Source organism: Micropterus salmoides, unplaced genomic scaffold (assembly GCF_014851395.1).
Source record: "Micropterus salmoides isolate LMB-PRFRI ecotype aquatic unplaced genomic scaffold, ASM1485139v1 Ms_hic_scaffold_10, whole genome shotgun sequence".
Taxonomy (NCBI): domain Eukaryota; kingdom Metazoa; phylum Chordata; class Actinopteri; order Centrarchiformes; family Centrarchidae; genus Micropterus; species Micropterus salmoides.
In genome coordinates, this window is record NW_024040041.1 from 10,812,654 (window position 1) to 10,924,177 (window position 111,524).

Consider the following 111,524-nt stretch of genomic DNA (forward strand, 5'->3'; position numbering starts at 1 on the left):
CACAAAGGGAAAAAAGACATGCATTGAGTTTTCATAGTCTGAAACCAAAAAGAAAACAAAAACATGGAGCAAAACTGGGAAAGGAGAGTGTAAGTGACAAATAATGAGAGAGAGAGGAGGAGAGTGAAAGAGAGAATCAGCAAGAGCCGCGCTCATTTGCCCACAAACGATATAAATGGGTATGTGTGTGTGTGTGTGAGAGAGAGAGAGAGAGAGACCGAGAGGGAGGGGAGGAGTGAGCGAGAGAGGGAGGAGTGAGCTGGAGAGGGAGGAGTAAGAGAGCGTGTGTGTGTGTGTTTGTGAGACATTGTTATCCAGTCCTGCCAGAGATCAACAGCAGCAGCGCGAGCATCACCAGCGGACGGGATACAGACGCACTGAGGCAGCGAGGAAATAAAGGAATACACACTGATGAAGGAGCAACAACAAAGAGGGAGGATGGAATAAAAAAAGCCTTTTATTGCTTCTCCTTTCTCTTCCCACTTCTGTTTGGAGCATCCCACAAGCAGAGCACCAGTGAAAACACATACATATGATATATATATAAAATTCCTATACATATATATCAAATTATGCCTGTTTTCAAAGAAGCTGCAGCCGGACAAGGACTGATTTGACAGCAAAATCCATTGCATGAAAAATTGGGAGATAATGTGCAGCATTTGCCTAAAAAACTGTCGCATGTAAATGCTTTGAGATTTTTTTTGTCAATTTTTGCTTGGGAAAAAAGACAAAAAAAATATATTGATGCAAATGCACAATTTTGAAAACTGGCAACTGAGTTGTTGAACAACAACAGCAAAGAGCTTCTGCTGCCGACAGTCCTATATTTCCAAAGGAGCTTCTTTTAAAAACAGGATATTTTTGATCTGCCCTTGTTGCCACACGGCTGTGTGGCTGTCGCATCTCCACTTGTCTCTGTCGTCCGAATGGGCTGGGGGAATATAATTCCAGCGAGGCTCATACAAGTGCGCCGCTGAAAGTGCAGAGGGCTCTCTGACCCCATGCTGATATTTCCTCAGCAACAACAAAATAGCCTTACAGCCCAGCTCGGGCTGAGAGGAAAGGCTGAGGTAAGTTGTGGGAGAGAGGAAGAGGCATAAATATCAAAGAGAGGATAGAGGGAGATTGCAATCAGAGTGTAAACAAAGAGACTTAATCAAAAACTGAGCCACAAGCAAACCAAGGAAGGAGAAACAAAACCTCAAAGAACAAACCATGATCCGTCATGTGGGACACTCCACTCTGGTTGAGTAATTCCAGCATCTCTTGAGTCTTGGATGCAGCACCGCTAAGACATTAAGATCAGGGATTCAGTATCACATCATCAGCCCTTCCGCTTTCTCCTCCACTCCCCTCTCCCCTTAGTCTTTGCACTTGTAGAGCAGGACGGAGCAGACTGATAGACAGAGTACCCAGCTGGTGTCCCTGGGATCCACAGAGAGTAGGGGTTTCACGGAGCAACAGCAACAGGAGCCCCCGCACGCACACAGAGAACAAAAAGCCATCGGACTCCTTAGTGTGCCACTTAAAAGCTACAGACACTGACACTGACAGAGCACTGTCACCAGGGGGATTTGAGCTGTTGGTGGATGTGTGTGTGAGAGTGTGCGTGAAAGAAACCACGCTTTAGTTGCGCAGGACGCTTTTAAAGTATTTGTTTTAAAGAATATTAGAACAGCTGTTGTTACCTGTTGGGTCTTTGACTGGAAAAAGAAAGGGGCTATACTCCTACACAATCTTTACAAAATAAAAGCTTAATATTCAATATCACTCATAAAGACATCAGGGACTGGAAGACTGGATCTCTACATCGGAAGGAGCGAGTAACATTCCCCAAGGTGGACCAAGGTGGCAGCGAAAAGATGCCCACCACAAAAATAAAAAAGCTTCTTTTGAACAGTGATACTGAGTGTAGGAGGATGATAGATGCAAGTTAAGTTCTGAGAGGGAGAAGTACACAGACAGCTCCAGTGGAAAACACTGCACTTTTCCTGGACATCAGATCTGATTTGACTCCAGTGTTGAGCATTAGAGTTGTTTTCCTCTCAGGAATATGAGTTTGTCTGAAAAGCCTTTCATGTTGGAGCCCGTGACTATCTGCGAGTTTTAGAGGAATCTGCCTTCTTTTTCTGCAAGCCGCGTCGGAAACCCAGAGTTCTCACTTTTCAAGGATTATTCATCCACTCAGTGGGGCAGCGTATTGCTGGAAATGCCAGAGGCAAGTTCATTCGTACGTAACATACCCTCCTAAACTGGATTCCCTCCAGGCCACTGGATTCAGATTCGTCTACAACCACCTCTGTTGATGACATATGGCTTTGTGAAAGGTGACATTTCCTGAATTTTGGAATATATGGTTTGCTTGGATAAACACACACACACATGCAGTTAATTTCAAGAGTCCGTGCATGTGAGTGCCAGCTCACAAGGGACTCATTCACTGCTATTAAGAGTGTGTTGAGATGGGAGATTGATTTTTGTCACTCACTTGTTCCTCTGCCCTTTGATAAAAGCTTTCTGTGACTTTGTGCAGTAATAACTTCCTCTTCGCTAATTAAATGCTTTATATTGAATGCAGGGTTGAAAAAAAAATGTGAACGCTAAATATTTTCTCAGTGATTTCTTATACTAAAGCTCAGAGATTCATTCAGTTACTATCATTTACCCTGGGAAAGAAGGATATTTAACTTTCTTTTTCTTTGTTGTTTTTTTAAACCTAGGAGCTTTCATTTGGCCCATTAATAATTACACATCAGCAGTGAGCCATCACAAAACATTGGAGTCCAAGATGGCCACCTCGATGCATCCACTCTTGGTGAGCTTCTCGCTGGCCATTCTCCTGGGGTTGACCTCTCTGGGTGGACTGAACTCTTGGTCATCAGGTCAGGCTTTCGCCCAGGTCTCTACCAACAACCAGACAACAGAGCCCTCTATGTTGCCAGAGGCTGCGCTGGCAACTCCCACACCAGACGCAGAGGAAAAAACAGTTCCAAGTGCTGGTAACCGTTGCTGGGGTTACTATGATGTCATGGGCCAGTGGGACCCGCCTTTCAACTGTAATGCAGGCATCTACCTGTTCTGCTGTGGTTCCTGCTTCTACCGCTTCTGCTGCCAGTTCAAAATCCACAGTTTGGACCAGACTTCCTGTTCCAACTATGACACACCAGTTTGGGCAAACACTGGGCGACCAGCGGCGCCCGTCACAGAGGTCCAAGAGGAACCAGATCGGGATCGGACCCACATGATCGTGTATATTATCTGTGGAGTGGTGGCCATCATGGTGTTGGTCGGGATTTTTACCAAGCTCGGGCTGGAGAAGAGTCAAGGAGGACAGACTGACATGACTAACTCCAGGTATGAACTGAGAAAGGTGGATGGATGGATGGATGGATATATAGATGGATGGATGGGTGGGTGGGTGGATGGATGGATAGATGGATATATAGATGGATGGATAGATGGATGGATGGGTAGGTGGATGGATATATAGATGGATGGATGGATGGGTAGGTGGATGGATATATAGATGGATGGATAGATGGATGGATGGATGAATGGATGGATTGATATATAGATGGATGGATAGATGGATGGATGGGTGGGTGGATGGATATATAGATGGATGGATAGATAGATGGACGGATGGATGGATGGATGGACAGATGGGCGTATGGATGGTTAGATGAACTGATGGCTGTGTGGATAGACGGATGAGTGGATGGATGGATGGATGACATTGGGCACAGAAGGGAGTTAAAGAGTAGATACTTGATGTGATAGGCTAATGCTTGGCAGTTGAATACATGATGATGAAGACGATAATGATGTCACCAACAATTCTCATGACATTGATGCATTCAGTTTCATAAGATTTGCTTGAATTGATGGCTTGGTGGATGGATGTATTAAATATTTTATTTTTATGTTTTTCAAGAAAAAAAAGCTATAGAGTCATTCACCTACAAATGTTTCGAATCCACTACCCCTCTGATTTGCATCTTAACCATGGTGGCCAAGGCTCTGGGTATCGTAATATTGAGGCAAGGCAAGTTTATTCTTAAAGCACATTTCAGCAACAAGGCAATTCAACGTGCTTTACATTAAACATAAAAGCAACTTAGGGCAAATTAAAAAGACACTTAAATACAGTCAAAAAGTGTTAAATAGAAAATAAAAACAAGATAAAATAAGACAGTAAAAGTTAGAGTGAAGTGTAAGATATTAATCAAAAGCCTCCAATTTGATTTATTAAAAGGCAGCAGCAAAAAGAAAAGTCTTCAGCCTTGATTTAAAAGAGATGAGAGATGCAGAAGCCCAGCAGTTTTCTGGGAGTTTGTTCCAGACATAATGGAGCAAAAAAACTAAACGCTGTTTCTCCAGGTTTAGTTCTGACTCTGGGGACAGAAAGCAGACCTGTCCCAGATGACCTGAGAGGTCTGGATGGTTCATAACGTAGCAGAAGATCAGAAATTTATTTTGGACCTAAACCATTCAGTGCTTCATAAACTAACAGCAGTATTTCAAAATCCATCCAACTATAAACATAATTTCTACATAATCTGGAAGAATACTGTGTTTGGTGAGTGCCACTGAAGATTTAGAAATGAGTACTCCAGAACCAGCTCCATTATTTCTGCATCACCAGCTCCATTATTTCTGCATCAGTCAGTGACGGGCTAGTAAAAGGCTAGCCCGTTAGGCTACTTAAAAACTGTAATCAAATATTCATTGCATATTACTTATGGAAAAAGTAATTACATTATTTCCTAGTTTCTCATCAGCAAAAGAAATCAGATACATCACTCTTGTTGCTTAGCCCAAGAGATATTATGGTTTAGCAAACCATCAGCCCATGTTTTTCCAAGTAATGGAACGTTACTGAGATTGGTAACTCTAATGTAATTACACATTTCAAATTGTAATCCCTTACACTAGTCATTACTGAAACACATTACAGTAATGTGTTACTGCTCAACACTTTCAGTCAGAATGGATAGAGACAAATCTGAAATTACCTATCACGGTGAGATGATAAATGGTGTGACGTCTGGTTGAAATCATGAGGGTGCAACGGCCGTGGTGATGGAGAAGGAGAAAGAGAAAAAGAAAGAGAGACAGAGGACCGGATGAAGGTTCCAAGGGACAGATGTCAGGTGATGGTCAGGGAGGAATTTGGGAGAAATTGCCGTGCAGTTGTGTTGTGTTGTCTCTGTATTGGTATAGCCGTTTCACATTGATGGGTGATTGATTGCTGTGACACAACTATGACTGTGGCCTCCAGTGAACAATCAGAAGAGAGAGGGTGGTTTTTGGAAGGGTGGAATATTGAGCGGATGTGACTGGAGTGTGGCCAACGACTAATTCTATTGCAGAGAACAGGGGTGTGTGTTTGTGTGTGTGAAAGGGAGAGGAAGAGAAAGTAAGAGAGACAGTGTGTGTGCTGGGTGTGACCGGCCATGGGGGCTCCTTTAAAATCCTGTCATTGGCAGATCTCCCCTTTACCCTCTTGGGGATGATTGGAGAAGAAGGGGAGGAGGAGGAGGAGGAGGAGGAAGATGGGGATAGCAGCGGACGTCAGCACTCATTATTATACTAATCAAGGGATTGTTTTGGAGATGTTTCTGGTTGGCTGTCTTCACCACATGCAGGTCACACTATCAAAAGAAATGTTCAGCATCTGTCTTGAAGTGTCTCAGAGTTGACGTGTGTATGCCTCTGATCAGCAGGACAGATGCTGACAAGCTCAAGTGTCTTGGACCAAGACATTGAAACTCTACTTCCCTTTGACCTTACTAAATGAAAATAGTTTTTCCCCCTAATTGAAATAAATAGGCTATTGAAATGGTTACTACGAGTCAGAAAATGAAGTAAACAGCTTATTGCAAATTCATGTTAATCCTAAGAATATGAACTGGCTATTGTAATGGGAATCAAGAAAACAATGTTTTATACAACATAACAAAGAGACATATGCTGCAAATGCATATACGTAACAAAGTATGATTCACAAAAATGAAATGTTTAGATTTTGCTTTATGCTCCTATAAGCAGTCCAGCAATGCTTTACTGTTGTAGAACTTAGGGAAGAGTTTTTATGGATATGCATTATAGTTGTCTCATTATAGTTGTTATAAAGCAGTCAAAAATCAGGTGGAGATGGCACAATGGATAAGACTATGCCTTTGATATGAGAGACCCAGGTTCAATCCCCCACTGTGACCCATCCACCATTGTGTCCCTGAGCAAGACACTTAACTCCTAGTTGCTCCAGAGGCGTGCGTTGTAATTGTAAGTCGCTTTGGATAAAAGGGTCAGCTAAAAGAATAAATGTAATGTGCAAACAAAGCAATGAATTTTGTTAATACTTTTTTCCCCGTGTTTGATAATCAGAGTTGATGTATCCCAGTTCTCCGATTGGCTGAAAGTGTGATATACTTTGTCAGGCAAATGTGTACAGAGCAGAGATGTTCAGACAAGGCACATGAATACAACTGACAGTGGTTAGTATTGTGCAATTACTTGGATAAACACACATTTATTAAATTTTTATTTTTTCTTCCTTTAAGCAATAAAAACGTCTCTAAAAACAAATTCTGAATAGCTCCACAGCAGCTGGGGTGGATGGTCAACAAAGTGGGTGACTTTGTCTTGTCTTGTATTAATATTCTGCACTGGTTTCTTTCTAGCATGATGGTGATGTTTTGTCTAGACCGAACCAGAAACCGAAACCGACCTGTGCAAGTGGCAGGCCGGTTTTGTCATGTCGACAGCGGTGAGAAGAAACAGAATACACTTACTCAAGTACTGTACTTGAATACAGCTTTCAGGTACTTTCAGGTATTTTCCTTGTGTATCTCCGTTTGATGCTACTTGATACTTCCCTGGCCGATTAGTTACTTTGAAGATCAAGATTTTAAATACATTTTTTATGACGTGCCAACAGTATGTAGACTAGTTCAAATTAGCTCCACCATGACCAGCTAAAGCATTAACATGCTGTTTGCACAGTAATGCATGAGCCGTTAATAAAATATACCACTCCTACTGGGGTCATTCTGCTGTATAATGAGTGATTGTAATATGTTTAGAACTTTTTGCTGATGAAAGTTTTATACTTATGAATGCATGACATTTACTTGTAAAGGAGTAGTTTTACTTTTACTACCTTTACTTAATTAAAGGATCTCAGTATTTATTGAACCACTGGGTTTTGGCATGACGACTTATTGCCTATAGACCAAATATTTTTGAACTCTTGTCAAGGACAGAAAACGGGATCAGTGACAACCATAAAGCAGAACAAAAAGGAATGGTGATGCTGTTGACATTTTACAACACCTCTTGTATCACAGTTATTTACCTTGTTATCTGCTAAAGCTGGTGCGTGTGAAGGCAGACTGAATGACACCAAAGCTAACCACTGCAGTGATGAGACGAGAGCCCATGAAGGAGCCTGTGAAAGGACAATCCTCTGGAGCTAGATAATGATTGTCTTTCAAAACTGGCATAAAAAGACATTTTCTCTTTTCAGGGTTTGTTTTAACACCTTTGCACTGCAATTTGAAAATGTCATTATGCTGTTACTTCAGTTTCTTTATTTTAGGATGGAACTGGGCTGGTGTTGTTCAAACTACTGCGATGTCCAGGTTGATACAGCCTTTTGATTTCATCATTTCTTTATGACAAGGGGGATTTCGTAATCTTTATAAAAGACATTATTGTTGTATTGAAACTGCTACATCCCTATTAGACAAGCCTATTTCAAGGTGGTTGGAAAAGTTTTCTTGCTAGCTGAAAATGTCATCCTGGTCAGCACATATAGATAATAAATTGTCATAGTAGTTTGGTAATCCACATAATGTGGGTCTGGAAAGAACAGGTCTATCTGAGAAATGGTATGAAATATTTTGTGGGATTATGCTGGTGGTGATGTTCTGATCCCGAAAACTGAGAAATGTGTTTTCATGCCTGGTGGTTCAAGCTTCTAGTCTGATAAATGGACAGATACTGTCTAAAGAGGAGGCATATAAAGTAGTTGTTGATTTTATCCATTTAACAGTAATTCAGTATGTGCTCCTCAGGTCATGTTTCCCTAATTTATTAAATAATAATTGTCTATCAAGGAAAGTTAAATTGGTGGACATTTCAGAGGCCGCACTTGGCACACAAGGTCAGTGAGAAGTAATGATTTTGGATAGTGTCTGGGTTTGGCTGTGACAGACAAAAATACTGCGAGACCACTTTGTGTTTCTGTGCAGAATAGATGAGCCCTGGTGAGATTGTTTATAACATCTATTCATGGGCATCACATTTCAAATTCATTCTCAACATGCATACATTTGACAGGGAGACACTATCGCCTAGCTGTGAGCCAGAAAGTGCAGTGGGTCTGTGTGTGTGTGTGTGTGTGTGTGTGTGCACTCAACGAATAAATCCAACCACAAAGCAGTTAAGGTGGTAATGCGCTAAAACCTTGGGTCAGGCAATCACAGGCAGCGGTGCAATGATGTATAGCACAAAACACACAAAGCACACATGTGCATACACAAACACACACAAACATACACACACACACACACACACACACACACAGACACACCTCTCATTATAAGTGCACAGCGCCTCCTTTGTTGCACTGCTTCTCACCTCCCAAGCGGCTGTTTGTGTTTTTGTTTTGCTCTCAGTCTGTCTGCCTCTGCGTCAGTTGTGTAGAAACTGCTGCAAAGCAGAATTAAAAATTAAATGATATCCTTTGGTACGTGATTCAGGTGTGGGAATTAATATGCCAAATCAAGTTTTTTCAATTAACGACCGCTCAACTTGGGATGTTACGGACTGCAGATTCACTGAAAGAGGGAGGACAAACACAAGGGCCTTTCAAGTGCTTGTGCAGTGCAGTGAACAGGTTAATATTACCACAAAAGTTTAAAGCTGACATTTTGCATCATTGAGACGACCAAATCTGTAGACATCAGCAGAGCTAACATGTTGACAAGGTGCCGACAGAGCAGCGACACCCTGTCATAAAACCACCACGCTCACTGTGGCTGTAATCACCAGTGCTAATGCAATGAAGGTGTTAGCCAGTAAATATTTGGCATCAACCTTTATACAATACAACTATAAAAAAATATGTTTGGACAGCATTACAAAAACCACCAGTACTGATGCATCAAGCAATTTAAAGAAAATAAAACAATACTTGCTAGCCAACAGCATAAATAATCTAAATAGCAGGCATGAATAAATGCCAGTGTCAGCAGGGTAAGCATCAAACAAGCACAGGTAAAGACAATGAAAATCTGTACTCTTCAACACACAATTAAACAATAAATACTATTTAATTTATTACACACCCTATTGGTTATATCCAGCTACCACTTAACAAAGAGGGCATTCTGCAATCATGCCTGTCATTCATGCAGACAAAATAATTCCTTACTTAAAGTGTAACGTTGCATGTTGATGGAGAAAAGTATTACTAATCCTGTAAGAAGTCACTGCAGAACTGCTCATGTGTTATGAAATGACAAGTGCTCACAAAGAAGGATTACTAATAACAGTTTTGCTTTTCTACATCAGTGACCTCGTTAAGGATCATGTTTAGAATATCACAGTAATTATGGCTGGACACCAGGTGTCCTCCCCCCACACACACACATTCCTCTCACTTCCTGTAACAGCATTGTAGCACTTATCATAAGTTATTCCACTGAAGAGCGATGTGTTCAAGGGCACAGGCGATTGAATGACCCACTGGGGATCTAAACAACCGTTTCCATCTGCCGTTCTGTTCCTTTACTGTATTGTGTTTCATCAACAGTGCCTTCTATATCCTTCATTGTTCAGCAGCAGTGGTGCTTTTCATCATTGCCCGTGACAGGCGTTTAGAGGCCTGAGATAAACATGTGCACACGGCTCTGTGTTCCTGAAACGCTCACACTGGCAGCGGCCAGATGAATCTAATATTTTATAGCGAGGTGTGTAGTCCAAATTAAGTTTTGTGCTTGTGTGTCGAGGACTGCGGGGTGGGGAAAAAAATTATGTTGAGAAGTTTAATTGCTTTTTCAATTAGAACATTTTCATGTAAGTACCGTGAGCGGGAAAAAAACATTAAAATATCAAATAAGAAATAAAGCAAATGACATAATACCAAAAATTTTTCAATTTGTGCGTCACAAAGAAAAGAAATGATGTGAGGAGTGTCTTCAAGCTTCAGTGCTGATATTGTTAGAGCTGTTATCACCTTGCATTAACAAGAGCTGGTGTGTTTTTCTTGATGTTTTTTAAGAAAAGCAGTGAGGCTTGTTAAGCTAACATCCTCTTCCTCCTCTTCCTCCTCCATGCTTAATCTGGAACCAAAACAAACTCTTTGATGCCGCAGCAGTACAGAAAAATAGACTAACCCTCCCAAAGTGCACAGTTAACTCACATCAGCAAGGAGGTTATGCCTTTCATTAGCTCCTGCGTACACTTTTAGGGAAGGGGTGTTTTTTGTGAATATTTTCAACCTGGGCCTTTTTTCCCTGCGAAGTGATAAACATTTCATTCCTGCCTTCACTTCATGCTTTTCGTTCCTTCACTTTGCCAGTGTCTCTCTCTTAAAAAACATACTCTGAGGATGCTCTTTGGCAGTTGGAGTCTAAAAGTGATTAAAACACATATTTTCAGCACTAAAACACACACACTTTGCTTTTAGCTGACTGCTGGATTTCATGCACAAGCCTGCAGTTTTCTTTTACGCATTTTTACGTGCTGGGACTCTAAAATAATGAGTGTAAAAGGTTTTAACTAGCACAGTTGATATAAACAACTCGGAGAAGCTTCACTTTGGGATGTCAGGTCAGTGTGTTTTATCCTCTCTGAAGCTCGGAGCTTGTTTGTTTAATCCAAGCAATGCATTTTTGGTCCTACCACTACTTTGCTATTCATGGTGTTCAGACATGTGCACTGCTGTGAAAGAAATACGATGATTTGCAGTTGTTATCTTGACCTACAGATCTTGTTCAAATATAACTAATCAATATCTGAGTGAAGTCTGCAGTTGAGGCCAGAGAAAAAATATAATAATAATATATATAATATTATATAATAATAACTATATACACACACACACACACACACACATATATATATATATATATATAGAGAGAGAGAGAGAGAGAGAGAGAGAGAGAGAGAGAGAAAGAGAAAGAGAGATTAAATTACCCAACTGTATAGTTCAAATTAGATTTGTTGACCAGTTACAACATCACCAGTAATAATAATCCACTTGCATAGTATAATCCTCTAACAGGAGTCATTCTGTGTCATAAGGATTTAAAAAAAATACTTTAAATACATTTTGCTGCTAATATTTCTGTACTTCTACTAAAGACTTGTAATTAAGTATTTTAACAAAGAGGTATTGGTGCTACTACACTCATTTAAAGTAGCCCAATACTTTGAATTCCTGTGTATATAGACAGATGTGTGTCTTTTTACATGCGTGTCCCGTAGAGGCAGCTGTATCACTTGTGTTTTGATTGTAACTCCACACCACACCTCAGTGCAGCAGAGCTCAGAGAGACAGATTGCTGCAGAGCCTAGTAGTTCCTCAGCTCAACTGTTGCTGCAGTGGCTCCACAACACATACTTTCTCCAGTCTGTCTTTGCCTCACCCTATTCCATTTCCTCCTCCTTCTCCTTCCCTTACTCTCCCCACTTCTAAAACTGTATCTTATTATTTCTCCTCCTGTTTTCACTCCATTTTCTTCTTTCCCTTATTCTCATCTGGGGTCTTGTGTATAAAACATTGCATTTGCTGGATATTGGGCCAGAAAGTGCACATGACAGATGGTCAGATCCCTAAGTGTACATTATGTACATTATTAAAGGATAAAAGTGCTTTACATAAGACATAAAGGCACTGATATAAAAGATATAAAAGTACAACACAAGATGCACCCTCAATGTCTTACAAACTATTACTACTTGTACAGAATGTATGCACTTTAAGTGAATTGCTCTCAATTAAGCACATTGCATATTCAAAAGCCTAAGTAAGTCCTACTTAGCTGCCCCAATTATAGTAATGATATAAACTTGTTAGAGAAGATGAAGTAGAAGATGAACTATAATCTCCAGTTTATTGTGATATTTTAAATGCCAAAAGTGTGTTGAATTGAGGAAATAGAAGGTTTTATCGCTTTGAATATAAATGTCTGCATTAAATTCAAACTACAGGTTGCTGTATTTAAAGAGAAATAGAGAAATTCATGCATCAACTTCCAGCTGAGTGAAAGTGCCATTTTCACTGCGCAAAGTAAAAGTGCTCTCCACCAAAAACACAACCTTTCTAACATCTTTCTACTGACATTGAGAGTGAAACTTGCAACAGCCCATCTTGCAGTTGTCTCTTCTTCTCCCTGTTTTGACTTTAATTTAGTCGCATGCCAAAGCATCCAAAAAACATCAAAAAAGTCATGCCTCCTCTTCATCGTCCTAGTTCTTCTGTGACTTATAGCAGATTTTCACACAACCAAATGACTACATTTAACATACCGTAAGTCAGATAAAACACCATATTTCTCTTTATACTTGAATGGAAGACAAATTATAGATAAAATAAGGGTGATTAATTCATAATCAGGGGGTTATTTTGGAGCAGGGCTGTGGGTTGTTAACATGAATGCGTCACTCGTGACCTTGTAATTTGGATGCACTGTGGAAGGTATGTGGGAGACTTCATTGTTAAAGTGTGTAAATATTCCCCTCTATATTCAGTCTAACAACGTTTTGCTAACTCCATTAGCAAACTGGAGACTGCGTGTGTTACACTGTGTGTCTGTGAGCCTCTATAACTGTGTGTTTGTGTGTATATTGTGTACATGGAGTTTGGAAACAGGTCCTGGTAATGGTCTTGTCCCACTGTAGATTGACGCTGGCTCCAAGTCGCCCTGACAGAAAATCAACTGCTTACATGTAGCTGTTTGCTGGAGCGCGCACAGTAGCAAGGATTATGACTATCTGTGTGTACTGTAGCTGGTCATCTCTCTTTGTCCTGCTCCTCTATCTCACTGACTCTATCTATCTATCTATCTATGTCTGTTTATCTCATTTTTATTTCTCGCCATCTCACCATTCTCAGCTATTATGCATATCCTCATTTCTTTGCAATCTGCCCTTCCACCTTCTATTTCCTTCTCATCTTTTAATATTTTTCTGTCAGAGGAGAGAAGAATGCTAAAACGTTTTATTCAGGTAGAATTGCTTTTACTTGAAGCAAGTAAAATATAAAATAAAGTACTGAATGTTAGATTAGCTCTAACTATACGTTTGTAATCATTTACAAATGATTTGTAAATAATTTCTGGAGTGTAAATACATACAATATCACTAATATACTGTATAACATATGGGTAATGACTGAGGCCTACTCAGATAAAAATGTAAATAATGAAATATAAATATAAAAAGGTTAGCAATTAATTTATTGACTAAAAGTTTATTTTAGATGTATAATAAATTTTAAATGAATGCCGTATAGCACATCAGGGAACCACGATGGAAATAGGCTAAGTCCTGGTCTTTGTTTTCCCTACAATGTCTCATATGCTGGTATCTTTCTACTGTATTGGAAGAAATAACTAAACTAAAAAGTTGGTGAACTACTATAGCTGGTGAGCTAACCACCAACATGCTAGCCAGCTGTGAAGATGCTAGCGCTAGTCAGTCACAATAGCTCTCCAAGTATCTTTCTATTGTCTCCATGCTGCAGTTTACTCAAGTTTTTAACCGAGTGAAGAAATATTTTATTGCTACTGTGTAAAGGGAATACTGCTGATAAAAAAGCACCTTATTTGTTTAAAGTGTTTAAATTAAAATTAACGATGTGATAAAAAAAATTTTAATCGTTGCCCAGCACTAATTAAAAAATTAATTTGTTTTAAAATTTTAAATTAATTGATTTTTACGCAAAATTTCACCACTTAAAATGGTGGTGTGACCAGGCCTTCATAACTGATCATTACTGAATGGCATGTGTTACTCTCTCACTGTTTATATCATCCCTTAGTAATCTTTTTATCACTGTTATCATCAGCGTATCTGCAGTGCACAGTTGCTAATGAGGAATCTCTGAGGACAAATAAATTTAACTTGTACATGATTTTGCGGTGGGTCTGTCGCCTCACAGCAAGAAGGTCATGGTTTCAAACCCCGGTTTCCCCGGCCTTTCTGTGTGGAGTTTGCATGTTCTCACCGTGTAGGCGTGGGTTCTTTCCAGGCTTCCTCCCACCGTCCAAAGACATGCGGACTAGGTTGATTGGTGACCCTAAATTGTCCTTAGGTGTGAGCGTGAGTGGTTGTTTGTCTATGTGTGGCCCTGCGATGGACTGGCAACCTGTCCAGGGTGTAGGCTACCCTGCCTTTTGCCCGATGTCAGCTGGGATTGGCTCCAGCCCCCCGCGACCTTGTACGCAGGATAAGCGGTTGACGATGGATGGATGTTTTTTTAGCCTGTAAGACTGTGTTTTTCTCCTGCTCCCTCTTTGCCCCCCTCATCCTCTGCCCATCGTGGCTCTTTGCCGTCACAGTAATCACCTCTCTCAGCTCTTATCTCTAAACACCATCGCATCTGTACAGGAAAGCTTAAATTTAACACGCAGATTAAATAAGAGAAATAGATCCATCCCCTTTGCCATTCATCTTTCCCCCCTTCTCCTCCCCCCAGCCTTCACCATCCCTCCTATTCTTCCATCTCTCCCCACTCCTTTTCTTTATAATCCAAAAAATAATTACCTGCTAGCTCGTATCACCGACCCGTCGTACATCTTCTGCATTGTGCAGGAACAGAGATGAAACAAGAGTGTGGATGAGGGGAAACTCAGAAAGGGGGAACAGGATGGCACAGCAAGGAAGAATTCACTTCTCTACTTTGCTCTCTACTTTCATCCCCTACCACCATCCTTGCTCATGTTCTGTTTGCTTTTCATATTCGTATGTGCTTGTCTCGATCCCCGTTGGTCTCTCTTTGTCTCTAGCTTGTTCCTTTTCTCTCTTGATCCTCTCTTCTGTGTCGCTGCTTTCTCTCCCACTCAACCCCATTTCTTTTCCAAAAGTAGGTTTTTGAACACTTTAATAATGGAAACATTTTTTCTCCATAAAGAAATTTGCCTGCATGGGCTGGTCCTCAAATACCCATCCTCTCTTTTCCTCACCAACACTACCAAGCACTTGTGCACCCCCCCCTCACACACACACACACTCACCTATACACACAATAACGTGTGAATGCAGTGTCAATATACGTTGAGACCAATCTTGCCAGCAGTTTTCTCCTCTCTCTGTTAATCATGTTATGTATTTAACCTGATATTTACTTAAACACAAAGAACTTATGTTTACTTACTTTGCCATGTGTTCCAGAGGGATTATCCTGATTGTATGTTTAAAGTTTCAAAGGTAACTTAGTCATCATAGAAACAGACAGACAGAAGACAGTTTAACAATAACATCTGACTATGTTAAAGTAATTCATTTTAAATATTCTTACTTTGTCTCAAAGGCTCTTATTTGTTCAGTTTGTAATTGCAAATGGATCATCAGTGACCAGAAGAAACAAAAGACAGCCAGAAGTGTGCATTAGCTTAATACCAAATTCAGTCAGAACCAAAACACAGCACCATACTGCTGAAATCAGACATTATTGGTCCAGAATACAAAACTAAATGTATACAAATTGCAGAATGTGTTACAGTAACAGTGCCCCACACTGTGTAATGGTTATCTTCAGCCTGCATGTTAATTTTGTTTACATGACAGATTCAAAATATTTGTTTTCTTCCTTTTTGCAACATTTGTGCTGAGCTAGATTCATCTTATCTGTGACTAATGAAATTACTAAAAGACATCTTAATTCAATTCAAGTGAATTTTATTTATATAGCGCCAAATCAAGCAGTTATCAAACAGTTATCTCAGAGCGCTCCTCCCCCAGTAACAAATCAAACAACATACTCCAAATACCCGATCTGTGAGAGTATTCTGAACAGAGCTTAATGTTCCGTTGAATGATGATTCAGTGACACAGTAGACTGGCAAAAGTAGCTTCTTGAAATGTGGAAAAATTATACCGTACAATATGTTACTGGTGTTCCAGGCAGCTAATTGGTGCTTTCATCATATGATTGATGAGACTGTGGGGGTCCAGGGTCTACAGTCTATTTCACCACTATATCATTTTGTCTTCTCCTCTGCTCCCTTTAACCCCCCCACCACCCCGTCCACACACACACTCATACAAATGCACATTCTGTATTCAATACAGTAACATCCACAATAACAAAAACACAGGGCTGTGCTTAACGTTTGCACATCTCAAAATACAAGTTTTTCCGTTTTACAAAAGGCAGGAGTTAGTTCAAATAAAGCTGGAGGAGTGCAAGATGTTTTCAGGGAAAAGATGCTTTTGCAAAACAACATAACAAATATCAGGTTAACAGATTCTCTCATACTCTTTTTGTTTTCCCTCTCACAAACATGGAAATGTGCTCTTTCTTCATGCCTTAGGAAAATCTATTTGTACTTACGTATAGATTTGAGGTGCTTGAATTTTTCTTCAGTGTTTTCTGTTCATGATACTTTTTACTTCTACTCCCCCACATTTCCAAAGGAAATATTGCATTTTCATGTAAAAACATGTCATGGTTCCAGGTTGTCAAGTCTGAGTACAGCTTTTCCTTTTAATCATTTGAGGTTTGGGCTGTTTGTTGGACAAAACAAGCATTGTGAAACTGTTTTCTTATTATTTACAAACCAAACAATCAATTAAATCTATAACTCCTTATTAATCAGTTATGAAATTGTTAGTTAAATAGCATTTTCATTGCAGGACTTTAATTTGCAATCGAGAACTTTTATAGTGTGGTCAATCAATCAATCAGGATTCAGGCCTGCAGTTACAACACACAATGACACCATCACCAGTATGCAAGAGTTACTGTGATGTAGGAGCTATGGTACTGTCTGCAGAGCCAACAGCAAGTATTAAATTCAATATGTTACCTGGATCTTTTCTAAGTAACTTGGATGCCTCCCATCATCACTGGAGACATGCCCATTTTCTAATACGCTGATTGCCAAGTCTTTCCAAAAAGTTTTTTATTCAGCTCACAATGACACCAATGCTGCATCAAGGGCAGTCTTCAGTTATTGTTTTTGTACACAAGTGATTCATGCACTTCTGTATTGCGATAATTGCAGAAATTGCTCCAAAAATAAGTGTGACAAAATAACACTTGTGGGTCTCAAAATATTTTTTCAATGCTAAAAGAATTGTGATGGCCTTTGTGAATGCAAACATTGCAACAGATTTAATGTTTAACCAACATTTTGAAAAAGTCAGAGATCCTCAAAACCTTTGAATAAAGATTGCTCTCAGGGTCAAAAAGTACCATGCACAAACAATCGTGCATACGCACGCTCACATTTGGCAGCAGTGAAACATTCGATATGTGTGTTCTAATTATACTGATGCTGTATCAACGTTATAAATGTCAGTGTGACGCAACACTGACGCTGGCTGAGGGAACCCTGTCACTGCGAGGAGGGTGGAGGGGAGGAAAGTACGAAATGAAAGATAGAAAGAAAGATAAGAGAAAGAAAGAAAGATAGACAGGAAGAAAGAAATAAGAAAGAAAGAAAGACAGACAGACAGACAGAAAGAAATAAAGAAACAAACAAACAAACAAACAAACAAACAAACAAACAAAGACAGGCAGGAAGAAATAAGAAGAAAGAAAATGAAAGAAAGAAAGAAAGATAAGATAAGAGAAAGAAATAAGAAAGAAAGAAAGACAGACAGACAGAAAAAAAATAAAGAAACAAACAAAGAAAGAAATAAAGAAACAAACAAAGAAAGAAACAAAGACAGGCAGGAAGAAATAAGAAGAAAGAAAATGAAAGAAAGAAAGAAGAAGAAAGAAATTAATAAGAAAGAAAGAAAGAAAGAAAGTAAGACAGGAAGAAATAAGAGGAAAGAAAGAAAAAAGAAAGAAATAAAGAAGGATGAGGGAGCAAGAAAAGAATGATAGAGGAAAAGAGATTTTGATGTCTTACCCTTGAGCTTGAGTAAAAACAATATAATACTCCCCATGCGCTGCAGTGAAATAACACAGAGTCGATGGAAAATGACAGGGGAGCTGAGATTCCTCATTTATACATGACAGCCATGATGGTCAAAATACAACTCACCTTATCTGTCCACTCCTCCCTCTCTCCCCTCATCTCTTTTTCAATCCATCACCTTCATCCCTATTTTACACTTCTACCCCTTGCTTTCCTTTCTCTCCTTTCCACTCCTCTGTTGTCTTTCGTATAAACTCTCTCCAGCATGCCTGCCTGCCCTGTTGGATTTCTAACCCGACATTACTTGTTAACATGCCAAAGCTGAAAAGCTGGAAATTTTGTTCAGTAATATTTGCATACAGCTGAAAACTGTGGACACGTCCTGTCAGTGACCATACTGTGTCCTTACACATACAGCATGTGCTTGTCTAAACGCCAAAATGAAATACTTAAACCTGTTGTATATGGCTAACTAAAATGATTAAAGAGACCACCATTTAACAGACCAGCAACAGATTCTGTTGCCCTCAGCCTCTCTGGCAGAGATAGTAAACAGAGATAGTAAATGCTGTTTGTATCGTGGCCTGCTAAAATCCCAAAGGCCATCACTAGAGGACAGAAGGGGTGTACAAGGAACATAATCTTTAAAAAGCATGTCTGGGACATACTCAGGCTGCAGTGTGTTAAGCCATTTGAAAACCATTGGCAAGTAGAGTGTTTTCAGACTGGGGACGCTATTTCTAACATATTTACAGCAAAAAAAAGGTGTGTTAATGGTTGAAAAGTCATTTAATTTTACTGTTTTAAAAATGCTTTTTTTTTAAAATGAAAACTAAAACGGCCACATTTGTGGTCTTGACGGCCACCACGGACCGCAGCCGAAGTGCCAAGCACAAACCTTACAGCCTGCCCTCAACTCAAACCTGATGTCTCCGACTTTCAAACAATCGAAACAGCTTTAGCCAGCCTACAGTAACAAATCAACACATGCTGTCCCTTGTGGATCCTTGTAATCAGCTCTGCCCCGGGGCATTGTACCAGTTGCACCATCGGTACTTACACCTGCAGTACTAACTTAGCAATCTCTGCCGTCCTTTTAAATTTTCCATTCATTGCAACTAAAATACAAAGCACCAAGCAACCATTTAACCATTAGACCCCTGTGGGCATTTTCTTTTGTGACTATGGGGATGTTGGCAGTGCTAACCACACTAAAGAATATCCACTCAAGGATACTGTAATGGCTACAAAAGACATTCGAGTTTTGGAGTTGCTGATGATAGCTGTGAAACAAGTACTCCGGGGTTCAGCTATTGTCCCGGAAACAAAGCCACTTCATATACACTCACATTCCTGCCTTGTCCTCAGTGAAGAAATAAAAACATTGGCTACAGCTGGTCCCCATAACCAATAAACCTAGCCCTGTCTCCCAGTGCTCAGCTGCACTGTTCAGAGTCCTTACACTCCTCACGAAAGTGGAGCATGAAGAAACACAGAAACACCATTACATAACACAGGACAAGAGAAGAGTGAGAGAGAGTGCAAGAGTTTGGGGAAAACAGAAAGAGGAAGCTTCACAGGGAAAATGTAGAGCATGAAGATAAAGCAACACGATACATAGATTGGAAGGGATTTTCATTTCTTGTTGATTTTGTCTATTATCGGGAATAAAGATCAACATATTTCCTCTAATTTTATAGCAGCCTCTGGTTGTCAGACAGGTCTTTTCTGGCTGTGCCTTTATCTCATTCTTCCTATAGTGACGGTGTCTGCCCCCCGACCATCAAAATGATTTAAATCAAAGGTAAACAGAAGAGGAGCTGTACATAAAAACCTCATAAAAATTAAAACCACAAGAGCAATAGTGCAAACTAATAGGAAAATAATAAAAATAAATAAAATAAATGTGGACTCTTAAACATCAGATCTCTCTCCTCTAAAGGTGTACTAGTAAATGAACTAATATCAGATTATGATATTAATTTATTTTGTCTTACTGAAACCTGGCTGGGTGATGGAGAATATGTTAGCCTAAATGAATCCACCCCTCCCAGTCATATTAATACTCACACTCCTCGAGGCAAAGGCTGAGGAGGTGGAGTTGCAGCTATCTTCGACTCTAACCTACTAATCAGCTCTAAACCTAAACTAAACTATAGCTCATTTGAAAGCCTTGTTCTTGGTCTTTCGCACCCAAGTTGGAAATCACTGCAACCAATTCTTTTCGTTATAGTGTACCGAGCACCTGGCCTGTACTCTGAATTCTTATCTTGCAGAGTTTTTGTCAAATTTAGTCCTTAAAACGGACAAAGTTATTATTGTAGGGGATTTTAATATTCATGTGGATGTTGAGAATGACAGCTTTAGTACCGCGTTTATCTCTCTGTTAGATTCCATTGGCTTCTCTCAGAGTGTTCATGAACCGACCTCGACCCTTGACCTTGTTGTGGTGTATGGTATTGAAATTGAACATTTAATAGTGTTCCCACAGAATCCCTCTTTGTCCGACCACTGTTTGATAACTTTTGAGTTTGTATTGCTGAACTACATGCCATTGGGCAAAAATTTCTATACAAGATGTCTGTATGATAGTGCTGTAGCTAAATTTAAGGATGTGATTCCATCAGCTCTAAATTCATTATCAAGGTCACAAAGTAACGGAGGACTCCTATGCTAATTTCAGTCCCTCCCAAATCGATCATCTTGTTGATAGTGCTGCAGGCTCGCTGCGAATGACACTCGACTCTGTAGCCCCTCTAAAAAAGAAAATAATAAAACAAAGACGGTTAGCTCCATGGTATAATACTGAAACTCGCAAATTAAAGCAAATATCTTGAGAGGAATTGGCATTCCACCAAAGTGGAAAATTCTCGTTTAATTTGGCAAGATAGTCTTACAACTTATAGGAAGGTCCTCCGTAATGCCAGAGCAGCGTACTACTCATCATTAATAGAGGAAAATAGGAACAACCCCAGGTTTCTTTTCAGCACTGTAGCCAGGCTGACAGAGAGTCACAGCTCTATAGAGCCAAGTATTCCCATAGCTCTCAGTAGTTACGACTTCATGAGCTTCTTTAATGATAAAATTCTAACTATTAGAAACAAAATTCACCAAGACCTGCCCTCAACTGGCACCAACTTATCTCTAAACTCAGGAACCTTAGAAACAGCTGTAGAACCAGATATATGTTTAGACTGCTTTCCTCAATCTTTACCAACTAACTTCAATAATTTCTTCATCTAAACCACCAACCTGCCTCTTAGACCCCATCCCGACTAGGCTGCTTAAAGATGTTTTACCCTTAGTCAGCACTTCTATACTAGATATGATCAATCTATCTCTATCAACAGGCTATGTACCACAGTACTATAAAGTAGCTGTAATTAAACCTCTTCTGAAAAAGCCCTAACTTGATCCAGATGTTTTAGCCAACTATAGACCTATATCTGGCCTTTCATTTCTCTCTAAGATCCTGGAGAAAGCAGTTGCTAAACAGCTGTGTGACGTTCTACAGAGCAATAGTTTATTTGAGGATTTTCAGTCAGGATTTAGAGCTCATCATAGCACAGAGACAGCACTAGTGAAAATTACTAACGACCTCCTCATTGCATCAGACAAAGGACTTGTCTCTGTACTGGTTTTATTAGATCTTAGTGCTACATTTGATACCATTGACCATCACATCCTATTGCAGAGACTGGAATATTTCATTGGCATTAAAGGAACCATTCTAAGCTGGTTTAAGTCCTATCTATCAGATCGATTTCAGTTTGTATATGTTAATGATGAGTCCTCCATGCACGCCAAAGTTAGTCATGGAGTTCCACAAGGATCTGTGCTCAGACCAATCCTCTTCACTTTATATATGCTTCCTTTAGGCAATATTATCAGGAAATATTCCATAAGCTTTCATTGTTATGCAGATAATACTCACTTATATCTATCGATCAAGCCAGATGAAACTCATCAGTTAGCTAAACTTCAAATGTGCCTTCACGATGTTAAAACCTGGATCACCTGTAATTTTCTAATGTTAAACTCAGATAAAACTGAAGTTATTGTTCTGGGGCCTAAGCACCTCCGTGACGCATTATCTAAAGATATAGTTTCCCTTGATGGCATTGCCCTGGCCTACGGCACCACTGTGAGGAATCTTGGAGTTATCTTTGATCAGGACATGTCGTTTCAGTCTCACATTAAGCAAATTTCAAGGACCGCCTTTTTTCACCTACGTGATATTGTGTGAAAATCAGGAATATCCTGTCTAAAAATGATGGAGAAAAACTAGTCCATGCATTTGTTACTTCTAGGATGGATTACTGCAATTCCTTATTATCAGGCTGCTCGAAAAAGTCCGTTAAGACTCTTCAGCTGATCCAGAATGCTGCAGCACGTGTTCTGACAGGAACCAGGAAAAGAGATCATATTTCTCCTGTTTTAGCTTCTTTGCATTGGCTTCCAGTAAAATCCAGAATAGAATTTAAAATCATTCTTCTTACCTACAAAGCTCTTAATGGTCAGGCACCATCTTATCTTAAAGAGCTCACAGTACCTTACTACCCCACCAGAGCACTGCGCTCCCAGAATGCAGGGTTACTTGTGGTTCCTAGAGTCTCCAAAAGTAGACTAGGAGCCAGAGCGTTCAGCTATCAAGCTCCTCTCCTGTGGAACCAGGTTCCAGTTTGGGTTCAGGAGGCAGACACCATCTCCACATTTAAGAGTAGGCTTAAGACATTCCTCTTTGATAAAGCTTATAGTTAGGGCTGGCTCAGGTGAGTCCTGAACCATCCCTTAGTTATGCTGCTGACTGAGCTCCTCTCTCCTCTACTTTCTCTCCCTCTTCACCTGTGTTCCTGCTCGACACCCACTGCTACAACAACCATTGTTACTAGTCCTATTATTATTATTATTGTTGTTATTATAATCATGAACATTACGATTGTTATCATTAACACTACTTTAAATATCTGCACCATTTTTCATTTAGTCTATAGCAACATCACCTTTACTGTCTGTACCTCTGTGTGTATATTGTGTAGGCTGCCTCCCTCCCCTCTCTCTCCTTCCATCCCTCTCTTTTTCTCTCTGTTCCTCTCTTGCCTTCTCGGTCCCCCCCCCCCCACTCCCCCTCTCTCTCCTTCACCCCAACCAGTCGAGGCAGATGGCCGCCCACCCTGAGCCATGGTTCTGCTCGAGGTTTCTGCCTCTTAAAAGGAAGTTTTTCCTTGCCTCTGTTGCCTAGTGCTTGCTCTTGGTGGGAATTGTTGGGCTTCTGTAAATAGCATCATAGAGTACGGTCTAGACCTGTGCTTTTATGAAAAGCGCTGTGAGATAACTGTTGTTGTGATTTGGCGCTACATAAATAAAATTTAATTGAATTGAATCAATCTAGAGATCCACAGAGCATCCAAGACAACAATCCTGTCCATTTTGATGTTATTCTTCTTTATTCTTAGCAAAATAATTTTCTTCAGGTATTTACTGTACCTGAAATAGCCACTATGCATGTACAAAGTGTTTTTGGGTAAATATCCACTGGCTTATTAGAGTTCACTTTAGAGTACTCCTTTCCAACTCATGGCTAATGAGTTTCTCTTCCATGTTCAGGCCACTTGGGCCTCCTTAAAGTTGAGTGCCAATTTAAATCCACTCTTTATTGCATATGTCTACCCTTAGAGATTTCATGTAAATTATCAAATAATGGATAACGATGTAAGGGTGAGATTTCCTTGAGTCTGCCCTTAAGTGGCATATTTTCGTGTTTTGCAGCCAGCTGGGTCAGTGTTGTCTTTGAGAAATCTAACTATCATGTGCAGATGTAAACACAGTAAAATGTGAAAAATGATTTTTTTAGTTGTAGATACATAATATGTGGTCTTGACAGAATTTAATTATCACTACAGCTGCAGCAACATTTCATTGGAAACACTGGGGAAGACTGAGGACAGTAAGATGTACATTATATGAAAGTTTTATTTTTAAAATAAATACCATAGAAAGGGATTTTATTGATAAAAACAGCTTGATCTGTGGTTTTACTGTACCACTTTCCATAGACTTCTGCATGCTTATTTTTATTTGTATAAGTTCTAGATAACATCTTCATCTTAACTTCTTTCCTCTCGTTTCCTCTTTTATAACCTTCTTTTCTCCTTTGCTCACTTCTTTTTTACCTCTTCCATCCATTCCAGTTCATTCATTCATTCATCAATCTGTCCTTTTCTCCTCCATTTGGTGTGTTTATCAGTGTGAACCACTGTGAAATGTAAAGGGACATTTACATTCCAACCACATGCTTCCTCTCCTCCCGACTTTTGTACAAATGAGTGTGATAAATCTTAAGAAAGAAGGGAGCGTCGCTCTATATGCTGCATACATATTGAGGCAGAAGGGCAGAAGACAGCAAACCAGATGTTCACTGTTTTCAATCAGAAACCAATGGTAAACAATAGCAGCTCAGGATGAAATAGCTGCCTTGTCCTGTGAGTTTAATATTCTGTCTTGCCATGATAAGAACTGAAAGTGGATGTTTGCTTCAACTGTATCACAGCTAGAAAGTATCCATTTGGTTTAAAGAGGTGGTATTATGCTCATTTTCAGGTTCAAAATCTTAATTAGGGGTTGTACCAGAACAGGTTTACATGGTTTAATTTTCAAAAAACACCATATTTTTCTCATACTGCACATTGCTGCAGCTCCTCTTTTCACCCTATGTGATGTATGCTCCAATCTTGAGCTACAGAGTGATGCATCTTACTTGTACGAAATCTTTGTTGGGAGTTGCACATGCGCAGTTCCCAGGTAAGGACTACTAGCCAATCAGAAGCAGAGAAGGGCGGGTTGTAAGTATCAAGATAGTGTGATCCAAATCAAAGCCGCTTCAGACTGCGACCGTAACAGATGGTCTAAGTTATTACCAGTCCACAACATCATTGTTCCACATCTTACCATTAGGACTAAACGTTGAAGCAAATTGATAGACGCGACTCTACTCGGCCCTGCTCCGTTTTCCATTGCAGATAGTACCCAGAGATAGTACGTAGCTTGTCGTCATAGCGACGCCACACATAACTGCCGTGACGTAATGTTCAATGCGACACACCAGCGATCCACACAGCTTTCTCTTTTTTAAAGTTAAAACGTTTCAGCATTCCTCAGAATTTAAAGACAGATAAGCGGTATGAAAACCTTCTAGCTGTGTTTTTCTCTGCCGTTGTTGCTGCAGCGGTCAGTGTGACGGCGGGAGCAGAGGGCTCTGTGAGCGGGCGGCTGGCCGGACTCACACACTCCTCCCACGGGTTGGCACAGGCTTCCCCCGCAGCTCCTCAACTCCGAAAATATTCAAGCACATTTTTGTCCCGCCATCACTTCTTGTAAAACTGTCAATATTCGAAATCTACAAAACTTCCTCAAAACTTCTCAGAAGTGGATTTAGTGATGGAATTCCATACGAAAATTGCAAAATATAAAACTTTCTGTTGCTGGCCTCTGTCTGGCGCACGCGATAATGATGCAGTGAATAGTGACGATTCTCTCTTACCAATCAGCAGTCTGTCGTGCTTTCATGTTACATTTTAGTATCCCTCAGCTCGCTTGGAACCTCGATGGAGGTGAGGTGATACGAAAAAAAGTCCCTGGAAGCAGGTACAGGTACATTTCTAGAATGGAAAACCAGACAAAGGCGAGTCGACCCAAAGGGCCTCCGCTCAGACTAGCTTGGTTTGAGGGCGTGCTGGACCCCGCTAGCCAGCCCTGGCAAGCTTTATGACGTGTTTTCATTGTGACGTCACAAGTAAAGGAAGTGAAGGCTGGACTACAAATGAGCTGTTTTCAAGCGGTTCAGAGCAGAGCTTTCTGTGAGAGATGGGAACTCCTTTTGGGCTGGACTTTGGGCTTTTTCACTTTGCAAACCTGTTACATGCAGAAAAAAGATACATAACTCAATAAAGGAGAGGGGAAAAGCCAAAAAGCATAATACCACCTCTTTAAGGGACACAACTTTTCTTTAAAAGCTTTCACATGGTCACTGCCTTGCTCCCTCCATGTAAAAAACCGAAGCTAATATTTGATGAATTGATATAAAATTTGAATGCCGCTTAGAAGCATCAGGGGAAATTGCAGAAATGACTAACTGAAGCAGAAGTTGATAAGGCAGAGCGCTGGAAAATCAGACAGTCCGAATGAAAAGGATGAGCTGCAATTTTTTTGGTTTAGCTTGGTTATGCTAATTCCCGCATTAACTCCTATTCCGTTTCTGTGGAAATCATTAGACTAGAATTGAAATATTGAAAAAAGAAAGCTGTTTAAGCAAACATTCATATTGTATCAGTTTGTATTAAATGGCCATTCTCACTTGAACATTATCACCATGGCAAAGTGAAGGCAATTTATCACTGTCAGCGCACACTGAAAAGGCTTTTTAGGCTACAGTACCATGAACGCAACTGTCACCTCCCTTCCTGCCTTTTGCTCGCTGACTTGTCTTTTTCCTTTCCCTCTCATTTCTTCCATCTCCGGCAGTGGAAGATGCTTCAAAAAAAGATAGTTTTAAAAGACACTTCAGCCCTGTTGACAGCCCTCCAACACTTATGAGGGCTCTCTAGGAAGCAGAGCAGAGCAGCCAGCGGCCTGCATCACACTCCAAAACACTCCAAATTCTGATATGTGTGTGAATTGAAAAATAGAGTGATGAATTGTCAATTGATTTGATAAACTTGATTGTCATTTTTCTGTGTACCATTCGTTATTCACAATATCCAATATCTCAAATAATCATTATTGAAAACAACATTTTTACCTCATTGTTTCACTGGTGTGCACAACAGCACCAGCAAACATTACAAATTCACAGTAGATTTAGTTAAAGGAGACAAGCAGCAAACCTGAATTTGGAAGTTTGGTGGTGGGGCAGGTGTAAGTCAGGCCAGCCTCTGCTTGTATATATGCGGAGAACACTGCCTCTGAGTGTCTGTGTGTTTACTATACCTTCATCAGTAATTTACACATGCACATAAACACTCAACATATAATAAATCACTTTTCGCTGTTCTCATCCCCTCTTTGTCTGTCTGTCTTCCTCCATGCATTTCCACCTTCCTCTTCCTGTAAGTGATGACTATCCCACCAGTAGCTCATGCTAATATCTCCAGCCATTACGTGGATTTATGGCCCTCCATCTCTGTGCGAGCTATAGGAACCTCCCAATCACTGCTCTTTCTCCCTACAAATGTCTGCCTAACCTGTTTTCATTAGAGAGAATTTAGTGTGTTTATGCCAGCAATGTCACCCCTACACAGTCATTGGAAAACTGAGAAAATTAATCTTTTTAACAATTGAATGAGGATTTTAAACACTTATTTTGAGGCACAGGACAGAAGAAGATGAGTAATTAAAATAAGCAAGATTCTTTCATTAATAAACTGTTAAAAGCCATCTGTGTGATGGTGTGTTGGACGGTAAAACACACCAACGAGATCCAATACAGAGTCCGTGGACAGGAAACAAACACTCTTGTATTTTAATATTACTTGTTTTTAAATTTCACATATCAAGCAGAAGCCTTTTCTGCCTTTTGGTGGCATTTTGCATGTTTTGCATTGGTTGAATTAAATAGAGGCAGCTTAGGCACAATGTACACACTATGTAATCTAAGCCTCGCAGATCAGCCCACAGCTGCGAATGACCTCTGTGCCTCTGAGGCCTTGGGGCAACATGCATGTGTTGGCGTATTTACATAAAAACACTCATACGCATTGCCACACATTATCTCGTCAACAACGTATGGCAAAACTTGTTCTCCATTATGGTCTATATATCGGCTGATTTAAAAAGCTGAACTGGTTTGAAACTGGTTTCTGGTGAGCCAACATATATATTCATTCACTGTGTTTAGGGATTTAAATGGGATAATCCAGCCATTTAGAATTGCACTTCCATTATGTAGGGGACTTGCAAGAGACAATCAACCAAAAAAAGCACATTAATTGATACTACGTTTCCCATAAGGCATCTGGATAGCATCTTTCAACACACTACCTGCCCAGTAAATTCCCCTGCCTTTTGAACTGTACACACCCAACTTTTTTAATGCACATTTACTACTTCTTTACTTGTGATTGTTCTTGCACTTTGCATTGTTGAACGCAGTATGCAAGTTAGACTGGTCCGATGCATACTGGAGATATATATATTTGGTACATTTGGTATATTTGGTACACTGCATTCTTCATGCTACATCCAGGCCAAAATCAGTACGTTCTGCTAGTATGGTAGGTGGTTCCGAATACAGCACTAGTTTCTTTTACTTTAAGAATCAGCTTTATTGGCCAAGTGTATATAAGGAATTTGATTATAACACTTTTCAAGAATTTATTTTACATCCGTGACGTGGGTGATTATGTACAGTATGTATACATGTCTGTATACATTATGCACAGCATTCTTGGATTTAGATTTGACAATTTTCAAGCAGATTTATATCATTACTACAATGTTTGTATCATAAAAGCGTAGCATTTCCTCCCACAAACATGCACAATTAGCCACATTATCATCTTAGATATTTCACTGTTTAGATATTAACTTCTAGTGACCTACTGTCATCAACAATGTGTGCACACAATCCAGAAACACATTTTGGTATCTGTTTTCACATCGCATCATAGATAAGTTGACCAATTTTTGTATAAAGGCAGGTCTGTGTGTAACTGAAAGCTAATGCCATGTCTATGCATCAACACAAAGCAATATGCCAGAGAAAGACTGAGACAGAGAGAGAGAGAGAGAGAGAGAAAGAGGGGTTGTGCGAGGGGGTTTCTGAGAAGATGCTACAAGTGTGTGCTCTTGTGTGTGCATGTGTAAGTGAATCAGAGGGCAGTTTGTCATGTTGCTGCTCCACAGCCCTGATCCAAGCTGACAGGTGAAGCTAAGCGCAGCTAAACAGCACACGTAACAGAGAGGACGAGAGAGAGAGAGAGAGAGAGAGAGAGGCAGTCAGGAGGCAGCAGAGATAAGGGGAGGCCAATAGACAAAAAATAGAGTGAATGGTAGAGTGTGGGAGATGAGGAAAGAGGGATGGACATAAAATAAGTGTGAGACACAGAGGGATGGTGAGATAGTTGTCAGAGTTAGAGAGCCATTAAAAAGAGAAACAGGCAGACCAGAGAGGAAAACAAGCAGAGGCACGAAGGAAAGTGAGAGAGAGTGAATTTGAGCAAAATAGAAAGCTTGGGAAAAAAAGGAACTGAGATTAACTGGTGAAAGAGGTTGGTTAATTGGCCTTTTATCAAAAGAGTGAACTGGGCATGTTAATTTTTCATACCATCACTCCATTAATCTATCTCTCCTTCCCCCTGTGCCTTTCCTCTCCGCTGCTGCTGGAATGGCTGTTTGTCAGTATGTGGACATGGGAATTGATTAAATGTTTAAGATGATTTTTTTATCAGCAATTTTTTATGAGAAAATTTTAATTTAAGACCATTATAATCAGAGTGAATCATGGTTATGGCTGAAGGCATATATTAGGGGGAAAGGCAGTAAAAGCAGGAGGCGGAAAAGAGGCTGATGTGCTTAAACAATAAAAATGTATGTTTGTAATAGAGATAGGAATAAATGTGTTGAAAATAAGTACACCATCTAATAGAGGATGCAAAATGTCCAACAAGCCTTCAAAGTACGTTTTTGTATCCTTTGTGTCCTTTGAAATAACATTTTTGCATTTTCATCCTGGACGAGAGAGGTAAATTGATAACAAAAGCCAGGCAATAGCAAACAAAACTCTTTCCCGGATGAGTGAAAGTTTGTTAAATTGTTAAAAATGGGTTCTCACATAAATTGAAACCTGTAGTATAAAGAGGGAAAGAATAATGTGAGAGAATGAATGCAAACAGAGATCAAAAGTGAAAGTGGGCAGCTTCAATACTTCTGATGAGAAACGGATGTATAAAAGATGATGTGGAAGAAGACAGAGGCTGAGAGAACAAACATATAGGAGGTACAGAGAGAAATAAAGACAGAGAGATGTGTGTGGATGGAATTGGAAGTAGTCAAGTCAGACAGGTTGACAGATTACAGTCATTGATGTGACCCACCCTGTAGATATGCACTCGCTCATGTTAAGGGAAAGATCAGACTTCTTGTTCAATAAGTGTGTGTGTGTGTGTGTGTGTGTGTGTGTGTGTGTTTGATTTCATGACAAATGAGGATCAAGAATTGGCTGTGAGACTTTCCTATCCATTAGTATATTACATCACATTGTCAGAGTGTACTTGCACTCTCTATAAGTGTGTGTGTGTGTGTGTGTGTGTGTGTGCCTGTACACCCTGTGACAAACTACATATTGCGCATAGCTTTGATGTCAGTGTACGAGGCTGAACTTTGAGTTGAATGCAGTGTGAAGGGAATATCTGTGCATGAGTGCGTATGTGTTATGAGCTAAACACAGGTTGACTCCTGGCTCCGACTTCTGTTGCGCTGCATTGCGAAGCTTTTTTGTAGTGTTGCTTTCTGTTGCATTACATTACATTGCATTGCATCAAATTTATTGTACTGAGTCAAACAGATTAGCAATGAGTGTTTCGTTTTGTGACCAGTGCAGCCACAGTGATCAGACTGGTGAATTTAGTCTTGGAGATTAAAGGCAACAAGATAGAAAAATAATACATATACAGTAGATTATATGGCCAATATCAGAAATTATTGTAACACTGGGGTATATAGTAGTATACCTGGTCCAACTGCTATAAGCATAAATACTACTTCTAATCATTATGTGTAAAGTAAAATGTTGCTCGTAGTGATCACTCTGCAGTTCCCTTAAGTTCGATGGGGCGTTTTAGCTTCTTTCAGCTCGTTTTCATTTATTGTTTTGATTCCATCTCATTGCTCTAGTTGTGCTCAGGCAGCTGTTTTTGATTAAGAAAAAAAATCTAAAATAAACAATTTCACGTTGCCTGCTCAGCATCAAACGGCAGAGCGAAAAAGTTAGCAAATAGCTGATGAACATAGTGGAGCATTTAACAGCTGAAAAGTCACGTTTCCCTTTGGAGTGAGCGGAGACCAAAACAGTCCTACTTTCTTGTGCACTGCACTGCTCACAAGCTGCCGGGACTCTTTACTACCTTTTCAATATCAGGTTCTCTAGGCGATTCATAATGGCCCTAAATAAACTGCATTACCGGAGGGTATATGGGGTATCTGGGGCTCATTTTTCCTTCTGGATCTCTGGTGGCGGCTAGCAGAGCCGGGTGGCCCTATAGAGCTCTGCAGTGAGGTTCCGGAAGTTAAAATCCCATTTATATGTGAGATTGTGAAACAATGGTAGGCTATATACTCCCACAAGTCTGTATGATATCAACCTTGTTTTCAGAAAACATGTTTTATTCATGATCTCATGGCGAAGTACTACACTACCAACAATCCTAAAGTGTAACAGCGATGGTGGAGCTAGCCGTTATCAAGGACATTTTTGGCTAGTTGGGTAGCTAAGATTAGCCGTGAGTCGTACTAATCATGTTGTTAACACTGTTTATGACCATGCACAACACAAACTGCAACACTTTTATTAACAATAGAAAATATAATAATGACAAATGTCAAATTCAAGGAGAAGCATGCTACTACCGTTACGTCGGAAGTCGTTGGAAAGGTATTTGCAATGGGTCATGGGAGGAGTAGTACTTTTAATCTCGATTAAATGTTTTATGGTCAAGGTTCACCTCGCAGTAGGTTGGCTTAGTTCAAGGATTAAAACTCTTCACATTCTTTATCTTATATATCTCTATCTTTATAAGGGTTTTATGTAATGTCAATGGAGTGAATGAATGTTCACTTCGGGAACTGGAGCTGTTCAAAAAGTTGCTGACGGTCACTTTTGAGAGTCATACACTTACTAGCAAGTGACATAGGGCCCTGGAAATTGCGCCACACCCCTCCCAGTGTAAAAGTGGGCGTCAATGTTTACTTTGATGAGAGGATGAAGCCTATCAAGCCAACTATCCTGTTTCTTGTTTAAACAACACCTTGTGGTTTTATTTAGGGTTATGTGCCAGACTTGTCCTTGACCGGACGCAGTAACTTTCTGGTAACATCAGGGCGCCTGGTAGACTGGAGTTTGTACCTCTGGATGAAGTCAGGCGAGGTGTTTCCCCCTGTTTCCAGTCTTTATGCTAAGCTAAGCTAGCATATTGACGTAGCTTTATATTTAGCACACAGATATGAGAATGGCATCAATCTAACCATGTAATTTTCAGCAAGAAAGCTAATATGTTTATTTCCCAAAATGTGGAATTATATCATCATCATTTTCCTGTTCTGTGATTAATATTATATTTAATTTAGTCCTACGTTCACATATTGATGACCAACAATAATTTTAAATTCTTAAAGTGGTTCAGTTCAACACATAACCCCATAAATGATTACTGAATCATAAATCTGGCCACATATGACACTAACATGATGTGAAAATCCTGAAACGAGGATCTGTAGATGTGTTCTCATGCATTAGGCATTGCCTGAGTGTCTAATCAAACTGTTTGCATGTCAATTAATAGTTCACATTGCTGGCTGACCAGCTGCATCCCCTTAGCCACAAATAGCAACCATCTGGGAGATGCAGAGCTGCCACATCCCAGTGCTCATGTAAACTGTAAGAATGGGCTAAGATTTCCCAATGATCCATTCATCCTGTTGTGTTTTTTTAAATTGTGTGAGTCTGCATGTGTCTCACCTTCCTCAACTGAGCAAACATCTCCCTGGCCGAATGACCATCATACTGGCCATGCTAGCGCCATGAATCCATGCCTGCGGTTGTGATCCAAGGTCACATAATTCCGCAGTTCTCACACAGCTTACAAAATTTACTAGAGCCTGTCACAGTGCACCCCTGATAGAGTGCTGTGGTATTGCTAATTCATCAGTGCTGCCCTGACCGGGACACATTTACATCCACAAAGGCAAAAGGGGTGAATTGGTCTCATTGTCCATGTCAAATGGATGGATGGTTGGGATGTTGACCCCCACCGGCTGAATCAAATGTCAGTTGTATTCATCCTTGCAATAAAGTTAATTTAAGTACAAGTTACTGTCACAACACTCCCACCATGAATTATGGCAAACTATTATTTTAACAAACAAAATAGAGGACCCTTTAGCACACACATGTAAGCCTAAATATTAATTTTGAAACAATAATTAAAAACAGCCACACACTGGTTCAGGTAAAGATAGACTAGGGCACACTTGCATAAAATCAACTGTTTTCTTTTCTATTTGATGGGAAACCTATAATGACTTCTCCACATGTGTTCCCAATGAGTGCTTTAAGCTATTTAGACAGTGATAGATAACTGATAAAAAAGATCAATATGAGCCTGTCTATCTTAGTGTAATGGTGGATGATGGTTTGTTCACAGCATACGGAGTACCTGTATATTCTCAATAATGTCAGAGGCTTCACAGGATGATAAATATTCTACAATGTGTGTGTATGTGTGTCTGCGTGTGTATTGATGCGTGGGTTATGTGTGCGTCACACTGATGAATGTTTGAGAACAAATCCCTTGAGGAGAATGAATCTTTGTGTGTGCGTGTATGTGTGGTTTTTGTTGTTTCTAAAATAAAGACGGCCCAAAAATAATGAGTGCAGGCGGTGACTCAGAGGTTGACATATGGTATTTTCTGTGACATCATCTTTAGCAACACCACGGCCTCGGCACTGAGATCCTGCCAGCAAATGGTTCACGAGGCTTACAGCATGCCGGCTTTGAATTTGTTCATTTTATTATTATTTCACTGCTCTATTCAGGCAGACTGATGCATTACATCAATGCAGCAAAAACTACACGCACGCAAAATCTATATTGTGATTACTCTAACATTCACAGATACATTGAAATAAAGATGAGAAGAGCACCACTGACTGACAACAGAAAGCGATGTTAACTTGAGCTTCTCTTCAACAGACATGATGTAAGTTATAGTAAAAAACAGCTTTTATATAGAAAAGTCTGAGTCCCAGACGACATAATATTGATCTTGACCTTTGTTGTGTACAGTCACAATGGTTACAGGTGTTGTCCTCACTTCTTGCTAAGTTTGTGGTAAATGTGCTGTTTATGTGTTCAAAGCAAACTGTAATGGTTCACAAACAAAGCTATAATTACAAAATTTGCTGTTTGAACACTCACTTCTGTTTTTTGCTCACCTAGTGAGAACCGCATGACAAGTTGATTATTCAGAAGCTGGTTATTCACTAAAATACTGTTTACTGTCTGGGTTTAGCTTTAGAGGAGAAGCTAAAATGTTGGATAACATGTAACATAACAGTAATATTTTTTTAAGCAAAAATCCAGAGGAACATTTGGATGATTGGTTAAACGCTGGCATAGCATAGGCTACACTAACTTCTGATACATTAACTTTACATTCACAGCACTTGACAATGTTACGTTATCGTTAGCTTAGCTTTTTATAAATGTCCCTGTGCTTGCATGCTTCTTTCACAGCTTGTTTGTTCTTAATTTGCAGTGGAGTTGTAAATGTATTTTGCCATAAATCTGTTACTTTTCATTCCAAGAACATTACTGGCAGAGACATAACGCTACTGATTTCAAGATACTGCTCATTCACGCAACAGGTCAAGCACCTAAACCAACTCAAGAAGAGATGGTTTTGGGAAACAGAGAATGCTATTTTGCTAATCATGAGGCTAAATTATGTCATCCCGGAGATGCACGCAAGCCACTGAATAAGTTTCACATCGTTGCTTAGCTTTAATTTGTTAACAAATCATTATAGTTGTCATTGTAAAAGGCTACATGTTATTTAGTGTTAGTCTTAAAAAGTTTGCCAACAACATTTTTCATCATAGTTTTCACTGACTGGTCTACTAGGACTGTAGGTTTTTCTAGTATGTGGTATGCTGCTTCTTCTTCTGAACTGGGACTGAAATGAACCATTTGCAGCTGTTAAAACAGATTCAATATTGAAATAATTTTCCGTCCAAAAATGCTATCTATGACCTTCACTCATATTTTATGTGGTTCTCTGTGTTTGTGAATATTAAGGCACATTTTTTACCCACAAGGGATTCAACTCTTCCTATGTGAGGTTGCACACATGTAAACACACCCTCACGGGAGTGTATGAGAGACTATGCATGAACACAAACAGGCCCTGGCATGGCAGGCACTCAGCCATGCCAAGGGACATTATTTGGCAGCTGTCAGCTCTAATAGGAGTATAGCAGGGCGGGAGACAGATTCAGGCTCTGTACCAAGCCTACAAGGGTGCACTATCTGGCAGCTACAGCATAACTGTGTGTCTGCTCTGTGCACACAAGTATGCAGATCTTTGTGTGTCAGAGGGACTGGTGTATCAGACCCCTTCTGAGATAATGCATGCTACCGCTTGTGCCACTACGGAGTCCATTTAGCCTGCATGTGGGAACCTGGCCTAGTGTGTGTTGCCTCCCTCTGATAGCAGTGGTGGGATAAAGTGCAGTGTATTACTGATGAAGAGAGAAATCAAGTGTTGGCACCCCAAGACAAAGTCAAGGAGGGAGTGATGAAGAGACAGATAAACTACACACACACAAACCAGGCTACATCTGAATATCTCTTTCTGCCTTCTCCTCCTTACTTACAAAGGCTTCATTTTACATTCTAGTTCAAGCTTCCCATTTAGAGGCTACAGTTTCAGAACAATAACTATGAACTTAATTTACATAACAATCAGACTTTTAAAAAAACCCCAGCAGAACTGCTCATTGCAACCAACATGAAGGAATATGGAAATCCTACTTAATCGTATTACTGGTGAAGTATTTTCCTAAACATAACAAACAAAACACTCAAGCACAGTATGTAACATCCAGTAAGTAGGTGGAAAAGCAGATAATTTGGTCAAAAGGCCATACTGAAGAAGGCTTATTTCGTTGATTTGTTTTGTGTTTTGTTTTGGGCTCTCACATTTCAAATTAATAGGGAAATACAGTGAGACAGGACAGAGAAATAAGCCCCCGCATGGTCATGGTTATAAACTCACATACATCCTCTTGCCTTGCTCATTCGCTTATTTAAAAATTCCCTTTCCCTGCCCCTGAGGATTGTTTTATGAAACCACCACACGCACATATCCCACCCACTGTAACCTCTCTAAATTACCACCCCTGAGAATTAAAGGGTGAGTCATTCCTGTGTGGCATCAATTAACTCCCTCTAGGCACAACTGTAGGTAGTACACTGGCAACTGTGTGTGTGTGTGTGTGTGTGTGTGTGTGTGTGTGTGTGTGTGTGTGTCTAAGCAAACAGCCTCTTTTTGGTGTGCATGTGCGAGTGTGTGATCATGATCTGCATCTTTGTGTTTGTGTAGGTTGGTCGGGTGGCACAACTGTAGGTGGCAAGCAGCATCACACACAATTATACACTACCACTGTATTTAAACAGCAGGGTTGCATCTCCGCGCTCAGTCCCATGGTAGGTTACAGGCCCCTGGAATCATCTATGGGGGGCCGTGTAATATAAACTAACCTGCTGTGACAGTGAGGAGTGATTCAGCCACAAAATGCTGTGTTATAGACCCAGGGGAGAAAAATGTGTTTGTGTGTATCAGTGTGTGTGTGTGTGTGTGTGTGTGTGTGTGTGTGTGTGTGCGCGCATGCAGAACAATACTGAATGTCTTATTACATGACCGTGGGGTGATTTTCTCACTTTATTTTTAGCATGAAACACTCTTTGACAATTGAAAACAATAGTGCACATTTTGTTATACAACCAGGACCGGGGCCGCTGCAAGGTTGTGATACACTAACAAACACAAACTGTATGGATGCAGTGATTTGGTTTCACAGTGTTTGACCGCACTGATTTGCTATTTGACCATGGAAATAATATTTGCCCTCTTCTCTCTTTGGGAGCACAGCAAAATGTGTTTGGGCCAAACAACATAAACGTGTGTTTCTTTGATACTTGCAAATTAATTTCCATCACAATCCACTTGCTCAGTTGAAACTGCAAAAGCAGATAGCTGAGTGAGGGAGCAAACAAGTGAGCAAAGGAGTGAATGACTTAATCATGCTGGACTTTTGAGTTTTCAGTCATGTCACAACAACAAAATGATACATGCTTACATGAGCTCGTGAAGCTCTACTGGAATACTTACAGTGGCAGACCAGTATTCAATGGCACATTCATAGTGAGGGCGTAGGAGGGCATGATTTTCATGTGCTTTTAGGCAGTTAATTATAAAGGTGTCAGATTGTTTATTACAGGAAAACTTGCTTTTTCTAGGTAAGCAGTTTAACACACTCTAAACACATTATACCACTTTATTAATCCTCTAATGTTGAATGAGACTGTATTAGTTTTACTGATCAGCAACTAATAAACTGGCAATTGTAAATAATAGTACCTTACTGTATATTCTGAAGATTTCTGCTCCAATTATTATGGCTATATGGCAACGTCGGTCTGTCCGTTGATTAGTAAATCTCAGCCAATAAATGAATTGCAAATAAGTTTTTTACAAACAGTTATGGCTCCCAGGGGATTAAATGACTTAATGTTGAAACAGTTATGGAATTTATTGTCATGAAATCTGGTACAGGCATTCATGTCTCGGTGAACTTGATTTTCTGTAAGTTTGGTGATCCCCAGACATTTAATCTAGCGCCATCATTTGTCCAATACTTTATGACAAAATGCCAGCAAAGTAGTGACATTCCCATCAGCCTCAGTCTTTGTGTGCTGTAGCTAATTTTAGCATGCTAACACGTTACAGCAAACTAAGATGGTGCACATGGTAAAAAAATACACTTGCTTAACATCAACATTGCCCTCATCACTGTTTGAATTGTCAATGTGGGTGTGTTAGCATGCTAACGTTAGCTACAGCACACAAAGACTGAGGCTGATGGGAATGTCACTACTTTGCTGGCATTTTCACATCTCACAGAGCTGCTAGCACGGCTGTAGACTCTTTTAGCCTGGTTATTGCCAAAACCTTGTCAATTCCCTAAAAATACACTTTCACTTTCAACTTAACCAAATGTTATCTTTATCATATATGATTTACACTAAGACCTAAAATATGTTTACACACAGACATGAACAACCACTACTACCTGATATCCCCAGATACCTTTTATTCCCTAGAACAATGAATCTTACTGCAATACTTTTTTCATATAAAATGTCCCTTTCTCCAATCAAATATACATAAAATGTAACACATAAATGGATTTAAGATGACAGTTTTAGCAGATTTAACGTTCTCCTCTGCTTTAAGTTATGGGGAGATCTCAGTAAAGACGGTGATGCTTTGTCACAGTCTAATCAGGTGCCACATATTTCACCCCTGAGAAGGTTCATGCTGCTTGAATATTAGCGCAGTTTTCAGAGGCTAATTGTTTTCCCATAAACGTCTGAATGATCACTAATTGCGCCTGACTGAAAAGATGATACCACGATGGTAGATGGCTGACTCAATTTGAAGCAATTACCACACATATCAAACTGCTTCACTGGAAAACTTGCTCAGTGGGCTCATAGGGACTTTCAATTTGTCACTGTTATCAGTTTGAACAGAACCATGGCTGCCAGATTTTTTAATTTTATATGTTTTCTCAAATAACATTTTGGGGGATACCAAGAGAAGCTTGTAGTGTTTAGTGTTTTCTTACTCTGTAATATTTAGCATGTCTCAATCAGGACAATGCTGAGCATGTGGTGGGTTAAGCGTGCCAGACTGCCTGGAGATGTTTCTTTGGGTTTTCCAGAAGTTCCACCAAACCTCACGGGATTAAATCCCTCTGTAACAGATATTTACTGCCTTCTGCTGAATCATTTGTGTTTATAATTTTTTTGGGAAAAATACCGTCTGTGGCTCAGCTTTTATTCATAATTCAGTTCATGTCCTGTCTTGCATTACAGGGAAAATCTATTTTTTAGTAATTTAATTGGAAATGAGGCTCATCGGACCTTCAGTGGATGCAAACCTCATGAAATTGATTAACAACATACAATCTAGAAAACAACACTCACAAAATGTAACAGCGGAGAGTCTTGCATGGAAGAAAGTTGACACAACCCTAACAAAATAGCCTGAAAGCAAGTAATATGGACAGAAAGATAGAGCAGTGGCTACTGCTTTAAAAGTCACAATGAAATGAAACATGACTGACTCATACAACAATCACAATAGTTTGACTTTGCCTTGTCAAACTACATGGTGGGTTGCTGGGATAGCCCACCATGTAGTTTGACAAGGCTGGGCACACCCTGGACAGGTGCTACTTAAAATAGTTGATTTAGGCAGATTTAGGCATTTAGATTTAGGCATGAGTTTGACACAATAATGTACAAAAATGCAAACAGAATTCAGTAGTTAGAAGTTAAATACAAATGGATATAACATAGAATCCATAACTGTCACACTCAAGCGATTACCTATGCTTCCATAAAGTTGAAGGACAAGAGAATTTTTTTTTTAAATGGTTGAAATTGAGGCAACACTGTAACACATGCTTTCTGCATCTTCAATTCCAGTGGACATGCAAATACTTGGCTCGTCACACATTTCAAAAAGAGGGCTGGTTTAACCTAACAACATGTTTTTACATCTCCAGTTTCTGTTGGGGAAAAGCCAGCATTTGAAAATAAGTCCCTCCAGAATTAAGAAGGATTATAGTATGTACTGTATGCATTGTAATGTGGGGCCCACAGCATACTGCATCCGCTGTCCTCCTTAATATCTGCTAGATGTATGTCTTTGAATTTCTGCATGTTGACACTTATCATGAAAGAGCCAGATATCCCTCGGCATATAGACTGGGTGGATGCTATTCTGGACTGGGGTATCCACAGGATTTGAACTGAACAAACTCTGCAGACAAAAAATAGTTGTCAAGTTGTCAGAATGATCTGGTGAGAGCTGTAGGTAAATGCATGCTTTTGTTTGTGTGTGCTCTGATGTCTTCACATCGCTCTGTATAGTTTCAAAAGTGCTAATATTGCAAGTTGGAATAGTTTATGTGACAGTTTCTTCAGGGAGTGGAAGCGAAGCGAGTGAAGGGCTGAGAATACTAAAGAAACAAAGAAAGAGGGAGACAATAGAAATTGAGCCAAAGGGTACGAGGCTTAAAGAAGACCAGACACGATGACGAGAAAGTGCAGCAGAGGCAGAATCAGAGGGCAGAGAGGAGAAGAAAGACAGTGATGGTTCAGGAAGCAATACAAGGAGAGATAAAAGGCTCGTAGCGTTGCAACAGACGAGGAAGGCGGAGAGATAACAGGAGGGGGGGATAGAGTCAGACGCAAAAAGTTGAGAAGATAAGACAGGCGGGAAGAGGAGAAAGCAAAAGAGAAGATGTTTCCAGGGAGATAGAGGGTGTAGAGAACAACAAGTACTCGGCAATAACGCTCTAAAGCATTCTGGAGGGAAGCAAGAGAAACAGTGCGAGTGGGAGGGGAGACGAGAGAGTGACGGAGATACAGCTTCAGCTCACTTTATTACCACTGAGAATGAGAGAGGGGGGCAAAGTGTGGAAGACAAATGAAGTAATGGAATGGAAGTGGACAGAGATTAATGAGATGCAAGATATAAAATGGATTGGCGTGCAGGCAGAAAATGTAAAGGGAGGGGGAGGAGCTAGACTCTCAGCACAGTGGGGGCGGAGCTTCATCACTGGACCCACCTGCTACCAAGTAATTTATACCAAGTACTTACATGCCCCCGGACTCACTCCGAAAGTCCACTGAGTCCATCTGCGTCGCAGCTGTTGGACCTGATTGCAGCCATTCTAGTCTATGCTTGTGCTCACACCAGAAGTGTCTCACTCTCAGCCAGTATATTTTTGACGGAAGACACGTCAAGCAGTACAGAGCAGATGAACCGGGCCGGAAGTCAGACACAGAAACGGCACAGAGAATCCTATTTCAAAATAAAATACCCTGTGCAGACTCTAAATTGTATATCAACAATAAACACAGACAGTGAATAATAAGACAGACAAAAAATAAATAATTTAACTCCGTCGCCTAATTAATCATAGTAGAAGCACAAAAAACAAGCACTGGCCAACAGAATCGAAACATGTCAGCAAATTCAGGCGGGTAAAACGCTTTCATTCTGAAATGCTCCCTGTGGAATATGCACCCGTGCCAATGATGGAATGAAGTCGGGCATTAATGATTAATCATTAATTTGGGGCAGGCTACACACTGTGCTGCTGAAACTCTTCGGCTTCCAGTGAAAATTGTCACCGGGCTGAGGATGGAACTAAACCGCGGAGCGCAAGCAGCCTGTGTGGCTCCAGGGTGATACATAGTAGCCTACATCCGTCCCTCAGAACTCCCATGATGCATCACGGTGAAGGGAGTTTTGTTAAAATTTGCTAAGAAGTTTCCCATTTGTTTAAAATCCAAAGTTTACTTTATGATTTATGTTTTTTTAGACGTGTCTTCTTAGAATATAGTGTTTTTGTTGTTAATTATCATTCTTGTGGTGGTTTAATATTGAAACCAGGATTGAAGGGACTGTTTAATTTGAAATGAATAGCTGATTGTTCCTTTGTTGTTGTTGGAAGCGAACTGCATAACATACAGCTTACTCATCCAGCTGTGGTTACAGTCAACTAATACAAACTTTGTGGCCCACGTAGGGGGGCCCCCCAACCGGGGTTCTGGGTCTGCCCCCTCCATGTACCCGTACGATCTCCCCTTATGGTAAAGGGCAATTGAGATACACATTACAGGTGTGGGTGTTCCTGTGGCACATATACTGCCTATACTATCCAATTTTATGGGTATTTATTGCCCTCGGATGCCTGTCAATGCACTAATTTCCCAATGGAACTTATTTTGACCATATCTGTCAAAGCTCAGATTTTGTGGTTTTAAGAATAAATTCTATTACTGAGCATGTACCTGTTTACACATTATTTGCCAGATGAGAGGGGTCAAATATTGCTGAGCCAGGTGTTTTTCCACTACACCCCTTTTTCCATTCACACCAGGGAGCTGCCCAGTGCAACCACAGACAATTGCTTGACGCTGTGCTGCTCCGCTGGAGCAGCTGAAGATTGCTGAATGGCACCACATGTGAGAGAAGTGTTAAAGGAGAGGAAAGAAATACCAATTTCATTTCAGATTTTGTGCTGTACGTGCAGTCTACATGCTCTTTAGAGACAAACACATCAACGCCACTCTTCCCTCTCACCAGCATCAATGAGCATTTCTTTGGTGTCTTGTAGAAATGTAATTGTACCTAATATAGATGTTTCTACACAGTTAATTTGCTTGTTTCTGTCTCCGATGGATATCTCAAAAGCTCATGACCTTTTGTACAAGTGGCCCAGAAAGATAAAAAATTGCTGATAATATATTTGGCCTGATTACGACAGAACATCTGCCATTATCCCTTTCCACATTTCTCACAACCCAACAACGCAACCAGCTTGCATTTTTAAGTTACAACACAATGGAATCATAACTTGAAGCTGTAACTATTCCCTGTTCAAATTGGTATTGGTATCAATACAACAAAACATGAATATTTTACATATTCTTATACTTTACATTCTTATACATATATAATGTTTTTTTAAACAGGCATTTTGCAGACCAGAGTGCTTGGTAACATACATATAACATTAAATGTGTCAAAACAACAGCTGGAAACTGACTAAAATATTTTTACACCACACTATTACTGTATTTACAACTTTAGACCTTTTTATAGGCTAGATGAAGTGGTCACTTGTGTTAAAATACAACACTGTCGTTTACTGTATAATGTTACACACCAGCCTAGCCAGCATGTATTAAGTTAATTTGGTAATGTTACATTAATAACTTCCCCAGTGAAACAGGCAGCATGAGCTTCGCTAACACCAGTTGAATTATTCTAAATGTTAACCTGACTGACCTGAAATTGTAATAAAATCAGGTTAGTCAGCATGTAACCTTAACAGCAATACCGTAAGCTGCATTTTCAGGACTGTCTCCTAGGACTCAAACCACATTTCTAGGACCCTCATGTTCTGTGACACTGTCACCACCATAGCTAGCTAGCTAACTTTTTTATTAGTAACATTACCGCAGAGCACAGCTTACGTAAAACACATCTCCCCTTCTGCTATTCTTTCCACTTACCCACTCTTTGGCAACTCTATACCTTATATTATAATATTATATATAATATATTTCTATATTATAGAAATTAAATAAACAAATGAGCTTTTGAGCATAGTTACACATGGACATTGTTTTTTTCTAGTCCTGGTAACGTTATAACATTAATGTGGCAGGGGTTTTCTAAGCCAGGCAGCTCTTGAGATAGTGGCAATGATATCACAAAGGTAAAACAGAAAGACGATTACTTACCCCCGAGAAAACACCGTCATGCAGCACCTCTGTCTTAAACAGAAACAGATATCGTTGCCCTGCCATGGTCCATTACCACTAAAATGGGGGTATCTTGTCTTGTCCAAAAGCGCATGCGTAGAATCAAATGTAAACACACACTTGGATTACAATTTACTTAGTATTTTTAGGTATTTATTCAGCGACTATTAAGCTTTTAAATAGTATGTGTAAATCTATAGTAAAACCTACTCCTTTCACATAGTTAGTGTATTACATGAATAAAATGTGTAAATATTTAAATGTTTACTTAAGAAATTGTAGATCTCACTGAAACTTAATTTTATAATGTAGAAAAATTATGACAGGTAATTTAATATATTTTACCATACCACAAAGTCGTTTTTTCAGTGTAGACAAAATTGGCAGCCCCGTTAAAATGACAGTTAACTTGAATTACAGATGCACCTAGCTTAGCAAGCTTGCTAGCTCCGCACACGGCCGTTTGCTCCACCATCTCGTCCAAATGTGGTCATGTCCGGTGCCGCTGGTTGCAAAAACTCAACATCACGGCACCCTATCGGCCAAACTCAAGACTTCAAAACGGCAGTCCACAAACCAAACATGCTATTTTGTTACTTGATTTGGGAAAAAATAATACAAAATTTCAAAAAAATTATAATTTAATTATAAATATAATTTTCACAATGGTACATAATACTTGGTGCCTATTGCAAGTCCACTGTGTTGAATTATATTGTACAGGTGTTCATGTTTTTATGCTTACTGCTCCCGTGACCACAGGCAATCATTTCACAGCAGGCTAATGAAAAGGCTAGTGCTCCATTGCATTTTAGAAGGCTGTGTGAAAGGTTTCAACAGTGAGATTAACAGTGAGGAAATATTTATGGGTCTCTTGATAGCAGCCCCCGGGTCACAGCTGATTTGTTGACTATGTTGCTATAATTTCCTTGTCAATGGCGACACGTTGATGGTAAGCATTCTCTGCTTTTTTGTCCTTGTCGTTGTGAGCAAATACTGGAAGGTTTATAAGTATTTGATGTCTGTGGAAATAAACTAAAACTTTTCATATGAGCAGATCTATGTGCAGCAGGATTTGTTATTTTAAGTTCTGTTTTTTTTCCTTTACCTTGTTAAAAACAAATAGTAAAGAAGAAGTAAATTTGGTAGCTGACTTTACTGTAGCAATTAAACTGCAATCACACGTATGACAGTGATGCAGCTCTGTATGAGACACACTTTGACAAATAATTTTATTTCAGTGAAACCACCGCTTAAAAAACATAATTTTTCTCTCGTCTTGCACAAAATAGAAAAGAGAATGCATCCTCTTGAGCTAAAAGACAGCAAAATGATGAATTTCAACAGTGAACGGTCATCCATCAAATAAATTAGTCATTCCAACATAAGATAACACATAAAATTGTCAAAGATTGGCAGATCCCTCAAACAAACCATTTAACAGTTGAGAAAAGGCCCTCAGGTGAAAGTGTCCCTGCTTTCTTTTCGAGCTACTTGTTATGCTGTCTGATGTTAATCAGGAAGTCTTGTGCAACATGACATGCTATCCTTTAGGTTTGAGGTTTGAGCACACACAACTAGATTAGTGGTTCATCTTACGCCCCACAGCCCTGTCAGATGAAGTCAAGTACCCGTTCATCAACGCTGTAATTTATCCATTACTTTAAGCTAACTGTTTGTCCTTTAGCTCTGTTTATTTTAACCATGTATCCACTACTTTAAGTTGTTTATCCTTTAGCTCTAGCTACCTAATGTAACCATTTATCCATTAAGCTAACTATTTTAACCATTTATTTATTAGGTTTCTATGTCAACAGTTTATGCAATATTTTAGGTAACTGTTTTAACAGTTTCTTGTAGTTATCTGTGTAATCCTCCCTGCTCACTTGATATACTCACACTAAGTAGAATAAAATCAACCAACTACCAGCTATCTGACACAAAACACCGTCCAGGTCCTTGTTTACAGCTCCAGGTTGTGTATGCTCCTAAAGAGTTAAAGCTGCATGTTTGAGGGCCTTTTCCTTCCTGTGTTCCAGTTTTGAGGAGGCATCAGAACTTGTTCAAAGGCATCAAACAATAAAAGATGGCAAGAGGGGAAGTTGTTTTAAATTTTTTTTTATATAAATGATTGATGCTCCCAGTTGGAAAACATCCAGAGACTCATCCTTTTCATCTTCGGTTCCACTGTCTTGAGTTTAATTCTGAGCGTTTTCTGTTTGGATTTGTTTTTATGGACGTGAACAATCTGTTTCAAACTTCTCTTATCCTCAGTTAGAGCTATTAAGATTAAGGCTTTTTGGATATTTTTAATTGCGGATTTCCAGATTATGTCCACATGAACATTTATTATCATCTTTCTCACTCTTTCCCATGACATTTGACACTTCAGTCTTCTTTGTTCCTCAAAGTTTCTCATTTACCTGGAAACGCACGCTTTCTCTTTTCTGTCAACACTTCTGAATGCTGGGGTCAAGTTTGTAAGAAATTCTGTTTAGGGTTTTGTCTACTTTTCAGTTTGTATGCAGGATGCTAAAGTTAATACATTCCATTTGTGTTTTTCTTCCTCCCTTCAGGACTCTGACAGAGCTCATGAAGCAGCCAGGGGAGGCAGGAATGGTGGATGGAACCGGGATTCATCATCCCATAGGGACCAACGGCATCTCCGCCAGGGCACTGCGCTCTAACAATGGTAAGTCCTCCGTGTGTGTCTATGTAGCTGTATGGTTTGCATGCAAGCACACTGAGCTGATATAGAATTACTGACAACAGTAACAAGAGTTTTTGCAGCAAATCAACTACAACTTGTGCAATTATAGAGGTCCTGTGGAAAAAGTAGCTGTTTTTCACTGTAATATACACTGTTTGTAACCTACTGTATTTATTTATATGATGTGTCGCAGAGCATTGCTTCCCAACTTTTTTTGTCGTACCCCCTCTGTATCAGATGAACTCAAGTAAATCACGCCATTTATTTAAATAATTTCTCCATAACTTTTACCTAGCTTCAATAGTTTATCCATACTTTTAGCTAATTGTTCTAACCAGTTATCCATTACTTTTATCCAACTATTTCAAGAGTTTATCTCTTAATTTTAGCTGACTATTCCAACTTTATCATTTTAGCTAACTATTAACAGTTAATCCATTTATTTTAAATAACTGCATTTCACGTGTTTATCCGTTATTTTTAGGTAAATATTTCCACAGTGTATCCATTACTTTAAGCTAACCATTAATCTGTTACCTTTAGCCAACTATATTTTAAGTGTGTATTGCTTACTTTAGCTATTTAAACAGTTTATCCATTCATTTTGGCTTACTATAAGCCACATATCCATTGTGTTTTGCTATCTACTTTAACCATGTACTCATCAATTTTAGCTGTTTTAACTTCTCTGCTCACTTCCTAACTCGTTTTCACACACTCTCAACATGTGGTGTTCAGGTGTTTCAGCTGATTTATTTATAATGTTCTTCTATACAAATTGTAATCTTTATGTTTTCAAATTAGATATATTAAAAGGACTGGGACACAAAGCTTTAAAATTTGACTTGCATGGGGTGTTGATGGAGCAGTGGATAAGATACATGCCCTTAGTGTGAGAGACCCAGGTTCAATCCCCCACTGTCCCTGAGCAAGACACTGGAGAACATGCAAACCACACAGAAAGGCCTGGGGTTTGAACCCACAACCTTCTTGCTGTGAGGCGACAGTGCTAACCACTGCACCATCGTGCCGCCCCACCATTGACCCATTTAAATATGAGGTTCTGACTGACACTCTCTATCGCTGTCTCTCAGACACACACAAGCACACATGTGTCATCCATGGGCAAGGAGGCGCAGGGACAGATAGGTCATGTTTAATTAAGATGTAATTAGCCGTGTGCCAGCTTCCAAACCCATAGAGGGAACACTGTGTGACCCATCTGTCTCCCTCTTTCTCTAGACGTTTTGACCACACACACACAAACACACATATTCATGCTCAATATAACCCTATGCGTCTTCAGTGGATTGAGACTCAAATTAGTGGGCATGTTTCCTGAGGGCTTATTTGTGACAAGAGTGATGGCATGCTTTAAAGGACAAAGGTCCCTGTTGCCTCACAATTTTGTCCTCGCTTTCAGGCGCAGCAGAAAAAATGTGAGCTATCATTTGGTCCAGCTGTTTACTAGTATCCAGAATGACTTGTCATATTGTGTTGTAAATTACTTTATTGTAAACCACTTAAGCTGATGTGTAGTTACTCACCAAAGCATGCAGAAAAGCCATATGACATCACTAAACATGATTCACTAAAGAGAGCTGCTTTATCAAACATGCAAGAATACAGAGAATCAAAAAGATACAAACAAAGACACCAGATGTTTCATATGATCTGGTTCATGTATAAATTATTATAGTTTTCTCATTTGACACTGCCACAAATGCACGCACTTAAAAATGCAGTATATATCCACACATACAGACAAAAGGAAAATTATGAGGCTTCTCCCTTTTCTTTCATCTTTCCACCATTGTAATAAACACTTTTGTGGCCTCTTTTTCACCCCACACTGTGCTTATTAGCACTCTGCTTTCTCATGTCTTGCTTTCCATAGCGTCCATTTCTTTATTCCCCTGCTATTAAATCCCCCCTTTTACATCCTCTGCTTTCTAACATTACTTTGTCTTGGTATTTTTCTGCATTTTTCAACATCTAATCAGCCTTTTAGCAAGGACCCACATGTAGTTTTAAAATGCCAGCACTTAAGTTACTCATGAGGGAAGAATAATTATTTGCAAGCAACCCTGAGTGGTATACTCAGGGTAGAAAGAGGGAGAATGAATGCTGTTGTTAAAAAGATATTAATAAAGGAAATAACAGAAGGAAGGATGTGAAAGGTGTTAAAGGAGGGATAGACAGGGTGGGCATATGGAGGAGAGTGTGTCTGTGTGTCTGTATGTATGGAGCAGGGGCTGAATGGGGATACAGGGTGATGACAGTAGGGGCAATGGGATGAAGCCATCCTGATCCTGCTGTGTCAGCCGTCTACTCACAATCACCTCTTAATTAAACACATTTAATCCTCCAGGCCACTTAAATAGAGAGAAAGACAGAGACAGAGACAAAGGGAGAGAGGGCAGTAGACGCTTATGATGATAATAATGACAACATAATTGCTTTTTAACTGAAAAAGCATTTAAAATTGAATGTCTATAGTAAAAGCCACTTAAATTGTATCTACAAATAGAAAGCAGTTGTTAGCCATGCTATGGCCTGGCTCTAGGGGTGACAAATCCTGATCTTCTGGTCGGTCCATCACTTTTGTCCAGACTGAAATAGCTTGGCGTTTGTTGGGTATATTGCCATACAGTTTGGTATACTCTAATATATTTAATTTAATATATTTATTGACCCCCAGAGGAAAGAGCTGACTTTGGCCATCCTCTTACTTTTACTTTAGCTCCACCATGAGGTTGAATATATCTGACTTCAAAATTTCTCCCCAACCACTAAATGGATTAATGGATTAATGAATATTTGGCACACACATTCTCTGAATGAATTGTAATAACTTTCGTGATCCACTGACTTTTCATCTAAAAGCATTATGAGGTCAAAACTTTCATTTGTCCAGTACTTTACTTTACTGAAAAACAAGTCTGAAGGCTGACAACACAAGCAAGAAAAAGGCAATTCTCATCTAGAATGAAAACAAGCTCATACATTTCACTGCAAGGGAATAATGCAGAAACATACAACTTTGATATCACTCTGCATATTTATAAAAAAAATTCTATGTGCATAGATTCACTGTGGCTTGCAATAGACGGTAGCTGCAGTGAAAGTGCAGTGAGAATTATGAGTTCAGCTGATTAGGATGAAAATACAAAAGTTCTGAGCCCTTTCCCTAATGAAGACAGCAGCATCCTCATGTTTCCTCCCTGAGAATAGAATGATTTTCTTATGTGCCCCTCTACTCATCTTCAACGCAGATATACTGTTTATTTTACATAATGTAACACATGAACTATGGAGTTAAAGTGGCAAGATTTAAAGTATAGGACTGGCATATTTGACAGAAAGATAGGAAAGCTAGAGAGAGAGGGGGAAAAAGTAAAACAGGGAAGAACAGTATCGAGGTCATGCGACGGGTACAGAGAATCGGTGAAACAGTAAGACAAGAGTTATTGTGTGGTTACAAAAGACAGCTGATATGGTGGAGGGAAAAGGGCCTCAAGAGAATAAGAGGGTTTGACAGAGAGAAGTTATTGAACAAAGACAAAGAACAAGGTAATGGGGAGTGGAGAGAGACGGGAGGGAGGAGATGAAACTTAGATGAGGTTAAAGGAGACATACCTTAACATTGACATTACTGAGGCATGGAATGGGAGAACCAGCGAGCAAGGGAGGCGACGAGAGGGGAGAACCGGCGAAGGCAAAGAAAGGAGACAGGGAGATGAAAGGGAGCTGATGATGACAATGAGCGGTGGGTGTGACGCTGTCCACTGTACAACGAGGAAAAGAGGAAGCAGATCAAAAGAGAGGCCTGGTAAGAGCGAGTACAATGTGTGAGAGAGTTGGAGCGCAAAGAAGCAAGTGAATAAAAGACTGAGAGAAAGAGTGGGGGAAAGAAAAAGAGAGGGTGACGCAGGAAGGATGAACGGAGACAGAGATAGAGAGACTAGATAGAAGATACAACATGCTGCTAGCTGCGAGGGGGACAGCTGGTCAGCTGCTGCTCGGTTCTGTTCTGGTGTGGAGAGCTGCCCTGAGGACAGTCACCCTGCTCCGCACACACACAACACAGACTGGACACACACTCTTGCACACACAATTTGTTGTGTTTTGCTGTACAGACATAGAGAAGAGATTAGGGCAGGTTTCAAGGAGCTGGTAAAGGAAGAGTAGAAGGACGTAAAGAAATTATGGGTGAGATGAAGGCAAGGATTTGAAAGAATAATGGAGGAAAGGAAGGAGAAAAGATCTCCACAGACATAAAGCAGAGGACCGGAAATCAGAAAGAGTGAAACAAACAAAAAAACAAAAGGTACAAATAAGTGAGACTGTTAGTGATTATTTATAAAAGTGGGAATGAGAGATGGAGAGAGTATGAGGTGATGGGATGTAAATAAGAATGTGTGGCAGGGGAGGGGGAGTGAGAAGGAAACAGATGGTAGAAGAAGAAGAGCGGGAAGGAAGATGGAAAGCTGGGAATACGAGAACACTCCCAGATCACTAATTGCTGATGTCAGGCGTGCGAACATCGCCTCCAATTGTAGCACTGACTGCACAGAGTAGAGCAGAAATTCTGCTTTCTTTATCTTGTCATCTGTTTTCAGCACCATGGACAGCACCGCTGGAAAACAGCTGGGAAGGTTTCCATCAACTGACTTTGCAAGAACCAGGTGGGAAACCTCAAACCAAGTTGTTAACCTCAAGAAAAACCTTTTGAGGAAGCATGTATTAAATCATAAAGTTAAAGCTGCTGAAATCAGGGCCTGGCTGAAATAGCATTTTTAACCACGCTGGTACCATGGCTCTAGCAACGGCTGACAGTCACTGTACACCAAAGTTGGTCTGTTGGATTGCCATTAAGTCTTCTAGCACCTCCACGTTCACATTTGCAGTTTTGAGTGAAATGTCTCAACAAGTAGTGGATGGATTGCCTTGAAATGTGGTACCGATATTAATGTCTCCCTCAGGATGAATTGTAATAACGTTTGTGATCCCTTCATTTTTCATGTAGCTACATCAGTTCTGATTTCAATTTGTCCAACTTGTTTTATAGTCAAATTCCTGCTAAACTATTGACATGACATTCCCATAAGCCTCAGCTGTACTTTGTGTTTAGTACTAATCAACAAATGTTGGCATGCGAGCATAGCGAACCGGGTAAACATTGCTGCTAAACATCAGCGTGTTCGCATTTTCTTTGTGTTAGCATTTAGCTCAAAGCACTGGTGCTTGCTGTCTATCTCAGTTTCTTAAGCATAACCATGGAACCATTAGCTAGTTTATTTGTTAGCTACATAGCTACATTGTTACACATACGCTATTACAATGATAAAATCCTACATGAGTTTCAATTATTGTACCAATGATGAAATTACCCAAACACAGATATAAACCATTGGGACTTATGCCAGTTGTTATTGCAACCTCCATTTAAAACACACTGAAAAATTATTCCTCAATAATCACATGCACATGTGTGATGCCTTTATTCAGCAGTTCTCAGAGGTAACCTTCAAACAAACAACGCCCCTCTGTTATGGGAGGAAAAGACTTCAGTGGGGTATATCTGAGCTGGGCGGACTCTTCTTCACTGGAGGTCTCTTCTGAGATAGGAAAGGATTTGCATTTGTGGGGCATAATTTGCATGTTGCTGGCCTGTGAAAGAGGGAAAAGAGGCAGAGAGAGAGAGAAACAAAAACATCAGAGTGAGAGGAATAGGAAGGGAGGTTCAGATGGAAGGAGGGAATTTTAAAAGAGGTAGAGCAGGAGGGAAATGGAAAGAAACAAAGAGAGAGGGAGAGAGAGGGCGTGTGTGTTTGGTGCTGAGAGAGAGGGAAAGCAGGAGAGGAGGAGGTAGATAGGATCAGTATGACATTGAAATCAAAACAAGGAAATGGGTATCATGGGAGCCTGCAGGACGGGTGTTAAGTGAAAAGACGTACTATAGGCAGGGGGCGGGTGTGTATGTGTGTGTGATTGTGTGTGAGCAGGAGTGCGTGAGGGAGAGTGTTTGTTTACATCCGTGCGCCCTTGATTTCTGTGGATCGTCACTACAGTGCCACATGGGGCCAGTGCCAGTTATATCCACACTGAGCTCGTCAACGACACACCTCCAGAGAGACAAAGACAGACAGAGCGAGAGGGAAGGGAGTGGAACAGATCAAACACGGTTTAAGAATATGTATATAATATATATGTGTGCGTATATAATGTATGTTCATACAAGCATGAAAACATGCACATGTGCATGAACATACTGTACAGTCTGTACTTCAGGCCAACTTATCTTTGTCTTTGTCTTACCATTATGTCTGAATGACTGTCCCCAGGTCTTCCTTGCCAGTCTGCTGTTTCATGGGAGTTTTTATTAAAATTATTTTCTGCATGTATACAAGAAAGGGCTGATCCCGACCTCACGTGCCTTCTGATGGCTACTGTGGCCTGCGACTGACCCTCAACCGCTGGTCTCATACGATCAGATTTAATATTGCAGAACAGAACACATTTCATGGGATTACAGGAATGTGTTTAACCACACTTGGCAGCTGCAATACATCAACACAGATGCCAGTGTGTGCATGCCTTCATGTAACTGTAACCACCATGGCTAAGTGTTGTAGCCAGTCCAGAGGAGCAGTTGCTGTAGTAACTACGTATTTGCTGTACACAAATTGATAGAAAAAAATCCACAATTTATTCAAATGTAAACAGATTTTTACACAAGATACTGCAAACTCACAGTTGATCATGCAAAAGTATCTAAATGATGTCAGTGATTTTGCATGTCAAAATGAATAAGCCTAATGTTTTATGACATGGCACGGTTCGAGCGACTGAGTTATCTCAGCAACTTTTGGATGGATTACCATGATACAGACATCCATGTCCCCCTCAGGATGAATCGTAACAACTTTGGTGATCGCCCGACTTTTCTTAGCATTTAGCTCAAAGTGCTGTTGTGTCTATGTACAGCCTCACAGAGCAACCGGCATGGCTGTAGACTCTTGTTTAATGTTGCTTATTTCCACAACCTTTTCAGTGTATACTAACTAGGAGATAAATTCCATATCTGATTTAGAGATGGCAAGTTGTTTAACATATCTGGACTGCAACAAAAGCGCATTGCAATCCTTCTGCATATTCTTAGTTGGCTAGATTAGACCGCAGCATGTCAACCCCATTTTCTTAAGCTTCTACCCCCAATCTTGGTTTCTTTCCTCCTTCCGTTTTACCCCTCAGTATGTCATTTTAAATGTTGTAGACAAAGCTTTTTTCGTGTTTCACTCTTGAGTTTCTTCCTCTGGATCTTTGTGTATTTCTCTTGACCATCATATGGGCCTTGCAATAATCTTTTATTGTCTGACTTAGAGAGGAGAAATGTGAGTCTGCATTTTCCTTCTCTACATCAGCTTCTCTGTTTCTCTTTCTATTAATCTGTATCTCACCCTCTGCCCAAACTATACTGACACAGTCAAAACCAGTCTAAAAACATATTAAAGTGCTTTAAAAACATTTCCCAGTTACACATTTGTCTGAGTTGCAGATGTTTTCATGTTTCCTTTTAATGATAATCACTGAAATGTATCTTTTTGGCTTTCATTATCTATTCTCATCTATTCTTATCTATTTGGATGAGTCTGTGAAACCCATCTTGAATGTTGAAAGTGATATTTTTATTATTCGTGATGCCCTTACACTAAAACTGAGATTTCCCCATTGATTTTTAGGGTGGGTAAGTCATGCTGATAATCCTCTAGTGCATCGCCAGCTTTGCTCCCCCACCATCTCGTTTCCTGTCTCAGTCTTCCCCTTTTCAGTTGCCTCTCATTAGCCGCCAATCTTCTCTCATCCTCTGCCTTCTCTCTGCTCACAGTCCTGCTTCCCTCAAGCACTCTCGCCCTCTTTCTGTTTCCGCCTTTTCTGTCATCTCTCTGTCCCCTCCACTTTTATCTCCCCTCCTCTCTCTTTCTTTCTTTCGCTGTCTAAATCGTAGCCTTAGTGTCTGCAGACTGGGCTGTCTGATCCCTCATTTCTGAACTCTAAAGTCACCCAGAAATGATCACAGAGCTACAATAAATAGACCTGATGTTCCTTGTGGTGTTTTTTGGAGTTCAAGAGTTGAATTGCACTGACATGAAAGAAAACTTTTGGGGTTACAGGGACTAAACCTAGAGGCACAGTGATGAAAGTACAGTGTTGAAACACAGATAAAAGCACAAAAAGTAAATGAGTAATGAGTTAGTTGCTTAGTTAGCTTATATTTCTTTTTCCCACAATAATGTAATTTGGATGATGTAATTAAAATGAAAATAAAACATCACATGGTACTAGAAAATAAATCAGAAAGCAAAAACATGAAAGTAAAGCAATTTATCTTTTAAGCAGAAAATATGATTATTCAGAAGCAAGTGCATAGTCATGGATGGTGCCACTCTATTTCTCCTAGTTCTGGAAAGATCTGTCACCACTGCTGAAAGTCAACCAACTCACAGAGGGGGAATATCCAGAACAGGCTTATTAATAAGCCAGGGCAGCGGCAGATTACAGCTTTAGTGAGCCGCCAAAACAATGACTGAGACTGATAAACAGAGTCAGACAGACAGAAACCAAAGACTGACGGTCAGTGCTTTGATTGGAAATATTGTCTGATCAACAGTATACATACAACATAAATGCAACTTCCAGGTAAGCACGTACTTTAGGAATACTGACGGACACAATGACTGAGGGACAGACAGAGAAGCAGGCCCGTAGAGGAGAATGTACACATAGAGGGCATTTTATGGGCTGATTCCACTGTTTCTTTGACCATGACAATTGACAATTTAGTTACTGTTGGTAAGGATTTAGTATCTAGATTTATATTTCTGGCATTTCACCCTGCATGCAGGAAACAAAGAACAGGAAATATAATTTAGCAGTTAACTGAATAGGTACAATTTTGAGGGCTTGGAGGGTCACAAACTCAGTATTTCTAAAATCCTGGCTATGGCCTCTATAATTTTTGCTCACAGTCCTACTGTCCTCCTGCAAACCCATGCTTTAATTACTTTATTTTATTTATCTAATACTATGAGTATTCATGAAGATTCCAACCCTAGAACTATATTTTACTGCTTGATCTTATTTATGAAGGTATATCATATATGTTCATATAATATGTATATACATGTATAATAATAGGGTTAGGAGATTTTTTTCTAGATTGCCCAGGATCAGCTCATGTGGATCTCTGTGTTCTTGTTCTTGTGAAGTTAATACATTTAGACCCCTGCAGCTGCTACAGAGGATCTGTGTTACAGTGTTCATAACAGACAGTGGAATATCTTCAGGCATATCTGTATATGTGTATATATGGGTGTGTTTGCATGCTTTTGTGTGCGCGCATTGATCCAGCTCGGTGCAGGGATATATTCTCTCAGTCATTTGAAGGACACCAGACCCCCCTCTGCAACTCTGCAACCCCATGCACCAAGCAGTCCCGAGAGCTCCCCTGCCCATCGTGGGTAGAGTTGACTGACGCTTCATGAATTCTAGCTCAATAGAGACAAATGACGAAACACAATGGCAAGACATTGTCATTGTATGTTTATGTGTGTGTATTGGAGATGTCAAGAAAGGCTGAGGGAGGCTGTGTTGTGTGTGTGTGTGTGTGTGTGTGTGTGTGTGTGTGTGTGTCACCTCTTCTGCCTCCAGCCATCCCGAAGGTCAATCATTATGGATTGATACATTTTTTCACACATTTGACCTTAAAAGAAAAAAGTTGTGCAGGAGTGAGCATGAGCACGTTTTCCCTGCGTGTCTGTATCTATATGCTATAAGATCACCAAACTTTACATGAACATAGCAGTAAGTAAAGCAAAAGACTCTTCAGTTTATCATTCTTGTTAGGATTTTATGTGACACACTGAAGAGGATTTTTAAAATCTTGAGATTAAAGAGATGGTGTGAATAGTGAAAAAGTTTTTTTTCCACTGTGAGAGCATGCTAAGGCATTTAGCAGTCCTGTATGTGCAGGCACAAGGTGGCAATTTTATGTGTAAGGAGCCATGAGTGGCAAGGCAGTTCAAAGGGAGAATGTGGATTTTGTGTGTGTGTGTGTGTGTGTGTGTGTGTGTGTGTGTGTGTGTGAGAGAGTGTGTGTGAGTGTGTGTGAGTGTGTGTGTGTGTGTGTGTGTGTGTGAGAGAGTGTGTGTGTGAGTGTGTGTGTGTGTGTGTTTGTCTGTTGGATACTGATATGAGCAGCTGCTGATCCCCATGAGTGAGGTACAGTGCGAGGCTATACATTAGCCTCGACTGCTGCAGGCTCACTGATAGTATTACTGTTATGGTGCGACTGGGAGGGATCGGGCTCCATTTTGACTCTGTTATTCTGTCATAATGAAGCATAACCCCTATCATAGAGGACTCAATGGGTCTAGTTAATGCATCAGGCCAAGGGTAGCACTTGTGCTGTGCTGACTACCATGGACAAAGATGACGAAGGGGGCTGGGATGGCATGGCAGAAAATACGCCAGCAATAATGTTTATTTACAGGATAAGACATTTATCTTTACTATTTCAAACTCTGCCTGTCTGCTAAGATGTATTAATCATCAATATTTTACAAGGCAGTTTGTTTCTGTAATACTGGATTAACTCAAGGGGTTGTTTTGACAATGTGTTAGTGTTATTCTTTTTATTACTGTTGGGATATTTACCCAAACTAAAATATGGTTATTTTGACCCTGTGTTAGACTGTCACAAATACATGCAAAGCAAAACTGCAAGGATACACATATTATAGAAATCTGTAATTTTATTCAAGTTAATGGTGCTTTTCATTTGGTTGCCTGTCAATGGCGTCATATCCCCTTTACCCTCTGTAGTTGCTATAGCTTCTGCGGAAACAGGGGATACATGAAAGTGAGGAAGGAAATCAGCGAACATGATTGAGCGCAACGTGAATAAAACATTAATACTTTACCTTGTCTGGGAACATGAATAAGAGTCATGTCAGATAGATTTTCATCTGCAATGGCTGTTGTTTAACAATGAAGAGAACAACTCCCATGATCCCCGCTACTACTGTGTCTTATGTACATGTTTTGATGTGGGAGATTCAGCAGATATTTCATACTGTGAGTTTATAAAGAGGTAGAGTAGATTTGGTAACATAGCCAAGCAATAATAACAAAATAACACAGTCAGAACGACCCATTTTTTCTGTTGTTTTCCATTAATGCCTTTGAGCTAAATTGTCTCAAGTTGGATCAATTGTGAACCGTGAAAAAGCTTGCTATATTGTGATTATGATAGGATAGGGATGCAACTATTTGGGATCTTACAGTTTGACCACAGGCAGATCTGCCCATGAGCCATCCAGTTGGGTAATTTTCACTGCACTACGCCACTCTGAGAATCTGTACATGTGTCCTGTCATGTTCAACTAGAGCGATTTTCCATAATCAAACCAGCAATCTTGTACAAGCTCAGTCCTATGATTACAAGCTTAGAGATGGTATCAGATGAAAGGGAAGTGTCTTTTGGAAACCTTCTATCTCCATGAAAGGACTAAAGTGACAAAACATTGCTTCGTTTCATTCCCTATTCCTTCGATTTAGGCACTTCACCTACGTCACACGTCGTTTGGCTTTGTTTTGCAGCCATGAAGCGTTTTGTCACTGACAGGAAAAGAAACTGTTGCAATAATATTCAAGGTGACAGGTTTTCACGACTGTACACGACCGATTCAAAAGCGCAATTTCATAACTGAAACTGATAAGAACTAACAGAGCAGCATAATGCCTTTGATAAAGATGTCTCCTTCTATCTGTGAAGGTTGCTCCTGCTGTGAGCTTAAATTGATGTAGATATCACTAAAGAAACAGTGGCTTAGCTGGGCTCTGCATGGCAGCTCCGTGTGTGTGTGTGTGTGTGTGGGTCACAGCCAAATGATGCTGTAACATATCTGATTGAAATCAGTCTCACGTTGGAAAGCCAGAGCTCTTGGACAGCAGCATGGGAGTCCTTGGCACATATACATACATACACACACACACACATACACACACAAAAGCACATACATACACAAAAAAGAACAAGGAACCACAACGAGCAGCACACACCTTAAGAATAGAAAAATACACACACAGCATTCACACATGTGAGTACTGCGCATAAAAATGGCCACAAATGTAAATGACACACATAGACACACTCTTTCTCTCTCGTTTTCCCTTTCTGTCCAGCACAAACACACTCACACACACACACACACACACACACACACACCCACACACACATAATGCCACATCCCATCACGTCATTTCAGAGAGCGTGTTTAACCTAATCACACTCAACCATGCGTGATCCTCAGAGGGGGAGTCAGGTCTGTTATGACAGTCGATGTGCTGTGTGACGGCCATGGGCTTTAGAGAGCACCGACCAGCAGCCTGCTTTTACTGTAATACACACCCACACACACACACTGTGGCATAAAACACACATGAAAAGACTAGGGCAGGACGACAGGGGAGGCGGACATGTGGACAGACAAGGAAGGAAACCAACCAGACAAGACTGAAGCCAGAAAGAGTGACTCATTTCCATATCACTAACCTGTGAGCAGACACAGATCAGGCTGCAGCATCTATGTCCGATCAGATTTGTGAAACCTCACAGGGAAATGTTTTGTTTATAGTTTCAGTGGTTTCTGTGATTCAGTATTTACCTGTGGGGACATATTAGATGGGAACCTAATGCAAGTATATTTGAAAACAGATTCTGAAGCATAAAGCCTCCTTTAGTCTGCCGTACAAAGCTAGTCAAACTGAGTTACAGTTTTTTTAAATGGCAAATATGCATTGGTCAAAAGTGGTTTATCGTGATCATAAACCTTCCACCTCCACACAGAGGCAAACTCCTCTATGGGGTTTAGGAAGGGGGAGTATGGAGGCAGGAAGAGTACTGACATCATGGGGTGTGCAGCAAACCTGACAGTGACTGCAGTAGAGTGGTGGAATGCCACATTATCCCACACAACAACAAAGGTAGGGGAGATTCTTGCTTCTCTGCTGGTACGAGGCGATTACGCAGGTCATCCAGAAAAGACGTGAGTCTCTCCGTGTTGTAGGGGCCAATGAGTGGCTTGTGTAACAGCAAACCATCATTGGACAGTGCTGCACACATTGTGATGTTAGCGCCTCTCTGGCCTCAGACATCCACAGTCGCTCTCTGTCTAGTCACATTTCTTTCCCTGCTGCGTGTTTTTGCCAGATTGAATCCAGCTTCATCCACAAAGATGTGCAGTTTCCCTGGATTCCAGCTCCATTACTCTCTAAAATACAGTAAATGAACAGTTTTACATGACTTTGCATTATGCATTGCCGTGTATGTTTACTGTTTGATTACTGAACAGACATCTTCCCTGGACATATTGATACCAGACTGCTTCGTCCTTATTTTTTGTTTCTCAAGGACATCTCATCCAAAAGTGATATTGACTCCCTGCACTGTCACACATTTCCCGCAGTTTTATTGCATTGTTGCCAATTACCATTTCAACAATGGCAATTTCCTGCACATCTGAAAATATTCTGCCTCTCCCTCCTCACAAAGCAATCAATATTTAAATATCAGTACATGTAAAAATGTAAACATATTGTATTGTACTGTAATATGTAGTTTAATTTACAGTGAAAGATGCACATCTCACCTGTTGTGTTGCCAGAAAATTTGTACTATTGATGCAACTTTTACAAACTGGGTTTTTTAAAGTTTTGTTTACAGCAAGTCTATCTGCTATACAGTTTGGCTAAGAGCCTTCAAACTTTAATTTGAATTTTCACTGTGTCTGTAGTTACTTCTCTCTTTATAAGGCAGTATTGACCAGTTCAGTACTGACATAGATACTACAATAGTTACATCAATCACTGGAACCAACAGAGACAGACCTTCACAGAATGTGTGTGTGTGTGTGTGTGTGTGTGTGTGTGTGTGTGTGCGTGTGTGACAGAGTAGGTGAGATTGTCATGTAACAAAGTGAAGCTATATACAACTGCCAGTATACTGCTGTGAACGTGACAGATATAATTTATCTACCAGCAGCGGAAAGAGAGAAGCGCTCTTTCTTACACTCTCTCTGTCACACACACACACACACACACACGCACACACACACTTCATACTTTTGTTACCATTAAAATCTCTCTTAATTTAACCATTAATCCACACACTTAAATTTAATCCCACATTGGATGTCATTCAAACTTTCCTCCACCCACTGTCATTTCTTCACAGTGCTCATCCTCATCCCAGTACTCTCACCATATGTCAAAACACACTGCTGCAATCCCATCCTGACAATTAACGATCTGCAACACAAGGACTAATCAACACATCATTTATGCTGCATATTAAACTGTGATCTGCATCTGGATGCTATTTGGATAATTAACAGTTTGACAGCATCCTTGTATTCACACCTGGAAATTATACACATATGTACTGTAATGTCACTATTATGTCCATGTTGTGATTGATCTATTTTACTCTTGATTACTCTAACTAACCTAAACGACTAGGAGGGGAAGTGGCAGGTCCTTTAATAAAAGCCAACATGGGAGAATCACTGTCATTGCTTTGTCTTTTCGCCTGTTGCTGCTCGGCCACAGTATAATGGTCTTTTTCTATAATTCTGTATAACTGTCACTCTTATCCCACACACTGCCATCAATCATCTGGTTTCTTAGTGGCTCCAGGGACATGAATTGCTCAACTTGGTTCTGAGCAGAGGCTGCGATTGTTGTGTTGTTTGTTTCTGCCACACATATATTGAATTTTGAACATGAAGTATCTGGACTTATTTGTGTTGTTGGCCCACTTTAAAACAGCTAATTTTCAGGTGATCAACAGGTCAATTGTTTTGTTTTGTCCAATACTTTAGTTTATGACCAAATTGCTGCAAAACGAATGACATTCCCTTCAGCTGTGCTTTGTGTTTAGTGCTAATTAGCAAATGTTAGCATGCCAACACGCAACATCAAGATGGTGACCATAGTAAATCACTCACTGTCATTGTGAGAATGTTGGTGTGCTGATGTTAGCTTTTAGCACCAAAAAGCACCACTGTGCCTAAGTACAGCCTTCTCAGTGCTATTAGGATGGCGGTAGACTCTCTGTTTTGAATACCAAAATCATATTGTAGTGTAGTAGCCTACCTTCTTAGTCCACTACACACATAGCTACACATGCTAGATAATTTAATAAGATCCACCTACTACAGTGGCTTACATGGTTTGGCAGAACAATGCTTGACCTGGCACTTTCTCTGTTTTTGCTGAAAATGGGAAACCCAGTGTCAATTTTGTCATTGATTGGTTCATGTCAGCCCGTTCTCATTTCCAGGGCATCCTTCGGTGTCTGGTTACAACGCACATGGCGACCTTTAGCATCATAGCTCAACGCACTGGGGGAAGCCCTTTGTTCAAAGTAGACCTATTTCCCATGTGAAAGAAAAAGTCAAGATTGATTGATTTTAGTTAAGTAATGCTACTTAACTTACATGAAGTGAAGTCACGTAAGTAATGTAGTTTTATGTTTTTTACCAAACCATGATCTTTTCCTAAACCTAACCAATTAGTTTTGGTGCCATAACTTAACCAAATTGCGACATTTCATAATGTTAAGCAATAGTTTTATTTAGAAATTCTAAAATTGCATATTGATTCTTGCTAACTTGACCTTACCCGGCAAGTGCAACATAAAAGGTACCCTGTTTCTGGGATGAGAACAAATTGTTCTTGTACGTCTGCCCTATGGACACAAATTACATTTTTGGAAGTGCTCCACTCTGCAAAGAAATTGCCATATCCAGTTCCTTTTGAAAAATGGTCATTTTCTGGACACCTTGAGGTCAAATCCTATTTCTTTTTGTATAAAAAAGATGGTAACATATTGAGGAAAACTACCTGTAAACACAAGCTCAGAGAAGCAATTTAACTCTGTAATTGTGTCAATCACCTACTGAGGTTACGCAGAAGAAAACAGCACTGTTGCTGCTGGAAAAGTGAGACTGAGGATTTGTAAACTTTTAATAACACAACCATATTTAATGTGCATTGAGGCATTCATGCTTGTGCGTATGTGGCAGGCAAAGGTGGGAAGCAGAACAAAAAAGAAAATGAATAAATCACAAAAAGACAGATGACAAGATAGGGAGAGAAAGAACAGTGTGGGGTGGAAAAGGTTGCAGAAAGTGACAGAGAGATAACACAGAGGTTGAGAAAAAGAAAAGAGATGGTGAGGAATAGTGAGAGAATGAGATAATCAGACAGACAGAGAGAGGAGAAAGACCAACAGAGAAAACAGTTCCCTCATGACACTGTGCTATTGATCTTAGCTTGTTGCTTAGATAGTTTCTCTGAGACCAGGCTGAGAGCTGACACAGCCATCACAAGGCATTATGGGGGATCAAAGATAGGCCAGTGTTGGCCACCATGCAGGAGCTGATGCCCAAGGGGGAGGAGGAAAAGGGGTGAAAGAAAGGAGGAGAGAAGAAGGAAGAGAGGGAGAAGAGAAACAGGGGAGGAGGTGAAAGAAACACACTCTGCGAAACAGGATTTGCAGTCACAGCCTGTCACTCGCTGTGGCATCTCAATCATTCACCATTGCAAGGGAGAGATGAACAGGAGGGGGAGAAGGGAAAGGTGAGGGCAAAAACATGAGAGGGGAAAGAATTAGAGCACGAGAGAGGGAGCAAAGGGCTGACAGCTAAGAGGCCAAAAATAAAGAAATATTGGAGAGAAAGTCCAATGTGGCCGGCAGCGTGTGAGTCTGTATGTGTGGGTGACAGAAAGGTGGTGGGACTCGGGGATTGAAACTTGTCAGAGAAAGTAGGAAAGATGAGGAGAGTCAGGAAACACTGCAGTTCCAATAAGGGATAGCATGTTAGTGTGTATGTGCGGCAGCAAATCCTGCTTAAACCTCTCTAAAAACACTCTTCTTCTTCTTACTGCTCTCACATTTATTTCCTGCTTTATATCTTTATTTTGCCCTCTGTCTCTGTCTATCCCTCCACCAAATGTGTGAAATGTCACTGGACAGCTTACATGTGCTGGCTGCAGAGGGAGAGAAATGTCATGCATGGAAAAAAACGTTGTACTGTGGGTGTGTGTACTGTATGTGTGCTATATGAAACATCTTGTGTGTGTCAGTATACAAGTCGTCCTGCAACAAGACTTGAGATGTGTTCACATGCAGCATGTACGGTATCTCACAAAAGTGAGTGCACCCCTCACATTTTTGTAAATATTTGATTATATCTTTTCATGTGATGACACTGAAGAAATTATACTTTGCTACAGTGTAAAGTAGTGAGTGTACAGCTTGTATAACAGTGTAAATTAGCTGTGCCCTCACAAAATATCACATCACATAGCCATTAATGTCTAAACCGCTGGCAACAAAAGTGAGTACACCCTTAAGTGAAAATGTCCAATTTGGGTCCAAAGTGTCAATATTTTGTGTGGCCACCACTATTTTCCAGCACTGCCAAAATCCTCCTGGGCATGGAGTTCACCAGAGCTTCACAGGTTGCCGCTGGAGTCCTCTTCCACTCCTCCATGACGACATCATGGAGCTGGTGGATGTTAGAGACCTTACTCACCTAGACCTTCCGTTTGAGGATACCACACAGATGCTCAATAGGGTTTAGGTCTGGAGACAGGGTTGCCTGGTTGCCGCCACACACGCTTGAAACCATCTGAACTAAATAAGTTTATCTTGGTCTCAGAAGAGGCTTGACAGCCATGCAGACCAATTTGATGCAATGTGCGGCGTATGGTCTGAGCACTGACTGGCTGACCCCCCACCCCATCAACCTCTGCAGCAATGCTGGCAGCACTCATGTGTCTATTTCCTAAAGACAACCTCTGGATATGACGCTGAGCATGTGAACTCAACTTCAAGTTCCACTCAACCATGGCGAGGCCTGTTCTGAGTGGAACTTGTCCTGTTGAACCGCTGTATCGTCTTGGCTACTGTGCTTAAGCTCAGTTTCAGGGTCTTCTTATAGCCCAGGCCATCTTTATGTAGAGCAACCGTTCTTTTTTTCAGATCCTCTGAGAGTTCTTTGCCACATTGATCTTCCAGTATGAGGGAGTGTGAGAGTGATAACACTAAATTTAACACACCTGCTCCCAATTCACACCTGAGACCTTGTAACTGTTGGAGGGAAAATGGCTAATTGGGCCCAATTTGGACATTTTCACTTAGGGGTGTACTCAATTTTGTTGCCAGCAGTTTAGAGATGAATGGCTGTGTTATTTTGAGGGGACAGCAAATTTACACTGTTATACAAGCTGTACACTCACTACTGTACTCTTTAGTAAAGTGTCATTTCCTCAGTGTTGTCACATGAAAAGATATAATCAAATATTTACAAAAATGTGAGGGGTGCTCTCACACCTCAAGTCTTGCTGCGGGACGACTTGGATACTGACACACACAAGAAACTTCATATAGCGAACATACTGTACACACACGCAGTATGATACGTCAGCGTTTTTTTCCATGCATGACATTTCTCTCCCTCTGCAGCCAGCACATGTAATCTGTCCAGTGACATTTCAAACATTTGATGGAGGGATAGACAAAGACAGAGGGCAAAATAATCAAATATTTACGAAAATGTGAGGGGTGTACTCACTTTTGTGAGATGCTGTATGTGAACTAATACTATCATTACATATGACCTTCATGTTCACATCAGGTTAAGTCTAACATTACTTTTGGGTTTTTGTTTACATTAGGTGAAAGTGAGCCAAGTAGCAGAGACAGTTACTGTAGATTTAGAGGGTGCATGTATGCATTCTTGCACTTAGCGCAGCCACGTGGCCCAATGTGTGTTTTATAACATACCCCGAGGTGGTACACTTCACCCAGCCCGTCTCCACCAATAACAGGCTGAATCATGTTACAAATGTCAAAGTCTTGACCTTGGCATATGAAGTCACAACTGTTCCCTATTGACTCTTCTTGAAATTTTAGTTGGTGCGTTTGAAAGGGAATTATTTTAAGCAAAAAAACAATTTGAAGGGGGAAGTTAAGGCAGTGAAAGTATAGCTGTAGTGGGAAAAACAAGAGTCACTTAACCTCCATTTGTTACAGTGGAACTGACCTGTGGCCACACTGTTCCCTCTCAGGAGTGACTGAATGAAATGTTGTGATGAAAATATGCAAAAAGCTGGCCAAGATGGTTGCCCATAGGCATATAAAGGTTACTAAAAGGTCAACACTGTCAGGCACAGGTCACTGAGCACAAATTGTGTCATCTGCTGGTTGGATTGTGCCAAAGTAGTTTGACATTGAGGCAAATACAATACACTTACCAGGGCACTAAAGTAGAACAAAGCCATTGTTCATGTTATTAATTATACTTTCTTGCTATGAGAAGTCAAAATATATGCTGTGAAGAGGGTGTATTAATGCCTGAAGTGGATAGACATGAAGAATGAGTTGCTTAGGTATAAAGACAATAAATCCAACAAAATGCTGTGTCAGACAATAAGAACATGGTCATTGTTTTCACAGGGTGTACATGAACAAGTTTACTGAAATCAACAAACATTGATACTTCAAATTTATCACACAAACTGTTGTGATTCCCTTGAAGAGAGAACATAATCTAAACCAAGTAGAGTGAGCAACCATAAAGGCAAGGATTTTATTAAGTGAGGAATGTTGGCCAGTGGTATTGACAGTTGTTTGGTATACCTTAACAAAATGAAACAGAGAATTAACTAGTCTGAATTTGTGCTATTTCTTCATGTCATTTTTAAAATGAATGAAAATGTATTATCAAGGTTAATTATTTTGAAAAAATAGCATAGACAAGTCCAATTTCGCATATAGGGTGGCAGGTTAGACCTTTTTCATTTTCATGTGCAATAGCAGGAAGAGCACAGGTGAAATTAAAAACATTAAAATGGGTGAATTCCATTTAGGTGTGCAAATGGTCAGGCATCTGGGGGGTGCAGCACCGACCCAGTCCACAATGTTAATCGGGTATAGGTCAGAACATACCAAGATGGAGGCACAAATAGGCATGTTGGGAGGTGGTTTGAAGGTCAAACACAGACATGCACCATAGACTGTATGCACATGGACACACATACACACAATGGTGGTCAGGCATCTGGGGAGTGGCATGCTAGTCCAGATTTAGAGAGATCTACAAGCTTGCGGCCACACCTTCCATCAGCTTCTGGATCTCAAACTCCAACACAGCAATGCAACAGACTCTATAAAGCCCCACCGGCCTTCAACCTGAGCGGAGGTCTAATCAGCAAGGATAATGTGCACCTGTGTGTTTAAAGTGTCTTTCCTTGAATGCTCTCAGTAATGATCTCACAATGCAGAGGAAGCTGGTATTTTTTAAGAACGGGGGAGTCATTCATAAAAGTGAGAGCAAACCATCTCAGCTGTCTGGATTATTTTTAGTCCGCTGGCCTACATTTCACACTACCTAAAGGTTGACAGCGCATGGAGAGAGAGGGGACGTGTAATTATTCGGCAATGGCTAGACCCTTACGTCCTCTCATCCTCTCCCTCTCTCTCTGTCCATGTATCCTTTTCCTCTCTCTCTAAGGGGGACAGACAGCAGATCCAGCTGCCACAGTATGACAGAATCCACAAATCACTGCCTTGGGGGAGCAGAAAGTGGGGTAGAGACAGAGGGGGTGGAGGAGGTAGCCTAAGAAACTGATGGGCAAAGTACATCTATATCAGGAGATTACTGAATAATAGGGGAGAGATTTTTTTTTAAAATTTAATATAATTGAAAGCATGTCAGAGCAGTTGGAAGCCACTGAGCTAAGTAATGCATGGGGCGATTTCAAACTTTCTAAAGTGATGAGAGGATGAAAGAGGGAGTAGATGACAATCCTGAAAACATGCGTGCAACATTAAAAAAGATGGCAGATTGCTTCTCTGTGAGACAAGACAGCTGCTGGATGCAGTGATGTAGTTTTCTGCTCCTTTGTCACCCTCATGTCATCCATTTCTCTTTCAAAGCCATCTGCTCTCTCTGTTTCTCCTCATGAGGCACTTCTCTCTCTCGCTCTCTTTCTCTCACTCTCTCTCTCTTTCCATCTCCCTCATGCCATCACACCTCTATCCCAGGATGCATCACGGTCTCGCTCTCTTTCCCTTTAGTCTTCTCTTTGCCCCTCTCCATCATTTCCTTCCACCTCTCCCTCCATCCCTTTGTTCCTTCCCCTCTGCAGGGTATGTAGCAGCCAATTAGCAGTCTGTGCAGGGCATGCTAACACCCCCCCCCCCTCCACACACACACACACACACACACACTCTACAATCCAGCTCTCTCACAGGTGGCCTTTGAAGCACTGACACAGTCCATCATGTAGATCGGGTATCGGTCAGAACATACAAAGATGGAAGCACAAATAGACTTTGGGAGGTGGTTTGAAGGTCAAACACAGGCATGCACGTGGACACACACATACACCCACACTCACATACACACACACGCAGAGTCTGTATGAGAGTGCGTCTGTGGAGCATCAATCACTGTTAGACATGGTGGGTGGGCACACTAGCAAGAGATTCACGCTTTAGGAAACACAGAGAGGAGCTGGCTTCTGATCCGACCAGACAAAAGGACAGAGGGAAGGAATAGCTGAGTGTGTGTATGTGTGAGTGTGTGTGTGAATGACCATACATTATGTGTGTGATCAAGTAAGTTGTGTGTGTTTGTATGCAGTCCTCACGGGCAGTCCAAGTGACCGAGGAGTTTGAGTATGTTGCTTCTAAAAAATGTGACAGAGGAGTAAAAATACATCACATGAAAAGGAGCTTGTTCAAGCACAAAGCATTACAGCATTACATTACAGTAGCTGTTTGCTTGGGGTTTTATTCGTAACATAGTAAAAGAAGCACACAGGTCCTTTGGCTGATAAGGTTATCATAAACCTATATTTTGGAGGGCAATATTTAACCCATAGAAATCATTTTATATTTTAAATTCTCATAAAGATCATGTGGTTTCAAAATATGGAAGATACAACAGTGTCTTCCTGGAGTCTTGTCTTCACAGTGAAGCAACCAGGAGAGACCTCTGGTTGGAAGTTAATGCTCCCAAACCCAAACCCAAAAGTGAGCTTCAGATGTGCTGGTGGGTAGATTTTGTTACCTTTGCTCAGAGCCAAGCCCAGTCTACCCTGTCTTTGCATTAAGCTAAGTTAACTCACTGCTAGATCTAGCTTCACATGTCCCATGCAGACATGAGAGTGGTGTCGATATTCTCATCTCTCTCAGCAAGAAAGTCAAAATGTTAATTGTTGTTCTATAATGTTGCTGACATTTCTGAATTATCTCTAAACCTGAGCTTACTTTACATTCTGTAATTTGGATGAAGAAACCCAGTGAACAACTGGAAATATCAAGCTTAGCTGCACTAATTAAAAGTAACCTTGGGTAACACCCTGAGTGTTAAAAGGATTAGACAGCAAAAACCGGTTTTGTGTTTTAGGTTTTTGTGCCTGTGTCATTATTCACCCTCAGTTCAATCAATCCACATCGCCATCTACTGATACAACCTGCCAAAGGAAAATGTCTTTGAAAAACGATAGGCTTTTACCTCAGCTTTTGACTGCTGTGATCACTCAGTGTGCGGTCCAGCATGTGAATCCGAAATATGTCAAGGTCTGGAACATGCTTGCTGCACTGCTGCTTTTCTCTGCACCTCTAACAGTAAATACAATAAAGAAGCATGCACAACAGATGCAGGAATAATGCTAGAAAGGTGGCTGTACTCTCATGGTTGCCTCTGTGGAGCTATTCACATGATTTAGCATTACACGAAGAGAGGCACTTTCTTATCCCTTTGTTACCTACAAGGATCTAAGAGGTTGTATGAGCTTCTTTCCCCACCATAGGTATGCAGTTAATATTCTTGATCAGTCGCCTGTTGCCAAGTGTTGTAATGGGAGCCGTTGAGTGAAGGACAGCGCCGGCTGGCTGCTGGGTTTTTATGGGGCTGCATGAAGTCATTGAGCTGAGCGATTCCACCACTGCTGCCACTGCCTGGAGAATATGGATGAGATCATGCACAGGCTGGCAGTACACAAAAAGACTCAGACAGAGAAAAGAGTCTGGTCTCTACACATGGAAATGCACACACGTACACATGCACACGCACACACACACACACACACACGCAAATCTGGAATTAACATGATGAATGTATGTGCCTGTGCAGTTAGAGTGAGTAGCAAGGCATATCGCCTCTACAATCACATTACAGGCCTGCCACAATTAGTCAGGAAGCACCAGCACTGCACAGAGCAGAGGGGAGGCAGAGACAACATCGTGACACGATGGCACACAAACTCACACACGTATAGATGAATAACTGCAAACCAGGCCTTAAAAACACACATACACGCAAAAAAAAAGGTGTATGAGATATAAAGGTAGTTACACTTTGACAGCGTTAAATGTTATGTTAAGTTTATGGCTACAACTATTATATATTGATTAATCTGTCCATCATTGTAACTATTAATTAATTAATGATGCAGATGACAGATGACTGAGCAGATGGCTTAGAGCATAGTACGAGGCATCCATGTGTGCGGCCGTGTGCACTTGTGTCGGCGGTTGTATGAACCTACTCGATGCTTGTCCAGTAAATGGGGAGTATCCCGCAAACAAGGAGAACTCAACAGCCCCACATACATACACTATTGTGTTTCACTGTCATCAACTATTATACATCAAATTACACCACAGGAGATTGGACCCACTTCAGGCAGTTCTTGTGTAAACATGTACATCATCTATATACCCACTTTTTCTCGCTCAAACACACACACACACACACACACACACTAACCTACACATATATAAAGACTACACCAATTCTCTTTTTTCACTGTACTCTCTCTCCCTCTCTCTCTCTCTATAGAGTCTGTATCGTAAATGTCCTTCTCTGAGTGAAAAGCAAATGTATTAAGACACTTCATTATATCCCTTTCTTTCCGTCTCTTTTCTCAGAGTTCTCTCTCGTCTCCACCTCCAGCACCCTCCTTCTAAGTCATCTTAGCCCTCTCTTCTTCTGTATCTCTTTTCCTCCTTTCTCTTTCATCCTTTATTGCATTCTTTTGGCCGCATCAAAGGTCTATTCAGTAATATTTCATAGAGAAACTAATGTGCATACCCCGTGCCCTTTCTTCCTGTCTGGATGCATACATAAATGATTAAGTCAATACTTTATGCTCTTCTTTCACACAACCGGGCAATGATTGGAAGATGTGTCCACGTGTGTGTTCTCACTGACCTTGACCTTTTGGTCTTCACTCTAAAACAACATCTCACTGCTGACATTCATCAACTATTCATAATTCCTACTTCCTACTTATGCACAATAAGCAATAGAAATAAATGTAGTTTTTAAACAAAGCCTTCTTATCCCAGTATTATTTATAATTGAATATAAACTAATGTCACTGCTTTTTTTTTTTTTTTCTCACATTCTCTATATTTAATTTTTAAGCCAACTAGTCACATCTCATGTTGCTGATTACAATGTTGGTTCCCTACCTGAAAATTAGACACCAAAAAACAAAGAATCCAAAGAATGAAATCAACTAAAACATTATATTAACTTTGTTTAATTTAGAGTTTATTTGTATGGTTTTTATCACATAGAAAAAAAGCATCAAAACTAAAATTATGTAGACCCACAAGCAAATACACTGGGGTCCAGTCAGCCAAAGCGTGTCAGAACAGAAGTCATACACACTTACTTAACCTAAGGTGGACCAGGAGTTTGCGGCCAGTGCTGGACCTGACTTAAACAGGTGGTTAGATTTGCATAAAATAAACATGAAAACAAAAATACTAAATTATACATTCCTGCTCAAGGAATGTGTGAGGCTGAAAATGGCTTGACGCTCTTATATCAAGCCTTTGAGTTGAGTTTCAGAGATACGTCAGTGTAAAGTGAAGCCTCAAGGGCTGCTTGGCCTCTGTGATGAAAATGCATGTTCAACACTCAGATTAGCTCAATAATTCACTAGTTCTCTAAGTACAGGAGGAAAGACTGTACCTGTATACATTCACTGTAGTGACACACACACACACACACACACACGTACTTACACAAACAAAAACACACACGGACACAGATCTACCAGACTGGTTATTATTAATACATTAGTTCTACAGGTAGAGCGAAAAGGAAGCCTACATGACTGACTATCTCTTCCCCTAACAGAGGTTTTTGATAGGTATAAATACATTTTAGACAGTTAAATGATAGAAAGGGAGACGGCTATAACGGAAGAGGAGTTTCTTACTCGTCTTTAAAGATCTAATGTGTTAAGGGATTGCAGGATTTGAGATTTTTTAAAAATACATATTTGTGGAGGTGTGTTTTACACTTATGTAGAAGGAGTAAGTTAAAGGCAGGGACTTGATGTTTGGTCTTGAAAATATTTCATCACGTCTATTGTTGCAAACATTTTAACCTTTAAGGATCCTTCATACATTAATGTCAATTATTTTGTGTGACATGGTACTCGTGTGAGAGTCATCAGAACTAAATAAGAATGAGCTGTTGTGAAGTTTGGCTGGGAGGATTCCAGGATTCAGCAGCCATCTGTACATCCTGGGGTTGAGCGTGCTGATACGTTAGCCAATAGTAACAACACATGCTCTGAAAGTTGGTGGGATTCATTCAAAATCTGATATGCAGAGCAAATGACCACTTCTGTTTGGATTCGGCATAAGTTTAGCCAACTAAAACAATTCGGTCTGGGTTTAACTTTTGGTCATGGTTAAATATAAAAGCTTTTATTTAAAGTGGAGCACTTCTTAACTCAGGCAGATGAAGCTGCCCAGCCATCAATCTGACCTCAACACATGTTACCTCAATTTAGTGTCTCATAAATCTTTTGCCAGGAGGAAAGATATTTTGCTTAATTTAGCATTTTAAGACAATCTAATTTTATAGACAGAGTAAATTAATGGCTCCTGAAAATCTTGTTTTTGCTCACCTCCAATAGTTTAATTTCTTACCTTGTACAGGTGTACTCCAGGACCCATGACATCAGTGTTAGGTGTGGTTGACAGGTGCGACAAAGCACACTTCTGAGCTCATCAAATGTTCAACAGGCTTAAAACTTTCAACCAGAGTGGGCAGCAAAACAGTTTTACACTCTTTAACTTTTCATAGTTTTTAAAAAATTTTTCCATTTGTTTGACTCAAAGATTGCTATATTTGTCCAATTCCCTTCATTGTCTTTATCCAGTAAGACCACTGCACATCCATGCCATGCGCATGCTTTTAAAATAAGTGGCACTGGAAGCTTGGCTACTTGTGAGGCTAGTTGTAAAACTAAGGCTGGTGAGCTAAACAATAACATTCAAGTCCTAACTAGCACCAATAAAAAGTGTGAAGTTGTGCTCCATCTGAGGTCAGAAAGACAGTTTGCAAGTAGTAAACATTGTGAATTTGTAGGTTTACCTGACTGTTGCTGAAACTGATTGTGGTAAGGTACTGACTTTATTTACTGACTGGTTTTATATCTGTAATCAATTGGTCAAGAGATGTAAATGACCTATGCCGTGCACCAAACCCTGATCTGGAGTCTGAAGCAACTGTTGACTTTTTTTATTCATGAAAGATTAAATCAGGCAAATTAGCTTAATGCATGCGACCCAGATTGAGTCCTGTTGCGTAACAAGGGCTTCTTTACCTCTGCACATTTCTGCAGCTGTTAGAGGAGGTGATTATGCAACACCACACACTTGAATTCACACACACAAAATGGAAATGTAACAAAGCACACACACACAGAGATGGTAAATTTGAAGCACACACAAAGTAGCAAGATTACTCCCAAACACAGACATGTGACAGAGACACATAACACACACAAAATATCAGTAAATGTCTCTGCGTTAGCGAGTGAATTTTAGATGACTGTGCAGTGCAATTACCTCTTTTGAATAATTGAATCCTCAGAAGTTGAGAAGCGGTGGCCAGGGGTTTGCTTTGTTGTTCCTTGAAGAACAATTAGAGATAGGGGGGAGAGGGAGAATGAGTCATTGTGACTTTGAGGGGGGCCAGTGGGACTTCAGACGCCTGTCAGAGTTAAAGACGCTCTTTGTAGATAATGAAAAAGAAATAATGGAATAAAGAGATTCATTCACGCTGTTTGCTTCACTGTTACATAATGCACATGCAAGAACACAAAATAAATGCATACAGCCTCTGTATGCACACATACGCTGACAAGGACTAATTATCACACAACACAAACACACATTATGACTACAACTACTGTGTGCGTGTGTGTGTGTGTGTGTGTGTGTGTGTGTGTAAACAATCATAAAAGTCTCCTGTATTTACACACCGCTGCACATTTAAAAAATTATGCCTGACAGGTTAACCAACCAGGCTGGATTTATGAAATTTAGATGAACAGGGACCTAGTGTGCTGTAACCGAACGTTTATCCAAGGAACAGGGAAGAATGGAGGGACTGAAGGAAGGGGGAAAGAAAAAGACCATGTTTTGTGATGCGCTTGACCTTCAAAACTGTCCAGTAAAGTCAAAGGAATGATGGACTGGATGTTATCATGTGGCTTATGGTTCTGTCCATGTGGCTGAAAACAGCTGATCTGCATCCTGAGAGAGATGAAAACCAAGAGGGACATTCTCTGCTCCTTTCAGTCCTCTTTTGCTCTCTTTTATATGTCTCCTAACTGTTCATCTGTCACCCCCTCTCCCCTCTCAGTCCTCTTCATCACCTTTTACTCTTCCCATCTTTCGTTCCCATTTTTGTGACATGTCATTGACAGCATTTACATGGACTACAGTAATCTGTCTTTTCTACTGAATACGTTTATTTTAAGTTGCACTAATCAATCATTTTTATATTAACAATGGATCAAAAGACTCTCTGTGACAAACCCACTGATAATTATCACCTCTGCAGAGCATTTTAGCATCTTTCAGCTCATTGTTTTCCTTTTAGAGCCTGCTGTTTTATTGTTTTGGTTCAGTCTCACCGCTCTAATTATCCTCGTTTCCAGCCACAGCAGGCAGCTGTTGTTTTCAGCTGAAAATCTCACTCAAATAGTGCATTATTTGCTTAGATTTTACCATTTCAACTCTATATGCTGATTATATATATCAGTGTGGTGTTTACAGCTTATTGCACTACTTTTAAGTGGTTTGAGCATATTTTGTCGATTGATAATGCAAGTATTTCACTTATTTTACCATTTACATGTTGCAAGGCCTAATTAATGGACAATGAAGCTTCTCCCGTAGATGCAATGCCAGAGTTTACCAATAATAGTAAACCTTTAACTGTTTGGATCATGTCCAGTGTAGCTTTGATTATATAAATGTTGTTTGTTTAAAGGTCGTCATTAAATGATGTTTACATGAGAATTTATTTTTCAGAGTATTGTCCCAATGGGGGTTAAAACTGCAAATGTAAGTGTCTCATTTCAACACATCTCCACTATATAAGCTGTGTTGCGTTTCTTTCTTTCTGTTTCTCTTCCACTTTGTGCCCAACATGCCTTCCCCCAACTAACTCACACTGGGAGAGTTTTAAAAGTAAAAGCCCTTCCCCATGTTTATTTCCAGTCCAGTGTGTGTGTGTGTGTGTGTGTGTGTGTGTTTGTGTAGATGTATAGCGGTCCACTGCATTATGTAAAGTGCTGAGCAGACAGGCAGCCAAAGTTCAATGCATCCAATGTGTGGACTAAAGGCAGAAAATAATGGTGTTGTCCCGGGTAAGCCCTCGTTTACCCTGCAAATAGAGTGTGTGAGAGGGAAAAAGAAGGTGGGGGTTGACAGAGAGACTTGCTCATTGGAATCAGTGTACTGAAATGACTCCATTTACTCCATTTAACACACACAAACAAGAGCGAGAGTAAAGAAAGAACGCTAGAGACGCGTGGAATGAGTAGGAAAGCGGTTGGTGCAGTTACTCTTTCTAGTCATGTCTCTATATGTGCATGTTAGAATTACATTGTTAAAAGAATTCTCGGGGGAAAAAATTCTAGCAATTTTGCCATTAAAGACAGCTAACAAGTTAACTTGGCAGAATCTATTACATTACGGAATGTTAAAAGACAATACAAACTCCTATCCTTTTGTCTCACAGGTGATTTCTGAGAAATACAGCGCAAACACTCCACAGCAAAAAGATACTGTAACATCAAGATTTAAAAACAACACTTTTCACGCTCATCTGCACGTCTATCCACTATAAAAAAAAAAAGTTAAGGAATTTAAAAAATTATAGGTGGATGAGTGCTCCCCACACTTTGCTTTCATTGCTTCATTGAAAGACAACAGATGGCCTGCCTCACATTCAACGAGAGAGAACAAAAGCGTAAGACAAGAAGAGATACAGGAAGGAGCAGGTGACTGAGAGAGGAAGGACAAAAAAGATGGTTGCATGAGCCGGAAGCAGCATACGACAGATAAAAGCTACGTGGTACAGAGACATGAGTGAGATAAAGATAAAAAAAGACACACGGAGAGAGAACAGGAGGAAGAAAGAGAGGATAGGAAGAGAACTCAGCAAAGCAGCATCTGCTCGTACTCTGTGGATGTGTTGTTAGCGTGATTTAGAGAGACTACTGCACGATATACTTTAAAAGATCTCATACAAATGTTGGTGTGTATTGTTACTAGCACAGATTTTAATGAAGGAGGCCCATATGCCATACACACATGCCATCCACTGAAAGCTTTCACATTCACATGCAAAGAGGATGCAGCTACCTAACACATTCCTGGTTAAGGTTGTATTTTCTTTCCATTTTGTAGCAGTAACAGTATTTAAATCTAAAATTCATCCGTTTTTGTGAAATAGGTGCACCACCACAGTCACGCACAGACAGAAGGTGCTGTAAGGCTGGCAGGGAAATGAAAGTACACTTGTTTGACACAATTATAGCTTCTTAATATTTGAGAAGAAATTAGTTGACATTCATCTGCTGATGGAAAAGTTGTTTAGGAATCACGTTTCATGTACATGTGAAGCTACTATAGCAAATCACATTATTTAAAGGAAAAGTTCAACATTAGTTAAGATATAACGTGTTAATTACTGAGCTGCTGGTTTGTAGATTCTATCATTCTGACAGAGCCGGGCTGGCTGTTTCCCCCTGCTTCTAGTCTTTATGTTATACTAAGCTAACCAGCTGTTGACTGTAGCTTCTTCATATTTCCTGTAAAGACATGAGATCGGTATTGATTTTCTCATCTAACTCTCGGCAAGAAAGCAAATAAGCAAATGTTCTGAACCATTCCTTTAAAAATAACTAACCCCTTCATATTTGATACAAATTAATATTTTTCAAAATTTTGAGATACTGCTGGTTGCATGCAGTGAGTGAGGACACGCGTATGATTTTGTAGCTTCTGCTCTATTAATTGGATGGAGGCCTGTCCCCTAAACAGCTGGTGCATTCCTTTAGGAACACGTATTCTTTGTTGCACATAGTCCTTGTTTTTCTTTCTCTCTCCTTCTTTCATACACTCACATGATATGATGTGACAGTATCTCACAAAAGTAAGTACACCCCTCACACAAAGAGCTGCTATAATATTTGATTATATATTTTCATTTGACTGAAGAAGAAGACTGAACACCGAAGAAATGACACTTTGCCACAATGTAAAGTCAATGATGAAAAGAATAATTCTACCTGTGACAACCATGGGCAACATAAATTTGTTTGTGTGTCTATATGTGAGAGAATGGTTGTGTCTGTATGTGTATGTGCTTGTGGGTGAGTGTGTGTGTCTTATGTATGGGTGAATGTGTGTGTGTCTTTGAATGTGTGTGTATAAGCAGTGAACAGTGTAAATTTGCTGTCCCCTCAAAATAACACATCACACAGCCATTAATGTCTAAACCACTGGAACCCAAAGTGAAAATGTCAAATTTTGCCCAATTAGCCATTTTCCCTCCCCGGTGTCATGTGACTCGTTAGTGTTACAAGGTCTCAGGGGTGAATGGGGAGCAGGTGTGTTAAATTTGGTGTGATCGCTCTCACACTCCCTCATACTGGTCACTGGAAGTTCAACATGGCACCTCATGCCAAAAACCTCTCTGAGGATCTGAAATTGTTGCTCTACATAAAGATGGCCTAGGCTAAAAGAAGACCCTGAAACTGAGCTGCAGCACAGTGGCCAAGACCACACAGCGATTCAACTGGACAGGTTCCACTCAGCCCCACACTGACACATCACGTCAGAAGGAAGCCTCTTCTAAAGATGATGCACAAGAAAGCCCACAAACAGTTTGCTGAAGACAAGCAGACTACAGACATGGATTACTGGAACCATGTCCTGTGGTCTGATGAGACAAAGATAAACTTATTTGGTTTAGATGGTGTCAAGCGTGTGTGGCAGCAACCAGGTGCGGAGTACAAAGACAAGTGTGTCTTGCCTACAGTCAAGCATGGTGGTGGGAGTGTCATGGTCTGGGGCTGCATGAGTGCTGCCGGCACTGTGGTACTACAGGTCATTGAGGGAACCATGAATGCCAACATGTACTGTGACATACTGATGCAGAGCATGATCCCCTCCCTGCGGAGACTGGACCGCAGGACAGTATTCCAACATGATAACGACCCCAAACGCACCTCCAAGACGACCACTGCCTTGCTAAAGAAGTTGAGGGTAAAGGTGATGGACTGGCCAAGCATGTCTCCAGACCTAAACCCTATTGAGCATCTGTGGGGCATCCTCAAACGGAAGGTGGAGGAGTGCAAGGTTTCTAACATCCACCAGCTCTGTGATGTTGTCATGGAGGAGTGTAAGAGGACTCTAGCGGCAACCTGTGAAGCTTTGGTTAACTCCGTGCCCAAGAGAGTTAAGGCAGTGCTGAAAAATAATGGTGGCCACACAAAATATTGACCCTTTTTCGACCAATTAAGACATTTTCACTTAGGTGTGTTCTCACTTTTGTTGCCAGTTTAGAGATTAATGGCTGTGTGATGTGTTATTTTGAGGGGACAGCAAATTTACACTGTTATACAAGCTGTACACTCACTACTTTACTCTGTAGCAAAGTGTCATTTCATCAGTGTTGTCACATGAAAAGTTATAATCAAATATTTACAAAAATGTGAGGGGTGTACTCACTTTTGAGAGATACTGTATACGGCGCTTGTCTGTTCATCCAACCCTGTTCCATAAACGTGCTCATTTTAGCCTGTGTGGCTCGCTGCTAGTTTTATGCACTATGCATAAAACAACACAGGCCTCTCCTGTCTTTCTCCCTCCTTGCTACCCACGCCACTCCCTCCTCTCTACATCTATCTTCCTCCATTCTTCCTATTTCCATCTCTCTCTCTCTCTCTCTCTCTCTTTCTGAGTGTGACAGTAGTCATGTCAGAATAAGGCTGGCTGAAGCACTTGCAGCAGTCTGCCTCTTTGATGTTGAGCCCTGCTGAATTAGGCCATCACCCAGCGGTGCTCTGCTGCCTGCCTGTAGAGACACACTAGTAACACACACACACACACACACACACACACATATACAGTACATTTGCGAGCACACACAAACAAACATAAACAAATACATTCTGGTAGGAAGGCATGCACGTGCAAAACAAAGCAAACATGCTGCTCCTCACACAATGGCTTTAATAATACGCACCAAAAATTTCCTATTCTCTCTCTCACAGATTATATCTCACACACACACAATGTGAATTACATTCATATAGTCCTAATTTCCTCCTCTTCTTCTCTTTAATAAACATAAATTTGAATTCTTATGAGTGCTTCCCCTCTGAGGCCTCCATAGTATAGTACATCAAAGAACACGCACACACTCATGAAGACACACACAGGGAAAATATAGGACATTCAGAGGGAACTTATTCAAGAATGCAGAATACAGGAGAGAAGTTCCCTTTCAATCTGCTCCCTCACGTTTACAATAGGATCGTACTGAATTACATATAGAAATTCATAAATGAACATGTTTAAAATGGAAATATATATTCTGTTCAATTTACAAAGATGTCGTCTGTCATGAGTTTAGTTCCAAAATCATATGGAGAAAAAGGTTTTACTGCCCTGAGCGAGGATGTCATGTTCACAAATCTTTTTTTGCGTCTAACAAAAACCAAAACCTTCTTCAAACATTAAAGCTGCAGTAATCAATATTCAATGGTAACAATGGTTAAATAATTATGTGTAATGTGAAATGTGCTTGTTGTGATGAATCCACAGATAATTATCATCCAAATCTGCCGTTTCCTTCATCGCTATGTAGCTTTTTACTTTGTCTGACCCATTACTATACTGTACTGTTTTGGTAAACAGTAGTGGACTTTAAATAGGACTACTGTACCACTGATTAATTATTATTAACACCAACAGTGAGTTTGATATTTGTCGTTTTGTGTTGGACAAAGATCTTTTTTTAAATTTGTGTCTCCTGCCCTGTCAGAAAAATAAGTGGAATTCTGTTTTCAAAGACAATCGGCACAACTCTTTTTTTCTGAATTCTTATACCCTGATGTATAATTAATGAATGGAGAAATAGCCTTTCAACTTTTTGTAGGAGTTATTCAGCCTATATAAAAATTATAAAAGAATCACAAAACATGTCTAGACATTCAGTCGAAAGAATGAGAAATGACCCCTATCATCTCTTCCAGATCCTAAATTCCTCATCCCATGCCATGACTGTTAATAAGTACATGTGCAAGATGTACAATGAAAGAAAAGAGAAAGAAATGCAAACAACAACTGGTGTGCACATTACTACAGTGCTCTCTCTCTCTATGTGCTCTCTGGTGGCCAGGAACAGCCCTGTGGTCAAACTGGAGAGCAGCCAAGGATCTTTCCATCAATTAGTTGATCCCCCCCCCCCCCCCCCCCCCTATCTGTGCCTTCAACTCTATCTTTCTCTTCTTCACTCCATCTCTCTCTCTCTCTCTCTCTCTCTCATTATTTCCACTGTTTTTGGCTCGCTAGAGGACCGCTTGAGAAGATGGCATCTGAATGTAGGACACTTAAAGAGCAAAAGCTATTCTTTTAAATGTTATAAAGTAATCACTGAAAAGGATCCTTATAACCTTTATTAAGCTCTCACAGGCAAAATTTAATATCATGTATTGTTTATTTATTTGGAAAATTGATATAAAGTTGTACAGCTTTATATGTCTGTCTTTGAAGTGTTGGTAAATGAGTAGGGAAAGCAGGTGGTACCTGGGTTCAAGACAATAACAACCCACATTTTACAATCACACGCATAAAATTGCAACAGACAGTTGTGCCTCCCTGCTCTCCACTCCACACACAGCGTGTCATCACTGCATATCAATTACATGGGGAAGTGAAGATCTATTTCTAATTCAATCAGTCAGCACTGGTGTCACATCCCTCACTCTCTGGCTTTCTCCCTGCCTTGCCCGCTCTCTCCGCCTCGCTCTCTTATTTCCCCCTCGCTTCATTCTCATTGATGCGTCGCAGTCATCGTGGGGCTGGTGGACGCAGGCGTCGGGTGTGTGTGTTTGTTTATGGATGTGTGGAAGAGGGAGAGAGTGTGTGTGTACTTCTTACCCTGTGGGAAACTTTATAAGTTTTAGACTTCTGGCGTGACAATGTATTTGAGAAGTGAGGTAATCCTGGCCTGACCTTGTTTCTGCAGAGGGCCAGGAGGGTTTGTTAAAGATGCTATGTGGAATATTTTCAAACACTGGCATATCATTCTTAAATTAACTGCTATATCTTGTTTCTGGAAAATGAGACTGTTTATAATTAGTGATAGTGTTTCCTAAAATTAAGACTTATTATTAAATAAGGCTATATTATCTTGATGTTCCTTTTGTAAAATTGTCACGTTTATCTCTAAGTTTACTACTTAAACGTACATTAATTTAGCAAGAGTTGATGAAAGTCCAATATTCACTCTCCTTTTAAGTGTTTTGGTCTTCCCTAACTCCTGAGAAAGAAATCTGTAAAATCTGTAAATTTGTCTCTCAGTGCTAGGCAGATAGCCTACAGTGGGATATTAAAGATATTTTACTGCAAAAAACGAGGTTGAATAGAGGAGTAAGGCTATTATAATTGCAGTATAGACATTCAGCACCACAAACAATTTGCCACTTATAGCAATTCAGCCGGACAGCTTTCATCAAAGAAACTGATATTTGTGCCACTGTAGTTATGTTTGACGGTATGGCTCTGCTCTGGGAGAGCACCTCCCTGCCCATCCATGTGCATACAGGGAAAGCCCGAGGCAGAGAACATCAGTAAAGAACCCCCTGGTACAGAACAGAGCAGGCATTAACAAACGAATTATATGATTAATCAGATGCAGCCTGAAAGGCGGAGCTGGGGTGGAGCTTGACTTTGTTGCCTGCCTGAACTAACACTGTGCTTGAAATTGTTTCATCCCATTGATGTACTCTGTTCTTCAAGGAAGCTCTCAAAGAATATGGGCAATGGGGATTCAGCTGGGAGATCAAATATCTCCTTATTATTATTATTGTTATAATCAATAACACCAAAAAAGATAGCACCTAGGGAGGAGGGTGTGGTGTGAGTGTATCAGCAGAGTAATGGTCATGTTATAATGGCCAAGCTGTACACCAGTAAAAATGTGTTTGGAGGAAAGTAGTCAGCTGATGAATGAGCCATTCTCAAGCAAGAATAATACAGCTGATGCCAGTCAGCTAATGCCGTGAAAGATGTTCTACCTGACACAAGGAAAAGTAATCTGCATTAAAACTTGAAAAAGTAAATCTCAGAATCAGTTTAAAACATGACACACTACCTCACACACCTCACCACACGTTTGTACTATGATGTATGACCAAACTCTGTGACTCATAATTTAATAATTTGTCATAAAGAAAGAAAACTATATTTGTGTGCCTGTTTTCAGAATGTAAGGAGACACAATGTGTTACCATTATTGTGAAGGTGTTTATTATTTTGCTTCTTAGCTGTCCTTGTGCATAACTGTAGGCCTATATTAAGTAACGTTTGGCATCTGCACATCTAACGGCTTTATGAATATATTTGTGATTTTAAGCAGAAACATTATGTAATGAAGGCTGATCGAAATGCGCAAATAGTTATTGAGCCTCAGCTAATGATTACATCCGTTCCCCCAACATGAGCTTAACTAGCATCTTAGATCACATTCTGCATACAGTGTACAAACAAAAAGGATAAAAACACAAATGTCAAGTCCTAAAAGTACTAGAGTTGCAGATGACTTTTAATTGTGTGATATTGTTACTCCCTCTTGAGAATATTCTCATTACACTAGTTGATGGAAATATACTGATTGTCATTTTCTATGGGTGACACTAGTGAAATATATTTAATATGTGCACCACATTTAAATAGAAATGTTCTCTCTCTTTCTCTCTTTCCCTCAGAACACAACCATTTGAACAACGCAGCCTTGCCTCCCCTGGGTCCAGCCATGGCCTTGTCTCACCCTCATAATAACCTGGGAATTGGCTTTAACAAGTACACATCGCTGAAAGCCGTGGGTGAGTAGGAGTACACGTATACACACAGACACACAACTTTCCAACCTCATGTATGTGTGTTTGATTACTTTCTTATGGATTACTAGTGATGTAAACTTAACAAGACAGCTACAGAACACATGCAGATACAGAACACATGCTTACTGTACAGAGGCCAAACTGGCCAAACTGGCCTCTGTACAGTAAGCATGTGTGTTCTTCTGCACAGTACAAAACAAACCTGATTCCTGATGATGAAAAAAATACTAAATGCCTCCTTATTGGTGCACAAGCTGAGCTGCGTGGTTAACGCTGAGCTAACACCAATTAGGATAATGAACTTGTTATGAGTCTGACTTTCATCTATTCGTGTTGACTCACGATTCATGTTTGAGTGCTGTGGCTGATTTAAGGTTTAATTTTTATATTTCATTATATTTCATTATATTAGATCATGGCAGCTTAATGTAAATATTATGACTACATTTGGCCACTCACAAGAAAGACAACCTCCCACCTATTGTTGAGTTAGAGGAATAAAGTTATCCTTGGTGAAATGAACAGCATAAGTACAAGACTGGAAACTTAAGTCGTGCTCAACTTATTATCACACACCATGAAAAGCTGTCACTGTTGAGCAGGAGATTAGCAGCTAGGTATCACAGAACAAACACACGCACATAACATTTAAAACATAGCAGCTGTGTAGTTTTGCACTAAAAATTAAACCAATAAACCAATAGGCAAACTAAATATGTGTGTCATGTTTCATTGGTGGTACTGTTCCCATCCAGACAATCAATGCCATATATATATACATATATAAATTCACCAGCAAAGTCACCATAAAAGTCACCAGCTCTCCACCCAACTCAACATGTATGAGAGAATTTCGGTTAATATGTTAGACACCTTTCTCAAAACACCAAAGGAGGATATGTAGAATTCATACCAAAGCAGGTACTAACACCTTTTTCTTTTCATTTAGTCCTTCAGTTACAATCATAAATAACTTCCTTTTTGATACGAAAATAATTGTGTTACATTAATGTTTCATTATCTTTACGAAACTGGGGAAGTACTGTATTAAACAAAGCAGACGTTAGGGTTATTGTTGCCTCACAACCATGAAAAAAAAAACTACTATATGTTGTTTGTTATAGGTGGGTTAGTCATCTACCTAAAGCTCATTGATGACAGTTTTTGGACAGCTTGCCTTTCTGTTAGTGGTAAATGTGAATCACCTGTGGAAAAAAAGGTGCAATGATGGCATAACTTATAGAGGACTGATAACTCAACTGGTTCAGAAAATATAAATCGCACACACACAGAATTAATTAGGAATTGGTGGGTGGTGAGTGACAGCAGTCTGGGCAGTATCAGTCTGAAGCGACTGGTCCAGGCCTCAAGCTTGCCCGCTGGCCTCTCTCGCTCTCTCTTTCTCTCTCACACACACACACACTATAACCATGTCCTACCCACCGCACACGCACAGGCATTATACTTCCTCCCTACAGCACAGCCACACATAAACATGCACAAGCATAAACATGTACAATACATAGACACTCACACACATCATCTATTGTCAGATCATTGCAGACAGATAAGGACATAGTGACGATGATGAGGGATGAGGGATGACAGTTTGACACATATGACAAACTACAACGCAAAGAGAGACAGGGCTGTTCATCATAGCTGAAGAGTATCAGACACAGAAACATGAGACGTCCAAAGGTTTTAACGACAAAGACATAATCGATTGACTGTTTGCTAAGCCCAACCCCTTTTAGCAACTTTTGGTTACAACTTTCAAGCTTTCTGTTCTCATACAGCAAATAATGCAATTTCTTGAACAATGTGTCCTTGAATTCAGACAGTGGTGGACAAAAGCAGGCTTCTGATTGAAAGGACAACTGTCGCAAAGCAGATTTTATTTAGTAGAACTCCAGTGATGTCATTGAGAGCTAAAGCAGAATTCTTGTGATGTCATTGTAACCTACAATAGAGCACGTGTTATGTCCTATCTCAAGTTATGTCATAGAGGGATACTTTAAAACTCAAGTGGTGTTGTTATGAGCAACAGCAGAAGAACTGTAGTGATGACACTAACTAAAGGTAGAACACTGGTAATGTAGTAGAGAGTAACAGTAGAACACTCATGATGTCATCCTGAACTACAGTAGAGCTCTAATGATGTCTTTATGAGCTACAATAGAACCACCCCCACCTTTACCAGCCTCACCACACATTCAAATGCAAGGTGATGGCATAGTCAATTTCTTGAACTTTGGTGTAGTCATTGAGAGCTAAAGTAGAACTCTAGTGATGTCACTATGATCTACAGTAAAACACGTGTGATGTAATTTCTCTAGTAATATAAGTATGAGCTACAGTAGAACACTAGCTGTATTAGTGAACTAGAATTGAACTCCAGTTATGTCACTGTGAGCAATAGTAGGACTCTACTGAGGTAATTCATAGGTACAGTAGATCTCTACTGGTGTCATTGTGAGCTTATGTAGAACTGTAGCAATGTCATATAGAGCAACAGTAGAACCCGACTTCTGTAATTGTGAGCTACAAAAGAAAACGTGAAAATAAACACAAATAAAATAGGTATGTCACGGTGAGTTAAAGGAGAACCCAGTGATATAATTAAAAGCTACAGTGCAACACTAAAGTAGATTTTTTGAGGGCTACTTTAGAAGTCTAGTGATGTAATCATAGCTTAAGGCCTGGATATACTTGCTTACGCAAGATGGCTGCCACGCGTATCCTGCGTTCCTTTGGAGCGTAGGTTGTGCACGTCCCCAGGAATTAATGCTACGCGTCCACCAGATGCAATTCAGCACATGAACATGGGGGCAGTATGTCGATCTGACCGACAGGACAGCAGCAACCTACTGTTCCACACGCCAGCCCAGGTGGTGGAGGTATGCAGTTGGTTTGCTAACTGCAATTAAATTAAACAATTAATTAATTTAATTTAATGCAAAAGAAGAAGAGGGTCAGCAGCAGACTTTAAAAAAAAGGAGATTTATGGCAGGATGGTGTATGTCTAATGATGTAATTATGAGCTCCAGTAGAACAAAAGTGATGTTAGTGAGAGGAACAGTAGAACTCTAGCGATGATGTGGCCTTTTATTGTGGCCAGTCCAAGGCACACCTGTGCAATACCCATGCTGTCTGATCAGCATCTTGATATGCCACACCTGTGTGTTGGATAGACTATCTCAGCAAAGGAAAAGTGCTCACTAACACAGATTTTGACAGATTTGCAAACAATATTTGAGAGAAATAGGCCTTTTGTGTACACAGAAAAAGTCAGATCTTTGAGTTCAGCTCATGATGAATGGGAACAAAAACAAAACTGTTGTGTTTATAATTTTGTTCAGTGTATATACCAGCACCCATACTTTATTAAAAACTATTATAGCTTTACTACCTTCCCATTGGTGTGCTAGATAGGAAAACAATGTCACCTTCATGACTCAGGAGTCCATAAGGGGTGCTCTAAAGGCAGGAATAATTTCACTGGTCAACACTACACCTGGCATTCTATTGACTGGAGAATTTTGACAGGGTTATTGCAAAAAACATCTGAGAACACTGGAGAACTCTGAAAACAGTCATTCCACAGAGTGCGAGGAGAAGGGCTGAAGCTAGAGCACAGCAAATCTAAATGCAAGGCTATTTGAGTGCAAGGGCAGGGCTTTGAGGGAAAGTGAGAATCTGAATATGAAATCAATGAGTCATGTGCTCAAATTGAAAGACCACCCTCTTGAATAAAAATAGGGCAAACATAGTAACTCAAGAAACTTCACTGAGAACTACGGTGGAACTAGTAATGAAAGTCTGACCTGCAATAAAACCCATGTGATGTCATTGTGAGCCACACTGGAAATCTAACATTGTCACTGTGGCCAACAGTAGAACTGTAGTGGTGAATCTGTGAGCTACAGAAGAACACTAGTGGTACCATAACACTTGTTATGACACTGTGGGTTACAGTAGAACAATAGCGATGTAATTTAGAGATACAGTAGAACTTTAGTAATGCATATAAACGCACAGTAGAATTCTAGTGATGTAATTAAGAGCTACAGTAGAACACTACTGATGCCATTGTGAGGTACAGTAGAACACTAGTGATGCCATTACTCTAGTGATGACAATGAGGTCATTATGAGCTACAGTGTAATTCAAGTGATGACACTTAACAGGAGAACACCAGTGAAATCATTGGGAACTACAGTAGAACTCCAGTGATGTCACTGGGAGCGAGAGGAAAACTAGTGATGTCACTGAGAGCTAACGCAGAACTCTACTGATGTCATTGTGGGCTGCAGTAGAACTCTATGTTGTTGTTGTCCATGCTACACTCAGTGGTCAGTCAGTCTCCCCAGTGTCCCCTCACGCCTAAAATCCACTGACTCCAGCTACGGCGCGTTACGGCTGCGCCGCGGTTGCCAGAGCTAATCGCTCTCCGCTCCGCTCCTCAGAAAACAGGTAGGTCTATTTTTGACAGAAGCCGCATCAAGCAGCACAGAGCAGATCGACCCAGACAGGAAGTCAGACACAGAATAGCATAGAGAATCTGGTAAATTTTCAAAATGAAACACCCGATCGAAAAACAACAATAAACAGGGTCCAAACAGACACAAAAATAAGCCATTTAACTACGTAGCCTTAATCATAGTAAAAGCAGAAAAAGCAAGCACTGATTTCCAAATCAAGAAAATATAAACATGTCAGCAAAATCAGGCAGGGGAAATGCTCTGATTCTGAAATGCTCCTTGTGGCATATTGAGCCTGCTGACAACGGAACGAAACAGGGTCACAGAGAGCTGTGAAGAAGTTAGTAGAAACACAAAAAGGACAAATTAATAACAAGTCAAAAACGTGAGGCAGGCTATATGCTCCACTGCTGAAACTCTTCTGAGATGGCCACGAGGTCACGCCCACAGTCACTGCTCTTTAATTCCTCTGTTACATTTTTAAAATATGCCGGGATGGAGGGTTATAGCAGAATTTGAGAGTGTATTTTAAAATCACAGGCAAAAATTTGTCATTAAGAAATTTAACTGATAACTTACAATAGACTTTTTCCATGTTTTTTAAAAGTTTTGGTAATAAACAAAAAGCAGTTACAACATTCAGGCTTGCAAAATGAGTCTTGGAAGGGACTGAAGAGGAGAAGACAAGCAAAGAGAAAATCCTCATCTCATTATTCTGCTCAGTGAGTGAGTCACAAAGGCGGATCCATCAGCAGCCATCCTCCAATGAGCATCAGACGTCAGCCACCATTACACTGAAAACTATCCAACAAAGCTAAATAACAAATCCCTCACACATTGAGGTGAAACGCTAAATTCTCTCCGCTCTCACGACATCTAGGTATTCGGTTTTCCATTGTTCATTTTTAATTATTATTTTAACTTATTGTCTCCAATTACCCATTAGGCACTCACAAACAGAGAAACATACACACAGTCCAATCATCTTTTCACACGTGCTTATCAATTCTCTCGCTGGGCAATAAACAAGCCACCGGGTCCAAAGATCCTGGCTGTGCGGACAAAGTCATGGCTAGGACACGGAACAGTTTGGATGGGATAGCTGACCATTTGCCAGGTGAAACAGTAGGTACCTGGAACAAGCTGCTTTGAAATCTTTATGAACACATTGGGACTTAATGCAGCGGTAAACAGCTCGAGTTCAAAAATCTCTTATACAAAGCAAAATGTAAGAGGTGAAACAGAGAAAAAGACACAGTAAGCAAAAAAAGGATGGGAGAAGGATAGATAACAGGGAAGGGTATAACTGGTCAAAGAGGTCGAGACTCTGTGACAGTTAACCTGTGCCAGGTGTAGCAGCAGGAGTCTAGCCCAAGCAGCTCTGATATATCTATCTCAATTAAAAGAGGACATGTTGACTGGCAGTGGGAAAATGTGGGATAAAGATGCTAAAGGTTAGAAACGGAGAAAGTGAGAGGACAGGGACAGAAGAGCGAGAGGAGGAAGAAATAAACTTACATGGTAGGATTTAGACGGCCTGACTTAGTCTTGAGCAAGCTGTTAGAAATATATCCACAAATGCTTTATGTGTGATCCATAGAGTTCAATCCAGGTTTGTCTCCAGTGAGTGTCAGACCTCCAGGAAAGAGAAAAGACAACATAAGGATTTTCTTGAAGAGGGCGAGAAAGACTGTTTGCCAGGATACTAGGACTCCAAGTTCAGGGCCAAGACTGCCTGATGTCTTTAATTAAAGTCTAATGATCCAACAGCCTGAGCACCATTTGAAGATGCTGTAGAAAAATGGCTGTCGATTTAAATACATATATTTTTTAATGCTAGGTAACCTGGAACAACATTTTCAAGATAGTCCTAAATATATTTATTAAATAGTTTTTAGAGTTAAGTAAACAACAACTGGACAAGCACAATTACTTGATTGTCATTAGTTTTTTGAAATTACAATGGAAACAAGCAAATGACTCTATATATACTTTATTAGGTACACCTTGCTGGACAGTTCGATCCCCTCTTGCCTTCAGAACTGCCTTAATTCTTTGTGGCATACTTTAAACAAGGTGTTTGAAACATTCCTCAGAGACTTTGGTCTAATTGACATGATGGCATCACGCAGTTACTGCAGATTTGACGGCTGAACATCCATTATACAAAGTTCCTGTTCCACCACATCCTGAAGGTGCTCTATTGGATTGAGATCTGGTGACTGTGGAGGCCATTGGAGTACAGTGAACTCATTGTCATGTTCAAGAAGTTTGAGATGATTTGACCTTTGTGACATGGTGCATTGTCCTGCTGGAAGTAGCCATCAGAAGATACCTTGGTTGTGTAAGTTGTTATTTGAGTTACTGTTGACTTTCTGTCATCTTGAACCAGTCTGCCCATTCTCCTCTGACATCAACAAGGTCCACACAACTGCCCCTCACTGGATATTTTCTCTTTTTCAGATAATTCTCTGTGAACCCTAGAGACAGTTGTGTGTTAAAATCCCAGTAGATCAGCAGTTTCTGAAATGCTCAGTCCAGCCAGTGCTTGTTAACAAGGAATTGAACAGGTGTACCTAATAAAGTGGCCGGAGTGTAGTTTTTCAGTTGTTTTACAGAAAAACACATTTAGACTCAGTATACAATTCAATTATTAGATGCTTTTGCAGTGTGGTTACTGCATTTTTTTGCATGTGCTTCCGGTCAAATATGGGTGAAAGAAGTTTTGGTAATTTTTGATGACTACACGAGTTGAAGTGATGTAAAATTCCCCCCCAAAAGATGGCTTTGAAGGAATCCCACTGCTTCAAAGTTTTCCACTTCAAGATAGGGTTCATTTACAAGCAATGATCAGTTCTGGTTCTGACAGGATGACAGCTTTAAAGCCTCTTGAAGTGCTTGTGAAATTAAAATTAGGGGTTGCAAAACTGCATCTAAAAGTTATGAAGAGCAGAGTGCTACAGTGCTGAATATAACAATAATGGCCACTTACCAAAATGCATCAGAACTATAGATTGTTTGCAGAATAATTCTTACGCCATTGTCATGTGTGTCGATAGGCATTGTACTAAGCAAGTTCTCTCAGAATAACTGCTTAAACATAAGTAAATGGCATTAAAAATAGACCAAATAGAATACAGTATGTTGTCTAACTGTAATACACTTTGCAGGGCCCATTTCATGCAGCTGTTATGCAGTGGCCCAGATTGGACCCACGGGCCGTGCTTTAGGCTGCTGCTGGATAGAGTTGTTGTTGAAGAGTATGGAATAAATTGAAATAGAGATGGAAAGAATTGAAAACATGAGTGAGAGAGAGAGAAAGAATGAGCAGATGGAGACTCTGTTAAATGGAGAGGAAGGCACATAATACTGTCACAGAGGACCCTACTGTCAGGTGCTCCTGTTGGCAACATGTGTGGAAACACTCAAATGGACAGCAACAGCAGTTGTTGTGGGAAGGAAGGGTGTGTTTAATTCATTGTTTCTGTGCCGTCCCAGATTTTCCCGCCCTGTCCAGAGATTTGAACCGATTTGCTCTCAAAGGCTGCTGCTATAGCTTCAGCTGTAGTGCATTACACCAGAAGCAGAGATACAGTGTCCACAATCAATAAAAGGTAGTTCCTCTGTTGATCTGTAGCAATACTGCTGACGTCCAGCGAGTCTTCACGTCATTGTGACAAACAGGCTGGTAAAATTTGCCAAAACTGTGATGCTCTTTACTGCACAGACACGTAAGCAGCTTATTCCCATTTCAATGAGCGAAGAATGTAAGTAAATGTGTTCTTTGTTGCACAATGCACATACAGTTTCACACACACATACATGAACATATGAACCCAGAGACACAAATTCACACACATTCACAAACAGACACACAAATACACACTAATCCCCCACACGTTTGTTCTTGCAGAATTCAAATGAAAGCAAAACGGTTTTTGCGTTCATTCTCGTCATTCTTAGTCATCAATATTGCAAAACGTTATTGCTTTAAAATGCAAACATATGCCTCTTAAATCTCTGTTATTTGAACAATTGATGTGAGTGATTCATTTAATTGTTCTTTTTCTTTTAAATCCCTCTCCACATGTCTGCAGGACATACTGTCTAAAGGGGTAACTTTTGTTACCCAGAAGTGCTTCCCAGTTTAAAGAGCAACCCATCACATGGCTGTAAAGGAGCATTCTGCCCTCTCTGGTTGAAAGTTTTCCATCTGTCTCACCTCAGCATCACTGCTAGGTGTAGCCAGAGGTGTGGTCTGTTGCATCTGTAAGAAGTTGGTTACCTTGCTGAGGAGTTGGAGGTGTGCAGTTTGTCTCCTGTAGCTCATCCTCTAACAGCTCACTGTGGCTGCTCCTTCTTCTTCCATAACTCTATGTAATATCTAAAACTGTTTCGCTGTCAGCTGTTCTCTTGCACCATCTTGTTGGTTAGTATTTAGCTCTGTGTAGCCAGGTCCTCTACCAGGAAAAAGGATTTCTTGGTCCTGGCAGTGGAAATAGTTCAGCACGTTTCATATCTTTCATCAGCTGCTTTGTCATGTTGAGGGGAACATATCCAGTTGGCCTTTGAGATTAACAACAATTAAAATGGTTGTAGAGAAAAGCAGGATTGTATTTAAATAATTGGACCAGCTTGGAGAATTTTACTGAGGGAGTGAATGATTACCGGTGACTCTGTCTCCTTCCTCAACAGCTGCTGTTGAAGTGCCCTGGAGGTACACAATGGACCCACATTTGAAGTGTTCAATAAGCAATTACAAAACTGTGATAGCAGTGGACAGTTTCCTGACATGTGTGAATGTGATACCACTCCTCCATGTTTTAATACAAACACAAGAAAAGCTTCTTAGCTGTCTTGGCTAGAATACATGATTAGAAATAAATTTACAGCAATAGCTACAGTGTGAAAAACAGGCCTCTGCTAAACTCTGTGTTTCTAGATAAAGACTCTCCTTGCAAACAGAAAATCATGCATTCAAGAAGACACATCATGCTTGTCAGCGTGTTAGGCTCTATTTTCTAGAAACTGCAAGCACAAAACTCAAAAGCTCAAGCAGTCTAATGATGCAAATATGCATTCAGTGTGTGGTCTCACTGTGACACATGCATGCACCCACTAATGGCCACATTCATTGACGTTCATTACAACACATTAAACTCAACTGGTCATACATCTTCTGACCAGACTATTGACATAATCTTATTATTATGTTCCTGTTTGGAGTGTAATAATGATACGATCTGACACACAGGCACACAAACCGATAAAAACAAAAAGCGCAGACAAATGTACTTTGTCATAAACACGTAGTACAAGCTGATAGCAGCTGCCTCCTGTTATGTTATGAGGAAGACAGATGTTAAGATATTAAAAGATCTCAAGCTAAATGGAAGATTAAATCAGAGCAATAAGGGCACTAGAATGAAGGGAAAAGACATCCATCATACAGAAGAATATATAATTTTTTTCTTAGTCTCTTATTTCTCTCCAGGAAAAAAAGGACCAATAAAACGGGGCTAAGCAAACAAGGTTGTTAGTGTCTTAAGGGCACTGTGTGTGTGTGTGTGTGTGTGTGTGTGGGGGGGGGGGGGTAGCTTGTAGTAATCTGACTCGACACACTGAACCCACTCTATTTTTACTCCCAACTTATCTCCCATCATTCTTACTCATATGGCTTTATCCATTATTTTGTGGGTTCTCTTCTTGATTCTCAGTCTCTCTCCCGCTAGTTGTTTCTCTCTGGTGCTGTGGGTATTTTTAACTCCACGGACAGTTCAAAGCTCAAATACATAAATATGACACAAACACTCACTCACTGTACACCCTGCAGGATTCATTGTCTTTGCCTTGGCTTTTTTTTTGTGTTAGGTGAACTTTAACCTCAACAACAGTAACAGCAAAACCTGCTAGTTTGCACTGAATAATGCTGCTGCTTATCATTATTATACTTTAATTACACCACTTTTTAGCATCATGATTTAACCATGTCTGTCTTCTTTTCCCTTCCTCCACTGTCTCTCCGACCATCCACCATCCAGAAACGGGTGCAAGAGACTACTACAAGAGCTACCCAATGGTAGATTACACCCACCGCCAGTCTCCTCCCACTTTCCAGCCAATTAACTTCCACCCAAAGGACAAGCCCTTCCTCCCGCCGCCCGACATCCATGCGCCACTGGCCATCACCATCAATGCCTCCCAGATCCCCAAGCCGAAGATCTCCAAGACCAACACTCACCCACTCACGTCCAGCTCAGCCTTTAAAGCATGGGACCCCAGTAAGAGTCACATCCAGCACCCGACGGCAACCCACATGACCCTCCAGGGACAGCAGCACCACCCCATCCAGCAGCAGCAGCACCAGCCCCTGCATCAGCAGAACAGCCGGCGCCAGGCCTACTCCAACAAAAGGCAGTTCAGCATCGAAACGCTTCCTGAGCTCTTTTCGCAGCCGCTGGGCTATGGCCACTCGCCACACATGAACCCCAGGCACAAGGGACTGCCCACCAACAGCAAGACAGAGGTCACTGTCTGAACATGGGGACGAATGGGTGAACAGACAGAAGAGGAAACCAAGTGGAGCTGTAAGCAAGAAATGCTCAGATATCTTTTATATCCACAGCCGTAATGGCAATAGGGGAGCAAGCAAATATCGTGTATAATCTGAATTTTTTTAATTCTGCATTTTCCTCATCATTGTTGACAATAATAATAATAATGTGAGTGATATTTGTGTACTTTTAAGACCACTGGATCAGCAGCAGCAGATAAGCTGTGAAGGTGGCGGATTGGCAGGTGCTGGCTGTGACTCTTTGAACCCGGCAGCTCTTCTAAATAATTGAGTGGCCTCTCAGTGTGTTGGCACAGCTCTCTCCTCCTTCTCCTCTCAACCCCCTCCCACCTCAAAGACACTCTGCACTGCTCTGTAGCACCATTCCACCATACACAGACACTATTTACCCCACAAACTAGCCCAGACGCACTCTGACCACTTTTTCGGAGACTGTCGGAGAGGCTGGTAGGGGAGTGTTTCCCCTGAGACTTTGGCTCCCCATCAGCAGAAACAATGCCATTGTGTTGTCAGCTCCCGTTGCCCTCCAGCCCCTCCGGAGAGCGAGATATCAGCCTGGCAATTCATACAAGAGATGAGGGCGGCATGGGTGGTGGTGGTGGGGGGGTTTATTCATCTCATTCCAGGGGCAAATAAGATGAGACGGATCTGAACCATATAGACACACACTACACACTTGTCAAAAACTACAGAAAGTTCCCAGCAGTGTCAGAGACCATAGGCACCCCCACCCCACAAGCCGAAACACACTTGTCTCTCGACACACTGATCCTCAGAAACTGGGGAAAGTGAATAAGCAAGCTCTAGTTGGTATTTGTAACTGCTTGTTTCGGTCACCATCTTTTGTGTTGCTGTGGATGTTTACCTCTATAGAAAATCCAGGATGTGTCACGCTGCCTAGAAAAAAAGAGCAAAAGAGTCCATGCATCCAAAAAGGTCATTACAAAGTCATTGCATTCTCTCTCCCTCTCTGCTCCACACAAATGCTCTTTCACAAATGAGGCTGGGTTGGTGGAAATGTCAGCGAATGCTGCATATTGGTACGGGCATTTGGTTGTAAAAGGAAGTGAAATTGTGAATGAATTTATATATATATATATATCTGAATCGAGAGAGAGAGAGAGAGAGAGAGAGATTACAAGATTCACTGTATTCAGACAATAGATCTGCACATTTGACACGATTCCATAATCAAACAAGATCAAGCAGTGATGCGTTACAAGGGCACCTTTTCCTAGCATGGCTATGTCAAAGCACAGCTGTTTGATGCACAACTGATGCACGACTGCTGCAGTGTTAAAATAATCTGCAAGGCTGAAACCATTGTCACTGCCATATAATTCCTGCTTTCAAATACAGTAAACACATCAGTTTTGTTGGCATAAAAGCAGTCAAGTAGTCTTAGTAACGTGTCATTTTTTGGTCGCTCTACATTCAGTGGACCAACTCGTCTGGTAGTGTTAACTTAGAGTAGGAGCTGCAGAAGAAACGGCCTCTCACTAACTCGGAAAACTCTCTATTTACATCTTGTGTCTTCTTAGCTGTCTTGCTAACATTAACCACTGGTAAGCCCACATTCAGGAACGAGCTGGTTCTGTTGGTTTGGTTGATTGGGAGTGTATGTGAACCCCGCAGCTTCATGGTTTGGACTTCTGGAGTGTTGCATGCAGTACCCGTACCTACCATTAAGCTAGCCGTAAGCAAATAGATTGAAACCATCGGCTGGCTATTTGTTAAACTCTTGTTTCTATTTATACCTGGTTAAACATCGAAATTGTGACATATGGTTGTAGAGGCTTTGGAGTTGTTTAAATGAATATTCTGGTATATTTCGGCCAGATTTCCCAGGGGATCAGTGAGAGCAGGAACAACACCGGTTTCCCGAGGTACGTTGTCTCTCAGGACGGCCCAGTTGCCTTCCTGTCTTTGCCTCCATTCTTAGTCTTTCCCCTTTCATTTGATTTAGCTCCTCATCTGTGTCCAGTTCCAATTAATACGGTTGACCAAAGGGAAATGACTTGTGATTATCCTCATAATAGTCAACGGGATAATCCGGCAATGAATTTAGCTTAGAATTTAGACAGTGATCCAGTCAGCCTTACACATGAATTAAAACTATGCAGGGTGAGCAGGTGATGCTGGGTTTACTTTCGACGAGACTCAGACACAATCAAGTAAAACACGCCATGTTAAAATTTCCACAATTTCTCTTTAAAGGAACTTTTTGCTGGGCTGAGTGACAAAAGGAATGCAACTAGTTTCTGATGAGTGATTAGTAATCGGTTTTTCAATGAGTAACATACTACCTTATGTTGCATTTTTCAGTTTATTTGTACAGTGTTGGTTGATGGCTCCAGTCTACAAATTCAGCCTTCAAAATCTCTAACCTCCTCTTCCACCATCCAAAACAGTCCATCAGCCAGCCTGACTCACTGATTGAATTCACCTTCATTTGTTATCAGGAGGACACCAGCTATGCCGCAGTGCATATGCCTGGCACATGCTATAGCACAGACAGGTGGTGGAACCTAATCAAACAGCAGCTCTTACCAGAGTCACACACTATTTAGCACTTCATCTCGTTCCTGCTCTCTTTCTGCCGCTCTCTCTCTTTTTCAGCTTCCAAGCTGCCTCCTAGCAGAGTGTCATCTACCCCGGACCTACCTCTGTGCATCCATGTCCATGGAGGGCTGAGCAATGGGCACCAAGCACTTGTCTGGTGTTTCGTACCCAGTGCTCCAAGCTGTTGTAAACCGTGGTATTCTCACTGGGTCCTCAGCATGTGTGTATGTGTGTGTACGGGGAGGGAAATATAATTAATGACAGTCAGTCACAGACTAGATTTACTCCCTAGGCAAGGCAAGGCAAGGCAAGTTTATTTGTATAGCACATTTCAACAACAAGGTAATTCAAAGTGCTTTACATAAAACAAAAGCAACAGGGAAATATAAAAAAGTTTAAAAACATAATAGGGGAATTGAAAAAATACACATTAAAATATAATAAAAGTTACAGTGCAGTGTACAATCAGGGTTAAAAGAGTTAAATGGAAAATAAAAACAGGCTGAGGGGTTGAGCAAATAACTGAGTTACAATTATTTTGAAAAGAGAATAAATAGAGAAGTACACTTTATCTGCTCTCTCTAGCTAGTCTGTACTCGGGTCCATAGCAATCTTTGGGTCCACTGAAACTTCAAAAACCCTTGGACACTACAGAGAAACCAGGATATGTCTGTCCGCAGGCCACTTTGATCCAGTTATACTCTGGACCCACCTGCACATTTACAGGTGGACAGAGGTTCCTGCAAATCACTCAGGCCCTAATACACCGTCATGCTCCCACATATGTAAGCGAACTCGAGCGTGATCACACTCACGCCCCGAAAGGGCACATGCACAAACACAGTCTGGGACACCAACAACCAGATGCTTTGAAATATATTATTCACATCTGGATTTGCTGGTGTCAACCTGCTACCTTAAAACTGAAACACGTGGATTAAAATTTTTGAATCCATTGATTTTTCTTCCAAGCAGAAATGTCAGTCAGCCAAATTCCCCAATTCGCATCTCAATTTTATAGAGCTGCGAATGTACAAGCAAATGAAATGAGCAACGGCGTAAAACTTTAATGAAAGAGAATAAATTAGCAATATAATGCTTGTTTGTAATGCTGCAGTGGCTTTTCCACTTTACCTCTCCGAGATGTGAAAAACCTGTAGGCAAGCTGTTGGAGAGGTACTCGGAGCTGCTGGCATGCTTTTGTAATAAGGGATCAACAGAAAATGGGGATCATGAATACAAAAGCATCAATGGGATATGCATGATGTGAATATGCATCAAACAAGTCTGCGCTTATGCCCTCGCCAGCACTGCACAGTATGCCATATACCATGTTACAGCATGTTTCTTCTCCATGGCTTCCCTGACTCTTTGACTTTTACTCCTACGAGGTGCCGCACTTTAAGTGGGTCATTTCATTTGAAAAGTATTCTGGCCTCTAAAAGCCCTACCAAAATATTCTGTGGGGTCTGTCCTTAATCACTCGGAATGCATTAGAGGTTGAGAACAAACGAGGAATGACAGCGAGTAAACAAGCAATATGCGTCAGTAAAGCAATAAGCGTCCAACCGTCCTCACCCTATCCTTATCTCTCTGTCTTTCTGTCCGTCTGGAGCCTTCCTCTGAGTTTAGGGGTGGGTGCTAACGAGGGTGCGGGTGTTAAAACCAAAGGGAGAGCTGAGCAAAAGAATGAGCTCTGCAGAGGGCTTGGGAGCAGATGAAGGAGATGAGACAGAAAAGAGAAATTGGGTTGCATGGACACAGCTGATATGGCAATGGTTGTTTTTCATTTGGATTTGTCTGGGTGGTCTGAAACCATTAATTCTGGGTTTTATCTCTGTGATGTACTCAAACAACCAGCTTTAAAAATTATTCTAGCTTAAAGGGGCTGTTGGTCTTTACTCTGAATCGCACAATTTCAACATCAAAGCTATTGTTGTTTTTGGGTTTTGGAGGAACGGGAGGCTTTCATAGTCCGAAAACAATGGCTGATGTGTGGGATTCTAATGCTAGTGCTAACAGACAAAACTGGAGGTTTAACAAAATGGCAAAATTGGCTCCAGGATTTACAAATAAAGAGTGGAGTCTTACAGTAAGACCATCAGGACAAGTAGAGTCTGATGACAGGCTACCAGCAATCTTACAGAGACTGTCAACTTCCCTCAGATTTTGCTGACTGGCATGGCTCACAATGATTGGCTGATGAGAGTTTAAATGAACACTATGAATGACTGATTCTTGATACGCATCAGAGGTGCCACAATCACAAGAAAGAATCGAGCTGATGTGCTGGAAAACACCTTTTAGTGTGTGGTCAGGCATCCTGGATCCAGGATTTTTTATGTCAATGCTGGATGGACTTCTTTGACTCCCATCAGGCAAAGGACTGCCTGTGACAAAAAAAACTGTGACAACACTGAACAAATTAGATGGAAAAGGCCTCTGATGAGCCACAGTTTTGCCTCTGGCTGGGACGATGTAAATACTTGAACACATGCACAAACTTACACACACATACACATGAAACAAGACAAAGCCACAGACATGTAACAGTAATTATATCTTCCATACAATGTCCACAACTTTGTGGTACGGAACAGGACCAAAAGCCTTGAATCAGGAGAAACTGAGTACACCTAACTGATGCTTAAACATCCAAAACAGTGAGAATGCTGAGACTGTTTTGGATCATCAGCTTAGAGTGCGTTTACTCAATCTCTCTTGATTAATGACAGACTATGGCGTCACTCGCTCGTCTCAGAGCTAACTGACTGTTGTTTGTAAAACTTCCTCTCTATAAAAGAAACAAGTATTCTACCGCAGGTTATCTGAATGCAACCTGGTAGACATACTTGGGCTCCATGATCCCTAGCAATATATAGATTATGGTGTATGGTTCAATTGTTTCTCTGTTTTCTGTCAGTTTGTTTTTTTGTACTGTGTTTTTTCAAGGATTAAGCTCCTGTCAAAAACAAAAAAAAGTTAATTTGACCAATGGAAAGTGCTTCCAGATTTTAGATTCATTGCTGCGCACCCTTCAACCCTGCCCCGCTCACCTTCCTTTACCACCAGAGGATGTCAAATGTTTGAAGCTTGTGATTTTTTTGAGTTACATTGTATGGTATACATGCACTCATGTATTTAATGTTAAAATATATTGCATTGTATCCAAGTGCTTTGCCAACACATTAGCTGAAAGATGAACGGAAGATGAAGTGATTTCTTGTACAGCTTTTGCATCTGCAGAAAAAAAAATCATGCATTGTTTCATGATAATTTGTAATAGGCAGCAATAGGCTGCCTTGGATTGCTATGTACTACTTGTGTATATATGTATGCTGTACCACCTGTCTGCTGTGAAATTTGTTGACTACTCAGCTTATATAAGGGCTTTTTATAGATTTAAAAGCAGACTGGGCAATCTGACGTCACTCTCTGTATCTCAAGACAAATTTCTCTGGAGGTTTTTTTTTCTTTAGGGATTAAGGGAATGAACAGAATTTTCATGCATACAAAATGCTATATAAATAAAGTTTTGACTGACTGACTGAAATGTCTATAGGCACTCATACGACATTGGCCCATGTGTCCCGTTTGAATAAATCTTTCAAGAAATACAGCATTCATTTGTTAATCGTACATATGTGTACTGGCTGTTTCTGTTCAGCAGGGGCAGTATTTTATGAAATGCAAAGATTAAGATCATTTTGTGACAGTCAAAGATTAAAGGAATAGTTCGACATTTTGGGGAATAAGCTTTCTTACCAAGAGTTATCAATCCATCCATCGTCAACCGCTTATCCTGTGTACAGGGTCGCAGGGGGGCTGGAGCCAATCCCAGCTTACATCGGGCGAAAGGCTGGGTACACTCTGGACAGGTCGCCAGTCCATCGCAGGGCCACCGAGAGTTGATTAATACCACTTTCACCGCTACACCCAGCAGCAGGTTAGGTTAGCTTAGCACTGGAAATGGGAAAACCGCTAGCCTGGCTCTGCCCAAAGGTAACTAATTACACCTACCAGCACCTCTAAAGTTTACAAATTAACATGTGATACGTGGCTTTCAAATAAAGACATAACATGCCCAAAATCAACCCCTTCTCACTCCCCGACTCGTCACATATGGATGCATGGTCAAGACCCATTGGTGTCAGTTTGTAATGCACTGGGCATCCCTATAGCGTCATAGTTCAACGCAGTGGGGGAAGCCCTGTAGCGTCAGTTTTTGACGGTAAAGGTAGGTATATGATATTTAACACAAAAGACTGAGTAAAGTGGTGGTTGGGGTGGATGGAGGGCCAGAACCGCGACTTTGAACCAGGACAGCTGTGTTTATGTTCTATTTGAAACAAAAAGACAACGTTCATTTTTTTTAAGTTACGTACATTACGTAAGTTACGCAAGTGAGGTTAGTTAACTTACATGTTAACTGACGTTCGTACCATTCATAGCCTGTCCTCAGGTTTTGTTGCCTAAACCTTACAAAGTGTACTTTTTGTGCCTAAACCTAATCAAATTGCAACATTTCACAACTTCAAAATGGCAATGTTTCGTGATGCTAGTGTTTTATTTTAAGTCTAACCAGACATTACATATTTATTGTTGCTAAGCATTGCTAACTTAACCACGGAGCCCTGAATGTCTTAAAAAAGACTCTAAAGGGGTACCCAGGGCGTTAAAGGGTTAGGGGTTTATATACTTATTCGTTATTAAGAGTAAGGCTAGAAAACTCAGTTAGGGCCCAATCAGAGTGAGCACGCTTTCCAGGTTAACTGTTAAAAAGCAGTGCATTTTTATGCATTTGATGTATATATATCCCGGAATTATATTACCAGAGCTTGAAATCTTACCAAGATATTACAAGACAAGCTGATTTATGGCAGGCAATCAGCACAGAGCTGGATGGAATACCAGGTAATACGGAAAGTGTTATGCTATATTAGCTTAGCGAACTATCTGGCTAGATATGGACCTTGTGTAGGAGACATTACCATAGAAACATATCGCCATGCATGTTTCGTTTTGCCGTCCTGTCATTCCTTCTGACTGTCTGCCTGAATCCATGTGAATGCAGCACGGTCTCCAAAAACAATTCCCCTCCCGGAAACTCATTCATATCACCTAATGTTTCCTTCACGTGGTGCAAACATATGCAGGAAGAATATATTTATTACAACCAGAGTGAAATGATTGATTAAACATTTACATGGTTATTATGCTATTTTTTTCCTATTGAATGAATTATCAAAGGTTTACACCACCCCTATCAATCCGATTGAAACTTCCTTCCATTCGGGATGGATCGGGCCAGTCTCTTTTGATTGAGGTAGTTACTAATTGGGCTATTATTCCGATTAGTGGAATATTAAGATCCATTTAAATTCATCTATACACTGATGATATATAACAAGTACAGGATTATCCAAGAATAAAGGCTTCCCCTAAAATGTTCCCAATTTAACGATTTTGTGAACCACATTCATGACAGTGCTAGTAAGGAAACGCCTACAAGCTGCAGTCTAAAAGATCTGCTGCAAGCTTTCATTTGACCCAGTTAGGGAGTTCCCAAGCTTGATGCGCCACACAATATGCTTTCAGGATAAAAAAGCACATAATCTAACAAAATGATGGACAAAATGTTCCAACAGGTTAGAATGTGTGAAACTGATGGCCATGATAGCATCATACCCAGAAAAGGGAATTCCAGTTTTCTCATCCTGTCATGCTGCCTATATTTAGCTGGTTCGTGGGAAGATAACAGCTCTTTCTCTTTCTATCTCTTCTTCTTCTACCTCTCCTCCCTTTCCTTTCCTTATGTCTTGGTCATACACATCCTAAAGTCTGTATCTCCCAAAGAAGTGTGTTGCCACTTTATCTGTTCTGACATCATCTGAGATTTGCCTGGATGCGTTTCCTGTGGGTTATGAGCGAGCTGCCGGTGTGTGTGTGTGTGTGTGTGTGTGTGTGTGTGTGTGTGTGTTTTAGAGCCCTTAGGTGCGTGATGTCATCCGACAGCACATAAAACCTTTTGCGTCGCTTTGTATCTGTCATGACCAATCCATTCTGTGCACGAGCCCCCCCCCCCCCCCCCCCCCCACACACACACACACACTCAATCTTAATGCATTAAGAACAGTAAAAGCCCTGTTTAGTCGAGTAGCAAGTGGTAAGAGACTTTTACTGCAGGAGTCATTATCAATACTTTATCATTTAGTAAAATCATAATCAAGACTGCCAATGGTGTATAATTGACATACTGTAACTAATTGTTTCTTACTTCTTACTTCATCAACATCCTGAATCAATTGACTAATCCAGTTAAGAATGTCTGCACAGTCATCTGACTCAATTTATTTTCAACCTGCAGCTGACATTAAACCCCTTTAAAATGAATGAGTTAATTAGTTTTGACACTGATAATATGATTGCCCAGTTATCCTGCCATAAAGACACACTGTAAATTAGGCCTTTCAGTGTTTTTGACCTGGAGAAATGTTACGGTACAGGGAAACAAATAGAAGACAGCATTATCACATAGTAAGATAAAGAGATTTTACCTCTAACAGTATTGTGTTGTCTTTATATCAGCCAAGTGCATAAAAGACACCATTAGCTTTTCTAATGTTTATGTGTACACATGACTGAAAGACAGAGCAAAATAAGCACATCTAATGTTCAAAAAAGTAAGTAATGAGTAAAAGACAGATGCTCATACACGAACACACATTGCAGTGGAATGAATGCAGAAAACAACATTATGTTTATAGTGCATGCACACAAACAATGTCAACTTCTGCACAAGCACAAACAAGAAGTCAATAACACAGCCAAGAGATAAAGCAGGATTTATGCCACTGGAGGCACACCAAGCCTTATAGAAAGACAGAATGGAAAAGCACTTTTGTTTTTTTTTACTTATTTTTTTTTACATAGCACTCTTCATAATCACACTGCTTTCCTGCTGTTGCTCCCAGAGGCTTGAAAGACAGTCTGCATATTTTAATTCAATGCTCTTAAAATGACAAAAACATGCAGAAGTAGGACTGAGTAAACCTCTAGTTTAGCCTCCAAACATATAAGTGGAGAAGCCCTTGTCCATTACTAATGGTCAGGTATTTCAACTATTATAATTATTTATTGCTGCAAGAAAATAGAAAAATCATAATAATACACATAACAATTATGGATATTAATCAGTATTTGAGTAATATTGTTTGATTTATTAGTTAGTCTTAGAAACTGGTGAGGATGCAATGCACTGGGCTGGTGTGTGTGTATGTGTGTGTGTGTCCCCGCGCGCGCAGGGCAGTGGGCATAATCATCCAGCTGTCACAGTTCATTTGTGTGTCTCAAGGGTTTGGACCAAATCCATCACAGAGACCAAAAAGCCAAATGCCACAAACCATGTCTGCAATAATTCTCTCTCTCCCTCCCTCTCTCTCCCTCCCTCTCCCTCTCTCTCTCTCTCTCGCCCTTGGCGAGCACCCTGGGGCTCAGTACCAGTGTATAAATGTTCTTGTTCAGGTCAGAGGACACTGGAATATTACATTACCATTACTTATCCAGCCATCCCACTAATACTAATGCAGGAACTCTGCATTCTAGCAACAAAATGAAACCTTTTCAGTGACATTATGGTTCAGAAAAGGAAAATTTTCAGTGATGTCATCGTTATCTAGGAATTGATTATGCAAAACAGTAACATTCTGTATCCAAAACAATAGGCCTTTTTCATAGCAGGTATTTTAACTTATAAATATAGCACAGATATTACTAATAACATTAAAGGTGGCTGTGTTATATTAAGTCCAGAAAGCCATGGCACCATTCATTTTATTATTTACACCTGTACTTTTCCTACTGAGACATGTCAAAATTTCTTCTGTGAAAAAGGACATGAAGATAGCGGGGTAAATATTTCTACATTTTGTCAAGGACAATGTTGGGAATGTGTTAAAAATATAAATTGTTATGACACTTGCTACTACCTACCTCAAAAGCAAAACATTTTACAATCATAGCTTGATAGATGGCTTTTAAGTAACTATCACAAACACATTAAAGCTGTTGCTAAAAGTGAATAAATTCATACAATAAGTATTGAATTTGTTTAAAAGCTGAACTAATTTGTATTAACAAGTTTGCAGCTCCCATCAGCTCTCAATGGAGCATTTTCAGCTAATTTTTTTGGTTTTTATTATTTTAGTCTCAACAATGTTCTTTCCACCCACAATGGGTTGCTTTTCCCAGTGAAAAAGTTCCCGTAAACCCACTTTACTCTATTACCAAACAGTAGACAGACAAGGTTAGCAACTACTTGGTGAACATATTGGAGAATTTAGCCGCAAAAGAGACAGATATTTATATTGGACTTTATATATAATATTGGACCTACATCTATCAGGTTGTCTGAAACATGTCTGTAAATCAACAATAATGTTGCTCCCTGTCTGCTGTATGTCTTTTTATTGTTTTTTTACCCCAAGTGGTAAGCAACCAAGCATTCAAAAAGTAAATTAAAACATACAGGCACAGAGACACACAGGTAGATAGTAAAATGAAGATAGAAGAAGAGGGAATCCAGATGCATTTAGTGCCATACAGTGTGTCCAGCCAAAAAAATAGTCCTCCAATTGTAGCGTGTAGGCAGCACTGGCATTTCACCAGCACACCTTTGTGCATCCTACTGATGAATGGATTTAAACCAGCACCTGAGAGAACCAGATAAGACAGGAGCTGCCACACAAAGCCACTCACTGCAGTTGATAATGACAGGACATAGAAACAAATGAATGAATAAATAAAAACTCCATAAAGTCAGAGGAGGAGGAGAGGTGGGTGAGAGGGGACATGGGAGTAAATATCCCCTCTCTGAAGAAATGTTGTCAAAAAGAGAATGATCGCAAGAATAAAACTGAGATAGATAATACCAGGAGAAGAAAGGACGGACAAAAGAAATCTGAGAGAAAAGGGAGATGACATTTCCATCTACACAGGGGAGAAAGAAAGCGAGAGGCGTGCGTTCGCCACAGAACTTCCAGAATGTAACATAAGCTGTGGAAAGACAAAGAGCTAGCAGAGGCTGGGAGAAGCAGAGGACAGCGTTAAAAGTCTGGGGCTGCAGGAGAGAGACAGACCACCAGAGCGAGCATGGAGGTTAATCCAGCTAATGCTGTGGTTGACTGGGGAGCTCACAGCTAGAAATGAGGCCATGGAGAGCTAAGGATGTGCTGAGCCTGGTGGTGTGATGGGTGAAGTGACATGGAGGGCTAAAAGCATGTGGGTTTCACAGGCTTTTAGCCATGAATGACTGTAGCCTACAGTCATTCTTTGTACCAGATGATAAATCCAACTGACTTCGGTGATACCCTGGCTTTTCATATAGCGGCAATACAATTTTCAATGTGTCCCATTCTTTATGACCAAATACCTGCACAACTACAGGTGCTGGTCATATAATTAGAATATCATCAAAAAGTTGATTTATTTCAGTAATTCCATTCAAAAAGTGAAACTTGGATATTGTAGTCATTACACACAGACTGACATATTTCAAATGTTTATTTCATGTAATTGTGATGATCAAAACTAACAAAAATCCCAAATTCAGTATCTCTGAAAATTAGAATATTACTAAAGACCAATACAAAAAAGGATTTTTAGAAATGCTGGCCAACTGAAAAGTATGACCATGTACAACACTCAATATTTAGTTGGGGCTCCTTTTGCCTGAATTACTGCAGCAATGCGGCGTGGCATGGAGTCGATCAGTCTGTGGCAATTCTCAGGTGTTATGAGAGCCCAGGTTGCTCTGATAGTGGCCTTCAGCTGTTCTGCATTGTTAGGTATGGCGTATCACATCTTCCTCTTCACAATACCCCATAGATTTTCTATAGGGTTAAGGTCAGGCCAATTAAGAACAGGGATACCATGGTCCTTAAACCAGGTACTGGTAGCTTTGGCACTGTGTGCAGGTGCCAAGTCCTGTTGGAAAATGAAATCTGCATCTCCATAAAGGTGGAGAGCAGCAGGAAGCATGAAGTGCTCTAAAACGTCCTGGTAGACGGCTGCATTGACCTTGGACCTCAGAAAACACAGTGGACCAACACCAGCAGATGACATGGCACACCAAACCATCACTCACCTCTCCAGGGTGCGGTTATCCCTATTGCTTGTACACTTTTTTCTACTACATCTTTTCCTTCCCTTCGCCTCTCCATTAATGTGCTTGGACACAGAGCTCTGAACAGCCAGCCTCTTTAGCAATGACCTTTTGTGTCTTGCCCTCCTTGTGCAAGGTGTCAATGGTTGTCTTTTGGACAGCTGTCAAGTCAGCAGTCTTCCCCATGATTGTGTAGCCTACAGAACTAGACTGAGAGACCATTTAAAGGCCTTTGCAGGTGTTCGGAGTTAATTAGCTGATTAGAGTGTGGCACCAGGTGTCTTCAATATTGAACCTTTTCACAATATTCTAATTTTCTGAGATACTGATTTTGGGGTTTCATTAGTTGTCAGTTATAATCATCAAAATTAAAAGGAAAACTTGAAATATATCAGTCTGAGTGGAATGAATGTATACATTACACAAGTTTCACTTTTTGAATGGAATTACTGAAATAAATCAACTTTTTGATGATATTCTAATTATGACCAGCACCTGTATTAACATTCCCATCAGCCTCATTAGGTGTATTTGTGTTTAGTGCTAATTAGCAAACGTTAGCATGCTAACATGCTAAACTAACATGGTGAATATGGGATGAACATTACATCAGTTTAACATCAGCATGTTCGCTCTGTCTGTGAGCATGCTGATGTTAGCATTTTCTCAAAACAATGGAGGTGAACTCCAGGAGGAGGCCCCCGACACTGCCCCCTATCACCATGCTAAAGAGCACTGTGTCTGCTGTGGAAGCCTGTTTCTGGAGTCCACAACCTAAAGTGGGAATGTAACATTTATACAATCATCAAAAATGCCCAGCAGAGGCAGTCTGGACTGCAGAAAAAATAATTGGTGTCAACCTACCCTCTATTCCGGACTTAAGATAAACCTTATATTACACATGCCCCCGGAATCCGGAAACGGGAAAACATCACTGCAGACACAATGGCCACAACTTCTCCTCTGGCTACAGAACACTGTACTGTGTGTCAGAAACAATCCCCATGTCATAAAGCTGTAACACCAAACATCCTTACAACTTACCTACAAGTTACAGAAACCCTTGACTTGCGTATAGACATTGTATGTTGTTGGTCATTGTTATTTTTGAGAGCTCATTTGGCTCTTTGAAATGTGAGATTACAGAGTGGAACAGTAAGGGTTTCTGAATATTTTACATTGTAAGAGGATGTGCATCTCTGTCTCAACCTCACCTGTCAAACAGTGACCACATATGTGGCCGTTCTGATAAAGTTCAATTAAAAACTTTAAGTAAAACTATATTAAAAAGGGAAACGCAGACAACGCCACCTAGGGAATAGCTCTCTGAGCCCTAGGTCTCACACACAGGTTATTTTAAATCGGGGTTAGAGCAGAGCAGAAACCACACAGGCAAAAATCAATGTACAGGTTAAAAAGAGACCTACATACAAAATGGCAATAAATAGTAATTCGGCAGCTCTCTGCAGCGGGGTAACAGTCACTCACTCGGTTCCTCAGTCCCCCCGTCATGGGTCGCGTTGCTCTCCCACGGCTCGCTCCGTCAGCCCTCTCGGTCTCCGCCGCTAGCAACAAGGAACCGCTGGAACCAAATTGAAAATACTCACGGTTAAAAGTTACTCACGGTTTTCCTGGGCGACAGTCAAAGTTTATTGTACTAGGCTGTGATGGGCTTGTTGGCTGTCGCGGAGATTGTTGCGGATATAACTGAGGTATGCGTGGGTGGACCATCGACCGAGGATCTTTATAGTGTGGTCCGGAATGCCTTGGCTGGAAACGGAGGAAGCAGCTCCGATCCGGAAAGAGTGACCGGAGCATAGCTCCGGAGAAATTGCAGATTTAGCGGAAGTGTAGTCTGGTTGATGTAGTTTAGGATCGGTTCGAAGGAGCTTAGGTAGGAGTTTAAACGGAAAAGAAATATGGGATGAGAAAGGCCGAACTGGTCTGTTTTGCTCCTTTTGACAGACAATCCCTCCACAGTCTGAGCTCTGTTTTGCAAGAGTTGTGAATGGTGACAAAGCCGTGAAGAAACGGCACTGCTGCAGATACTGAAAGCAGGTGGGAGAGGAAGGAATGACCCTGTGGAATGATGCGAATTGCAAAGTTGAGGTGACTGAGAAGTGAGAGGAGCTGGTGCTTCGTGCATCTGGTGGCGAGGAGGTAGTTAGAGATTAACAGAGATATGCAATGGAGTTTATCTCTAGGAAGGGAGGCTTGGAGGGATATAGAGTCCAGGGTGATGCAGAGGAACTTGACGTGCTGGGTCCCGCGGTTTCTCCGGGGAAAGGGGGACACCGAGCTGGAGGAAGGCAGATTTCAGTGCAGAGAGGCTTTGTGCTGGAGGAGAAGAGGAGGGCATGACTGTGAGGAAGTAATCCAAGATATGGATGAGGAATGGGAGTCTGTAGTTATTGAGCAAGATCCAACATAAAGCTTCGGAAAGTGAGTCAAAGATCTTGGGGCTGCTTTTACAACTGAAAGTGAGACGAAGTAAAAAAGAACTTTTCCAAGAGACGCCGAACAAATACCAGAAATCGGGTGTATGGGTAAGACCTTGAAAGCGCTGGTTATGTCAGACTTGGCTAACCATGCACCGGGGCCAGCGAGGCTGGGTATAAGGCTATTAATGCTGGGTGTGGAGGCGCCGTGGGGGAAAGATAAATCGAAGATGAGTCTCTTCTTGCCAGAGTACTTGCGAGTCGCAATACCGATCGAGCTAATCCGGTGAATTAGGAAAGGAGGACTGGTGAAGGGTTCGATCATGGAACCATCTGACACCTCCTTAGCTAGGAGCTCATCCACAATGTCGGGTACAGCCATTGCAGACTGGAGGTTGTGGCAGGAGAAGGAATGGTCAGGAAAGACCTCGCGACCCGGATGGAAACCGCAAGTGAAACCGTGGATGAGGAGTCGACAAACTAGCGGTCAGGGTGGTTCACCAATGTAAGTTCGAGAGCGGGGATGTTTATGGGTGTCTTCAGAAACTGCCTCAGTCATGAACTGGGCTTAGTGGGGTTATGAGGGCAGCCAGGGCGGGCATGTGCACAACCGCAGAAGGAACAAGTGTGGAGAAAATGGCAACCTGAAAGGAGGCAACCCAGGTCGTTGAAGTTATTGCACACCATGCGGCCATCATGGAATATCACGGGCCTGCCTCGTTTATCCAAGCCACGAGGAGGACCACGAGCTGGAGCAGACCAGCATGCTTATCGAAAAGCTTAGGAATAAGGGGAGGAGGGGGAGCGGCGGAACTGAACCTCTGTAAGTTCTCTAGAGCGAGAAGGAAATGGTTGGACAAGCTGAGTGGAACCTTGCAGCGAAGATAGCTCCCTCGGCCTGGCGGCAGGACCTGTGGATGGCGGAAATAGAAGAGCAAGGTCAACATAAGCAACTGCCTGAGTGAAGGCAAGACCGTTGAGGGGCACCTAGCTGAGGGTGAAATGGGGGGTTAGCACACGCCAGCGTGAAAGGGCCGGTGGTAACAGGCAAGGCGGGCGGTATGTGGAAGCCTGGGTTACCTGTGGAGACGGAAAAATCATTGGGGTACGGGGGAAGGGATGGGGGAAGGGATGAGTCGGATGACAGGGAGTGCAGCCTGCTGAGACATGGATGAGAGGAAAAGTGGTAACAAATTAGAAACATCAGACAACAGGGAAGCAAGCATAGGGGGTAATATGACCTGGCCCTGTGTGAGAGCTGTAGCAGGTGGCCATACGACAGGAGGAGCCAGTGTTGTGACGTCATCGGCATGCCGTGGCCACGCGGCGCGGGTCGGAGAAGCCAGAAGTCAATCCACATGCACACACAGAGACATACACTGGTGCACACTAACACAGGATTTCCACCATATTCGCATGCATATTTACTCTCTGCTCTTTGATTCATACAATATGCACTCATTAGTATATCGTTTTCAATTTTCCCATTGCTCTTCATCCCAAAGACATCACTCTCATCCTTTCTTGCGCTCTAATCTTCAATCGATAAATTCTCTCTCATGAAGGCACACACAGAGCCCAGCCAGCCATACATGGGAATCTGCAACTCTGCAGGCCTGGCCAGCAACTGCTCTATCAATCTGCAACCAGCTGTCAACACACAGTCGGGTCAGTGTAACAGGCTGACAAAATGGGTTTAAGTGCTTGTGTGTTGGTGCATAGGTATGCACTAGGGCTGCCCCCGAATAGTCGAAGATTCGATGCTTCGATGGACGGAGCCTGAATCGACGCATCGCAGTGAAACAGCGATAATGCCATTTTGCCTATTACAACATATATTTCAACGTTTAATGCTGTAAATAAATATGTAAAAAGAATAAAACTTTCAATAAATGTTTTTGAAGTGTGTGAATAAATCCAAAAATTCTAACCCTAACCCTGGGTCGTCAGTGCGCATATGTAGGCGTAGCGTGTATGTGTGCAATGGCAGCGGAGGAACGCTTGCTGAAGAGGCCGAGCCCCAGCTCCACGGTGTTGTGCCGAGTTGTTACCGCATGTAACCCCCCCGCACGCAATAGCCGCGCACAAAAACACACATGATTCGACTATCAGTCGACTATAGGCAGGACTTGACAATTCTGATTGGACTATGTAAATCCTTAGTTGGGGACAGTATGTATGTACATAAATATAGGGTAATGTTTTAGATTACAGCCCGCAAATTACGTACAATTATTAAGTGTCTACCGTATTGATAAAATACCTACCAGGTACCGACTGTATACCGAGAAAAAGACAGAAGGGGGTAAAACTTTGTGTTTAAGAGGAACTTAAAATGAAATGACACAATTTATTAAATTACTGATTACCTTTAATAATTACATGATGTCTGTGAAGGTTCCCAGTCATGCAGGTCATTATTATAATACTATAAATATTATCTAAGGAAGGTTAAAATCAAGGGCAACTTGA

General features: G+C 40.7%; 1 protein-coding gene across 1 annotated transcript; it reads left to right on the forward strand.

The window, feature by feature from the left end:
• Nucleotides 1-340: 340 nt before the first annotated feature.
• LOC119885677 (protein shisa-8) lies at nucleotides 341-96,859 on the forward strand. The gene is made up of 5 exons (XM_038695831.1): nucleotides 341-2,330; nucleotides 2,724-3,357; nucleotides 46,090-46,205; nucleotides 82,698-82,814; nucleotides 93,358-96,859. The coding sequence occupies exons 1-5, from the start codon at nucleotides 2,309-2,311 to the stop codon at nucleotides 93,852-93,854; spliced, it is 1,386 nt and encodes a 461-aa protein (XP_038551759.1). The 5' UTR covers nucleotides 341-2,308; the 3' UTR covers nucleotides 93,855-96,859.
• The last annotated feature ends 14,665 nt before the right edge of the window (nucleotides 96,860-111,524 follow it).

Bases quoted from the DNA above. Each gene is read 5' to 3' on its own strand.
- LOC119885677 (XM_038695831.1), top strand. From the start codon at position 2,309: ATGACATATGGCTTTGTGAAAG. The intron at 2,331-2,723 runs GTGACATTTCCT...TTTTAAACCTAG, and splicing joins GACATATGGCTTTGTGAAAG to GAGCTTTCATTTGGCCCATT. The intron at 82,815-93,357 runs GTGAGTAGGAGT...TCCACCATCCAG, and splicing joins CACATCGCTGAAAGCCGTGG to AAACGGGTGCAAGAGACTAC.